Source organism: Drosophila biarmipes, unplaced genomic scaffold (assembly GCF_025231255.1).
Source record: "Drosophila biarmipes strain raj3 unplaced genomic scaffold, RU_DBia_V1.1 ptg000004l, whole genome shotgun sequence".
In the NCBI taxonomy this organism is placed as follows: Eukaryota; Metazoa; Arthropoda; class Insecta; order Diptera; family Drosophilidae; genus Drosophila; species Drosophila biarmipes.
The window spans coordinates 2,295,310-2,439,488 of record NW_026114526.1 but is presented as its reverse complement, the minus strand read 5'-3'; the positions used below and the strand labels follow the sequence as shown (position 1 = coordinate 2,439,488).

The 144,179-nt window shown below is 38.2% G+C and overlaps 1 protein-coding gene and 1 long non-coding RNA gene across 4 annotated transcripts; both read right to left on the bottom strand.

Moving 5' to 3' along the window:
• Positions 1-25,128: 25,128 nt before the first annotated feature.
• LOC108026904 (serine/threonine-protein kinase haspin homolog) lies at positions 25,129-91,145 on the bottom strand. Of its 3 annotated transcripts, XM_050889589.1 has the most exons (7): positions 91,008-91,145; positions 90,802-90,888; positions 89,885-90,749; positions 72,023-72,226; positions 71,669-71,964; positions 56,996-57,057; positions 25,720-25,868 (listed from the first exon to the last, which is right to left on the bottom strand). In XM_050889589.1, the coding sequence occupies exons 2-6, from the start codon at positions 90,864-90,866 to the stop codon at positions 57,009-57,011; spliced, it is 1,479 nt and encodes a 492-aa protein (XP_050745546.1). In that variant the 5' UTR covers positions 90,867-90,888; positions 91,008-91,145; the 3' UTR covers positions 25,720-25,868; positions 56,996-57,008. The 3 variants fall into 3 exon arrangements, with proteins under 3 accessions (XP_050745545.1, XP_050745546.1, XP_050745547.1); XM_050889588.1 differs by lacking the exon at positions 56,996-57,057 and having other exon boundaries at positions 25,129-25,868; XM_050889590.1 differs by lacking the exons at positions 56,996-57,057; positions 71,669-71,964; positions 72,023-72,226 and having other exon boundaries at positions 25,788-25,868.
• An 8,954-nt stretch (positions 91,146-100,099) lies between these two features.
• LOC127011654 (uncharacterized) lies at positions 100,100-108,172 on the bottom strand. Its single transcript, XR_007764843.1, has 3 exons — positions 107,534-108,172; positions 100,692-101,013; positions 100,100-100,631 (listed from the first exon to the last, which is right to left on the bottom strand). It is a non-coding gene; the product is annotated as an uncharacterized LOC127011654 (long non-coding RNA).
• Positions 108,173-144,179: the final 36,007 nt, after the last annotated feature.

Sequence of the window (144,179 nt, the reverse complement as noted above, 5' to 3'; positions counted from 1 at the left end):
TGGGCATCCTAGGAACTATCCTTGGACATTTTTCCTCGTATCCCTGAGCATCCTTGAAATTATCCTCGGGCTCTTTTCCTCGTATGCTTCTCCTCGTGTCCTTTAGGCATCCTTGGACCCTTTCTTCAGTGTCCCTTTTGAGCATCCTTGGAGTTCTCCTCGAATTATTTCCCGCCGTGTCCTTTGAAAATCCTTGAAGTTGTCCTCGGACTCCTTTCGTAGTTTCCTTTGAGACTCTTTCAAATTTTGCTGTGGCTTTTTGTCTAACGTATCTGCTTTTAGCTGCTCGCTTGTGTTCTGGGTTTGTTCTTGTTCCAGCTCTCTCACGTGAATGGTCATCTTTTTTTTCGTGTTCACGTGCAGTATTGTGCAGATTACTCCGTTCAGCCGCCGGAATACCTCTTTCAATTTTTCTCTGTGCTCGTCTAGCGTGCGTCCGATCGCTATAATATCGTCTTGGTACGCAAATGCGTGCGGCGACATCTCGGGACCAATCACACGGTCCAACACCCGCTGGATAGTCGCAGATGCCGAATGGAGTCCAAACGGCATTACTCTCCACTGGAATAAGCACTTTCCCGGCACTGTAAACTCAGTGTACTGCCTGTTGCTTTCTTTCAGCGGGATTTGCCAGTAACCGTCCTTTAGGTCCAAACTGCTTATGTACCGTGCCTCTCTCAGCTGGTCGAGGATATAATTTATTGGACGCATCGGGTAGACACCCTTTATCAATTTGGCGTTGATCTGCCTGACGTCGACGCACAGTCTCCACTTGCCCGTCTTCTTCCTAACCAACACGATGGGAGATCTGTATGGGCTGGTTGAGTGCTCTATGCATCCCAATCGGACTAGCTCGTCCACCTTCGCATTGATCTCCCCTTGAACTGTGGGATTCTTCGGGTAGTATCGCTGTTTTATTGGCTTGTCGTTCTTTATCGTTATTTGATGCTCTGCCATGTTCGACGTTCCAGTCATGGTTTTGAAACTGGATAGCCTCTCCTCGAGCCACCCATTGTGTCGATTCCTAGCCGGTATTATCACCTCGTGTCCAGCACACCTTATCTCAGTTACGACTTGAGTAAGAAAGTTACATCCTAACACCAATGAATCCACTACCCCTGGTAGTATCAGCAGGCTCATGGTCAGTCGACTGTTCCCGAATGCGATTTCTACCTCCAGCTGTTCATCGATCCCGCCGCACCTTCCGTCTGCCAACCTAACAGTGTCGATCGTGGCCTTGTATGTGCCTCCCCCAATCGTCACCGCTGCGGACAACTGCTGCTCCTCCTCGATTAGCTCGCCCGTTAGTTTGTAGAGGTAGCATCTTGCGACCACCACTCGCCTCTCTGCTGGCAGCGCTCGACGCTCCTGACCCCTACCCTCCCGCACACCCAGCAGAATAACAGGCGTTGGAGTCGACATCCCCGTGTCTCCTTGGCCTTCGAGAACTTGTTTTCTTGTGCGAACGCTTCCCGATTCTTTTCCAGTTCTTCGTACTCATCGGCTAGCATCGACGTGTCTAGGTCCGGCACTTTGTACGCCCTTAGGCAGATCCTTAAGCTTGGGGTGCAGTTTTCCTTAATGATCTTTAAAGTGTCTCTCGCAGAATAATTTAGTAGCCGTAGTGACATAGTCTGCATGTCGACCATGTAGTGTTTAAATGATTCACTAAAACCCTACTTTCGTTGCCTGACCTGAACCGACAGCCTTCTGAAGAAACCTCTTGGCAGAAAGTAAAGATGGAACCTCTCAATGACCTCTCCCAGGTTTTCCATTGCTTATTGTTGGCGATAAACCACTTCAACGCCCTTCCTTTAAGCAACTCCGGCATCGCTCGGGGGATCATGTCTAGGTCTAAAGCGTAAGTGTTGGCGGACCATTCTACTTGTTCCAGGAACTCGAACGGTTTCTCCGCCCCGTCGAACCTGAATGACACTCGCGGACTTGTATAGCGACTCTTGCATAATCCGACTGGCTGGGTCAAGAGATCAGCACTGTTGTCTTCGTGTCCTGGCTTGACTCTCTCCTGTGGGCCTCCCTTTGCAAGTTGTCGACGCTCAAGCTTGCTAGTAGGTTATCCCCTTCAGCGTTCGTTAGCGTGATGCCCGGACCGGCTCTGTCGTAAAACATAGCTTCCAACTCAGCCCAGATGTCGGCAATTTGTTTGTCGCTCTCTGTCTCCGAGTAATACGTCTACAATGTCTTCCTCATGTCCTCTAATCTGCCGTCCAGGGCGACATTAAGTCTTTGTGCGACCTGGGCGAAGTCCTCCTTCTTAAGGGGGTAGATCCATTTCTTTCCCATTCTGTTTATTTTGCTTTCACCGCTGGGACAATCACGTTTTGGGCGCTAGATGTAATGAAGCGAGCTTTCTGCTCGCTACGAGATTTGTGCGGCTAGCTCAGTAGATTGTGCGTGTTCGTCCCACCAAATTTATATAAACTTGACCACCCAGTAGTTCAGTGAGAAAGCACAGAGTTCACGGGTTCGTAGTGGGTTTATTGCGGGTATAAGTACAGTCGGCTTTATAATTGCTTTTCCCGCTGTCTCCGACGGTACGGGTTGTCTCGATGTTCGCTCGCCTCGTTGACACGGTGTTCCAGTTTTGTAGCTCCCTGAGAATCCTTGTCCGCTGCTTGTTCCTGGCGCGTTGGCTCGGTGACTGCTCGGCCACGATTCAGACTCGCTATGGGGTCAGCCGTGCGCTTACTGTCCGTGCCTTTCCTCTGGTCTCGATTCTCCTTGCGTGGCTGTTGCGGTGTGGTGTCCTGCTTATTGATGGCGGTGTCCCGCGAACTGCTCCTGACTGGGTGGCGGTACGTAGCGTGACCTCTGTGTTGGGTTCGTGGGCATACGCCGATCCCTTCTGGATCGTTACTCTCGGGGTTCTGTCGCTCCGCTCCGGGACTTCTCTCCCTTCTGGCTCGTTTCTCACGGGACTTCACAAGTCGAGACCGTAGGCTCTCCAAGAAAATTCCATTCGAGACCGAACCGGTCGACCGCTCTCCCTTCTGGCAGATCGCGCCAGGACCTGCCCAACTTCACTTGGCGCACGGGGCTCACGCCGGGAAACGCCAAAGAAGTGCTTGGGGCAGGTTTACCCCCGAGCTCACGATTTCTTGTCGCCGGCCTTCACTGCTCAAATTCTGGCAGACCCTCAAGGCGTAACGCCAGGACTTCATTGGCAGGAATTAACAGATCGCCTTGACTTAGCCGTGTGGTGCCCCTTAAGACCTCAGACACCTCTGTCTCAGTTCCGAGATTCCTTGTAATCCCAATCCCGAACGTCTCGACGTGACAATCTTGCTCCTTGTAGGCTCCCACGGCGCAGCTTTCGACGACAAGCCTTGTTGTGGCTCCCTCGTAGTTTGCTTGCTTGGTTTTCTGTTCACTTGGTATTTGATCGACTGCTTGTCTTAACTCTTCGACTCTTCTCCTCGTGATCGACTGATCGTGTTCGACTAACCGTAATCGACCGATTAGGGTCGTACCCTCTATCCTTTGGGATGCTTCGAGTTAACCTTGGGCTCTTTTCTCAGTATCTTTTGAGTTTTCTTGGAGTTCTCCTCGGGCTCTTTTCCTCGAATCCTTTGGGCATCCTAGGAGCTATCCTTGGGCCCTTTCCTCGGTGGCCTTTGAGACTCCTTGGAACTATCCTCGAGTTTCTTCCTTCGTATCCTCGAGCCTCCTTGGAGTTATCCTCAGGCTCTTTTCCTCGTATCCTTTGGGCATCCTAGGAACTATCCTTGGACATTTTTCCTCGTATCCCTGAGCATCCTTGAAATTATCCTCGGGCTCTTTTCCTCGTATGCTTCTCCTCGTGTCCTTTAGGCATCCTTGGACCCTTTCTTCAGTGTCCCTTTTGAGCATCCTTGGAGTTCTCCTCGAATTATTTCCCGCCGTGTCCTTTGAAAATCCTTGAAGTTGTCCTCGGACTCCTTTCGTAGTTTCCTTTGAGACTCTTTCAAATTTTGCTGTGGCTTTTTGTCTAACGTATCTGCTTTTAGCTGCTCGCTTGTGTTCTGGGTTTGTTCTTGTTCCAGCTCTCTCACGTGAATGGTCATCTTTTTTTTCGTGTTCACGTGCAGTATTGTGCAGATTACTCCGTTCAGCCGCCGGAATACCTCTTTCAATTTTTCTCTGTGCTCGTCTAGCGTGCGTCCGATCGCTATAATATCGTCTTGGTACGCAAATGCGTGCGGCGACATCTCGGGACCAATCACACGGTCCAACACCCGCTGGATAGTCGCAGATGCCGAATGGAGTCCAAACGGCATTACTCTCCACTGGAATAAGCACTTTCCCGGCACTGTAAACTCAGTGTACTGCCTGTTGCTTTCTTTCAGCGGGATTTGCCAGTAACCGTCCTTTAGGTCCAAACTGCTTATGTACCGTGCCTCTCTCAGCTGGTCGAGGATATAATTTATTGGACGCATCGGGTAGACACCCTTTATCAATTTGGCGTTGATCTGCCTGACGTCGACGCACAGTCTCCACTTGCCCGTCTTCTTCCTAACCAACACGATGGGAGATCTGTATGGGCTGGTTGAGTGCTCTATGCATCCCAATCGGACTAGCTCGTCCACCTTCGCATTGATCTCCCCTTGAACTGTGGGATTCTTCGGGTAGTATCGCTGTTTTATTGGCTTGTCGTTCTTTATCGTTATTTGATGCTCTGCCATGTTCGACGTTCCAGTCATGGTTTTGAAACTGGATAGCCTCTCCTCGAGCCACCCATTGTGTCGATTCCTAGCCGGTATTATCACCTCGTGTCCAGCACACCTTATCTCAGTTACGACTTGAGTAAGAAAGTTACATCCTAACACCAATGAATCCACTACCCCTGGTAGTATCAGCAGGCTCATGGTCAGTCGACTGTTCCCGAATGCGATTTCTACCTCCAGCTGTTCATCGATCCCGCCGCACCTTCCGTCTGCCAACCTAACAGTGTCGATCGTGGCCTTGTATGTGCCTCCCCCAATCGTCACCGCTGCGGACAACTGCTGCTCCTCCTCGATTAGCTCGCCCGTTAGTTTGTAGAGGTAGCATCTTGCGACCACCACTCGCCTCTCTGCTGGCAGCGCTCGACGCTCCTGACCCCTACCCTCCCGCACACCCAGCAGAATAACAGGCGTTGGAGTCGACATCCCCGTGTCTCCTTGGCCTTCGAGAACTTGTTTTCTTGTGCGAACGCTTCCCGATTCTTTTCCAGTTCTTCGTACTCATCGGCTAGCATCGACGTGTCTAGGTCCGGCACTTTGTACGCCCTTAGGCAGATCCTTAAGCTTGGGGTGCAGTTTTCCTTAATGATCTTTAAAGTGTCTCTCGCAGAATAATTTAGTAGCCGTAGTGACATAGTCTGCATGTCGACCATGTAGTGTTTAAATGATTCACTAAAACCCTACTTTCGTTGCCTGACCTGAACCGACAGCCTTCTGAAGAAACCTCTTGGCAGAAAGTAAAGATGGAACCTCTCAATGACCTCTCCCAGGTTTTCCATTGCTTATTGTTGGCGATAAACCACTTCAACGCCCTTCCTTTAAGCAACTCCGGCATCGCTCGGGGGATCATGTCTAGGTCTAAAGCGTAAGTGTTGGCGGACCATTCTACTTGTTCCAGGAACTCGAACGGTTTCTCCGCCCCGTCGAACCTGAATGACACTCGCGGACTTGTATAGCGACTCTTGCATAATCCGACTGGCTGGGTCAAGAGATCAGCACTGTTGTCTTCGTGTCCTGGCTTGACTCTCTCCTGTGGGCCTCCCTTTGCAAGTTGTCGACGCTCAAGCTTGCTAGTAGGTTATCCCCTTCAGCGTTCGTTAGCGTGATGCCCGGACCGGCTCTGTCGTAAAACATAGCTTCCAACTCAGCCCAGATGTCGGCAATTTGTTTGTCGCTCTCTGTCTCCGAGTAATACTTCTACAATGTCTTCCTCATATCCTCTAATCTGCCGTCCAGGGCGACATAAAGTCTTTGTGCGACCTGGGCGAAGTCCTCCTTCTTAAGGCGGTAGATCCATTTCTTTCCCATTCTGTTTATTTTGCTTTCACCGCTGGGACAATCACGTTTTGGGCGCCAGATGTAATGAAGCGAGCTTTCTGCTCGCTACGAGATTTGTGCGGCTAGCTCAGTAGATTGTGCGTGTTCGTCCCACCAAATTTATATAAACTTGACCACCCAGTAGTTCAGTGAGAAAGCACAGAGTTCACGGGTTCGTAGTGGGTTTATTGCGGGTATAAGTACAGTCGGCTTTATAATTTGCTTTTCCCGCTGTCTCCGACGGTACGGGTTGTCTCGATGTTCGCTCGCCTCGTTGACACGGTGTTCCAGTTTTGTAGCTCCCTGAGAATCCTTGTCCGCTGCTTGTTCCTGGCGCGTTGGCTCGGTGACTGCTCGGCCACGATTCAGACTCGCTATGGGGTCAGCCGTGCGCTTACTGTCCGTGCCTTTCCTCTGGTCTCGATTCTCCTTGCGTGGCTGTTGCGGTGTGGTGTCCTGCTTATTGATGGCGGTGTCCCGCGAACTGCTCCTGACTGGGTGGCGGTACGTAGCGTGACCTCTGTGTTGGGTTCGTGGGCATACGCCGATCCCTTCTGGATCGTTACTCTCGGGGTTCTGTCGCTCCGCTCCGGGACTTCTCTCCCTTCTGGCTCGTTTCTCACGGGACGTCACAAGTCGAGACCGTAGGCTCTCCTAGAAAATTCCATTCGAGACCGAACCGGTCGACCGCTCTCCCTTCTGGCTGATCGCGCCAGGACCTGCCCAACTTCACTTGGCGCACGGGGCTCACGCCGGGAAACGCCAAAGAAGTGCTTGGGGCAGGTTTACCCCCGAGCTCACGATTTCTTGTCGCCGGCCTTCACTGCTCAAATTCTGGCAGACCCTCAAGGCGTAACGCCAGGACTTCATTGGCAGGAATTAACAGATCGCCTTGACTTAGCCGTGTGGTGCCCCTTAAGACCTCAGACACCTCTGTCTCAGTTCCGAGATTCCTTGTAATCCCAATCCCGAACGTCTCGACGTGACAATCTTGCTCCTTGTAGGCTCCCACGGCGCAGCTTTCGACGACAAGCCTTGTTGTGGCTCCCTCGTAGTTTGCTTGCTTGGTTTTCTCTTCACTTGGTATTTGATCGACTGCTTGTCTTAACTCTTCGACTCTTCTCCTCGTGATCGACTGATCGTGTTCGACTAACCGTAATCGACCGATTAGGGTCGTACCCTCTATCCTTTGGGATGCTTCGAGTTAACCTTGGGCTCTTTTCTCAGTATCTTTTGAGTTTTCTTGGAGTTCTCCTCGGGCTCTTTTCCTCGAATCCTTTGGGCATCCTAGTAGCTATCCTTGGGCCCTTTCCTCGGTGGCCTTTGAGACTCCTTGGAACTATCCTCGAGTTTCTTCCTTCGTATCCTCGAGCCTCCTTGGAGTTATCCTCAGGCTCTTTTCCTCGTATCCTTTGGGCATCCTAGGAACTATCCTTGGACATTTTTCCTCGTATCCCTGAGCATCCTTGAAATTATCCTCGGGCTCTTTTCCTCGTATGCTTCTCCTCGTGTCCTTTAGGCATCCTTGGACCCTTTCTTCAGTGTCCCTTTTGAGCATCCTTGGAGTTCTCCTCGAATTATTTCCCGCCGTGTCCTTTGAAAATCCTTGAAGTTGTCCTCGGACTCCTTTCGTAGTTTCCTTTGAGACTCTTTCAAATTTTGCTGTGGCTTTTTGTCTAACGTATCTGCTTTTAGCTGCTCGCTTGTGTCCTGGGTTTGTTGTTGTTTCAGCTCGCTCACGTGAATGGTCCTCTCTTTTTTCGTGTTCCATGCAGTATTGTGCTGATTACTCCGTGACGTGGTAAGGTCCGTCGTATCTTGGGGCCAACTTTGCTGAGATCAGTCAGGTTCAAATCGCCGGTACCATGATGCTATGCCCAGGTACTGTCGGAGCTCTCTAACTGTTGACGGTGGTTCTAGTTCGGCGATGGCCGCTACCTTTTCTGGATCCGTGCCTATCCCGTCGCTAGTCACTCCATGACCCAGATATAGCAGCTCCTTCTTGAAAAACTGGCATTTTCCGGGTTCAACCTCAGATTAGCGTCTTTCAGACGCCGGAATACCTCTTTCAAGTTCTGCTTGTGCTCTTCTAGCGTGCGTCCGATCGCTTTAAAATCGTCTTGGTACGCAAATGCGTCCGGCGACATCTCGGGACCAATCACACGGTCCAACACCCGCTGGATAGTCGCAGATGCCGAATGGAGTCCAAACGGCATTACTCTCCACTGGAATAAGCCCTTTCCCGGCACTGTAAACTCCGTGTACTGCCTGTTGCTTTCTTTCAGCGGGATTTGCCAGTAACCGTCCTTTAGGTCCAAACTGCTTATGTACCGTGCCTCTCTCAGCTGGTCGAGGATATAATTTATTGGACGCATCGGGTAGACACCCTTTATCAATTTGGCGTTGATCTGCCTGACGTCGACGCACAGTCTCCACTTGCCCGTCTTCTTCCTAACCAACACGATGGGAGATCTGTATGGGCTGGTTGAGTGCTCTATGCATCCCAATCGGACTAGCTCGTCCACCTTCGCATTGATCTCCCCTTGAACTGTGGGATTCTTCGGGTAGTATCGCTGTTTTATTGGCTTGTCGTTCTTTATCGTTATTTGATGCTCTGCCATGTTCGACGTTCCAGTCATGGTTTTGAAACTGGATAGCCTCTCCTCGAGCCACCCATTGTGTCGATTCCTAGCCGGTATTATCACCTCGTGTCCAGCACACCTTATCTCAGTTACGACTTGAGTAAGAAAGTTACATCCTAACACCAATGAATCCACTACCCCTGGTAGTATCAGCAGGCTCATGGTCAGTCGACTGTTCCCGAATGCGATTTCTACCTCCAGCTGTTCATCGATCCCGCCGCACCTTCCGTCTGCCAACCTAACAGTGTCGATCGTGGCCTTGTATGTGCCTCCCCCAATCGTCACCGCTGCGGACAACTGCTGCTCCTCCTCGATTAGCTCGCCCGTTAGTTTGTAGAGGTAGCATCTTGCGACCACCACTCGCCTCTCTGCTGGCAGCGCTCGACGCTCCTGACCCCTACCCTCCCGCACACCCAGCAGAATAACAGGCGTTGGAGTCGACATCCCCGTGTCTCCTTGGCCTTCGAGAACTTGTTTTCTTGTGCGAACGCTTCCCGATTCTTTTCCAGTTCTTCGTACTCATCGGCTAGCATCGACGTGTCTAGGTCCGGCACTTTGTACGCCCTTAGGCAGATCCTTAAGCTTGGGGTGCAGTTTTCCTTAATGATCTTTAAAGTGTCTCTCGCAGAATAATTTAGTAGCCGTAGTGACATCGTCTGCATGTCGACCATGTAGTGTTTAAATTATTCACTAAAACCCTACTTTCGTTGCCTGACCTGAACCGACAGCCTTCTGAAGAAACCTCTTGGCAGAAAGTAAAGATGGAACCTTTCAATGACCTCTCCCAGGTTTTAAATTGCTTATTGTTGGCGATAAACCACTTCAACGCCCTTCCTTTAAGCAACTCCGACATCGCTCGGGGGATCATGTCTAGGTCTAAAGCGTAAGTGTTGGCGGACCATTCTACTTGTTCCAGGAACTCGAACGGTTTCTCCGCCCCGTCGAACCTGAATGACACTCGCGGACTTGTATAGCGACCCTTGCATAATCCGACTGGCTGGGTCAAGAGATCAGCACTGTTGTCTTCGTGTCCTGGCTTGACTCTCTCCTGTGGGCCTCCCTTTGCAAGTTGTCGACGCTCAAGCTTGCTAGTAGGTTATCCCCTTCAGCGTTCGTTAGAGTGATGCCCGGACCGGCTCTGTCGTAAAACATAGCTTCCAACTCAGCCCAGATGTCGGCAATTTGTTTGTCGCTCTCTGTCTCCGAGTAATACTTCTACAATGTCTTCCTCATGTCCTCTAATCTGCCGTCCAGGGCGACATAAAGTCTTTGTGCGACCTGGGCGAAGTCCTCCTTCTTAAGGCGGTAGATCCATTTCTTTCCCATTCTGTTTATTTTGCTTTCACCGCTGGGACAATCACGTTTTGGGCGCCAGATGTAATGAAGCGAGCTTTCTGCTCGCTACGAGATTTGTGCGGCTAGCTCAGTAGATTGTGCGTGTTCGTCCCACCAAATTTATATAAACTTGACCACCCAGTAGTTCAGTGAGAAAGCACAGAGTTCACGGGTTCGTAGTGGGTTTATTGCGGGTATAAGTACAGTCGGCTTTATAATTTGCTTTTCCCGCTGTCTCCGACGGTACGGGTTGTCTCGATGTTCGCTCGCCTCGTTGACACGGTGTTCCAGTTTTGTAGCTCCCTGAGAATCCTTGTCCGCTGCTTGTTCCTGGCGCGTTGGCTCGGTGACTGCTCGGCCACGATTCAGACTCGCTATGGGGTCAGCCGTGCGCTTACTGTCCGTGCCTTTCCTCTGGTCTCGATTCTCCTTGCGTGGCTGTTGCGGTGTGGTGTCCTGCTTGTTGATGGCGGTGTCCCGCGAACTGCTCCTGACTCGGTGGCGGTACATAGCGTGACCTCTGTGTTGGGTTCGTGGGCATACGCCGATCCCTTTTGGATCGTTACTCTCGGGGTTCTGTCGCGCCGCTCCGGGACTTCTCTCCCTTCTGGCTTGTTTCTCACGGGACTTCACAAGTCGAGACCGTAGGCTCTCCTAGAAAATTCCATTCGAGGCCGAACCGGTCCTTGTAGGCTCCCACGGCGCTGCTTTCGACGACTAGCCTTGTTGTGGCTCCCTCGTAGTTTGCTTGGTTGGTTTTCTGTAAGCTTGGTAGTTGATCGACTGCTTGTCTAAACTCTTCGACTCTTCTCCTCGTGATCGACTGATCGTGTTCGACTAACCGTAATCGACCGATTAAGGTCGTACCCTCTATCCTTCGGGATCCTTCGAGTTAACCTTGGGCTCTTTTCTCAGTATCTTTTGAGTTTCCTTGGAGTTCTCCTCGGGCTCTTTTCCTCGTATCCTTTGGGCATCCTAGGAGCTACCCTTGGGCCCTTTCCTCGGTGGCCTTTGAGACTCCTTGGAACTATCCTCGAGTTTCTTCCTTCGTATCCTCGAGCCTCCTTGGACATTTTTCCTCGTATCCCTCAGCATCCTTGGAATTATCCTCGGGCTCTTTTCCTCGGGCTCTTCTCCTCGTCCTTTGGGCATCCTTGGACCCTGTCTTCAGTGTCCCTTTTGAGCATCCTTGGAGTCCTCCTCGAATTATTTCCCGCCGTGTCCTTTGAAAATCCTTGAAGTTGTCCTCGGACTCCTTTCGTAGTATCCTTTGAGACTCTTTGAAATTTTACTGTTGCTTTTTGTCTAACGTATCTGCTTTTAGCTGCTCGCTTGTGTCCTGGGTTTGTTGTTGTTTCAGCTCGCTCACGTGAATGGTCCTCTCTTTTTTCGTGTTCCATGCAGTATTGTGCTGATTACTCCGTGACGTGGTAAGGTCCGTCGTATCTTGGGGCCAACTTTGCTGAGATCAGTCAGGTTCAAATCGCCGGTACCATGATGCTATGCCCAGGTACTGTCGGAGCTCTCTAACTGTTGACGGTGGTTCTAGTTCGGCGATGGCCGCTACCTTTTCTGGATCCGTGCCTATCCCGTCGCTAGTCACTCCATGACCCAGATATAGCAGCTCCTTCTTGAAAAACTGGCATTTTCCGGGTTCAACCTCAGATTAGCGTCTTTCAGACGCCGGAATACCTCTTTCAAGTTCTGCTTGTGCTCTTCTAGCGTGCGTCCGATCGCTTTAAAATCGTCTTGGTACGCAAATGCGTCCGGCGACATCTCGGGACCAATCACACGGTCCAACACCCGCTGGATAGTCGCAGATGCCGAATGGAGTCCAAACGGCATTACTCTCCACTGGAATAAGCCCTTTCCCGGCACTGTAAACTCCGTGTACTGCCTGTTGCTTTCTTTCAGCGGGCTTTGCCAGTAACCGTCCTTCAGGTCCAAACTGCTTATTTATCGTGTCTCTCTCAGCCGGTCGAGGATATAATTTATTGGAGGCATCGGGTAGGCACCCTTTATCAATTTGGCGTTGATCTGCCTGACGTCGACGCACAGTCTCCACTTGCCCGTCTTCTTCCTAACCATCACGATGGGAGAGCTGTATGGGCTGGTTGAGTGCTCTATGCATCCCATTTGGAGTAGCTCGTCCACCCTCGCATTGATCTCCCCTTAAACTTTCGGGTTCTTGGGGTAGTATCGCTGCTTTATTGGTTTGTCGTCCTTCATCATTATTTGATGCTCTGCCATGTTCGACGTTCCTGTCATGGTTTTAAAACTGGATAGCCTCTCCTCGAGCCACCCATTGTGTCGATTCCTGGCCGGTATTATCATCTTGTGTCCAGCACACCTTATCTCGGTTCCGACTTGAGTAAGAAAGTTACATCCTAACACCAATGAATCCACTACCCCTGGTAGTATCAGCAGGCTCATGGTCAGTCGACTGTTCCCGAACGCGATTTCCATCTCCAGCTGTTCATCGATCCCGCCGCACCTTCCGTCTGCCAACCTAACGGTGTCGATCGTGGCCTTGTATGTGCCTCCCCCAATCGTCACCGCTGCGGACAACTGCTGCTCCTCCTCAATTAGCTCGCCCGTTAGTTTGTAGAGGTAGCATCTTGCGACTCCCGCTCGCCTCTCTGCTGGCAGCACTCGACGCTCCTGACCCCTACCCTCCCGCACACCCAGCAGAATAACAGGCGTTGGAGTCGACATCCTCGTGCCCAGTGTCCGTAGCCGCCGCACCTTTAGCAAGCCTCATGGGGATCTGCAAAGTGTGTCGTTCCCCGCGGCCCCTTTGTTGTGCTTGGCGGTCTCCACACAGTGTTCGCTGGTTGCATATGTTGCTGCTTTGGTGGCTTCCATTGGCCTTCTCATGGCAGGAGCACCACGAGCCTGCTGTCGCGGGACTCGTTGTGGCGGTGAACATTGGTCATTTCTCCGTGTCTCCTGGTTATCTGTCTCCTGGCATCTTCTGCACGTGACCTGCGTTCGTGGTGACGACTTGGCCTTCGAGAACTTGTTTTCTTGTGCGAACGCTTCCCGATTCTTTTCCAGTTCTTCGTACTCATCGGCTAGCATCGACGTGTCTAGGTCCGGCACTTTGTACGCCCTTAGGCAGATCCTTAAGCTTGGGGTGCAGTTTTCCTTAATGATCTTTAAAGTGTCTCTCGCAGAATAATTTAGTAGCCGTAGTGACATCGTCTGCATGTCGACCATGTAGTGTTTAAATTATTCACTAAAACCCTACTTTCGTTGCCTGACCTGAACCGACAGCCTTCTGAAGAAACCTCTTGGCAGAAAGTAAAGATGGAACCTTTCAATGACCTCTCCCAGGTTTTAAATTGCTTATTGTTGGCGATAAACCACTTCAACGCCCTTCCTTTAAGCAACTCCGACATCGCTCGGGGGATCATGTCTAGGTCTAAAGCGTAAGTGTTGGCGGACCATTCTACTTGTTCCAGGAACTCGAACGGTTTCTCCGCCCCGTCGAACCTGAATGACACTCGCGGACTTGTATAGCGACCCTTGCATAATCCGACTGGCTGGGTCAAGAGATCAGCACTGTTGTCTTCGTGTCCTGGCTTGACTCTCTCCTGTGGGCCTCCCTTTGCAAGTTGTCGACGCTCAAGCTTGCTAGTAGGTTATCCCCTTCAGCGTTCGTTAGAGTGATGCCCGGACCGGCTCTGTCGTAAAACATAGCTTCCAACTCAGCCCAGATGTCGGCAATTTGTTTGTCGCTCTCTGTCTCCGAGTAATACTTCTACAATGTCTTCCTCATGTCCTCTAATCTGCCGTCCAGGGCGACATAAAGTCTTTGTGCGACCTGGGCGAAGTCCTCCTTCTTAAGGCGGTAGATCCATTTCTTTCCCATTCTGTTTATTTTGCTTTCACCGCTGGGACAATCACGTTTTGGGCGCCAGATGTAATGAAGCGAGCTTTCTGCTCGCTACGAGATTTGTGCGGCTAGCTCAGTAGATTGTGCGTGTTCGTCCCACCAAATTTATATAAACTTGACCACCCAGTAGTTCAGTGAGAAAGCACAGAGTTCACGGGTTCGTAGTGGGTTTATTGCGGGTATAAGTACAGTCGGCTTTATAATTTGCTTTTCCCGCTGTCTCCGACGGTACGGGTTGTCTCGATGTTCGCTCGCCTCGTTGACACGGTGTTCCAGTTTTGTAGCTCCCTGAGAATCCTTGTCCGCTGCTTGTTCCTGGCGCGTTGGCTCGGTGACTGCTCGGCCACGATTCAGACTCGCTATGGGGTCAGCCGTGCGCTTACTGTCCGTGCCTTTCCTCTGGTCTCGATTCTCCTTGCGTGGCTGTTGCGGTGTGGTGTCCTGCTTATTGATGGCGATGTCCCGCGAACTGCTCTCAGGAGCCAAAATTCACTTAGTTTAATTTAGTGTTCCTGTGAAATTGTATATAACGAAATATTTTCGACAGGTTTTCAATGCACTGTTCAAAATGGATATTTTTACGTTAAATAAATTTAAAAAAACTGCAATTATGTTAGAGGATTGGGACTTTTGAAAGTTATAATCCATTACGTCAAGATAGTCTCAGCAATAAAATCTGTTTTATCCCTTCTTTCTAACAGAGACCTTTTGATTGTTTTAGGTGACTTTAACCTACCTGATATTTCTTGGTCTCCTCCTACTTGTCGCTATGCCGTTATCCGCCCCTGATTTTTTGGATGGCCTTTTAGAATTATCGTTACAGCAAGTAAGCTTTATAAACAATTCCTTAAGAAGACAATTAGATTTTGTGTTCGTTTCAGACCCGTATGAAATCACAGTATGTAGAATTGACGCTCTTGTTGTACCTGAAGACCCATATCATCCTACTATGGAACTGACAATTTGCCTCCCCTGCTCTGATACCCTCTCTCCTTTAGTTTTTCCAACTAAAATGAGATATTTTCGTAAATGTAACTACAATAAACTTAACGATATGATTTCTCATTATAATTGGACAGACTTGTACAATTGTACAGATATTGAAAGTGGCACTGAACTATTCTATACAGTCTTATATACGTTTTTTTAATGAATGCGTACCTGATGGGTTTCTTTCAAACCTAAACAGACCTCCTTGGTTTACCAATGCGCTTCAAAGACTTAAAAACCTTAAATCTAACACTTATAAAAAGTATAAAAAAATCGGGTAGACCAGCAGATTTTTTGAAATATGTTGTGGCTCGAACAGATTTTAATGTTCTCAACAGTCATTGCTACTCTATGTATCTAAGTCGATGTAAATTTGAATTTTCAAACGATCCGAAACAGTTTTACAATTTTGTTAATGCCAAGCGTAAGGCATCGGCATTGCCTTCATCGGTACGTCTAAACTCAATGGAGGCATCGACGGATTCTGAAATTGCTGATTTATTTGCTGAGTTTTTCCAAACTACTTATAGTTCGACAGCTTGGTCAAATAGGGCAAATTGTATTTTCTCCCCTGTAATCACCGAAAGCTCTCTCGTAAGAGATTTAGCAACAACAACGCCAACATTTTCTCCCGGTCCAGATGGACTTCCTGGATGTGTGCTTAAGTTTTGTGCGTCAACCATTTGTAAACCGATTCTTAAACTTTTTAAATTGTCTATTTCATCATCAGTTTTTCCTTCTATCTGGAAGGACTCTTTTATTATTCCACTCCATAAAAAAGGTGCGAAGGCAGATGCCCAAAATTATAGAGGTATTTCCAAATTGTCGGCAATTCCTAAAGAATTTGAACGTATTATCACTTCTCATTTGCCACATTTATGTTCCTCGCTTATATCATATTGTCAGCATCGTTTTGTTAAGCGAAGATCGACCACCACCAACCTTCTTGAATTGGCATCTATTGTAATAAATGGGCTTAAGAAAAAAAATGCAGACTGACATTGTATATACCGATTTTAGTAAGGCCTTTGACTCCGTTAACCACTCACTTTTTTTATTTAAATTAGATCAGCTTGGGTTTCCTGGTAATCTATTTCATGTTACTTGAATGGTAGGACTCAGAGGGTTATATTCAAGAATGCTGTTTCAAAATTGATCTACGTGACATCTGGAGTGCCTCAGGGTAGTCATTTGGGCCCTTTGCTGTTAACTTTGTTTATTAAAGATCTTCCCTCAATCATAACACATTCTCGTGTACTAATGTATGCTGATGATGTTAAGCTTTGTTTATCATATAATGATATAGCGTCGGGATTTAACTTACAGTCGGATATTGATTGTTTTCATGGATGGTGTGAGTACAACCTTTTAAATTTGAACTGCCTAAAATGCAACGTTATGACTTTTTATGGGGGTACTCCTACGTTTATCAGTTACTTTCTTAAAAATACGCCACTTGACCTTATTTATTCAGATAACGATTTAGGTGTTCTTCTTGACCCTAAACTTAAATATGACTGCCACATTATGTCCACTGTTAACAAAGCCATGAGTGTCCTTGGGTTTATAAAGCGTTGGTCAAAAGAATTTGATGATCCTTATCCGACCAAATTATTATTTACCTCCCTTGTCCGTCCTATTTTGGAATATTGTTCTTCGGTTTGGAGTTTACAATATCAAGTGCACATCGACCGTATTGAGTCGGTACAAAAAAAATTTCTTTTATTTGCCCTGCGTAGTTTTAACTGGCTGTAAGGCTTTACAATTACAATTGCTTAATTTACCTACACTTGTAAATCGTAGAACAATGCTTGGTACTATTTTTATTCAAAATCTTATAAGAGGGGACATTGGTTCTGCAGAACTTTTAAACCGCCTAACATTCAACGTTCCCGTTAGACTAACACGGAATTATTATCCTCTAAACTTGCCACGATGTACATCAAATTTTTGTCTGCACAAGCCCTTTCGCGTTCTATGTAATAACTATAATAAACTTTATTATTTAATTTCAACATCTATCCTTACTAATATTTTACCTCATTTGCTTAATTCTTAGTTATGCTTTATATTTTTATTTATGTTCCGTCTCTATTTGTTTTATGTATGTATCTTCCTCGTGAACTCGCATTTTTTCCCAAATTGATAAAAGGGCCCCGCGCGTAACAAGCACGAGCTTGGTGTGGTTGGGCCACTTGTTTGTACTGTTCGAAGTGCATCAACGTCCATATATATATATATTTGTGTCTTTGTATGACCATACTAAGTGCAATTTATGAAATAAAGATTTTTAATCTATCCTTATGAACTGTTTGTTTCTTATTTTTATTATTTGTTATTACTATGTTATCTTTATCTCCTATTTCCGTTACTATATACGGACCTGTATATTTAGGATCTAATTTATGACCTGTCTCGTTTTTTAATAAAACATTGTCACCATCTGATATATCTATACCCCTTACTTTATGATCGTATAGTAGTTTATTTCTATTCTTATTTGCTTCTAACATAACTCTATCTCTTTTATAGGCTTCTTCTAATCTATACTTACTCTCCTTAGCATAGTCATTTATATTATATATTGCTTCTGCACTATGTATGCTACTAAAATGTTTTGGTAAATTACTTGTTTTACCGAATACTAGCTCATATGAACAATAAGTATGTGCCATAGAGGGGGTCGTGTTGAAACAGGAGACAAAATATTGAAGCCATACGTCCCAATCAGTTTTATCAACCGATATGTAAGATCGTATGTATTCATTGAAAGTTCTATGACTTCTTTCTATTGTTCCAACTGTCTGGTCGTGGTGTGCTGTGGATGTAATATTTGCAATATTTAAATATTTGCACAAATCGTCTATAATTGAATTCTTATATTCTGTTCCCATGTCCGTAATGAACGTCTTCATTAGACCGTACCTCAGGATAAAAGATTCAAATATTGCTTTAGCGACACTATTAGCATTTTTATTCGGAAGAGGTATGGCAACTAAATACTTAGTTAAATCACATATTAAAGTGACTGCATACTCATTGCCATTTTCTGATTTTGGCAGTGGACCAATAGGGTCTACTATCACTCTGTCGAAAGCACTTATTGGTGTCTCTGTAATTGTTAAAAGGGTCTTTGTGTGTATAGTTATTTTGGCTTTCTGACATTTTTGACATTTTCTTACGTACTCAGTTATATCTTTAGACATGCTGTGTGTTTTTTGTTTGTGTGTTTTTACTTTGGCCAAAGTTTTTGATATGCCAGAATGACCTCCTTGAATTGGATCATCATGAAAAGATATTTTCCCACGGTGCCACTTTGAGTTGGCTGATTTTATGTATACCGGCTTGCATTTCAAGCCTTTGGAAAAATTGATCTAAGTCAATAACTCCATTAGTGTATAAATCGCTAACATCATATCTTGCAGTAATTTTTCTGCCATGTTTAAATAAACATAACGTATCTTTTATCTTCAAGGTCACTACTTTACGTACTTCATCATGGTTTATGACGTCATATACGTTGGGCTTAGAAGCTTGCATTGGCAATTCTTGTTCTTGATTTTCCGCGCGGAATTTTTGTCTACCTTGATATCTAGTAATGACTTTTAATATATTTCTAGTTATACTTTGTAGATCTTTGATGGTTATCCTTGACAACGCATCAGCTACATGATTATCTTTTCCCTTTAAAGATTCGACTGTAAAGTCGTATTCTTCTAGTTTGAGCCTCATACGTGTCAGCTTAGAACTGGGATTGGTCATTGAGAAAAGGTATATTAAAGGCCTATGGTCTGTTCTTATAAAGAAATGTTTTCCATATACATATGGTCTGAAATGTAATATCGCCCAATGAATTGCGGCTAATTCCTGCTTAGTAGTACATTTGTTACTTTCACCTTTTGTAAATGCTCTTGATGCGTATGCAATGGGAAGTTGGGGAACATTATAGTTTTGAGTTAAAACCGCTCCACATGCTTGCTTACTTGCATCTGTTATTATACAGAATTCTTTAGTGAAATCTGGATATTGTAGCAAGGTAGGTTCCATAAGTTTTGTTTTTAAGTATTGAAATGCATTCTCACACTCATCCGTCCATTTAAAAGGAACATTCTTTTTACACAATCTTGTTATGTGCCGTGAATAGTCGGAGAAATTTTTTATAAAACGTCTATAATAGTTACAGAATACTACGAAACACTGCACTGTCCGCGTTGTGCGGAACTGCGTAGTTCATAATGACATCGTATTTCTTGTCATCTGGAAGTATTCCTTTATCAGTGCATTTATGACCTAGAAAAGTCTCTTCATGCATAAAAAATGAACATTTTTCTGGATGTAACTTTAGGTTGTATTTCCTGCATTTCTCAAAAACGTCTGTTAAGTTTTTAAGCATATGCTTTTCGGATCAACCGATTACTATTAAGCCATCCATAAAAAGAAATGCTTGAGAAAGTATTTTGCTCAACCTAGTTGATCTAAAATATCATTAATTCTAGGTAATGGGAATTTATCAGATAGTAATTTTTATTAATCTGGCGGTAGTCAATTACTAATCGCCATTTCTTTACATTTGACCCGGGGGATGATTTTTAGGAACAAGTAACAATGGGCTATTATATTCGGATACAGACAGTTCGACAATCCCGTCAGAGATTAATTTTTCTACTTGCTTTTGTATTTCGTTCACCTGACTATGTAGGCTTCCATAGTTCTTTATATAGACTGGCTCATCATCTTTTATTCTCAGTTTCTGTTTATAAAAATTATTTGTAGTTATTGTTTCGGTTTCCAACCCGAATATATCGCTATACTGGGTGCATAAGCTAGAAAGCTGTGACTTGAACTGTAGAGGGAAGTTTTTTAATAGTTGTGACAGTACGGACTTTTTTCTATTGTCTGAATTTGTGTTGACTATTGATTGATTGATTCATATGTTAGGTTATCTGTACTGACTACTTGGTCGGTATTTGTTGTGTTTAATAGTCTTATGAAGGCATTATTGGATGTTGCTATGGTGTTTGCCACGTAAATACCATGCTGAATATCCTGATTTGGAATTAATACACTGTCTTCTTTTGAATTAAGTTCAACTTTCCGAATAACTTGGGATCTTGCTGGCAGAAGTATTGAATTATTGCGAGAAATTTTAAATTATTGGCTCTAATTATAAGCCAATCTTCAGATGGCTTGAAGTCTAATTGACTGTTGTATTTTTTAATGAAGTCGATGCCTATTATTCCATCGCATGGAATTGGGAAATGTGAATTTAGGATATGAAAATCGTGAGGAATTATGTATTTAGTTGTCCGTATCTCTATAGAAACTATACCTTTGGATTTGATTATTTCTTGACTTATGCCTTTTATGTCTATGACGCAATCATCTTAGATGTTTTGGAAGTTATCCGAAGTTTCTTTTAAAACGGAAATGTCTGCACCCGTGTCTATTAAAAAGATAAGTTCTTTACCAGTATCTACATTGAAAACTGAGACGAATATATTTTGTCTGAGATTAATGGTGTGAACTCTGACTTCTTTTATTGTTGAGTACTTAAACGGCTTTGGGAGTTTTCCGTTGGGTTATTCTTACATTGCTTTGGTTATTGCCATTGTGGCCTCGGTTCGAGTTACCACCGCCTCCATAGTTTCCTCTATATTGGCCTCGTCCTCTATTGTTATTTTGGTAATTGTTGTTATAGTTATTGTGGTTGTAGTTATTGTGATTACCACGAAAATTACCTCTATAGTTTCCACGTCCGCGATTTGAGCCGCGCTGTGGATAATTCTTAACTATTGATAAATTTGGAAACGGCTTCGTTCATAGTACTAAATGTGCCAGCTTGCATGATAAGTTTTAGCTTATCGATTGTGCAATTTTTAGTCATTGCTTTGACTGCAAGCTGCGTGGAATAACTTCTGGCTAGCTCTAAAGGTAAACCATCTGTTATATATGGACCTTCTAAGGCTTTCGTCATCTGCTCAATTTCTTGTGTATATTGGTTAGCAGTTTTATTGCGCTGCTGTAGGTTCATCAGCTTCGCTGATAATACTTCTTCAGTTTCGCCTTTGACGTTGCCTCTTAGTCCGGAAATCACTTCAGTAATTGTTGTTTCATTACCGATTAGATTTCTGGCGACACCTTTTAGCTTTGTTTTAATTATGGAGACAGCTAATTCTTCCTGCTTGGCTTTTATTTATTCTATTATTTGTAAAGCATCAATAAAACTTGTTAAATTTTCAGCCTTACCGTCAAAAACTGGTATACGCTTGGATGCTGTATTAATAAAATCAATATTTGATTGTGCCATTGTGATAGAGTTACTTATTTTGTTTTCTATTACACTCGAAGTATCTGAATCTGTTGAATTGTCCAGATCAGTGTATACCGCCGGAATAGTAAGATTATTCTCCTGACTCCGATTCGTTCGTTTCTGTTGAATCGGTACAAGAAAATTTTTTTTTATTTGCGCTTCTTAGATAGAACCGGGATCAAAACGTAATTCTACCTTCCTATCAGAGTAGATTACAATTGCTTAATTTACCTACACTTATAAATCGTAGAACAATGCTTGGTACTATTTTTATACAAAATTTAATAAGAGGTGATATTGATTCTGCAGAATTTTTAAACCGCCTAACATTCAATGTTCCTGTTAGACTAACACGAAATTATTATCCTCTAAATTTGCCACGATGTACATCAAATTTTTGACTGCACTAGCCCTTTCGCGTTCTATGTAATAACTATAACAACCTTCATCATTTAATTTGCATTTCAACATCTATCCCGGTATTAAAAACTAATATTGTAACTCATTTGCTTAATTCTTAGTTATGCTTTATATTTTCATTTATGTTCCGTCTCAATTTGTTTTATGTATGTATCTAACTCGTGAACTCGCATTTTTTGCCCAAATTGATAATAGGGCCCCGCGCGTAACAAGCACGTGCTTGGTGACGTTGGGCCACTTGTTTGTACTGTTCGAAGTGCATTAACGTCCATATATATATAATTTGGGAAATACTCACCAAAATTGTGTGAGGAGTTGAATAAAAATCCCAGCAGCAATAACAGCAGGTGTCCGGCCGCGTAGTAAAGGCGCGGCGAAGAACGAATCGAGAAGAAGACACTTTGGAGACCAAGGATGGAGAAGGTGAGACTTTAAAGACCATTAATGGTGATCAAGAGAGTTTGGAGACCAATGTTGGAGAATGAGAGAGGTTGGAGACCAAGGATGAAGATAGAAAGAATGGAGACTTGGCGGACGGAGCAAATAGCGGGAATAGAGGGTATAACGGGACTCCAGACTTTAGAGTCAGCTGTGAACTTTGGACCAGGAGAGGAAGTGACAGCAGCATTAGGCAGGGCTTCGGATGGCAGCTGCGCATAAAGGACAAGGGGGCCACAGACGTTGGACCCGTAGTGGAGAGATTCAGCGGGACGCGCCCATTAGGTAAATAATGGTTCCCGGAGGCCTTACGATCAGTCGTACGAATAACAAGATTTTTGGAGACTTCTTAAAATTACACTTTTATTTTGTTTGTCAGTGTGTCCTTAAAGCTGGATGATCTCCGTATTCTGTGCAGCTGGATGAAGATGAGTATCCTATAAAGCTGAATGAAGCTGTGGACCCTGTCACGCCTTATTAAGTTTATTGTGCAGTCGAGCTTGATTAAGCTGCTCAACCTGTGACTCTAGATGAGCCATGGTTCGCTGGACGGGTGGATATAATGTACACTTAACGAAACTCGTTGCAGGAACCACGAAGCTTGATTACTGCTATGCCGATCGACAGACGATGCACTGAGGGTAAGCTAAGGAAGGTTCGCTGCTAGTTGACTTAGTTTATAAAGAGCCCTACTCTCAAAGGTATGAATGCCGTTTATAACTGATTTACATTTTTATTGATACATTCTTACATACTACTTGGAACACGGAATTATAGTGTAGTGAATAGTACAATGAGAATATCTTTCATCATCAGTTTTCGCCGGGATTTTGGGATGTGTTATACTGTACAGTAGTTGTAAATATTTGACCTTAGTCTAATGTTTCTCTACTTTGTTAAATTTTAAGTATTACACATATGTGCTTTTGCGTGGCTTTAAAGGGCTAAATTTTTGAATGGATTTGGGGATAGCACCATGTTGCTGCGTGGAATAACTTCTGGCTAGCTCTAAAGGTAAACCATCTGTTATATATGCACCTTCTAAGGCTTTCGTCATCTGCTCAATTTCTTGTGTATATTGGTAAGCAGTTTTATTGCGCTGCTGTAGGTTCATCAGCTTCGCTGATAATACTTCTTCAGTTTCGCCTTTGACGTTGCCTCTTAGTCCGGAAATCACTTCAGTAATTGTTGTTTCATTACCGATTAGATTTCTGGCGACACCTTTTAGCTTTGTTTTAATTATGGAGACAGCTAATTCTTCCTGCTTGGCTTTTATTTATTCTATTATTTGTAAAGCATCAATAAAACTTGTTAAATTTTCAGCCTTACCGTCAAAAACTGGTATACGCTTGGATGATGTATTAATAAAATCAATATTTGATTGTGCCATTGTGATAGAGTTACTTATTTTGTTTTCTATTACACTCGAAGTATCTGAATCTGTTGAATTGTCCAGATCAGTGTATACCGCCGGAATAGTAAGATTATTCAAATCTTCATATTCTATTTTGAGGTTTATTTTGGGAAGCTCTCCTGACTCCGATTCGTTCGTTTTTGTTGAATCGGTACAAGAAAATTTTTTTTTATTTGCGCTTCTTAGATAGAACCGGGATCAAAACGTAATTCTACCTTCCTATCAGAGTAGATTACAATTGCTTAATTTACCTACACTTATAAATCGTAGAACAATGCTTGGTACTATTTTTATACAAAATTTAATAAGAGGTGATATTGATTCTGCAGAACTTTTAAACCGCCTAACATTCAATGTTCCTGTTAGACTAACACGAAATTATTATCCTCTAAATTTGCCACGATGTACATCAAATTTTTGACTGCTCGAGCCCTTTCGCGTTCTATGTAATAACTATAACAACCTTCATCATTTAATTTGCATTTCAACTTCTACCCCGGGTTTAAAAACTAATATTTTAACTAATTTGCTTCATTCTTAGTTGTGCCTTTTATTTTTCATTTATGACCCGTCTCTATTTGTTTTATGTATCTTCCCCGCGAACTCGCATTATTTGACCACATTGATAATAGGGCCCCGCGCGTAACAAGCACGTGCTTGGTGACGTTGGGCCACTTGTTTGTACTGTTCGAAGTGCATTAACGTCCATATATATATAATTTGGGAAATACTCACCAAAATTGTGTGAGGAGTTGAATAAAAATCCCAGCAGCAATAACAGCAGGTGTCCGGCCGCGTAGTAAAGGCGCGGCGAAGAACGAATCGAGAAGAAGACACTTTGGAGACCAAGGATGGAGAAGGTGAGACTTTAAAGACCATTAATGGTGATCAAGAGAGTTTGGAGACCAATGTTGGAGAATGAGAGAGGTTGGAGACCAAGGATGAAGATAGAAAGAATGGAGACTTGGCGGACGGAGCAAATAGCGGGAATAGAGGGTATAACGGGACTCCAGACTTTAGAGTCAGCTGTGAACTTTGGACCAGGAGAGGAAGTGCCACATATCAGCATCGAAGCGGCACACACGCGTGCCACATGCATCACGGAGACCATCGGGACAGCAGCATTAGGCAGGGCTTCGGATGGCAGCTGCGCATAAAGGACAAGGGGGCCACAGACGTTGGACCCGTAGTGGAGAGATTCAGCGGGCCGCGCCCATTAGGTAAATAATGGTTCCCGGAGGCCTTACGATCAGTCGTACGAATAACAAGATTTTTGGAGACTTCTTAAAATTACACTTTTATTTTGTTTGTCAGTGTGTCCTTAAAGCTGGATGATCTCCGTATTCTGTGCAGCTGGATGAAGATGAGTATCCTATAAAGCTGAATGAAGCTATGGACCCTGTCACGCCTTATTAAGTTTATTGTGCAGTCGAGCTTGATTAAGCTGCTCAACCTGTGACTCTAGATGAGCCATGGTTCGCTGGACGGGTGGATATAATGTACACTTAACGAAACTCGTTGCAGGAACCACGAAGCTTGATTACTGCTATGCCGATCGACAGACGATGCACTGAGGGTAAGCTAAGGAAGGTTCGCTGCTAGTTGACTTAGTTTATAAAGAGCCCTACTCTCAAAGGTATGAATGCCGTTTATAACTGATTTACATTTTTATTGATACATTCTTACATACTACTTGGAACACGGAATTATAGTGTAGTGAATAGTACAATGAGAATATCTTTATTACGGCATCAGTTTTCGCCGGGATTTTGGGATGTGTTATACTGTACAGTAGTTGTTCGAAATATTTGACCTTAGTCTAATGTTTCTCTACTTTGTTAAATTTTAAGTATTACACATAAGTGCTTTTGCGTGGCTTTAAAGGGCTAAATTTTTGAATGGATTTGGGGATAGCACCATGGATGCAGATACATGAGAACTTTGATAGGTTATGCTTCCAAGCCAAGTTTAAATATTACACCGTGTGTTTTTTGTTCGCCCCTCTAATTAGTACTGCTTAATGACATTGTAAGTACAGCTGAGTTAACGTAATAGATTTAATATAAGTGACTTAACTGTATAGTTTTTAAACAAATTTCAAATAAACTTAAGAAAGCGTAGTTTGACCGATCATATTGCTTATTCATTATAAATTGAATTTCCAATTAGAAAATTCAATTAAATTAAATTAAACATATGTCTCGCGAAATGAGCGGCACTTTCAAATTTCATTATAATGCTTTGCAGTTCCTTCAACTTAATTATGTGCGCTCTGTGAACCTTTGAATTAATATTTTTATACTTAACACTATCCAGTAGTTTGGCAATTATATAGGACAACCAAAGTATATTTGTTTTCGGGGAATAAAGTGACCAGTTATTTCTATAAAAGAAAAAAATAATTGTAATTATTATAACAAGAAAGAATATTAACTTTGGCAAGCCAAAGTTGGTTTACCCTTGCATCTTAAACTCCATCATGAAAGTAAAATAAAAAGTATATTACCGGTAGTTCCTGTTACAGCTATTTGATAAAGTGATCAGATTTATAGATACAAACCATCTGAAACCATAAAAAATAATATTGTACCCCACAGTAATATATAATATTTTTTTTTTCTGCTTGGCGTCCCTGTGTAGTAGAACGCTCGACAACTTCTCTTTATTTGGAAAGATAAATATCTGTGACTCTTACCGTTTATCTTAAATCTTAAATCTGGGTATTGTAACAGGGTTAGTTGATTTAATGCATTTTTAAGGTATTCTAAAGCTTTTTTTAAATCTTAAATTTTTCTTGCAAAGGAAATTTGTTATAAAACGTATGTAATAATTGCAGAAAGCGACAAATCTTGATTCATCTGCATTAGAAGAAACAGGGTCTTTAGTTATTGCATCATATCTTTTATCATTAGGTAAAATTCCTTTTTGGAATTTTTGTATTTGTCTGATCAATACCTATCGGCTCACCAAAAAAAAAGGTGGTACGTCCACGCTAACGCCCACAAACGGATATAACGCTTAAATCGATCTGCCGTCCACATAACCTACTGAAAAAGCCGGTAGGTGGCGCCCTAAAATATCGCTTTTCTGCTGATTGTGTTTTTTAAATATGTTAAATACGTTAGTTAAGTTTTTTCTAAAGAAATTTTGTGAAAACCAGACATTAAATCCAAATAGGAAAAGAAAATCCAAATAGGAAAAGAGAATGCTTCTAGGAAGTTCGTTCCTACTATACCATCACAAGGTATCGGAAAGTTATCATATTCTATTTGAAAATTAAAAGGGATTAAAAATTTTCCTGTTTGTATTTCTATAAATGACTAGTGTCCTTTTGATTTAAGAGTACATTCTCCAATTCCAGTCATTGTTATAATTTTTTACGTGTCTATGTTATCATAGTTATCAGAACAAATTTTTAAAAGACTTTAATTAGCGCCTGTATCAAGGGAGTTAAAAAAGTTTTTGTTTGATAATTTTTTTTTTATAGGGGTTTTGTGTGGTTTTTTCTTTATAAGGAATTTCTTAGGGTTCCTGTTCAGTTTCAATAGCTCTGAATTGAGCATTCGGGTTGGAGTTATTTTGGGATGTGCCCTTTTGACCATATCTGTCATAACTTGTATTTGGGTTTCTGTTATAATTTTGGTTTTGGCCTTGGCCATAATTTCCTCAATAATTATTATGTTGGTTATATTGGTCTCTGCCGCGATAATTTTCCTGTAATTGCCTCTATAACTATTTCAGTTATTTGTATACATTACAAGTGGTTAATTGTTTCTTAATTACTGAAATGTATGTATTTTGTTATAGCGTCATTTATATTATTAAATGAACTAGCTTCCAAAATTGTTTAAGTTTTTCCGCTTTTGCAAGTCTGTATCAAAGTGGGTATAGCGACTTTTGTGCTGAATTTGTCAGCATGTTCAGCATTTCGACCTTCGTCGACATATGAAGCTTCTGGCAATTTACGCATGTTGTCAAGTTTGTTTGTGAACTGAGTTGCGGTTTTATTTTCTGGTAAATATTTGGAATGTACGCCATTTGGGTGGCTTTATCGTCTGACATTGTTTTGTCTTTTGTGTCTAGTACACTTGTATCTAAATCAAATTGTTCTTCTCTTAGTTCCGGTAATACCGCAGAAATTGTTAGATCGTGAAGATCTCTTTATTTTATATTAAATCCTCTACTTGATTTGGAATCTTCGTCTTCCGTTTAATATATTATTACCTGTTCTGTTAACTTTTAATCCCTACTAGCATCTATTTTCAAAGGAGTATTTAAGATTGTCGGTATCGGTATATCTAATTTATTTAAATGTAACTTAATCAACAATTTTGATTTTTTGACCAGTTTTTTTTATTTATTATGTCCCTATTTTCATGCACTAATATTCTTGTTTCATTAAAAGAGTCGACAAGAATTTTCGCAAGTTTGTTAATTGTTTCTTTCTGTATAACCCTATTCAGACTCATATATTTGTAAAACTTTTTGAAAGTTTCTTTAATTTCTCGGATATGAAGAGTTAGTTGCTTCCATTCCATACTAAATATTTTTTGTTATTATTATTATTTTTTCTTTTATTTCTTTTCTTTTATTTTATTTCTTTGAAATAGATAATACAATTATTTGTTCTAACATTGGTTATATATTTCCGAAAATATTTTGGAATTTATCCCAGTAGACAGTACTACTGCCTTCTAAGTGATATTGCAATGGATAAGGGGGAAAAAGTTGTACTATCCATATAATCAAATTCGATTTCAAAAATTGAAATAGGCTTTTCTTTATTTCTGGCTATCGAAATACCCTATTCTCAATCCACTGTTTTAGTATCGATCAACCCCATAATTGTTCTACCATGTACATCAAAATCTTAAGATTTGCTTAAACTATTATATTTTATTCGTGTATCTTTTTTTTTTGTTTCTTTTTAGAATTTGGCGTTACATTTTTTTTTTGACATCATCCTACTTATTTGTCATACAGCTTTACGGGCTATACTGCTATCGGGCAGAAAAGGCTTCCGCTCAATTTAACAATTTTTGTCTTATATATAAAAAAAGGTTTTTTTAAATATAGTATTCGGGATATTTCCGTCCTTGGCTGCGTCATCTGGTCGTCGCCGGTTGGCTCGCTGATGCTCCTTCTCATACGGGGCGGCCTGCCACTCACACTTGTTGTCTAAGCTGCAGATGTCCTGGGCCTATGGGCTCAGGCAGTACCGGTGCCAGTCATCGCACAGGTTTTTAACACCCTGATCTAAAATGGGGGCTCTCCAGTGGTCCAGGGCAATCCTTGGCACACGCCTTGATTGTTTTTGGTAACTGTTTTTGAAGAGAAGAAGCTGGAGTTATCTGCTTTATTTTAAAAAGACTTGAATTGAGAAAATCAAGTTCTTCTTGTAATTTTTGGGCTGTTGCCCAGGCGGTTGATTTTTAAATAATAGCCACTTTATGTGAGCTCCTTTGTTATTTTTATTTTATACGCCCACTCGTTTCCCAATGCTCCATCTCTACACACTCAGATTAATATTTTTCAGCTTCCAATAGCAGTTTTTTGGTTGCCAATGCTTCAGCCTCTCCTGCTCCAATTGTAGTCTTGAGTCCTTGTGACACCATGTCACGGTCGCCATGTAATAATTCCCAGCTCGGTCACTCCATGTAATAACTCCTTGAATTGTCATTCAATGAAATAATTCTTTTTTTTGCCACTCGTTTTGTTTATGTAGACCAACAGGTCTTTCTTTATTCAGTTGCTAATTCAGAATGTCTTGCTTAAGCTAATGTCTGGTTGATGGGCATTCCGCAGCAGCGGGAAAAAATGCAACCAGTTAAATCAAAGCACAGCCCCATAATAAGTCGGCTGTGTTGAAAGGGCACGTAAGATGCCAATATTCTTAAATACTATTTCTTGCCCATTAGTTTTAAGCAAATCTATTAATATTCCCTATTTAAGCAAAAAGGGGTATGCAATGCGCACGACATTTAAAGCGTATTCAAGTAGGTCGGCCTGTGAGGTAAACATGCCAACACAGCGACAATTGTCTGGTGGGTTATCATATTACCAATGCACGTAAAAATATGACGGCCGTTGAACTCTTATATATTTATAATTTAATGTTATAAATGTACAGCGTGTAACGGATTTGTGCGCTTACTACACATACAAGTAAAATGTAAAGTATATAACCGGTAGTTCCTGTTATTTTGGTAAAGTAAATATCTCTGCCAAGACTCTTACTGCTTAGAAAAAAAAGCAGTCGCAAACACGTCCAAAAGCTTCCCCGTCCAAGCGGACAAGAGGCAGTATGGTAATTCCACGATTGTTACTTACCTCCGCCTATATGTTGTAAGGTCCAAAAAGAGGAGTATCTTAACATTTTTATGCCTTCTGCTTGCGTGCCCGTATTTTAAAAAACCATTTGTCCTGCAAACGGACGGGAGTGATTACGGTATCGTGGCAATTTTGACCCAGGAAACTGAACGTGTCGAAAAGGTGATTTCTTACTCAAGCCGAACCCTCAACGGTGCCGAAAAAAACTACTCCACGACCGAGAAGTAGTGCTTGGCAATCGTCTGGACGATCCGGAAACATAAGCCAAATCTGGTAGGGTACTACTACTGGCGAGGAATGCATAGACACGCTCGAGCCCATGTGAGCAGATTCGAGACATTCATGAGAGACAATCCAAATCAGATGGAGGCGGCTGGCAAAATGCTGACGCAGGTGCGGCCGAAATGGGAACCAAGAGAGAGCAATTAAAACTGAAAAGACAATGATAGCCCAGTTCGCAGGGTAAGATCAATGATACTGGGACGAAAAATGGCCTGAGATCATGCTGGCAGTAAATACGAACGTTTCGGAATCCACAAGTTACACACCGTCGTTCATTACCCAAGGCAGAGAACCAAGATTACCATCCTCCATATACGACAGAGAAACCTTAGTGACCGGACGACCACCTAATGAAAGAGCCAACAATGTCAAGGAAATCTTCAAGATTGTAAGGCGGAGTTTGGAGAAAACCTCCCAGGATCAGGCTAGACATTACAACGTGAGTTGTATTACGACAATCAAACACAAAGAAAGAGAGAACTATCTACGTAAGTTAGCTAAAACAGCAACAAACACAAATCACAACTTTAAAAACATCAAAGAATCTCAAAAGATACGGCGGTAAGAATACAAGGATAATTCCTGGGATTCTCGAGGGATTCTACGAAAAGAATTCACGGATAGCTCCAAGGATGCTCAAAGGGTACTGAGGAAAGAACACAAGGTTAACTCCAAGGATGCTCAAAGGATACTGAGAAAAGAACACAAGGATAACTCCAAGGATGCTCAAAGGATACTGAGGAAAGAGTCCAAGGATAACTACAATGATACTCAAAAAATACTGAGGAAAGAGCCCAAGGATAACTCCAAGGATGCTCAAAGTATGCTCAGCATAAAGGATACTGAGGATAATTCCAAGTATTCTAAAGGAGTACCACGGAAAGAGTCCAAGGATGACTACAAGGAATCGCACAGGGTACTGGACGATAGTGCGATCGATAGGCGCAAGTAAATGGAAATATCTATTATGGTGAATATCTCACACATATCACAATTTGTTACAAGAAGGACGACTAGCGCTGTAGAAACTCATTGAAGTTAAAAGCAAGGAGGAAACGTCGAGGGAGCAACAAGGGAGGGCCGAGAGAATCAGAAGGCTATGCAAGATAATGCCGGACAGTAGGGAGTAAGAATGTAAGAAGTTTAGAAACTCCCCACAAATCGCAACAGTAATAACAGCAGATGGCCGGCCGCTTACAAGGCACGCGGCGAATTCGCGTAGTACCGGCGCGGCGGAGAGCGGTTTGAGAGGAAGGGAGTTTGGTGATCAAGTTGGAGAGGAAAAAAGAGAGTTTGGAGTCCAAGAAAGCTGCGCATGAAAGACGAGTGGGTCAAACAGGAGCCATGGATTTTGTAACCGGGGTAGAGAGATTCAGCGCGCCGTGAAAATAACGCAGAAAGAAAATAACGGTTCCCGAAGGCAGGAGTCAAGCAATCAAGATCAGATATCAAAGTAAACAGTCAAACAACCAAGTTATCTACAAGGGAGCTTCCGAGTCGTCGAAAGCATCGCCGTGGGAGCCAACAAGGAGCAAGATTGCTACGTCGAGACGTTCGGGATTGGGATACTAGGAATCTCCGTATTTAGAAACAGGTAGCTGAGGTCCAGAGGTCACGGATAGGTCAAGGCGATCTGTTTATTCCTGTCAACGAAATCCTGGCATTATGCCTGGAAAGTCTGTCAGAGTCTGAGCAGTGAAGGCCGGCGAAAAGAAATCGTGAGCTCGGGGATAAGCCTGTCTAAGCCTAGTGCACCTCCCTGCAGCACTACTTTGGCATGTCCCGGCGTAAGCCCAGTACGATAGGTGGAAAGGGAGCAGGTTCCGGCGCGATCAGCCAAAAGGCAGCGCCGTCGATCAGTACAGTCTCGAGTTGAGTTTTCCAGACTCGTGAATTCCCGGAGCGGCGTTTCTCAACCCCGAGTACAAAAAAGGCAGAAGGGGGAACGGTGTTTTCTGAAGTTTTCTAGGAGAGCCAACGGTTCCGACTCGTGAAGACCCGGATCAGCGTATGCACGAGATCCCGAGTTCCAGAAGCCACACTACGTCCAGCCACGCAGCTGGGAGCACATCTGAGCAGAAACCCCAGTGCGACCACCTGGGACAGAGCAAGGGACAGGCGGTCGTGTGTCAAAAGGAGTAATCCTGGAGAGCCCGGCATCCTGTTGACCCTAGTCTGAGAACGGTGACGCTTCCCTAAGACCGCACGGCTGACCATCACGAGTCTGAGTCGTTGTCAAGCTGTCGCTGAGGTAACACGTTGAGGACAAGCAGCGAGCAAAGATCTTCAGGGAGTTACATGACTCGAACACCAGGTCAACGAGGCGAGAGGAAATCGAGGCAACCAGAACCGTCAGAGACACCAAGGGCCACAAGTGACGTTACCACTTGTAATAAAAAACCTCGCAATAAACCCACCACGAACCCGTGAATTCTCACCGAGTTACTGGGCGGTCACGTTTATATAAATTTGGTGGGACGAACACACACAATCTACTAAGCTAGCTGCACGAATCTCGCAGAGAATAATAGAAGGACGGAGAATAAAAGAATTTGGAGATCAAGGTTTGGTGAGCAAAAGAGTGGAGATTTTGCGGGCAGAGCGAGAGTGGCCTGTGCAAAAGGGAATAACAGAACTCCACCGAACTTTGGACTCTCTCGAAAACTTTTAACCGGGACAGGAAGTGCCACATCTCCGCAGCGGAATAGCACACAGGCGTGCCACATGTATCACGAAAACAAGCGGAACGGCAGCAATGGGCAGGATGTCAGTTCAAAGCTGTTCGTAAAGGACAAACGGGTCAAGTAGGAGACATGGACTTTAGAGACAGAGTAGGGAGATTAAAATTAAAAACAATATTCGACGTAGTTACATTCAGAAACCTTATAAGTAAGAGATAATTTTTTTGTATTTTAATTTCTGATGATCCAGCAACGAGTTATGCTGCAAATTGCAAAACCTTTTTTATGGAGGCGCCTACGGAGCATGGCTGCCAACTGCTCATTTATCTTTAATGTTAATTCTAATAAATGTATTGTGTAAAAAATTTCTTTAAAAGAGGCCTTTTTTGATCGAATTAACCATAGTTCTCCGATCCGGCTGGTTTCAAATTATAAACTTAGTGGAAAAGAAACAAGAGTATTGGGAACGTTTCAGCCTGTTACCTTTAAAACTAAGAGACTAGTTTGGGAAGAAACGGACGGACAAACGGGCATTGCTAGATCGACTCGTCTAGTGATGCTGATCAAGAATGTATGTGTCCTTTTCCAACCTTTTCTCTTCAACAGGATGTTTAGCGTTGGTTGAAAATTTTAAAGTTATATTTGGTAGAGACTTGGATGCCCATTCGAATAACTCCCAGGGCGTTTTTTTTGTATTAGTTACTCCCTGCAGACTATCTCTGGGAGCTAACCTGTTTACTGTGTGTTTTTTTTTTTTTTTTGTGTGTTTTTTCTCTTTTTTCTGCCCTATACCAAAAACCCAAAAATGAGCTTTAGCCAAGCACTATTCATTACAAGAAAAATCGAATTGTGTTAAAATAATTTGTTACGTACGCCCTCCATATAGAAAGATTCAACGACGAATCTTAAGTCGGAGGGAGGGGTGCATTTGAGTATCCACACTTAGGCTAATAAGTCCAAAAGAAAATTGCAATTCGGCAAATTACTGGTGTCGCGTGGCCAGAACAACGGCCACGATCGACCTACTGGTAACCATACCCCGGTAACTGGCAAAGTGCGACAGCCAGCTGTTGACTCCAAAAATATTGGATACCGAGATATAGTATTCCTAGGTGGGAACACCTAGTTTATCCGCTTTAAACTGGCAGCTAATTAAAAGCTCTACTAGGGTATAAAAGACCTTAGACAATTACAAAGCGTTTTGCTGATGTGCGCACCTTACGGGTGGTAAACTCGATACTCTCCGCTAATTAAAATAATTGTCAAGTAGAGTTATTTCTTATGCATTAGCCAACTTTATATTGTTTATCCACGGCATATGCCGACATTCATATATTAACCAATAAACTTATAATGTGAAAACGAATTCGAAACCATGGTGAACTAGAATTTTAACATGGGGGATATGCTGATGTAAGAAGTGGAGTAGGTCAAGAACAATGACATAACTTTCGACGGACAACCTTGACAATAGGGGATACATTGGCACACGAATGTGTGAAGGGGGGGGAATATGGCCAAAACACAACCCGATCGTATTGCGATCAAGCGACGGCTAAGCTTGTGGGGGCAGTGTGGACTGACGACTGACGAACTTTACGCTCTAATATTATTTTTCCAGGCACTTTAAATATTTATTTTTGTTATGTTGGAGAGGACAGAGGCTTACCAAGATCACACGACCCGAACACGACGTAGCTTATGCCGGCAAAAATGGTGCCTGAACATCGGACGCCTCTCCCTCGGCCCAAGTCCTTTACAGGACTTAGGCACTAATATGCCCACGTAACAAATTGCATAATTAATATAGTAAATATATTAAGAAAAAACTAAATAGGCAAAAAAAATTAAAAACTTATTATTCCTAAAACAGATACTCTTTGGATCTTAATTAAATATATTTCCTTTTTTTATTAAGAAATTATAAACAGATTGTTGAGTAACTCAGAAATAAAAACGCCTTAAGGTTCTAATGAGAACGAGCGATAAGGCTGCTGAAAATATCAGAGAGCTTATTATCATGAAAACTAAAAATGTCTCGAACCTATACAAAAAACCGATTGAAAGTGATGATTGGCGGCATATTTTAAATATATATAAGTTAACACGCGGAAAAAGAATTTGGAAAAAATTGCCAAATTGCAGACCGGATCCAACGGTCAGCACGCGCAAGGTCGAAACTGCTGATCGCGCATTCCCGGGGCAGTTGCCCGAGGCTCGGTCCCAACATGCCTACAGCGAGTGATCGTCGCTAGCAGGGAGCTGTAGGGAAACCCCTCGCCCCCCTCCTCGGGAAAAATTGAGCAAAAGGGAGCTGTAGGGAAACCCCTCGCCCCATCCGTGGGATCTACAGCAACAGCAGCAGAATCCAGCAACAATTATAAGAATATAACGTTTTTAATGATATTTGATATTATTTCTCCCCGCTAATTTAATAAATAATATAAAAAAACAACTCTTGATCAATTTTTATGATGACCATATATTTTTACCAATATTAACAAATGTCCGATTCGGACGAGGAGATTTTAGAAGAGTATAGGAAGCTTTCAGAAACCAAAATAAAAAAGCATACAACGAGAGAAAATCAGGACGAAGAGGGTAGTCACACGTCGACCAGTGGGAACACAGGCAAGGTACTTATCCGGAAGAGTGCCTTCGATACAGAAAATCTAGAAACTAGTAGACAGCACAGACGAGCAGAAATGCAGCCAGAACAATTAGCAAATATGGCACTTCAAAGACAGCAGACGCAATTTGACGAAAAATTAGCCACAATTATGGGGGAGCTAAATTTACTAAGAAAAACTCCGAAAATTCAAACATTCCAAGAGATTCAAATAGAACCTGAAAAGCAATGTAATGAGCCCCTGGACATTATCAAGTCCGTCCCAGAATTCGACGGGAAACAAGAAAATTATGTTTCCTGGAGACAGCTGCTACCGCAGCCTACAGGGTATTTGAGCCCTATGAAGCGGTCGCAATCCTCAGAAATAATGTAAGGGAACCGGCAGCTGCCTTATTAGCTTCATTTAATACGGTGCTAAATTTTCATGCCATATTGGCACGTTTAGACATTACGTATGCCGACAAAATACCGACACACGTAATACAACAGGAATTAAGCCTGTCCAGACAGGGCGACCTGCCCTTACTCAAATATTATGACGAAGTAGAACGGAAGCTAACGCTTCTGACAAACAAAACAATAATGACGCACGACGCCGCCGCGGCGTCTGTTTTAAACACACAATTTAGGAGCGACGCTTTACACGCGTTTATATCAGGTTTAAAAAAATCATTAAAGGTAGCTGTTTTTCCAGCACAACCACCTGATTTACCGTCGGCATTAGCATTAGCTCAAGAAGCCGAATCGAGTAACGAAAGGAGTATTTTCGCGGCCACTTTCGCTCGACATAACGACGAAAAGACTTATAGGCAAACTAACCAAAACAACCAGCGACAGGCTGGTTGGAAAAATTCACAATACCAAGAGCAAAATCAAAATTCGGGGGCGATAAAAAAAAACCCTCATTTCATAAGACCTTAAAGAGGAGGCAATAATCAAACTGGTTCGTCCCGGCAAAAAACATACACTAATGGGAGAAATAAACAGGGACAAACTAGAACAGAACCGATGGAGGTGGACGCCACCTCAACTCGATTCAGGCAACCCACGACATGGCAAAAGGGACAGTCAGCACGAACACAACAAAAAATCAACTTCATGCCAGAAGAAGAATCTGGTGGAAAAGATTATGAGTCCGTTGCTCAGGCGTCCGCCACGGAAATACAGGATGATCTAGACACAGATGAGTCTTGTAATTTTTTAGGGTAAAGCCCCTGCTTTCATACGTCACACGTAGGCTAGCAGGAAGAGAAATAAAATTGTTAATTGACACGGGCACCTCGAAGAATTTCATCTCTCCACTCCGCTCAAAGGCATCGTGGCAGTGGATACCCCATTCGACGTAAAATCAATCCATGGCATTACTAAAATAAATGAAAAATGCCTGATTTCGGTATTCAAGGCTAAAACTCCTTTTTTATCCTTTGCGCTCTTAAAGACTTTGACGGTATTATCGGGCTGGATTTACTTAAACAAGTAAATGTGAAACTCGATTTTACTGGAAATGTTCTACACACCAATAACGAAACTGAGAAAATTCAGTTTACAAGAGTTGAGAATGTAAATTTCATTAAAATCAATGATGGTGACGTGCCCCCCGCAGTAAAAACTGCTTTTGATAAAATAATAATAAAAAACCGTAAAGCCTTCGCCGATCCAGACGAGGCGCTACCTTTCAACATTAACACGGTAGCTACGATAAAAACGGATGGCGAGCCGGTATATTCCAGGTCATACCCGCACCCCGAGTTCGTCAACGCAGAGGTTAAACAACTTTTAGCGGACGGCGTAATAAGGCCATCCAAATCTCCTTATAACAACCCAACCTGGGTTGTAGATAAAAAAAGGAATTGACCAAAACGGGTTAAAAAAAAGCGATTGGTTATCGACTTTAGAACCAAAAAACAGTGGACGATAGATACCCTATCCCTATGATTTCGACAATACTGTCAAATATGGGAGAGTCCAAATTTTTTACCACTCTTGACCTCAAGTCAGGTTTCCACCAGATAGAGCTGGCAGAGAAAGACCGAAAAAAACGGCTTTTTCGATAAATAACGGCAAATACGAATTCTGTAGACTGCCTTGGGCTCAAGAATGCTCCAAGTATTTTCCAGTACTTTCCTGAGAAGGAATATCTAAGATATGCTACGTTTATGTCGATGATGTTATAATATTCTCCAAAACCAAAGAAGACCATATTAACGATATCAATTGGGTATTATAAAAACTTCTTGAGGCCGGCATGATAATATCCCAAGAAAAGTCAAAGTTCTTTAAAAAGAGCGTTGAATATCTCGGATTCATAGAGTCACAAGGGGGCTGCGGACATCACCCGAAAAAGTGAAGGCTATCAAAGAGTTCCCCCCGCCAAAAACTTTGTTCGAACTTAGATCCTTTCTAGGACTAGCAAGTTACTACAGGTGCTTTATTAAAAACTTCGCGGCAATCGCCATGCCCCTAACAAGTATCCTTAGAGGCGAAAACGGAAAGACGAGCAAATATCAGTCAAGAAAAATTGATATGAGTCAAAGTGAAACATTCCACAGACTAAAAGAAATCCTAGCATCAGAAGATGTTTTACTTTCCTATCCAGACTTTAAGAGACCGTTCGATTTAGGCTTTGGTCTAGGGGCGGTACTATCGCAAGATGGACGCCCGATAACAATGATATCACGAACACTACGTGATAACGAAAAAAATTTTGCCATCAACGAGCGAGAACTCCTCGCCATAGTTTGGGCACTTAAAAATCTTCGTAATTAGCTGTACGGAGTAAAAGACTTACGGATCTTTACCAACCACCAGCCTCTAACTTTTGCTGTCTCAGACAAAAACCCTAACGCGAAATTAAAACGATGGAAAGGGATTATTGATGAACACGGGGCAAAGCTGATTTATAAACCGGGGAAAGAAAATTTCGTAGCAGACGCACTATCTCGTCAAAATATAAATGCATTAGAAGATACAGTAGAATCTGACGCGGCTACCATGCACAGCGAACAATCCCTGACCTACACTATAGAAACAACGGACAAACCGGCAAACTGTTTTAGGAACCAAATGATAATTGAAGAGGGGAGCAGTAAGCACACTCATTTTGTTTAAAACCAAGGTGAGACATATAGTAAACATTTCGGACCATGACAATTTGCTAAATGTGTTACAGGATGCAGTTAATGCCAATGCAGCGAACGCAATACATTGCTCGCTCCCAATCCTGGCAAAAATCCAGCACCGACTAGTAGAATTGTTCCCAGGAACCGTACTTAGACACACGAAATATTTCGTTCAAGACATAACGGACAAAAGCGAGCAGAAGGAAATTATATTAACAGAACACAATAGAGCCCATCGAGCGGCTCAAGAAAATGTAAAACAAATTTTAAGGGACTACTTTTTCCCCAAAATGCTTAATTTAGCCACAGAAATAACCTTAAATTGCAAGACCTGTTCTATGGCAAAATACAAACGCCATCCATCCAAACAGTCTATAGCACAAACTCCAATACCAGGTTATGTAGGGGAAATTCTCCATATCGATATCTTTTCCACAGACGGTGTCGATAAATTTTCTAAATTCGCCACGGTGCAGGCCATCGCATCAAGGGCTATTGTCGACATTAAGGCCCCTATATTACACATAGTACATTTTTTTCCAAATATAAAAACAATTTATTGCGACAACGAAAGGTCATTAAATTCCGAAACAATAAAATCAATGTTATTATTACTATTTCGAACGCACCACGAACGAAAAAGTTTTTTTGAAAGCAAATAAACGATTAGGAAACAAGCTTTCGCCGCTATGCTCAGAGGGAATCATTGAGGCAGACCTGGGGACCACGGTTCTCATTAAGGGGAGGGTGGTCCACAAGGACAATCTTCGATAACGATCCTTACTACGCTTTTAGTTATTCTATTCTTTTCATATTATTTCTAGGTTAAGACAATATCTTTTTATCTTGGCACTAGTGGCTGTTAGGACAGACGCGACGGTGAAACTCAACGACTACACGAACGCAGACTATATCCCGATAGAAGACAACGACATCGTAATCTGGGAGACTTACGGATACTTACAACACGCAACGAACCTAACAACTTATGATGACTACGTGGACCAGACAGAAGCAATGACGAAAACGTTCACTGACGATCATAGGACACCAGTAATATTAACGGACCTCCGACACATTCGCAAGTTGGTAGCTACCTTAAAAAATCCACAATAGAGCAGCTAGAAGTATTAACGTAATTGGAACAGCCCTCAAAGTTATTGCAGGTACGCCTGACTTTAGCGACTGGGAGCAGATAAAAATCAATCAAGAGATTTTAATGAGAACAAACGAGGGACAAACAGATTTAAATATCAAATTTCAAGAACGCTTAAATGAACTCACGAACGCGATGAATAAAATTATTTTGGCAAAAAATAGAATCGTTATCATAGATTTAGAAAACATTCCTATGAGCTTAACCCTGGCAAAAATAAACATTGTTATTTCGGCTATCCTGGATAGCTCTGACATTGCCGAATTTAAGGACAAACAGCCTATTAATATTAGTCTTGTAGAAATATTAGAAGTATCTAGCATAAGTGTCTTCCAAAATTCAGAAATTCTTCACTTCCTAATTAAATTTCCAACTCCTAAGTTCGTATGTAAGAAGGTAACGGTCTACCCGGTCCAGCACAACAACAAGATCCTAGACTTTGAGAATGGGAACTTAGTCGCCGAATGCCCAACGCAAAACCTTAACATCGGCTACTGTAAAGCGACTGTAGGCGCCACCTTCTGCAGGGAACTGCAAAACAACACTTGCGCAAAGCAAATCGTTTCCGGAACCACTTCGCACTGTCTCACCCTCCCGGGTCACCTAGAACCGGTTACAATAGTGGATCATGGTACCCTCATCATCAACGACGTTAACGCAACCATTACCGATGATCAGGGCCGAGACCAGGGAATATCGGGAACTTACCTGGTGACGTACTCCGACAAGGTAGCCGTCAATGGAACCTGGTTCATAAACAAACTGGGAAGCTCGAAGAAGAAACCTGCAGTATCAGCTATGACCGTAGTAAACATCACCATAACCGGCTGAGTCTTCCATTTCTTCTTGAGCTTAGCCTCCACCACATTGGAACCCTTAATGAGCGGTACTCGATGAGATCCTTCCTCAACAATTCTCTCATCATACTAGTCGCCATTATCTGGCTCGGCAAACATTATCTGAAGAACAAACGTCTTGCCAGATCAAGGGCTGCCGATGACATAGAACAGACGGGTCACCGGGACGGCGACCAGGAAGGAGAAGTTAACACGCGCAAAAAGAATTTTGAAAAAAATTGCCAAATTGCAGACCGGATCCGACGGTCATAGCACTTAGGCGGTTGCGCGGCAGCGCAATTAAGGGCTTCATGGTGCGACTGGGACAGACCTTAAGTTTAGTTTAAAACTGAACTCCGCAGCTATATCTGGCGATCAATATTATAATTAACAATCCATTGTATGAATTAAAATATCTTTGGCTTGAAAAGGCTTAAGTGAAATAAAGAAATACCTTGGTATCTAAATAAAGAAACTCAATTAAATAACTTATATATTTATTTAAAAAAAAATTAAAAATGTTGTGAATTAAAAAAAAATGTATTCAAAATGTAGAGGTTTCACAGGATTTTATGAAAAATACATGAAATTAACTGGACAACTATTGGGGATATAGACTTGCAAGCAGAGGTTTCTTATTAAAAAACTATTTTTATCAATCCTTTAAAAATTAGAACTAAAAAAATACTTTTTTCCGGCCTGATAATCCTGATAAACGTGTTTACTTATTTACCAAATAGTATCCGATACCCGTTACTCAGCTTAAGGGAGCAAAAGGGAAATGGAGACTTATAAGCAGCAAAGCGATATTTTATGGGCTGAAACAAGCTTACTACCTGCTATTTTAGTATATGATATATGGGCGGCAGACAGATTTAACCGTTAAAACTGTTTGTGGGCTTTAGAGCGGGCGTGGCGCATTTTAGGTCAGTCGATGGTCATTGCTGAGACAACATTTCATTTAAAATTACATTTAATTGCGCTACAATTTTCACGGATTGTGGGCGTTAGAGTGGGCCTAGCCCTCCGCTGAAACAAGCTTGCGCAGCGCAGGAAGCTCAGTAATCTGCATGCCAAGTCAGACTGTTTTAGCTCTTAAAGTTCTCAACATCTTAGCGATCATACGGACAGACAGACAGACGGACATGACTAGTCAGACTCGGCTAGTGATCCTGATCAAGAATATATATACTTTATGGGGTCGGAAACTCTTACCTTCTAACCTTTACTTTCCGACGAATCTAGTATACCCTTTTACTGTAAAATTAACGGGTATAAAAAAGTGTTCGGTTTGTAAAAGAACGGCCCATATAAAATTCAAACCAGTCACAAGTCTTTATTCCATTCAACCAAATAAATTGATTCTCTTAAATATCTAAACATCTTTTCCTGGAGCTCTCTCTAAGAAGAGAGGACGAACCTGAGACGGTGGAAGATTGAGGAGGAGTTTGAGGATGACAAGGATATGCAGCATATCATTATTATGTTAGCGTGAGTAGAGTGAAGTGAGTACAATGAAGTTAAAAAATAAATAAAAAAAACAAAGAAAATAATAAATACAAAATAAAGTGCAAAGCAGCAAATAACTGAATTAATCAATAAAAAAAATAATCAAAATATATAATCAGTTAGAATAAAAGTAGTAGTCGGCCAGGCATTCGTTGGCAACGGAGAAAGGGTGTTACAGATCATGATCAGGGACAGCCGGGAGCTTGCAGACAGCTCGAATAGAGTTGGCAACGTTTGTCGACAAGTTCAAGCCAATACAGAAGGGGAGCGAGTGGTTCAAGGGAATAGAAGTTGGAAGGCAAAACTTATATTTCAAGCGGGACACCGTATTGTACAGGGCGGCCGTTTAGCATGAGAATGGGGCAAGTAGCATGAATAATGAGTTAATAATAATTAGTATCGGTTAGACTTTCATTTGTATTAGGCGGCGAACTGTGGAGCACAGGACATCCGCTTAGCAAAGGGAGGTACTAATCCGATAGAAATATTAAAAGATTAAAGTGATATATACCCATTAAAATGTATTGGGCGGCGCACTGTAATGCACAGGCGGCCTTTTATCATGGAGATGGGAGGAAGTATATATTAATAAATAAATGTATGAAGAAATATTAAATTAAATAACAGACGTGATACGCGACTATTCACATGTACGAGGTGTGTTTAATAAGTAAGGTGATATTGTATTTTCAAGAAAAACTATTAATTTATTTATCAATATTAATGTTTTCCCTTCAAAGTAATCCCTCTCAGATACAATACACTTATGCCAAAGGTTTTTCCAATCCTCAAAGCACTTCCCATAAGCACTTTTCGGTATAGCCTTGAGCTCTTCCAGCGATGCAGTCTTTATCTCTTCAATCGTTGCAAATGTCCGTCCTTTCATATGTCTCTTTAGTTTTGGGAACAAGAAAAAGTCACGTGGGGCCAAATACAATGAATATGGTGGCTTTATTGTGGTGTTGTTTTTGGCCAAAAAATCTCTCACAAGCAAAGATGAGTGAGCAGGGGCATTATCGTGATGCAAAAGCCATGAATTGTTTTTCCACAATTCTGGACGTTTCTTTCGTATTGCTTCTCGCAAACGGCGCATAACTTCCAGATAATACTGTTTATTGACCGTACGACCATATGGTAAGAACTCCTGATGCACCACGCCATGGTAATCGAAGAATACAGTGATCAAAACTTTGACATTTGATCGAACTTGGCGTGCTTTTTTCGGTCTTGGCTCACCTGGGCTCTTCCATTGTGACGGTTGGGCTTTGGTTTCGATATCATAACCATATACCCATGATTCGTCACCAGTTATGACCCTTTTGAGTAAATCTGGCCCGTCGTTGACGTCATCCAACAGCTCTTGAGCGATGCTCATGCGACGGTTCTTTTCGTCAAAATTCATGCCCAAAACGTTTGAAAAAATTTCTTGGCACGAGCCAAGCGATATACCGACATCTTCAGCAACTTCTCTGATAGTGATTCGACGATTTTCCAAAACAATTTTCTAAACTGCTTGAACGTTTCATCAGTTGATGACGTGCTTGGGCGTCCAGAGCGAGGCTCGTCATTGGCATCTTCCCGGCCATCTTGGAAGAGTTTGTACCACTTGTAAACATTTTTTTTACTCAGAACAGTTTCTGAGCACTTAATTTTATTTTTTTTGAAATGAAATTCTTGCTTCTTATCGCTCTAAGTGCGACTCCTATGTTCGATCTCTCTTCTTGATTAGGCTTAGCACCTGCTCCACCGCTCCTATAAACCCATTTAATTTACCAGAGTCTCCTTATAGTTCTGAATTTCATTTCAAAATAAGCACTTTTCTCTCAAACTGATTTAAAAATATCAGCAATGAGTTAAGTTATTTTTCAAAATTGTTATTATTATTTCCTATTAATATTTTTTCCTACTCCTACTAAGATTTTTAATAATCTAATTATTTATTTATTATTTTCCTCTAGCCATTCTAGTTCTTGTTATCCGGCATGCTGAAGTTAGCTGATCAGCTGTGCGATACAGCATCACAAGAAAACGCGGGCAGTTATTGCCATTAGGGTATTCGTTTCTTTGCTTTTATTTTGCCTGGTTCTGAACAATTCCGTACTAAACGTCTACCCTGTTCGTTACAGTGTATTGCTTAATACGAGGTGTGTTCAAAAAGTAAGGTGACTTTTCGAATTTCGCGGGCAAAATATTTTCGATTATCGATTTTTTTGTTTATATGTTGGTACACTCTTCCCTAACATCTGTACCAAGCTTCAATTGAATCCCCTTTTTTGTTTAGTTGCGAGAGGCGTAAAGGTAACAAGTTGTTTTGCTCAGCGATTTTTTGCTATCGAAAAATATAGATCAAAGGATTTGCATCAAATTTTGTGTAAAAAATAAAATTAAGTGCTCAGAAACTGTTCTGAGTAAAAAAAATATTTACAAGTGGTACAAACTCTTCCAAGATGGCCGGGAAGATGCCAATGACGAGCCTCGCTCTGGATGCCCAAGCACGTCATCAACTGATGAAACGTTCAAGCAGTTTAGAAAATTGTTTTGGAAAATCGTCGAATCACTATCAGAGAAGTTGCTGAAGATGTCGGTATATCGCTTGGCTCGTGCCAAGAAATTTTTTCAAACGTTTTGGGCATGAATTTTGACCAAAAGAACCGGCATGAGCATCGCTCAAGAGCTGTTGGATGACGTCAACGACGACCCAGATTTACTCAAAAGGGTCATAACTGGTGACGAATCATGGATATATGGTTATGATATCGAAACCAAAGCCCAATCTTCACAATGGAAGAGCCCAGGTGAGCCAAGACCGAAAAAAGCACGCCAAGTTCGATCAAATGTCAAAGTTTTGATCACTGTATTCTTCGATTACCATGGCGTGGTGCATCAGGAGTTCTTACCATATGGTCGTACGGTCAATAAACAGTATTATCTGGAAGTTATGCGCCGTTTGCGAGAAGCAATACGAAAGAAACGTCCAGAATTGTGGAAAAACAATTCATGGCTTTTGCATCACGATAATGCCCCTGCTCACTCATCTTTGCTTGTGAGAGATTTTTTGGCCAAAAACAACACCACAATAATGCCTCAGCCACCATACTCACCGGATTTGGCCCCAAGTGACTTTTTCTTGTTCCCAAAACTAAAGAGACCTATGAAAGGACGGACATTTGCAACGATTGAAGAGATAAAGACTGCATCGCTGGAAGAGCTCAAGGCTATACCGAAAAGTGCTTATTAATAGTTTTTCTTGAAAATACAAAGTTACCTTACTTTTTGAACACACCTCGTATGTTGAAATCCACTTAATCAACATGATCGTGAATCCTATTAGATTAATTTTTTTCAATAATAACTAATGGTTTACGGAATCGAAACATTATGAAGTCTGTAAAAATACATTAGTTTGATATTTATTTTTCTGATTATAAAAGTAAATTCTAGAAGCTTTCGTTTCATAAAGTCATGCTGTAGCTGAGGGGTAATTCGCTGTCCAAAAAACTTGGGAATAGCACTTAGATTTGCAGTAACAAACCCTTTACTCGCAGAGTAAAAGATCGTCACAATGTGTGTAACAATTAAATTCTTGATCATGATCACTAGCCGAGTTGATCTAACCATTTCCGTCTGTCCGTCCGTCCGTATGAACGCTGAGATCTCGGAAACTATAAAAGCTAGAATATTCAGACATGGCATGCAGATTCCTGGGCTTCGTACGCAGCACAAGTTTGTTCTAACGCCCCCAAACGGCTAAAACGCTTAAAACTGTATGCCGCCCACTAACATATACCGAAATAGCCGGTATGTGGCGCTTTACAAAGATTCTTTTGCTGCTTATATATCTCCATTTTCATTTTGCAGCTTATATATCTCTATTTTCATTTTGCTCCCTCAAGCTGAGTAACGGGTATCTGATAGTCGAGGCACTCGACTATAGCGTTCTTCTTGTTTTTAATATCCGATTTACTCTCTTTTTAATGAAATGTAATGATAAAAGATTCCTTCCAAACATTAGGGAAATAAGAGTCTAGAAGGGATATCTGAAAAAGTTTAGGTAAGAGTTTGCACAAAGCATCCTTATTAATAAGTGGAGTAAGGGAGAGGGTATGGGTAGGATGATATACTTTCGGTAATAGAAACTAATACATGAGGACTGAAATTTGGGAAATAAGTTAGCAATATCGCAATCACAAGACAGATGATGTGTCAAAGTGGAAACAAGATGGAAGCTGTTATGATTTCATACCCTTTTTAATTAACAAACGCATAAAACTCTTTGGGGTTATCTCGGAATTTGGTTCTACAAAGTATTAGGTAACTATTGAAAAGAATGCTGGTTCGGTTTCGTTAGTACTCGGATTCAAGAGAGGACTAGTTCGAGTAACATATGCATTTGCGAACTCTGAGGAAAATATAAGGACTAAAACTTTAGCAGAGCAGTTCAAAACTGAGTTCAGTTTTCCTAAAGAGAGATCAATAAGACCGTAAACAAACTAATGTGCTTCTGTGGCAACGAGAACATTAGTTGAAGGCATTGAAATGGCAGGAAGGTTAAAACCCCCCAAATCGTTATTGCCAACGGTTGAATGAATATTCTGTATTTGAGCCAAATGCTAAAGATAGAGACTAGTATCAGATCGATAGGGAATATAACATAATCATCGTGAACCGGAGTAAAGGAATCTGAAACCCGTGAACCCTTATTAACTTACCCGTAAGCTGTCATTGCTTACTGTTAATGTTCAGGCCATATGCCTCTATAAAAGCCTTATCAAGATGTACCTCAGGAAGTCCAATTTTAAACAAGGATATTTCACGTCTTTGCTTAAACTTAAACTTCAGGACGGTTAGTTCTGTTCCAGAAGCAGTGCAGCAGCAGGTGGTTTTTGACATCGTCGTATTCAAAGTCACAAGGATTAAGGCGGGAGACGAAAATAACCTGTTTCTATGCAATGCCCTTTTAGGGTCCCCCTTAAGCAACTCCAGATAAGGTTGACAGCGATGGTCCCGTGATGGCGTTGGAAGGCGACAAATAAGTGCCGGAGCCTTTTGCAACACCACGCGACGTAGATGCCTGCTCATTGTTGACGGATTGCAGATCAGGTGGTAATACGGGATGAGGTGGTCCAGAACACGTAGCGACAGGTGAAGATCTGGATTAAAGGACTGTACTGCGGGCGTCTGCTTCAATCAAAGAATGCTAACTGGTATCATAACCGGAGTCAAGAGCAGGAGATCACGACTTTCATTTGGCAGCAACAGGAAGTGGTTCCAATGTAGCGTCAGCACTGAGGTAGTCTGATACCTTTCCCACCAGAATTCTACCTTTAAAATTTGATTCAGATCAGATAGATCCCTAAATACGGCCGATAATGACTGGTATTCCAGAAGGGTCCAATGCAAGTCCATATTTGATTTGGTACGCTCTGCAATGAGGCCAGTGCTGTTCCCAAGGTCGTCACATTTATAGTAAGCAAGGTTGTCTCATATGCAGCAACAAATTTTGGTTTAATCCAGCAGACAGACATAGTACATTTTTTATAAGCGTCTAATATATATACGCGTATATGAACAAAGTAGATATAACAATAACGACAAACCGAAAACACTATCACATTTGCTGGGAATATTGCAATTATGTTAATTACGTAAAAAGTCAGAGTCTTTAATTATTTAACTGTTCGTTATATTAAAATCACCAAAAACTCGTTTAGAGTCGTTTTGTTTTATTTTGATAGACTGATTTCAACAATAGCGGAAACATTTCCGGCAGCGATTAAAAGACACAATAAGTTAGAGTTAGATTCAGGCCCAACAGACAGATTAATTTATAGAAGCTCTTTAAACAATTAGAGATTGTGTCAAGAGAAAACTTCCAAAAAATAAGCAACAAGGAAGAGCGCTCGACCCGTTACTCGGCTTGAGGAAGCAAAATGAAAATATATATATATATATACCGGCTATTTCGGTAAATGTTTTAACGTTTAAGCCGGCGTTAGAGTGGGCTTGGCCAACATTTTTTTAGGTCAATCGAAAAAGGTTAATAAGACAAATACATTTTAGCGAAAAAAATTCTGGCATGACAACCACAGTTTTGGGCGGCTTGTGAGCGTTAGAGTGGGCGTGGCAATTTTTTTTTGGGTCAATCGATAGGTATAGATTTGACAAATACGTTTAAGCAAAAAAAATTTTTAGCATGACAATTGTGTTTTCGGCGGACATGGCTAGATCGATTCGGCTAGTAATTCTGAACAAGAATAATATAGTTTATGGGTTCGGAAACGCTTCCTTCTATCTGTTACATACTTTCCGATGAATTCAGTATACCCTTTTACTCTACGAGTAACGAGTATAAAAATTAATTTTAACTAGACGCCACTATAGTCGAAGGAATTCAGAAAATACACAAAAAAAATCGTAATCAAAGTTACAACAACAATAAAAAATATTATTAACAATAACATTACAAAAATAATAATAATTCAACATATAGCCAAACTCATCTAAATAGAAACCGAATTCCCCTCACAGCCAGGGAAATTATCATGAGTATAAGAAAGATTTAAAATAAGGTAGGGCCCAACACCCTTTAAATTTCCAAGCATCCAAGAGTGGCACTTTGGATGGACGTTGATACACTTCGAACAGTACAAACAAGTGGTCCAACGACACCAAGCACGTGCTTGTTACGCGCGGGGCCCTATTATCAATGTGGTCAAATAATGCGAGTTCGCGGGGAAGATAGATGAAAAATAAAAGGCACAACTAAGAATGAAGCAAATTAGTTAAAATATTAGTTTTTAATACCGGGGTAGAAGTTGAAATGCAAATTATAATTATTACTAAGAATGAAGCAAATTAGTTAAAATATTAGTTTTTAATACCGGGGTAGAAGTTGAAATGCAAATTAAATGATGAAGGCTGTTATAGTTATTACATAGAACGCGAAAGGGCTCGAGCTGTCAAAAATTTGATGTACATCGTGGCAAATTTAGAGGATAATAATTTCGTGTTAGTCTAACAGGAACATTGAATGTTAGGCGGTTTAAAAGTTCTGCAGAATCAATATCACCTCTTATTAAATTTTGTATAAAAATAGTACCAAGCATTGTTCTACGATTTATAAGTGTAGGTAAATTAAGCAATTGTAATCTACTCTGATAGGAAGGTAGAATTACGTTTTGATCCCGGTTCTATCTAAGAAGCGCAAATAAAAAAAAAATTTCTTGTACCGATTCAACGATGTGCACTTAATATTATGGAAAATAGGACGGACAAGGGAGGGAAATAATAATTTGGTCGTATAAGGGTCAACAAATTCTTTTGACCAACGCTTTATACTTGGGTTTATAAAGCGTTAGCTTTGTTAACAGTGGACATTTCATCCATGAAAACAATCAATATCTTACTGTAATTTAAATTCCGACGCTATATCATTATATGATAAACAAAGCTTAACATCATCACTATACATTAGTACACGAGAATGTGTTATGATAGGAAGATCGTTAATAAACAAAGTAAACAGCAAAGGGCCCGAATGACTACCTTGAGGCACTCCAGATGTCACGTAAATAAACTTTGAAACAGCATTTTTGAATATAGCCCTCTGAGTACTACCATTCAAGTAACGTGAAATCCAAGTCAATAGATTACCAGGAAACTCAAGCTGATCTAATTCAAATAAAAGAAGAGAGTGGTTAACGGAGTCAAAGGCCTTACTAAAAGCTGTGTATATAACATAAGTCTACAATTTTTTTTAATCCATGTATTACAACAGATATCAATTCAAGAAGGTTGGTAATGGTCGATCTTCGCTTAACAAAACCATGCTGACAATATGATATAAGCGAGAAACATAAATGTTGCAAATGAGAAGTGATAAAACGTTTAATTGACGTTTAATTAACGTTTAACACCTCTATAATTCTAGACATTCGCCTTGCTTCCTTTTTATGAAGTGGAATAATAGAAGAGTCCTACCAGATAGTATGAAAAACTGATGATGAAATAGACAAATTAAAAAGTTTAAGAATCGGTTTACAAAAGGAAGTCCATCTGGACTGGGAAAATAAGTTGGCGTTGTTGTTGCTAAATCTCTTAAGAGAGAACTTTTGGTGATTACAAGGGAAAAAATACAATTTGCACTATTTAAGGGATTAGCTGTCAGACCATAAGTAGTGAACGGTGAATTATAGATCGTTTACTATAATTACAACTCATTTAAATCCGAGTATGGGGGTGCAGGAAATTTTAAGTATAAACTGATTGAACGACCGAAAATTCAAGACCGAGACGACTTTTCTCTTTCAAAGATGATATTCTACTGCTTTTATTACCGAACGCTCGCTAAGCCGAGCAGATCGGAGAGTTATAAGAGGGCTTACAGCTGTACACGTGTAGACATTTATACAGTATTCTATTCAGAATCTGATCCAACATCCCGGCCCCGTTGAAAGGGTCCACTTTCAAGATATAGGAAGTACAGCGAGCTTGTGAACAGGGCGGGTACAGGTTCCTTGGCGGTGCGCAGCTGAACGACTCGGACATTGTTGTCGCCCCCATGTACTAGGGATTCGCTCCTTCCCATTCTCCATTGCTGGGGGGGCACATTATCTTTATGAATAAGCACCATGGTACCGACAGAGACGTTTGGCGATGGGGAGGTCCATTTCGTTCTTGATAGAAGTGCGTTGAAATAGTCTGTAGACCAGCGATGCCAAAAGGACTGCTTTAATGCCGTGACTGCTTCAAATCGTTGCAATGTGGTGGCCTTGGAGTCGTTGACAATACGTTCTGGCATGGAACGCAGTGAGCTTCCCATCAAAAAGTGATTTGCTGTCAGGGCTGAAAGATCGTTCGGATCTTTTGACATTGGCGTTAGTGGGCGTGAGTTGAGGATGGCTTCTATGTCAACCACGACTGTTGAGAGCTCTTCGTACGTAAACTTGGTGTTTACAAAGGATCTGTTGAGTAGTCTCTTTGCGCTCTTCACTGCCGCTTCCCAGAGCCCACCAAAATGCGGAGCCCTGGGTGGGATAAAATGAAAGCTGATTAAGTCAGCGGCGCAAAATTGTTAAATTGCGGTTTTAGTCTTCTCATTGAATATGAACTTTTTTAGGTCGTGCAGCTGATTGGAGGTGCCAACGAAATTGGTCGCCTTGTCACAGTAAATATCTGTGGGGAAACTGCGACGTCCAGAGAATCTTTTCAGAGCCGCCAAAAATTCTTCTGTGCTCAAATCTGTGCCCACCTCAATATGCTTGGCCTTGACGACGAGAAATATGAACACGGCGAGATAGCTCTTTGATGAAGACTTTCCGCGTATTCGAAGATATGTGTGTATAGGTCCGCAGAAATCGACACCGCATTTGCTGAAGTGCTTACTGATGGCCAATCTTGCCTTGGGTAATTGACCCATTACTTGCTGCAGTGGTACGGGTCGATATCGAACGCAGTGGGTACAGGCTCGAACAATACGGCGCGCTAAATTCCTTGCATTGATGATCCAGAAATTCAGACGAAGTAGCGCCACCAGCGCCTTTGGTCCGGCATGGAAGTTTCTAATGTGAAGGTGGCAGACATATTTAACTAGCATTGATGAGTTGCTGGGAAGTAGTAGTGGGTACATCTCACTCTCAGGCAGATCGGAATAGTCGAGTCGTTCTCCGACCTTTATGAGTTCAAATCCAGTAGAGGCGTCTACAAAAGGAGTAAGAAAGTTTAGAGGACTTTTAAGTACTTGACTTTTCCTGAGGAAAGGGAGTTCTGAAAACGAATGGGTCTGAAGATTCCAAGTTATACAGTTTGCTGCGTGTTCTAGTTCTTCCGGACTGAAGGTTTGACCCTTGAACTTCGATGATTTCCAAACGACGTGTATGAATCGAAACATCCATGCGACAATGCGTAGACAAACTGTGATTGAGCTGTGCCTTTCGAGTGACGCCAGCAGATAGTTGTTTGTTATTGTAGTTGAAAATATGTGTTTCCGTTTCTCGCAGTTAACGATGTCCAAACCGATGGCAGCATTTTTTGCACATGCCACTTTGAAATGCATTCATACAAAAACGGAGGAACGGTGATCCATATTGATGCGTCCAGTTCGGTGACAGTGCAACCACGAGAGACAATATCGGCTGGGTTGCTTTGGGTGGGCACGAATCTCCATTTGGCGGCAGATGTTAGACTCTGGATTTCTGACACGCGATTTCCTACAAGGTTTAGAGTGTAATTGAGTGCTGCTGGAGCCAATGAAGTAAGATTTGTGAGTCTGACCAGAGGTAAGACGGTATAAGTCTTTTTCCGAACAATCGTTTGTCCTTGTTGAATAGTTGAGCGAGTAAGTGTGCGGCGCAGAGTTCCAGTTTCGGAAGCGATTGTTCCTTGGCAGGAGATACTCTTGACTTTGATGTCCACAACCGAACGGTGGTGTTATTTGGTCTTTCACTTCGTACGTACACACAACATCCGTACGCCCTGATGGACGCATCGCAAAATCCATGTAGTTGAATGTTGTTGGCACTTTGCAGGCAACACCGCGGTACTTGGAGAGTTGGCAACATTTTCAAGGAATTTAAGTAGTCGGTGCATCACTTAGAGATTGTGGAACCGCCTCGTCCCAATTAAGATTGAGTATCCACAGTTCCTGAAGAAGAATTTTCGCCACGATGATGATTGGTGACAAAAGGCCAAGGGGGTCAAAGAGTGACGATGCAATGGATAAGATCTCTTACCTGGCGTTTTGGAGCAACGGTGAACAGAAACGCATCATCGAGTTGATTCGTCACATATATTGAGTCTCTTTGTGGGCTTGCTATCAGTGAGCTCAGGGTGGTTTGAATGCCACTTGGACAACGGAAAGTTCCCCTTTTGAAGAACTTCGATGACTTCTTGTTTGATGAGTTGCAATGTGTGTATGTCGTCTGGTCCGCAAAGCAGATCGTCCACGTAAAATGACGATTTGATAACCGATGCGCCGGTCGGGAATTCCTCCTTGTACTTGTCAGCCAAGTAGTGTAATCTGCGTAAGAGGACTTCAGCGCCTAATAGAAGATCGATGCGACGAGATTCATGGAATCTTTCATCTGCCAAAGGTGAGTTGATGGGCAGATTCCAAGACGAGATGTCAATCTCAGAATCTGGCTGATACGAGATGTGGCCGATGCCACAGAATTCAAGTGAGAAGTGATAAAGCACGTGTGGCCACGTGCTTTATATTAGTTAACGATCCTCCAACGCTGCGGATTCCCATGTTGTATTTTTCATGCCGAAGCCGAAGTTTTTTGGCGAATTACTCGTTGATGAGATTAACCTGAGAACATGCATCAAGCAATGCTCTGCCAGGCCTGTATGTTCCTGATGCGTCTTTAACCAGAACCACGGCCGTGTCTAGGATAACTTGTCCCGGTTGAGTGTGCAGATGAGAGAATTTTATCAGACCACTTGGCTGGACTGGACAGTTTGTGCGGCTCTCAGGACGTGCTCCTATGACCGGAATGTCCTTGTCATGATGCAACATTGTGTGATGAGCTTGATTGCAGCTGCGGCAACGACTCCTTGATGAGCATTGAGCGATTCGAAGACCACTGCCGAAACAATTGAGGCACAAATTAAGTTTTTTGACTGTTTAAAACCGATCAAGTGTTGTCATCAATTTAAATGTTAAGCATCCAAACAGTTTGTGGCCAGCTGACGAGCTCAGCACACATGCAGATTGAGTGATTGCGAACGATGATTAATGCCCATACGACTGATTTCGAGATAACTTGCTTAGATGGACTGATCATTTATTGCGGGTGTGCTGATCGCATTTGACAATTACGATGTAGATCAACATGGCCTGTAAATTATTTTATCCGGTACCAAGGGATTCCAGTGCTCCATACATAGCAGACGCCTTTTCCACCAATCCTTGTATCTGTGCTGTGTTTGATTTCTCGACTGGTTGAAGCTTAAACAATGCAGCTATGGTTTCTAGAAAGATAAGTGTTGGATTATCAAATCTCTCATTAAGCCGCTGCAAAGCCTTGAGATAGTTTTAGTTGGTTATTGAAAACGCCTTGATTGCCTCTAATGCTGGTCCCTTTATGCTATGTAGCAAATGGTTTAACTTTTCTAGATTAGACATGGTTTCCTCAAGAGCGATAATTTGGGTGAACGAGTTGATGAAATTTTTGTATTCTGCAAATTTTCCGTCGAACGATGGCAAGGTAAGACGGGGAAGCTTCGACAACGACAGAGCAATCGAACTGGATTGGGCCAGCGAAAGCGGTGAATGTGGTGGTCTGGTGTTGTTGAGTTCCTCACCTAGATGATCCTCGATGGCGACTTTGGTCTCGACATATCTGTCCTCCAGTTCTCCACGACCGCTGTCGTTGGGATCCAATGTCTCAATCTCAGAGTGGACTGCCATTGCTTGCGTGAAGTAAGACTCCAGAATTCCTAGCCGGCATCGCAGTTCGGCGCTGGAAAGTCCGGTGTCTTCGCCAGCGCTTGTTGTTATGAGGGTTTTAATGCGAGTTATATTCCTTTTAATGTTAGTCCGTTGGCGTATGCACTGCTCAATAGTTGACATCGTAGAGATTAAGTAACGGAATGCTAAACGGCAATAAAATTGCCAAGTGCAATGAGCAGCTATCCTGGTGCGAAATGAGTGCGAATGCGACGAATGTAGAAGCCAACTGAAGTTTCAGTAGCTACAAGAGCGAGAGCGAGCTGAAGTCTGGCAACAGCGGCGAAACTGAAGTTTGGGCAGCGATAAGAGGGACGTGAAGATAGGCAACAGCGGCGACGAAAGGCGAGCAAAAAAACTGAAGTTTACTCAGCGACGAGAGCGATATGAAGTTTGGCAACAGAGGCGCCGAACCGTAAAGGAACGGCAACTGCGAAAGCGACAAATTGTAAGGCCTAACTGTAAACCAGTAGGATCAATGGAATAAAATAAAAGAATAAAATTAGATCCTTGAAAATCTGCCTAGTTAAACAAATATTTGATTTACATAACTTTTTTGCAAATTATGATTTTCTTATAGTAAGAGATTATTTAAAGAAGGTAAAGAAAAAATAAATTACGAAGAAGAAACAGTGATATTAAAACAAGACCGCAGTAAAATGCCTTAGTCCACCATCATTTCAAAAAATGATTGAAGGCTGTAAGATAAGATAAAGATTCAGGAAACCATACAAACACCCTCCAATTTTTATGAAGAAGTCAACAAAAAACTAAATGAAATGATTACATGGAATTATTCGTAGATCAAAATCTCCCTTTTGATTACTAATTTGGATAGTTCCAAAAAAGAGCGATCCATAAGGCAAGACGAAATTTTGATTCGTAGTAAATTACAGATATTTACTCGATATCCGTGTCAATAATAAATTTCGGGTAACCAGAATGGATGAAAAAGTAAACAAATAGGGAAGGTCACATTTTACTAATATTGATGTAGCTAAAGGATTCCACCAAATTCAAAAGGAAGCAGAGTTTATAACTAAATGGGATTCTCAACAAAACACGGAGATTACGAATATACAAGAATGCCATTTGGCCTTATAAATGCCCCTGCTATTTTTTACAAATGTTTGAACAATTTATTAGAAGATTTAATCTATAAAGATTTTTAGGTTTATCTAGACGATATTACACTTTTTTCCAGTTCATTGGAGGAACACATTCTATTATTAAAAAAGTTTTTAAAAATTTAAACAATAAGCATACAAAAATTTGAATTGACTGAATCAAGCACTGCCAGCGGACCGAGATCAAATGGATTGGACTGAAGCGATTTATCTCGTCGTGTGGGATCTCATTGTTTTCTGTTATAATCATCCCCGATTATCAAACGAATGCTCTCTATTATTTGTCATCAATTTCCAAAGAAAATTCAGCCGAATTCAAGCATATTTTAAATGTTGTCAACGTTTGCATCAAACAATTGCGATCATTAGATTGTGCATTATCTTACCACTAAGCTGCCATTGCAAAACACGCAAGCCTGTGAACACAGCCATTGAAGAACAAAGGAAATCTTAACCTTTTCCACGTTGGAATCTTTTCTCAAAACCCGACTTTTCAACGTCCATATAATTGAAGGTTCATTAGTCACCACAGCAAACACAAGGATTCAACGGCTTCCAACAAAACCTTGTCAAACATTCAGGCAACCCACACAACTGCATCATTACCTGCCGTATTTCAGAGACTACTACGAACGCTATTCACATTTACGTCGTTGGCCTGACATTTTAACAAAGGACTCCTGCTCTCGCAAACATGTCTCATTTTCCTCAGCCCCACCCATACTCTTTTAAAATGTAACAGCAGCTAATACTTTTTACAATGTGGACAACGCCATCGTAATCTATTACATTACCCGACTCAGCTAGAGGTTAGTGGTGTCTAGCATGACTTGTCTCAATTCACAAAGTCAGACAGAATCTAGCAACACCACACAAGTCATCAGCGCGTCAGCCTCACATTCAACACACAACCACGAACTCCAAAGGTTCGTCTTCAATATAGTGCTACAGGTCAGTCAGAAGGCACCCTTGTTACAGAAAATGTAGTCCAAGCAGTAGTCACCTATGCCCAGATTCAGCAGAAAAATCAGGGGTAGAAAGGAAAACTACCGACAGGTGCAAATAGCGCAAAGAATTCACTTTAGCTCAACTACTAATTCGTTTACATTTGCATAGATGTGCTCCTCAGCGTCGTCACCATTCCACCGTTTATAATGAGTGGAATCAGGAGAGAGTCTTCTGATCAATTAATTGCACAATGCACGAAACTTGGTTGAACACTCTAATTAAAAAATTTTTCGAATTGAAAGCAGTAAGTACAAGGCTTTTCTACACTGCAGAAGAAAATTGGTGCGAAAAACATTTAAAACGCATTCGTTCATGCCAACCATAAGGAAAGTATATGGTTTGCCTACCATTGCCTACTAACCTGAACTCTATGAACAATACTCACAGGAGGAATACTTCTAGCTGCGCCAAATAACTGAAGCCATTACCTCAGGAAAACAGCATCGCCTGGAAGACAATAGAGACTCAATCAGTTATACTGCATGTACATTACTACATCATGCATTTCTGAAGAAAGACAGCAGCACCACAGAACTTGCTCAACGACATTCTCCATATTGGCCCAGCCTTACAAAAAGATCTAGGTTGGGCCATTCTTTACTGGAGATTTTTTTAACACATATTTGCGGCCGACATTCAGAAAATGTATCTCTGCTTAAGGGATAAATACTTTTTGGCAAAGGGAAAAGCAATACAATAAGGGATTATTGTTTAACAACTGTGACGTTTGGACAGCATCAGACCCGAACACAGTCATTCGTATCATGCATCAGATCGCTCAGGATGAATAAGATCAATTACCATCAGCAGAACATGTTCTACGAAAAGAAATCTTTGTGAATTACAAAGTGGACGTAAGACAACTAAAGGAGATGTTCAATTTCGATGTCCTCAGTGCACTTCAATCAGCTGGTATGGATCTTCGGAAATGGGCAGCAAATCATCGCAGTCTTTTGAAATCTATTTCTCCTGGAAACATGTCAAATTCCACAATTTTGGAAATCGAAAGCCAAGTGCTCATTAAAACTTTAGGGCTATATTGGCACCCCAAGAAAGACTTTAATGGTTTTAAAATAAAATTTAAATTGAAAAAATTTTAACATGTTCGAGGACTTTTTAGTAAACTCTCGACGATTTATGTTGTCGTGTTTATTGAGACCTGACTTAACCCGATTTTTGTTAATCAGAAGGATCGTAAGACCCGTCGAGGGGGAGGCGATCTAATTTAACTTCTGATATTTCCGTATTATCATGGATTGAATTTATTTCCATAAAATTATCTTTCCCAAAAAGTAACATTATTCTAATACCTATTGCACCTGTCCGCGATACATTCTGTCTCCATGTTGCATGCTGAAACTAATTTAATCTTCGCAATATTTCTTGGTTGGAGAGTAAGGACTCATTGGCAATTGCAACACGATTTTATTGATGGTTTTTTTGAATTATCTTTACAGAACATTAATCATTTTCCCTATCATATTGGTCGTCTTCTTGACTTAATATTGGTTTTTGATAGTAGCAATGCCGAAATTAGTCGTATTTCTCCACTATCTTTACATGAAGATTGTTATCCTACCCTTAGAAGACTTATTAAGCTAAACTTTTGGTATCTTTATCGATAGGAAGATGGTCCTATTAAGTTGATCTTCCTGTTGATGATGCAGTTGGGAACTTTTATGAGGTCCTTTACTATCTATTTGATGAACATGTTCCTCATTCTTTTTTGAAGAAGCTGGTTCCTAAACAATAAAAAAAAAAAACAATAAAATATCCGACTTGCAGACAGACTTCACCAAATATAGTTTAGCAAAGGAGGAATTTGTCCAGTAAAATTCTGACTATGATTAAAATTACCTGTCTTGTTGTAAGCGTGATTTTAAAAATAAGCCTACACTTTCTTTTCTTTTGTCAATTTTAAACGAAAATTTAACTGCTTTCCTCCTTCTCTTTTTCTCAATAAGAATGTAATATCTGATGATAATGCCATTTCCTGCTTATTCGCAGATTTTTTTTAATCGACATATACGAAATGGAATAGTGTTATTATTCTATTTTCAAACCAGTAATAAATGTATCTGATGTTCTTTAGATTCTTGAAACTCTCAAGCTCTTATTTTCAGCGGGTTCTGATAGAACACTATGTTGTATACTCAGGAATCGTTCATCCTATATGCTCTTGATATTTAAACTGTCCCTAAGTCAAAGAATACCGATATCTGTAATTATTGTGGTTTTGCTAAACTCAGTACAATTCCTAAACTTTTCGAAAAAATTATTACCTGTCAGTTGTTCCATCATTGCCGGTCTATTATATTAACTTGTCAACATGGCTTCACTATTTAAATTTACGTCATCAATTACTAAAGGTTTTCTAACACATTATTAAACTTATGTGATTTATACCGTTTTCTATAACACTTTTGACCAAGTGAACAATAGGCGTCTTATTAATAAATTCTCCTTCTTAAGATTTTCTGCCAACCTCCTAAAGTGGATATTTTCCTACTAATGTATGCAGATGAAGTAAAGCTATGTGTGCCTATGCGTTTACCTCATTCATGTAATTACATTCAATTAGATCTTGATTGCGCCGTACATAATTACCATGTTAAATTTGAACTATTCTAAATGAATCTTTATGACCTTTTATCGTTGTAACCCATTTTTGTATTCTTATTCTATCAGAAATATCGCGCTTGAAGGTATTTTTTCCGTTCAGGATTCTGGCGTTTTGTTTGATTATAAACTTAGTCTTAAAATCCAAACAAATCCAAAAGGCTCATCGCGTTTGTGAAGCGTTGATAAAGGGAGTTTGATGATTTTATTTGTTTCTCTTGTTCGTCCGCCTATGGAATATTGCACATATGGTCACCTCAAATTGGCTGTTACCTAAATATGCGCGTCCGCTCAAAAACAATTTATTTTTATTTAATTTCTAAATTTCTAAAAGATACCCTTCCCGCAGGTCGATATTGCGACATCCAACAGATCCAGCTGACTAACGCCAATTACCAGGTGGTATGGTTGACGCTCATTAAGCGGTATAAAAACCCACGCATCGTATTTGCACAGCACATGAATGCATTGTATAAGGAGAAGGTGGAAGATCTACGATCTCTGCTGAGTACCGTAAACGTCAGCGCTTCAGCGCATCAGTGGAATGGACAATGAACCCACTCATTGGCTCGCTCACTGTGTGTCTACAGCATTGCCCAAGGAGACGCATGCGGCTTGGGAAAATTATCTCAGCAGGACCATAGAGGTGGCATCATTCCTTAAACTGGAAAGTTTCTAAATGACCGCCTTGTCACGATCGATGCTATTGAAAACCGAAACGCCTCGCTTGCTCAACAGGCTCGTCTGTCCACGGACTCCACCAGACGTATCCAATGTCACAATGCGCAAGCGCGGGTTCCCAGCAACCTTCGCTGGGTCCATTGCTGGTCCAGCCACATCCTCCGGAGGTGCCCCGCATCTGCTATGGACTCTTATCAGCAAAAGGAGTTAGCAATCGAGTTCAACTGTGTCTTAACTGTTTGGGAACCTCACCCACGCACTCACGGCGCACAAGTACTCAAAACTGTCAACAATGCCATACGCTCTTGCACCACCCACAGCGTCCGACAAGCACACAAGCAACTCGAAGGAAAGTTGTGAAGGCAGAGATAGCGGTCGCGTTCTTAAATCGCTCCGTCTATTTTCCAAAGTTTGCAGCGAAAACCCGTAGGTACAGCCGGCTATCCGGCCTGGAGCATCTGGACACGTACCTGGACGTCAGCTGGTGGCCAGGAGGCCGTGGACGACACCTAGGAACAACCCGGGAATTTATCCCCAACAGCTTTGGCGGCCAGGCAGGGGCCGCTCGTAGGCGAGGAAGGGGAGGCATCTTTTTGCTCTTTCTAGTTTCCACTCGTTTGTTTAGTTCTGCCAAATTTTCCACTGGCGCTTTTTGTTTCGTAAACACTAAATCAGTGGTAAAAGCGCTGGCGCAAGCCTAGGAGTTGGGCTTGTGGTGGCCGGTGGTACGCTGGCAAGCAACGGCCTGGTGGCGCCGGAAAGCGCTCCATCACAAACCCTATGCGGGACATAGTCGATGAAATTGACTATCTCCAGAGAAGTGCTCGCTTGTGAAGGCAGAGATAGCGGTCGCGTTCTTAAATCGCTCCGTCTATTTTCCAAAGTTTGCAGCGAAAACCCGTAGGTACAGCCGGCTATCCGGCCTGGAGCATCTGGACACGTACCTGGACGTCAGCTGGTGGCCAGGAGGCCGTGGACGACACCTAGGAACAACCCGGGAATTTATCCCCAACAGCTTTGGCGGCCAGGCAGGGGCCGGTCGTAGGCGAGGAAGGGGAGGCATCTTTTTGCTCTTTCTAATTTCCACTCGTTTGTTTAGTTCTGCCAAATTTTCCACTGGCGCTTTTTGTTTCGTAAACACTAAATCAGTGGTAAAAGCGCTGGCGCAAGCCTAGGAGTTGGGCTTGTGGTGGCCGGTGGTACGCTGGCAAGCAACGGCCTGGTGGCGCCGGAAAGCGCTCCATCACAAACCCTATGCGGGACATAGTCGATGAAATTGACTATCTCCAGAGAAGTGCTCGCGAGCGGCAATAGCAAGCGACCCAGGGGACATGAAACTGGGAAAACGCTAGCAATGCCAGCAAAAAAGACGATGCATAAGGCGCCGGCAAGCGAAGCTAGCCAAGGGGGAGATAGGGGCAAACATGCCCCAAAAACCTTCACAGGAGTGGAAAAAAGTGGAACAGAAGGCAAAGTGCGTCCGCCACGCAATGACGCGATAGTTATCGCAACGTCCACTGGAGGGTCCTACGCGGATATCCCGAAAAGAGTAAAGACAGATTCGCAGCTGGAGGTCCTAGGTCAGACCGTCAGGCGAACAGCTAAGAGGGAACTGCTAGTCCTCCTAAATAAGGTATCCGACCCAAAAACAGCAGAGCTTCAGAGCAAAATGAAAGCGGTCCAACGGATGTCATATGTGTGGTTAAGTCACAGTTTAATGTGGAACTGCCAGAATCTGCGGTGGTGGGACTTAGGGCGGCGTACGGGGGCAACCAAACCGCCACATTAAAAGTTATGCCCGACATAGGGAGGCCTCTCATGGAGAAGGGAAGACTTATGTTGGGATGGACCTGGTGCAGAATCCGGTCAAAGATAACACCCAAAAGGTTATTTAAGTGTATGGAGTTCAACCATATAGTATGGAACTGCAGATCCCAGGAGGACTGCTCTAAATATTGCTACAACTGCGGCGAGAAACAGCACCAAGCCAGAGGCTGCAAAAAAAAAAAAGAAAGACTGGGACCACCCAACAATGAGTGGAAAATGTCCGTACTTCAAGAGGGCTATGCAAGGGCTTAGGGGTTAATAAAGATACTTTAGATATACCTAAACCACTGCGAGGTTGCTCAATCGTTGCTGGAGCAAAATGTCATCGAGCAAAACGTTGCCATGGCACTCATAAGAGCGCATACCAACGCTCAAGAGGAAGACTCGAATTCAAGGCACTCCAGCACTATTCTGAAGACAATAAAGGACGACAAGGCACTGGGACCTGATCGAATCCTGAAAAAAGTAGTAAAAATAGCCATAAAAGCAAACACAAAAGAGTATGTTGACATGTATGTATGACTAACAGAAGGTGTATTCCCTAGTCGCTGCAAAACGCAGCGGTTGGTACTCATACCAAAGGGGGACAAGCCAGCGGAGGAGCCGCTAAGCCACTTTGCATGCTGGATACGGTGGGTAAAAATCTTGAAAGAATAATCTACTCCCGGCTATAAGGTGGCCTTGTCAGAACCAACCTCTCTGAGATTCAGTAGGGAAAATGGTGGTTGTACGGCACTAAGCAGTATTGCACAGTGGCAACATTGGATGTTAAAAACACATTCAACTCCGCTAGCTGGCACCACACACTAAATGCATTGAGCAAACTTAATGTCCCAGTGTACATACAGCGACTAATAGAGAGCTTCTTCGAAGGCCGCCTGCTCCTGTACAAAACTGAATCCGGGCAATCGACTCACAGGGTCACCGGGAGAGTCCCCCAAGGATCAGTCCTAGGCCCTTTGTTGTGGAATGTCATGTACGACGAGATCCTTAGGATCACGATGCCCGAAGGGGCACGACTCATTGGTTTCGCGGATGACGTAGCCATAGTAGTTACGGCCAAAAAACCCCCAAACGCGGAAAGAATCTGCAATCAAGCTAGGAAACGAGCAAGCGCATGGCTCGATTCTAAGGGTCTCGCCTTGGCAGCTCATTAGACCGAAGCAGTCCTGATAAGTAGCAGGCAGAAAGTGGATCAGAGAGGTGTGTCGTAAAAATGGAAAGTAAAAGGAGGGAGGCTGGAAGAAATAGCGGGACCGAGCAAAGAGGAAGGCTTAGAACCGAGGTGTCGAGGAAGGAACGTCCGGCGGCAGACGGTCATTTAGCGAGAACACCACCATGAGCACCAGAGTGACAAGGAGCGATGCACGGAAAGCGATGGCTGCCAGCCATCCGGGCAAGAGGTCTTGCCCGGGGCAAGGATGGTCAACCACACGGCCTACCCGAACCTCGCGGCAGTTTTCGAGGCGAGGTGAACCCGATCCGGTGATCAGCTCCGACAGCGACGTGAAGCTGAACGAAGATCCGCGGCTGGAGCAGAGGAGGTGGCGGCTTCGGAAGGCCACCAGCGGCACAGACGGCCGCATCCTACCGACACAACCAAGGTCACAGCCAGGAGAAGCAGGTAGCAGCAGCTACGCTGGAGTTCCGGCTGAACCTGGAGGCGCGGAGGAGTACAGAGAAAACGCGGCTGCGAGAGATGGAGGAGGACCCTAATTGGCAGGCCCGTTTGCGACGAGCCGTGGAGGAGCAGCAGCAGCTGTAGGAGGAGCCGGCATGCCCACCCACCTCGCCGAACCGCGGAGCGGAGGCAAAGACAAAACTCCAGCTTACTTACCCCCCTCCTCTCCACTCCCGCTTTCGAAGGGGTCCGCGTGGAGCCGGGTCAGCCAGCTGAGGGCGAATGAAGGATGAAAGTGAAGGAAAGTCGTAGAGAGGATGAGAGCGAAAGTGGGAAAGGGAAATTGAAACTCACCTGGAGAAGTCGCAAATTTTGCAGAATCACCAATAACAGGGAAGGGGGCGCCTCGATAGGCGGTTAATTGGCACTGGACGATAGTGCGATGGGCACAAGCAATATGGAAATATCGGTGATGATGAACATCGCGGCGAGCAAGTGGCAACGCCGCACCTGCGATATCGATATCGTGAACAGGCCCTCTGGGTGGAAGCGCTGACATTTCTTAAATCTTTCCCGAAGTAAGGGGGAAATGTGAGGAGTTGAATAACTCCATACGAATTCGCGTAGTGGCGGCGCGGCGAAGAGCGCAAGGACGGAGAACGTGAGAGTTGGAGAACGTGAGAGTTTGGAGAAAGTGAGAGTTTGGAGACCAAGAGAGTTTCGAGACCAAGAATGGAGAAAGAGAGAGCGGAGACTTGGCGGGCATTTGAACGAATACCAACCAAGCAAACTACGAACAAGCCGCGCCGTGGGAGCCTACAAGGAGCAAGATTGTCACGTCGAGACGTTCGGGATTGGGAATTACAAGGAATCTCCGAACTGAGACCACAGCCGAACTGGCTGAGGTCTAAGGAGGCACCACACGGCTAAGTCAAGGCGGTCTGTTCATTCCTGCCAACGAAGTCCTGGCGTTACGCCTGGAGGGTTTACCAGACTTAGAGCAGTGAAAGCTGGTGACTTGAAATCGTGAGCTCGGGGGTAAGCCTGTCGAGCCCCAGTGCACCTCGCCCCAAGCACTACTTTGGCGTATCCCGGCGTGAGCTCAGTGCGCCAAGTGGAGATGAGCAGGTCCTGGCGCGCTCACCCAGAAGGGAGAGAAGTCCCGGAGCGGCGCGACCGACCCCCGAGAGTAGCGAGCCAGAAGGGAGAGAAGTCCCGGATCGGCGTATGCCCACGAACCCAGCACAGAATTCTCGCGACGTACAGCTACCCTGTCAGGAGCAGTTCACAGGACGCCGCCACCAGAGAGCAGGACACCATACCGCAACAGCCCGCAGGAACGACACGGACAGTACGCGAAAGGGTGAGGCTAGGGTGGAACGTTCGTTTACAGCTTTCTGGCGTTCCGCCTTGACTGTCCGCGCGATCTGAGCGGAAGCCCCAGTGGGATCATCTGGGACAGAACAAGGGACAGGCGGTCGTGTGTCAAGAGGAGTTATACTAGAGAGCACGTCAGTCTGTTCACCCTAGTCTGAGAACGGTGACGATTTCCTAAACCCGAGTCAACGCGTCAGGGACAAGCAGAAAACAAGGATCTTCAGGGAGCTACAACTGGAACACCGCGCCAACGAGGCGAGAAGACATCGAGACAACCAGAACCGTCGGAGACACCAAGTACAAGCGCATTACCAAGCCGTCTGTAGTTGTACACGTAATAAACCGATAACAAACCTATGAATTCTGTGCTTTCTCACTGAACTACTGGGCGGTCACGTTTATATAAATTTGGTGGGATGAACACACACAATCTACTGAGCTAGCCGCACGAATATCGTTGCGAGCAAAACGTAAACAAATCAATTCGTAACAATATTAATATTCGCTATTTAAGCTTGCGCGACATTTAAATCGTTTTCAAGTAGGTAAGCCTGTGTGTGAAACATGCCAACACAGCGACAGTTGACTGCTATTACCAATGCTTTTGAAAATGTGTTGGAAGTTAGACTTTTATATATTTATAATTTAATGTTATTTATGTACCTTGTGTACCCTTTATGTGCGCATACTACATCTCCTCTTTTTGAAAAATAGCGTATATAGTGGATTTATTTTCTAGAGACTACACATATAAAAGATTCTTTACAAGGCCATTTATTATTATAATTTTTTTTATTGCTTATCTCAGCTCTACAAGCATGTAGCATACTTATAAATTAAGGCGCTAGTCACAATTGTAAAATTTGATTTGAACTTATATGCAAATAATTACCAATCTTAGCAAATACAATTTGAATACATAAGCAGTTTCGTTATTATTATTATTATTTTAAAATTTTTTATTTTTTTTGTATTTAATTTTATTTATTCGTATTTTTATTTTTAATTTGCTAATTTAAGCTTTAAAATTTTAATTTTGAATTTCCATTTTTATTAGTTTTCACTTTCTCTCTAAATTTAAATTCCAAAAATCTAAATTGTGTAGTTTAATAGTCAGGTTGTACCCTTAAATAGTCTTGCAGTGCCTTTTTAAATTGAGTTTCGTTACTGATTGCCCTTATAGTGAGTGGCAGTTGATTCCAAAACTCATTTAACTTCGCTAGCTGGCACCACATACTAAATGCATTGAGCAAACTTAATGTCCCAGTGTACATATAGCGAGTAATAGCGAGCTACTTTAAAGGCCGCCTGCTCCTGTACGAAACTGAATCCGGGCAATCGACTCACAGGGTCACAGGGGGAGTCCCCCAAGGATCAGTCCTAGGCCCTTTGTTGTGGAATGTCATGAACGACCAGGTCCTTACGATCACGATGCCCGAAGGGGCACGACTCATTGGTTTCGCGGATGACGTAGCCATAGTAGTTACGGCCAAGAAACTCCCAGACCCGGAAAGAATCTGCAATGAAGCTGGAAACGAGCAATCGCATGGCTTGGTTCTAAGGGTCTCGGCTTGGCAGCGCATAAGATCGAAGCAGTCCTGATAAGTAACAGGCAGAAAGTGGAGACGGCCACTATCAAAATAGGAGAAGTAGCAAGACAGGCAGAACCGCGGCCGCAATTTCGCGAATTATGGCGAACACTCGGGGACCGAGGCAACCAGGACGTAAATTAGTGGTCAGCGTTATCACATCGGCGCTTATGTACGCTGCTCCCCTATGGGCCCGAGCCACAAAGAGTTGGCTGGGACAGAAGCATGGACATGTGGACTTTTACTTAACGCAACTGCTGACAGGACATGGATGCTTTAAATACTATCTGATTAGGTTTAAGCATTAACGTTATCCGCACTGCCCACTCTGCGAGTCGGATAATGAAGACGCAGAGCACTTATTTTTTATCTGTCCGAGATTTGAAAATGAACGTCGAGATCTAAGCATAAGGGTTAGGGTTTGTAACTTGGTGGAAATTATGCGTGTATCAGAGGAAAATTGGTCCGCTGTATGTAACATGGCCACAATAGCTCTACAAAAAACTGCTTAAAAACTGCGAAATTCCAATAGGATAAAAATTTCTAGAGAGCCCTAAGGGCGTAACGGCTGTACAGCCGGGGAAGCGGGGAGGGGGTGGAGTTTTTACTGGGTTAGAGTTCCAAACATCAGCAAGCTAGCACAGCTCCGAGTTGGCTTTCTTTGCTTTAAACCACCACTAACAAAAAAAAACACACAAGCAACTCAGACTACACCTGTTACAAACGCCTCCGGCATCCAGCACAAACTCCACAGTTCAGCAACTTCAGCCTGAACTGTCTTACTGCAGTTACTTTTAACGCACCAATACGGAGCACTTTACTACCGACCGCCCGAGCGCATATCCAAAACCGGACAAGAAGCCACGATCAACGCCCTACTGGATCATGGATCCGAAGCAACTCTAATCTCGCAACACACAGTCCACAACAACACAACTGGCCTTGTGCTATAAGACCCGTAATTCTACCGCTCTAAACGAATCGACCTAATAATCGGAAAATATTTGTTGTCTCAAATATTTCTGCCATGCCTGCGAACCAGGTCAGCAGCCGAGCCCATGGGCACAAAACACAATCTTCGATGGGTCCTGTCCGGACTACCAGGATCTGCCGCGCACAACCAGCAACTGCATTGTCATCACACCGCAATATATACAGTACATCTAGTAAAACAGTTTCGCAAAATAGAAGCGGATCCTAAACGCCATCCTCTGTCCACTGAAGAGTCTTGGTGCGAAGAATTCTTTAAAGCAGACATCCAAAAGTTGTATTGATGCATAAACGTAAATCACGACGACCACCAGTACGAACGGACCCTTTGGAGGGCAGCCGACGGCGAAATCAACGAATATTGTCTCACAACGGTAACTTTCGGCACAGCAACCGCTCCGTTTACATCGATTCGAGTGCTACATCAAATTGGGAACGACGAAATTAGCAGATATCCGAGGGCGAAACATGTCCTGAAGCACGAGATGCTTACCGGGGACTACACAGTTGAGGCAGCAAAGGCCAAATGGAGCAAGTATCTGGTGCACTTTAAAATTCATGCATGGAGTCAAGAAAGTGAACGAACAACAGTGCATCATGGTTTGCAAAGATGCAGTAGCACTCTGCTACAATGGGACAATGAGAACCAGGTCAAGACATAGGAAATGTACTGGATACGAAATTTAAATAGAAAATCCTTCATCAACCTTCGATCATCAATACGAAAAGACTAGTTCTATATAATATCTCACGATTATTCGAAACGCTCGGATTGATTACCCCGATCATCATTTCGGCTAAAATTATATTAAAAGAAATAATGTTGTCAACGATCACCCAGTGCGTTAGAACCATCACTGATTTACAATGGGATGACTTTAGATGACATCAACACCATCACTATATCAAGCTGGACCGGACTTTCCTCCGACTCTGGCGAGCGCTATCAAATCTACGTTTTTTTCGACTTAATGGTCATTTAAAATTAAGAGAACTCAATGACTATGCACAGTTGGGGCATAGTTCGATTGGTTCAAGCTGAATCGTTTACAGCGGACCTAAAGGTAATACAATCTTCAAAACCACTTCCAAAGCTAAGCAAACTGCGAAATCTAAACCCATTTATCGAAGATAAAGTTCTTCACGTCCGTGGCCGCTTAAGTCGCGCGCATTTATCGTGGATAATGGATATCCGATAATCTGACCAGCACAACACTGACTCACAGATCTTGTCATTAAGGATGCATATCATGCCACGCTTCATGGAGAAGTTCTGCTGACATTAGCGCAGACACGTCTACGAATTTGGATTGTAAACGGACGTGTAGCTACCAGCTTCTTCGCGGAGTGAGCTTTGTAGGATTTGCAGGTGCTGGCTGGCTGAGTACGGTATGTTATGCACTAATGCCACAACTAAAACAACTAATCGGAGCGTCGTTTTTTTCTTGCTGTTTTTAAATATTTACTAATATTTCTTTAATAGCTGATTTAATGCTGTCAGTCTTGAGGCATACTGATCTCCAGTGGGTAATGCCACTTGCTGGACTTTTTTATCTAGGTCATGCTGCTCATTTTGGTTGTCTAGTAGTCGATTGTGTAAATCGACTCTTGTGTGACTTGTTTTCTCTATGAATAAAGTTAACATAGTGCTTGATTGGGAACTGAAAAGTCCTGTGAAGTCGAACTGTGAATCCTGCAAAGTTGGACGATACTCGGTATTCTATGAAGCTGGAAGAAGCTACATATCCTATGAAGCTGGATTAAGCTGAGTTACCTGTGAAGCTGAATAAAGCTGCGTATCCTGTGAAGCTGGATTACGCTGAGTAATTTTTGAAGATGGAGTAAGCTACGTAACCTGTTCTTCTAAGGGCTTGAAATGCAAGACGGAAAACACAGTGGAAAAATTCCCTTGAAAATGTTTTAATTGATGGTTTTAAAAGTATGGCCAAAACAAATTTTGAAATCTTAAAAGTAGCGCAGCTTACCGAACTTTAATAAACAGTGACCTTAATTAAAAACAAGAAAGGAAGTTAACTTCGGCAAGCAGAAGTTGGTATACCCTTTCTAACTTTAGTAACACCATGTTAAATTTTTAAGGATTGTTGCTGACTTCAGTGATATTAAAAAAAATAATTTCATTGTTTTTAAGACCACTTTTTTTAAATCTATATGTTAGAGTAGTCCGATTTCTATTAAATTAAATTCGAAATTCTTAAAAATGTAAACAATTATATTCCCAATATTAATTAGCCTCAAAGCTAAAATTTGTTTCATATTATTTTTGCCACCAATTTTCTTGTCGTTCCTATAGCAACTATATGATATAGTCGTCCGATTTTGAAAAAATTTAATTCGAAATTCAAAACCAATTAAAAATGTTATTTCCAAGCGTAGCAGGTTATATGTTAAAAAAACACCGAAGACATAATTTTTTAAAAAAAATTTCCCTGATAGTTCCTATTGGAGCTATAGTATATAATTCTCCGATCTATCTGCTTCCGACTTATATACTACCTGCAATAGAAGGACGACTTTTGGGAAAGTTTAAGCCCGAAAGCTTTAAAACTGAGGGACTAGTTTACGTAGAAACGGACGGACAGACCGACAGACGCCCAGACAGACGGACATGGCTAGATTGACTTGTCTAGTGACGCGAATCAAGAATATATATCTTTTATGGGGTCGTAAACGTCTCCTTCACAGAAGCTATTCTGTCTTCATTTCCAGATGAACCAGTACAAGGAGTACACAAATGCATTTAAAAAAAAGACACAAGACAGAACTAGACAGACTATTACCAAATCTTCACTTCAGTAAATAGTAGATCCATTTGGGCCTGAACCTAAATTAGATATGGAAAATTAATATGCAGTCATATCAATATGACACCCAGCTTATTAGCATCGCTACAATATACAATAAGGTAAACAAATAAATATAAAACAAACCAATACCAAAATCAGTATAAACAAGGTAAAAAGCTACAGTCGAGTGCCTCGACTATCAGATACCCGTTACTCAGCTTAAGGAAACAAAAGGATAATAAAGATATGTAAGCAGAAAAGCTGTGGCGGTCCAGGCTAAGAAGCGACACAGCGGATAAAAATGTTCTAAGACCAAAAATCCTAAATTGAACAAGCTTGACTGGTCTCACTCTCTCTGTTGCCGTCAGGCTTCGAGAAAACAACGTGTAATTGTGAAACTCTGTAAAACTATAATAAAACTAATAAAATCTATAAATCAAATAGTGGTATCCAACCCGTGTTACCATAATGCGATATCTTAGGGCGCCACCTATCGGCTTTTTCAGTAGATGTTATGTGGGCGGCAGACAGATTTAAGCGTTTTGGCATTTGTGGGCGTTAGAGTGGGCGTGGCACCTTTTTTGTGAGTCAATAAGTCAAATACATTTCAGTTAAAAGTTTGTTTCTATCATAAAAACTTTAAGCACTACAGATGTGGAATGTGGGCGTTAGAGTGGGGGTGGCACACCGCTGAAGCAAGCTTGCGCTGCGTAGGAAGCTCAGGAATCTGCCAAGTGTGAATATTCTAGCTTTTATAGCTTCCGAGATCCAGCGCTCATACAGACGGACGGACAGACGCACATGGCTAGATCGACTCGGCTAGTGATCGTGATCAAGAAACCGGAACCGCTTCCATCTACCTTTTGCATTCATTCCGTTGAATCAGGAAAAGGGTACGAGTAACGGGTATAAAAATCAATGAAACGCGAACCCACTAACAAACTGCCTAGTCATAAGTGATCACACACCGCCTGATCACACTTATTCGCCAATCCATAATCCTATTTAAAGCATGCCAACCCATGGGACAGCTGAACACACCAAATAATTCGTTATCTACCCTGGGATCCCGATAACAATTTATCAATTTGGAACGGGTATGATAACCTGACGGTTTACTACGAGTTGAGAAGGAAATTTACTTGCCTTATAAATACCTATCGATTTACTTAAAGAAAATGTGTTCAGCCCGCTCTAACGTCCACAAACAGCACAAAACTTTGGTGTCTACAGTTTTCATGCTAGAAAATATTTTTTTGCTGAAATGTATTTGTCTCATTAATAGCTATCAATTGCGCTAAAAAATGTTGGCATATATATATATATGCTCCCAGATTATCATCTACAATCTGTTTTTATACAAATTCTTGTAGCAGCAAATAGTGCTTTTCATTAATTAAATGCTAGCTTTTGTTGAGAAAAACAAAACGTGTTCCACAGCGTACAGCCAGGACGCCAAAAAGAATTTGAAAGTTGTAATATTTATGCTTTACATTATTATTATTAGCAAATTCTAAGAAAAGTTTGAGCGCATTTGCGGGAATACTTACTTCAATTCATTACGCATCATTCGGTAAATATCATATTGATAATCTCCTGAGGCCAGAAAAAGTTCATCATCATTTGAGAGGTCATTAAAATAGCAGCAGTCATCAATGGTTATTCTTGAAAGAGTATAGTCAATAATAGTTGTATTCACTCCTTTCGAAAGCACCATCAAGTCCATATTATTAAATTTAAAAGAAACGTGTTTTTTAGTGGTGGTTTTAATCAATAAATTTCCCAAATGGAGATCCCTATGCTCAAATTGATAATCTTCTTCACCAACAGCCAAACTAATAATAATCTAGAAGTAAGACAATTTTGAACGAACACTTTTAATTATAAAAACAAATAAGAGTTACCTGTTGCAATGCGTAATATGACTGTTCCGCATTTAAAAATGTAAACTTCGACATGTCACACCCTGCAAAATGTAATTCTAAGACTATAAAAAGTTGATTTTCTCTAAACAGTCCAGGATGGTCATTCTCTGATCCTTTTTTATCGTCATAACGTTCCCAAAGCTTTAAAAAATGTTGAGGATATTTTCCTTTAACTGCTAATACCTATAAAGATAGAAATCGGAATTAAAATTTTACTTGTTTCTTGAGAACCTTATATTTTGGTGTTAAAAATCACAGCAGACTGCTAAACAAAAGTCTAATGTTGTCCTGTTATTTTTTTTTTCTTTTTATAAGAGGGTTTTGATTTCAGTCATAAAGTATTTATATTTTTGATCAGCATCATTAGAGGAGTCGTTTTAGCCATATCCGTCTGTCAGTCTTACCGTCTGTCTATCTGTCCGTTTCTACGCTCATATACGACCATATAGCTGCCTTACAAACTATCAAAAATCTGGTGAGAAAATAATATGAAAATGATATCTTTGGTGTTTTTTTAATATATATCCTCCAACTTTGTAATAAGATTTTTTAATTATTTAGAAATTTCTAACTTAATTTTATCAAAATCGGACGACTATATCATATAGCTGTCATAGGATTATCGAAAAAATGGTGGGAAAATAATTTGAAACTAATTAAAGCTTCGGTGTTTTTTTGAAATATGTTATAATATTGGGAATATTATTTATGATATTTCTAAGAGTTTTGAATTAAATATAAGTAAAATAGACAGAAGACTCTAACATAAAGCTGTCAAAGAAATAAATAAATATTTATTTTTTCACTGAAGCTAGCAACAATTCCTAAAAATTTAACAAATTAGACCGTTAGACTTCCGAAGCGTCGCCGAAGTGGCACATTTATTCCCGAGGGGAGTGACTTCCGCGATCCGAATGCGATATCGCCGAAGTGACTTCTGAAAGTTACTTAGAAGTGACATATTGTTCATATGAGAAATTTATTAATAACCATTTCTAAAATAAACAGAAGCAAAATTTTTTTATATTTAAAATACAAATAAATTTGGAGGAATTACTTTTTATAATTAGGTGGAGAATATTTGAATGGTTATTTCATTACAATCGACCCAGGTAATGTGAAAATCCTGAAGTAATCGTACAGCTGTACGTAAATTCGCACTCTTCGTTGAGTTGGATATTTTAACGTGTTATACAATTTAAAAAATGCAAAGCAACACAAAAACTTTATACAAAACTGGACTGATAACAAGCAAATTGCGAAATAAACTGACGCTCGGTCGAAAAACAAAAGCATAGGTAAAAAGGGAAAGAAATTTTCAAAATAAAAAGGGTAACGGCAATTATCGTGTCCTCCTTTTTCCCAGTAACTTGGTTTTTGTATCAACTATCTATATCGCCCTTTTGCTTGCAGAATTAGCGCATGGAACAGGTTTGAGAACTGTACCTCTACGCACATCGCTGTGTTTATCCCTATCGCCAGATAGGGAAGATAGCGGAAGATATGACAACACAACAAGTTAAGCAAGTTTTGGCTTTGGCCTTGGCTGCAGAGCGTAATTTCTTTGCATTAAAACTATGGAATAATTTGTCCAAAATTTAAAAACTTATCAATTCTAAAAAACGAAAAAAAAATGTATTATTTATGCCAACTTTCCAGCTTTTATAGTTTCCTAGATATTAGTGTTCATACGAACTATTTTCTTAAATTTGTGGGCACTTTTATGGAGGTAAAAGTTTAGCATCCCAGTTGATAAATAAAGTACTTCGTCATGAAAAGCAACTTCGATTGCTAAGGCGCTTTTTTTCAGCTATAGCTGCCCTTAATATTGAGGATAGTTTCGCATACTAGTCCGACAATGTCAACTGCCAATAATTTTAGAGTTATATAATCCCTTTGCATTGAAGTTTGGCACCGTGCTACAGTTCCACGTGTCCAGCTTAAACAGAGCCCGCTATTAATGGCTTGAGATCATGAGAGGCAGTTTATTATGTAAGCAAGTGTCGATTTAGCCTTAACTACATAGTTAAGGAGCGAATGATTCGCTAACTGACAAACTGGAAGCTAATTTAAAAACTCTTTACGGTTTGTCTAAGAGTTTAAACTCAAAATGTGAAAAAACATTTCTCAATCGTCAATCTTAGACTTTGCTAACTTAAACCTGCCGATGTAATGGTAGCTGCTCAATCAATAACAGCGGTTTGGTGGCAGTTCTCCAGAGCAACTTCTTTTGAGACAATAATCGCCTTCCATTAGAGTTTCGATCAGTTCGCGCTGAAATTCAAGGCTATCTCCAGGAAGCTGCATATCGGTTCACTTTGCTTAACGCCTAGTACAGATGAACGTTCCACCCTAGCCTTACCCTATCTTGTCGTTCGTGACGTTCGTGACGTTCGTGACGTTCGTGACGTTCTTGCGCTTCTCAATGAGTTCTCCGCATTAGTAGTGACGTGGCTGCCGATGATGCTTACTGATTTCGCTGCCGATGACTCTGCTCTGCTTCATATCGTGCTTGCTGCGAGGCTAGATGCTCAATCAGACAGGGAACACTGTGTTTAGAGCACACGGTTTCCCGTCGCCGAACTCTATTGCTTAACTCTGACGATGTGCCAGGTTCTGATACAGATTATTTAAGGCTTCAACCTGGAGTTCAATTTTTTGGCGCTGACCCTCCCTTCTTGTATCTAAACCCAACTAGACCCCTAAGTATAATTCCCGTTGCAATTTCTTGGTAGTTTTTCAAGTCCTCAAGCTCTTCACTATTTTTCACCAACTTTTACATTAAAAAAAATTCACCCAAATCGGAAAAAAAATTGTGTTTCTAAACTTTTTGTACAAAGTATCTATCATAAAGTTAGGCCCGTAACTTTAATATTTCATTTGGTGTTGATAGATTACTTAAATGTAGTGATTGAACAAACACATGATAAAATCCTAAATGAAAACCTCAAGAAAGGTATCTAATCAATTTATTAGAGTGCGATTATAATTTAATTTAAATTTTTTTTATTTCCCTTTTGACCTAAATGTACTTACTATAACATCAAAATATTTTAACTGTCTAATTTTATGTATGACCGGTTACGGCTTCAATTCGAAAAAGACTGACTTCTTAATTGAAAAATCTTAGTCAACGAGCCCCTATGAATTTATACATATAATATATATTATATATATATACATATTTTTACATGTCAGACGTCAAAAAGCTTTTTTGGTTTCCTTTGGGGGCTAAAACTCTGTGCCGCTGTCGACATAAGCAGATAAGTCGGTACAGCGAAGAAGAGAATCTTTGACTTCGAAAAAGAAAGCTGGCATGTCACTCCGTATTCACAAGGTAATTTACAAGTGAAACTTTTTTTCGGAGCTAAAGGAATAAGCTTCGAGAGTTGAACGGAAGCTTGTGTTTATTTTACGTTTAGTTTATTTATCTTAGCATGAAAATTGGGCGCGTCTTTCATAATTATTGGCAAAGGAAAAGTCAGAATGTTGAACAAAGGCAAAGGCAATGTTCCCAAGGGCAAAGGCAATATCGCTGACATTAAATAATGACACAAGCGAATAAAGGGCAACAGCAATACGTTTATCAAGTGAAATGTTCCTGCTTCTTGTTCGCCTAACCAAAACTCACTTTAATAATGTTTAAAATTATTAAGACGATTATCAATTCTTTAATTTAGAATTACCTAATACATTATTGTAAACATTCAATGGCTGATAAGCATTTTAATCTAATTTTGATTTAATTTGAAGTTATTAATATTGATTACAATTTATTGTATTATTTCAACATTTATACAAAACAAAAACAAATATTAATCTACGTACCCTACCTACGTGGGATTGAATTTGTACAAAAAAAACATTTTAGTAAAAATGATGTACCTAATTAGGCTAACAAATCTGGAGGAATTGGAGGTTGGTTCGGTTGTTTAAATAAATAAATACATTTTATCAAAATATTAATTTTTATATGAAAAATATACGTCAAGTTAGCAAAACAACTTTTGATATACAAACTTATTTCCTATTGAGAATTTGCCGTTATTTAATTTATTTTTCCTCAAATTTTAACGTGTTTTGCTTAGTTTATATCAACACTTACGGTGTTTTGCCGTTATCTATGAATTAAACTTAAAGGTTTTGTAAGTGTTTTTAACTGGTATTTTGCCGTTATCTATCCATAAAATATTTGTGCAAGAAATAATTTGTCGCTCCATTTTTATTCCCGTTACTCGTAGAGTAAGTGCCAACATTTTTAATGCCGCTCTGCTTATGTATCTATTTGCTTATGTATGTAATTCCCTTTTGCTCCTTTAAGCTGAGTAACGGGTATCTGATAGTCGAGGCAATCGGCTGAAGCGCTCTTCCTTGTTAAAATGTATGTTTTAATTCCGGTCGTCACTATATTTTTACCTCGTTAAGACCTGTTTTTGTTTGATTATATAAGAACACCAAAAAAGTCACTAAATAATTGAATTGCCATTCCTAACTAAGTACAACGCTGATGTTAGCAGAGCTCTGGTTTCGTCGACGTCAGACTTGCAAAATTCCTGAGAAACAGGATGGATAACATTAAACAGAGCTGATTTTGAAAATGTGGACCAATTTTAAGTGAGAGTAGGGAAAAACTGAACTCCTCTCTTGAAATCATCGGTAGTTCCCGAAAACTGAACTGCTACTCTTTGTCGCTGCAAATAAACTTCTTCGTTTTTGGCAAAGTGTGCGATGACCCTGCTCTGCTTCATATCGTGCTTGCTGCGAGGCTAGATGCTCAATCAGACAGGGAACACTGTGTTTAGAGCACACGGTTTCCCGTCGCCGAACTCTATTGCTTAACTCTGACGATGTGCCAGGTTCTGATACAGATTATTTAAGGCTTCAACCTGGAGTTCAATTTTTGGCGCTGACCCTCCCTTCTTGTATCTAAACCCAACTAGACCCCTAAGTATAATTCCCGTTGCAATTTCTTGGTAGTTTTTCAAGTCCTCAAGCTCTTCACTATTTTTCACCAACTTTTACATTTAAAAAAATTCACCCAAATCGGAAAAAAAATTGTGTTTCTAAACTTTCTATCATAAAGTTAGGCCCGTAACTTTAATATTTCATTTGGTGTTGATAGATTACTTAAATGTAGTGATTGAACAAACACATGATAAAATCCTAAATGAAAACCTCAAGAAAGGTATCTAATCAATTTATTAGAGTGCGATTATAATTTAATTTAAATTTTTTTTATTTCCCTTTTGACCTAAATGTACTTACTATAACATCAAAATATTTTAACTTTCTAATTTTATGTATGACCGGTTACGGCTTCAATTCGAAAAAGACTGACTTCTTAATTGAAAAATCTTATTCAACGAGCCCCTATGAATTTATACATATAATATATATTATATATATATACATATTTTTACATGTCAGACGTCAAAAAGCTTTTTTGGTTTCCTTTGGGGGCTAAAACTCTGTGCCGCTGTCGACATAAGCAGATAAGTCGGTACAGCGAAGAAGAGAATCTTTGACTTCGAAAAAGAAAGCTGGCATGTCACTCCGTATTCACAAGGTAATTTACAAGTGAAACTTTTTTTCGGAGCTAAAGGAATAAGCTTCGAGAGTTGAACGGAAGCTTGTGTTTATTTTACGTTTAGTTTATTTATCTTAGCATGAAAATTGGGCGCGTCTTTCATAATTATTGGCAAAGGAAAAGTCAGAATGTTGAACAAAGGCAAAGGCAATGTTCCCAAGGGCAAAGGCAATATCGCTGACATTAAATAATGACACAAGCGAATAAAGGGCAACAGCAATACGTTTATCAAGTGAAATGTTCCTGCTTCTTGTTCGCCTAACCAAAACTCACTTTAATAATGTTTAAAATTATTAAGACGATTATCAATTCTTTAATTTAGAATTACCTAATACATTATTTTAAACATTCAATGGCTGATAAGCATTTTAATCTAATTTTGATTTAATTTGAAGTTATTAATATTGATTACAATTTATTGTATTATTTCAACATTTATACAAAACAAAAACAAATATTAATCTACGTACCCTACCTACGTGGGATTGAATTTGTACAAAAAAAACATTTTAGTAAAAATGATGTACCTAATTAGGCTAACAAATCTGGAGGAATTGGAGGTTGGTTCGGTTGTTTAAATAAATAAATACATTTTATCAAAATATTAATTTTTATATGAAAAATATACGTCAAGTTAGCAAAACAACTTTTGATATACAAACTTATTTCCTATTGAGAATTTGCCGTTATTTAATTTATTTTTCCTCAAATTTTAACGTGTTTTGCTTAGTTTATATCAACACTTACGGTGTTTTGCCGTTATCTATGAATTAAACTTAAAGGTTTTGTAAGTGTTTTTAACTGGTATTTTGCCGTTATCTATCCATAAAATATTTGTGCAAGAAATAATTTGTCGCTCCATTTTTATTCCCGTTACTCGTAGAGTAAGTGCCAACATTTTTAATGCCGCTCTGCTTATGTATCTATTTGCTTATGTATGTAATTCCCTTTTGCTCCTTTAAGCTGAGTAACGGGTATCTGATAGTCGAGGCAATCGGCTGAAGCGCTCTTCCTTGTTAAAATGTGTGTTTTAATTCCGGTCGTCACTATATTTTTACCTCGTTAAGACCTGTTTTTGTTTGATTATATAAGAACACCAAAAAAGTCACTAAATAATTGAATTGCCATTCCTAACTAAGTACAACGCTGATGTTAGCAGAGCTCTGGTTTCGTCGACGTCAGACTTGCAAAATTCCTGAGAAACAGGATGGATAACATTAAACAGAGCTGATTTTGAAAATGTGGACCAATTTTAAGTGAGAGTAGGGAAAAACTGAACTCCTCTCTTGAAATCATCGGTAGTTCCCGAAAACTGAACTGCTACTCTTTGTCGCTGCAAATAAACTTCTTCGTTTTTGGCAAAGTGTGCGATGACCCTGCTCTGCTTCATATCGTGCTTGCTGCGAGGCTAGATGCTCAATCAGACAGGGAACACTGTGTTTAGAGCACACGGTTTCCCGTCGCCGAACTCTATTGCTTAACTCTGACGATGTGCCAGGTTCTGATACAGATTATTTAAGGCTTCAACCTGGAGTTCAATTTTTGGCGCTGACCCTCCCTTCTTGTATCTAAACCCAACTAGACCCCTAAGTATAATTCCCGTTGCAATTTCTTGGTAGTTTTTCAAGTCCTCAAGCTCTTCACTATTTTTCACCAACTTTTACATTTAAAAAAATTCACCCAAATCGGAAAAAAAATTGTGTTTCTAAACTTTTTGTACAAAGTATCTATCATAAAGTTAGGCCCGTAACTTTAATATTTCATTTGGTGTTGATAGATTACTTAAATGTAGTGATTGAACAAACACATGATAAAATCCTAAATGAAAACCTCAAGAAAGGTATCTAATCAATTTATTAGAGTGCGATTATAATTTAATTTAAATTTTTTTTATTTCCCTTTTGACCTAAATGTACTTACTATAACATCAAAATATTTTAACTTTCTAATTTTATGTATGACCGGTTACGGCTTCAATTCGAAAAAGACTGACTTCTTAATTGAAAAATCTTATTCAACGAGCCCCTATGAATTTATACATATAATATATATTATATATATATACATATTTTTACATGTCAGACGTCAAAAAGCTTTTTTGGTTTCCTTTGGGGGCTAAAACTCTGTGCCGCTGTCGACATAAGCAGATAAGTCGGTACAGCGAAGAAGAGAATCTTTGACTTCGAAAAAGAAAGCTGGCATGTCACTCCGTATTCACAAGGTAATTTACAAGTGAAACTTTTTTTCGGAGCTAAAGGAATAAGCTTCGAGAGTTGAACGGAAGCTTGTGTTTATTTTACGTTTAGTTTATTTATCTTAGCATGAAAATTGGGCGCGTCTTTCATAATTATTGGCAAAGGAAAAGTCAGAATGTTGAACAAAGGCAAAGGCAATGTTCCCAAGGGCAAAGGCAATATCGCTGACATTAAATAATGACACAAGCGAATAAAGGGCAACAGCAATACGTTTATCAAGTGAAATGTTCCTGCTTCTTGTTCGCCTAACCAAAACTCACTTTAATAATGTTTAAAATTATTAAGACGATTATCAATTCTTTAATTTAGAATTACCTAATACATTATTTTAAACATTCAATGGCTGATAAGCATTTTAATCTAATTTTGATTTAATTTGAAGTTATTAATATTGATTACAATTTATTGTATTATTTCAACATTTATACAAAACAAAAACAAATATTAATCTACGTACCCTACCTACGTGGGATTGAATTTGTACAAAAAAAACATTTTAGTAAAAATGATGTACCTAATTAGGCTAACAAATCTGGAGGAATTGGAGGTTGGTTCGGTTGTTTAAATAAATAAATACATTTTATCAAAATATTAATTTTTATATGAAAAATATACGTCAAGTTAGCAAAACAACTTTTGATATACAAACTTATTTCCTATTGAGAATTTGCCGTTATTTAATTTATTTTTCCTCAAATTTTAACGTGTTTTGCTTAGTTTATATCAACACTTACGGTGTTTTGCCGTTATCTATGAATTAAACTTAAAGGTTTTGTAAGTGTTTTTAACTGGTATTTTGCCGTTATCTATCCATAAAATATTTGTGCAAGAAATAATTTGTCGCTCCATTTTTATTCCCGTTACTCGTAGAGTAAGTGCCAACATTTTTAATGCCGCTCTGCTTATGTATCTATTTGCTTATGTATGTAATTCCCTTTTGCTCCTTTAAGCTGAGTAACGGGTATCTGATAGTCGAGGCAATCGGCTGAAGCGCTCTTCCTTGTTAAAATGTATGTTTTAATTCCGGTCGTCACTATATTTTTACCTCGTTAAGACCTGTTTTTGTTTGATTATATAAGAACACCAAAAAAGTCACTAAATAATTGAATTGCCATTCCTAACTAAGTACAACGCTGATGTTAGCAGAGCTCTGGTTTCGTCGACGTCAGACTTGCAAAATTCCTGAGAAACAGGATGGATAACATTAAACAGAGCTGATTTTGAAAATGTGGACCAATTTTAAGTGAGAGTAGGGAAAAACTGAACTCCTCTCTTGAAATCATCGGTAGTTCCCGAAAACTGAACTGCTACTCTTTGTCGCTGCAAATAAACTTCTTCGTTTTTGGCAAAGTGTGCGATGACCCTGCTCTGCTTCATATCGTGCTTGCTGCGAGGCTAGATGCTCAATCAGACAGGGAACACTGTGTTTAGAGCACACGGTTTCCCGTCGCCGAACTCTATTGCTTAACTCTGACGATGTGCCAGGTTCTGATACAGATTATTTAAGGCTTCAACCTGGAGTTCAATTTTTGGCGCTGACCCTCCCTTCTTGTATCTAAACCCAACTAGACCCCTAAGTATAATTCCCGTTGCAATTTCTTGGTAGTTTTTCAAGTCCTCAAGCTCTTCACTATTTTTCACCAACTTTTACATTTAAAAAAATTCACCCAAATCGGAAAAAAAATTGTGTTTCTAAACTTTTTGTACAAAGTATCTATCATAAAGTTAGGCCCGTAACTTTAATATTTCATTTGGTGTTGATAGATTACTTAAATGTAGTGATTGAACAAACACATGATAAAATCCTAAATGAAAACCTCAAGAAAGGTATCTAATCAATTTATTAGAGTGCGATTATAATTTAATTTAAATTTTTTTTATTTCCCTTTTGACCTAAATGTACTTACTATAACATCAAAATATTTTAACTTTCTAATTTTATGTATGACCGGTTACGGCTTCAATTCGAAAAAGACTGACTTCTTAATTGAAAAATCTTATTCAACGAGCCCCTATGAATTTATACATATAATATATATTATATATATATACATATTTTTACATGTCAGACGTCAAAAAGCTTTTTTGGTTTCCTTTGGGGGCTAAAACTCTGTGCCGCTGTCGACATAAGCAGATAAGTCGGTACAGCGAAGAAGAGAATCTTTGACTTCGAAAAAGAAAGCTGGCATGTCACTCCGTATTCACAAGGTAATTTACAAGTGAAACTTTTTTTCGGAGCTAAAGGAATAAGCTTCGAGAGTTGAACGGAAGCTTGTGTTTATTTTACGTTTAGTTTATTTATCTTAGCATGAAAATTGGGCGCGTCTTTCATAATTATTGGCAAAGGAAAAGTCAGAATGTTGAACAAAGGCAAAGGCAATGTTCCCAAGGGCAAAGGCAATATCGCTGACATTAAATAATGACACAAGCGAATAAAGGGCAACAGCAATACGTTTATCAAGTGAAATGTTCCTGCTTCTTGTTCGCCTAACCAAAACTCACTTTAATAATGTTTAAAATTATTAAGACGATTATCAATTCTTTAATTTAGAATTACCTAATACATTATTGTAAACATTCAATGGCTGATAAGCATTTTAATCTAATTTTGATTTAATTTGAAGTTATTAATATTGATTACAATTTATTGTATTATTTCAACATTTATACAAAACAAAAACAAATATTAATCTACGTACCCTACCTACGTGGGATTGAATTTGTACAAAAAAAACATTTTAGTAAAAATGATGTACCTAATTAGGCTAACAAATCTGGAGGAATTGGAGGTTGGTTCGGTTGTTTAAATAAATAAATACATTTTATCAAAATATTAATTTTTATATGAAAAATATACGTCAAGTTAGCAAAACAACTTTTGATATACAAACTTATTTCCTATTGAGAATTTGCCGTTATTTAATTTATTTTTCCTCAAATTTTAACGTGTTTTGCTTAGTTTATATCAACACTTACGGTGTTTTGCCGTTATCTATGAATTAAACTTAAAGGTTTTGTAAGTGTTTTTAACTGGTATTTTGCCGTTATCTATCCATAAAATATTTGTGCAAGAAATAATTTGTCGCTCCATTTTTATTCCCGTTACTCGTAGAGTAAGTGCCAACATTTTTAATGCCGCTCTGCTTATGTATCTATTTGCTTATGTATGTAATTCCCTTTTGCTCCTTTAAGCTGAGTAACGGGTATCTGATAGTCGAGGCAATCGGCTGAAGCGCTCTTCCTTGTTAAAATGTATGTTTTAATTCCGGTCGTCACTATATTTTTACCTCGTTAAGACCTGTTTTTGTTTGATTATATAAGAACACCAAAAAAGTCACTAAATAATTGAATTGCCATTCCTAACTAAGTACAACGCTGATGTTAGCAGAGCTCTGGTTTCGTCGACGTCAGACTTGCAAAATTCCTGAGAAACAGGATGGATAACATTAAACAGAGCTGATTTTGAAAATGTGGACCAATTTTAAGTGAGAGTAGGGAAAAACTGAACTCCTCTCTTGAAATCATCGGTAGTTCCCGAAAACTGAACTGCTACTCTTTGTCGCTGCAAATAAACTTCTTCGTTTTTGGCAAAGTGTGCGATGACCCTGCTCTGCTTCATATCGTGCTTGCTGCGAGGCTAGATGCTCAATCAGACAGGGAACACTGTGTTTAGAGCACACGGTTTCCCGTCGCCGAACTCTATTGCTTAACTCTGACGATGTGCCAGGTTCTGATACAGATTATTTAAGGCTTCAACCTGGAGTTCAATTTTTGGCGCTGACCCTCCCTTCTTGTATCTAAACCCAACTAGACCCCTAAGTATAATTCCCGTTGCAATTTCTTGGTAGTTTTTCAAGTCCTCAAGCTCTTCACTATTTTTCACCAACTTTTACATTTAAAAAAATTCACCCAAATCGGAAAAAAAAATTGTGTTTCTAAACTTTTTGTACAAAGTATCTATCATAAAGTTAGGCCCGTAACTTTAATATTTCATTTGGTGTTGATAGATTACTTAAATGTAGTGATTGAACAAACACATGATAAAATCCTAAATGAAAACCTCAAGAAAGGTATCTAATCAATTTATTAGAGTGCGATTATAATTTAATTTAAATTTTTTTTATTTCCCTTTTGACCTAAATGTACTTACTATAACATCAAAATATTTTAACTTTCTAATTTTATGTATGACCGGTTACGGCTTCAATTCGAAAAAGACTGACTTCTTAATTGAAAAATCTTATTCAACGAGCCCCTATGAATTTATACATATAATATATATTATATATATATACATATTTTTACATGTCAGACGTCAAAAAGCTTTTTTGGTTTCCTTTGGGGGCTAAAACTCTGTGCCGCTGTCGACATAAGCAGATAAGTCGGTACAGCGAAGAAGAGAATCTTTGACTTCGAAAAAGAAAGCTGGCATGTCACTCCGTATTCACAAGGTAATTTACAAGTGAAACTTTTTTTCGGAGCTAAAGGAATAAGCTTCGAGAGTTGAACGGAAGCTTGTGTTTATTTTACGTTTAGTTTATTTATCTTAGCATGAAAATTGGGCGCGTCTTTCATAATTATTGGCAAAGGAAAAGTCAGAATGTTGAACAAAGGCAAAGGCAATGTTCCCAAGGGCAAAGGCAATATCGCTGACATTAAATAATGACACAAGCGAATAAAGGGCAACAGCAATACGTTTATCAAGTGAAATGTTCCTGCTTCTTGTTCGCCTAACCAAAACTCACTTTAATAATGTTTAAAATTATTAAGACGATTATCAATTCTTTAATTTAGAATTACCTAATACATTATTTTAAACATTCAATGGCTGATAAGCATTTTAATCTAATTTTGATTTAATTTGAAGTTATTAATATTGATTACAATTTATTGTATTATTTCAACATTTATACAAAACAAAAACAAATATTAATCTACGTACCCTACCTACGTGGGATTGAATTTGTACAAAAAAAACATTTTAGTAAAAATGATGTACCTAATTAGGCTAACAAATCTGGAGGAATTGGAGGTTGGTTCGGTTGTTTAAATAAATAAATACATTTTATCAAAATATTAATTTTTATATGAAAAATATACGTCAAGTTAGCAAAACAACTTTTGATATACAAACTTATTTCCTATTGAGAATTTGCCGTTATTTAATTTATTTTTCCTCAAATTTTAACGTGTTTTGCTTAGTTTATATCAACACTTACGGTGTTTTGCCGTTATCTATGAATTAAACTTAAAGGTTTTGTAAGTGTTTTTAACTGGTATTTTGCCGTTATCTATCCATAAAATATTTGTGCAAGAAATAATTTGTCGCTCCATTTTTATTCCCGTTACTCGTAGAGTAAGTGCCAACATTTTTAATGCCGCTCTGCTTATGTATCTATTTGCTTATGTATGTAATTCCCTTTTGCTCCTTTAAGCTGAGTAACGGGTATCTGATAGTCGAGGCAATCGGCTGAAGCGCTCTTCCTTGTTAAAATGTATGTTTTAATTCCGGTCGTCACTATATTTTTACCTCGTTAAGACCTGTTTTTGTTTGATTATATAAGAACACCAAAAAAGTCACTAAATAATTGAATTGCCATTCCTAACTAAGTACAACGCTGATGTTAGCAGAGCTCTGGTTTCGTCGACGTCAGACTTGCAAAATTCCTGAGAAACAGGATGGATAACATTAAACAGAGCTGATTTTGAAAATGTGGACCAATTTTAAGTGAGAGTAGGGAAAAACTGAACTCCTCTCTTGAAATCATCGGTAGTTCCCGAAAACTGAACTGCTACTCTTTGTCGCTGCAAATAAACTTCTTCGTTTTTGGCAAAGTGTGCGATGACCCTGCTCTGCTTCATATCGTGCTTGCTGCGAGGCTAGATGCTCAATCAGACAGGGAACACTGTGTTTAGAGCACACGGTTTCCCGTCGCCGAACTCTATTGCTTAACTCTGACGATGTGCCAGGTTCTGATACAGATTATTTAAGGCTTCAACCTGGAGTTCAATTTTTGGCGCTGACCCTCCCTTCTTGTATCTAAACCCAACTAGACCCCTAAGTATAATTCCCGTTGCAATTTCTTGGTAGTTTTTCAAGTCCTCAAGCTCTTCACTATTTTTCACCAACTTTTACATTTAAAAAAATTCACCCAAATCGGAAAAAAAATTGTGTTTCTAAACTTTTTGTACAAAGTATCTATCATAAAGTTAGGCCCGTAACTTTAATATTTCATTTGGTGTTGATAGATTACTTAAATGTAGTGATTGAACAAACACATGATAAAATCCTAAATGAAAACCTCAAGAAAGGTATCTAATCAATTTATTAGAGTGCGATTATAATTTAATTTAAATTTTTTTTATTTCCCTTTTGACCTAAATGTACTTACTATAACATCAAAATATTTTAACTTTCTAATTTTATGTATGACCGGTTACGGCTTCAATTCGAAAAAGACTGACTTCTTAATTGAAAAATCTTATTCAACGAGCCCCTATGAAGTTATACATATAATATATATTATATATATATACATATTTTTACATGTCAGACGTCAAAAATCTTTTTTGGTTTCCTTTGGGGGCTAAAACTCTGTGCCGCTGTCGACATAAGCAGATAAGTCGGTACAGCGAAGAAGAGAATCTTTGACTTCGAAAAAGAAAGCTGGCATGTCACTCCGTATTCACAAGGTAATTTACAAGTGAAACTTTTTTTCGGAGCTAAAGGAATAAGCTTCGAGAGTTGAACGGAAGCTTGTGTTTATTTTACGTTTAGTTTATTTATCTTAGCATGAAAATTGGGCGCGTCTTTCATAATTATTGGCAAAGGAAAAGTCAGAATGTTGAACAAAGGCAAAGGCAATGTTCCCAAGGGCAAAGGCAATATCGCTGACATTAAATAATGACACAAGCGAATAAAGGGCAACAGCAATACGTTTATCAAGTGGAATGTTCCTGCTTCTTGTTCGCCTAACCAAAACTCACTTTAATAATGTTTAAAATTATTAAGACGATTATCAATTCTTTAATTTAGAATTACCTAATACATTATTTTAAACATTCAATGGCTGATAAGCATTTTAATCTAATTTTGATTTAATTTGAAGTTATTAATATTGATTACAATTTATTGTATTATTTCAACATTTATACAAAACAAAAACAAATATTAATCTACGTACCCTACCTACGTGGGATTGAATTTGTACAAAAAAAACATTTTAGTAAAAATGATGTACCTAATTAGGCTAACAAATCTGGAGGAATTGGAGGTTGGTTCGGTTGTTTAAATAAATAAATACATTTTATCAAAATATTAATTTTTATATGAAAAATATACGTCAAGTTAGCAAAACAACTTTTGATATACAAACTTATTTCCTATTGAGAATTTGCCGTTATTTAATTTATTTTTCCTCAAATTTTAACGTGTTTTGCTTAGTTTATATCAACACTTACGGTGTTTTGCCGTTATCTATGAATTAAACTTAAAGGTTTTGTAAGTGTTTTTAACTGGTATTTTGCCGTTATCTATCCATAAAATATTTGTGCAAGAAATAATTTGTCGCTCCATTTTTATTCCCGTTACTCGTAGAGTAAGTGCCAACATTTTTAATGCCGCTCTGCTTATGTATCTATTTGCTTATGTATGTAATTCCCTTTTGCTCCTTTAAGCTGAGTAACGGGTATCTGATAGTCGAGGCAATCGGCTGAAGCGCTCTTCCTTGTTAAAATGTATGTTTTAATTCCGGTCGTCACTATATTTTTACCTCGTTAAGACCTGTTTTTGTTTGATTATATAAGAACACCAAAAAAGTCACTAAATAATTGAATTGCCATTCCTAACTAAGTACAACGCTGATGTTAGCAGAGCTCTGGTTTCGTCGACGTCAGACTTGCAAAATTCCTGAGAAACAGGATGGATAACATTAAACAGAGCTGATTTTGAAAATGTGGACAAATTTTAAGTGAGAGTAGGGAAAAACTGAACTCCTCTCTTGAAATCATCGGTAGTTCCCGAAAACTGAACTGCTACTCTTTGTCGCTGCAAATAAACTTCTTCGTTTTTGGCAAAGTGTGCTGATGAGTGAAACAGAAAGAAACAAAAAAATTTACAAAAGGCACCCACAATGATACATAACTACAAATGTACCCTGCAGCAAGAGGACAAACATTTAAATATCTCCTTTAGTCCAGAATACACTTCTGGAACTCAATAAAAAACTAGAAAGGAAATTAACTTCGACAAGCTGAAGTTTGTATACCCTTGCAGTTATAAGAAATAATCAACATTATTAACACCATGTTCAATTTTTAAGGATTGTTGCTAGCTACAGTAAAATTAAAAAAAAAACTATTTCATTATTTCTCTGACCGTTTTTTGACAGCTATATGTTAGAGTCGTCCAATTCTTATTAAATTTTATTCAAAATTCTTAGAAATATAAAAAAATATATAAAAATAACAATATGTCAAAAACACCGAAGCTATAATTTGATTCATATTATTTTATCACCCATTTTCCGATATTTCCTATGACAGCTATATGATATAGTCATCCAATTTTGAAAAAATTTAATTCAAAATTTAGATCTAATAAGAAAATGCTATTTCCAAGCGTAGGAGGATATATGTTAAAAAACACAAAAGATTTAATCTTTTCATATAATTTTTCTATTAATTTTCCGATCGTTCCTATGGCAGCTATATCATACAGTCGTCAGATTTTGTTAAAATTATATTCGAAATCCAGAACTAATTAAAAAATGTTATTTCCAGGCTTAGGAGGTATATATATATTAAAAAACGATAAAGATATAATTTTCTTTAAATTTTTTTCTGCAATCTCAATTAACTTAGCAGAAAATTGATCATATTTGGCTATAACTTTTTAGTAAATCGTCCGTTTGAAATTATTTTTGGTTTTAATAATAATAAGAATATATTCGCATTTAAAGTTTTTTTGCTGAAGCAAACTGCTGAGAAGGAGATCTCAGCGTTAATACGGACAGACGAAAATGGCTAGATGGACTCGTGTGGGGATCCTGATCAAGAATATATAAACTTCCATCTATCTGCTTCCTACTATTCACTTTCCGAAGAATCTAACATTTTAATCTACAAGTAACGGGTTTATAAATATATTTATCACGTATATGTCACTTCAGCACAGTAGAAAGCAGGTACAAAATACGATAAAACATTTTAACAAAAACAAAATTATTGTCTTCTATCTTGGAAAGGAGAAAGAAAAAAAACAAGAGAAAACGCTATTGGCTATACCATCGTCCATCAAATACCCGCTACTCGGCTTATAATGCGATGGAGAAAAGCCACCCAGTTAAGTTTTTTATTTCTTTGTAACTTTTTAATAAATGTTCTGATTTCAAAAATTTTGATTGATAATCAAAATAAAATTGCATTTCGATTTTCTCAAAATCTTCAAAATTGTGGGCTCTAGACAAGTTTTCGATTGGGCATTTCCCACATGTCTGGGACCATGTCTACAAACATACAAAACCATTATAAGAAAAATTAATACAAAATATTTTAAAATTTTGTACGCTTGATTTTGCAATTCTACAAGCATTTGTAAATTCACTTCTGAGTGACTTCCAGATGTGACTTTGGTGGTATCGCATTCGGATCGCGGGAGTGACTCGAGAAGTTTCGCCGAAGTGCTACCGCGATCCGAATGGGAAATTGCGGATGACCGTTTTCTTCTTTTAGAAGTCACTAAGCAGTTCCCTCCGCGATGTAATATGCTTGTAGGGTATAAAATAACACTTAGTGTAGCTTATTTTAAGCACAATACAAAAAAAATATACGTGTTTAATATTATTTATAATAATATATTGTTTTACGTGCCGGAGTTTCTTAAGAGATCCCGTAGGCTATTCTGCCCAGTGGGCTTATTTAAATTTAAATGCCTTTATCACTTGTAACGGTGGGTACTCAATGCTATAAATTGTAATATTAATACCCAAAAAAAATTACCTTTTTCATGTTTGCGAATCCTTGAATGCTGCTCATTTTGTTAGTTATAATTATTTCTGGCCAAATTTGACTAAATGTTTTTTGTTTTTCTCCATTTACTTCAATAGAACCATCGATGGGTATTATTTTCAAAACTATATCATTTTTATGTTTGCTGCATTCCTTAAGATTTGCATTGTAGCGAAAGACTTCTCCGTAAGCCCCTTCGCCTATTTTGTGGGTATTTAACATTTTATATTGTGAATATGCATCATTAAATTTAAAGGGCTTGTCTTGATTGCAATATTTAAATAAGTCTTGTTGACAAATGATATTTCCTTTTTTCAAGTCTTTTAAATATGTAGTCTTCCGATTCTGGCATACTGAGCTCGTGTTTTCAGATTTTTCGCTTACATTTATGACATTTAATTGAGTTCGTCGAAAAATGTTTAGTGACTTACGCCACTTTCCTGGTTTTAGTAAAACACCAACCGTTTTATTTGATTGGTTACTAACACCAACAATTGTATTTGATTGATTACTTAATCGTTTTGAACCATAAGAAGCCCATTTACTACATCTTTCAATTTTGTTTTCTAATGGTACTACTAAGCCGTCTCTTTTTATTGTGATCAACTCATCATCCTTATCGGAATAGCATTTATCAGTGCTGCCTCGAAAACCATCAAGTTGTATGCAGTTGATCGGTGACAAAGTGCAATTAAACAAATCTTTGTCTAAACCTTTATAATTCGGTGTTGATATAGATCCACATCGATTGGAACTTTTTGGTGTACAACCTTTTATACTGTAGGTGCTGTTTTCTACACTTGTGTCGATATTAAATGATACTCTTACACTCTTTAAGTTAGGATTACACATTTGCCTAAAAGCAATATTATGTTTAATTGTAAACATTTCAATGAATAATTTCTTACGATCTTGGTTCCAATAGTTTATCAAACGAATCCTTCCATCTTTCATCTCCTGATGATTTGTCCATGTTGTTTATGTATTTTTAATAGCTGATAAATAAATAATTGATATTTTATAATTTATTTATTTTTTTGTGGATTTAATGATAGACTTGTTGGTCGCGAGATCACTGCCGCATAGATCACGTATTGTTTTATAATTTACTGACCATTTAAAGCGCATTTCAATGCTATGATTGTTTACATCCTCAAGCACTAGAGCTGGAAGAAATTCGATGCCAACATCGATTACATCGTTTTTTTTTGCCGATGCATCGTTTCGGTTTTGAAAAAATCGATATATCGAATCCATTATAAAATTATTATTTAGCTCATTTTTTCCAAAAACCAGTGGACAGCCAAAATTTAAATATTTTTAGGTTATAGTTTATAGAAATGTGGTTCTTTAACAAAAAATAAAAAATATAGATGTTAAAAAATTTAAAAATAAAATTAATTTGTTCAATTTAATAGATTTTTTTTCGAAAAGATCACTGAGAATCGAGTTTTTCCAGCTCTACCAATCAATGCCACTTGAAACTGTTTGTGTAGCGTTCACACAGAGAAACATTGACGGAAACATTTGCAATCAATGTTTTTGTGTCATTGGTGCGGAGATTTAGCGATGATTAAGATATTTTTAAATATTCCACTGCCGGTGTAAGAGAAAAGCGGCGGTGGATTTTAACAATGGATTGACCGTTAGGATTTATAAAACTAATTCAAACATATGAATATTTTCTGACCACTAATTTTGTTTGCTTATTCCAGGAACCCCTATGCAAAACTTTGTCTCCGCCTTGATAGAGGAAGTGCGGAAGTTCCAATGTGTGGAACCAATTCACGAAAACGTAAGTTTTTGTACGTAGTATTTAATTTTTATTTATAAGATTTATTTGTTAGGTTTCGGGACTTTTTTCAGAACAAAATCCAGTACAACTGCAATAGCGCCGTTTTAATTAAATGTTGTTGGTGCAGGCCCAAGGCGCCTCCCAACGGCTGGGAGCCCAGCAATTGATCCCATTTTGAAAATAAGTATTGCTCCATTTTGAAGGAAATATATCCTTCATGGCAGGACAAGAAAAAGCCATTCTAAGGCGCACCCACCTCCGAATTTGTTGATTAGAATGGATATAGTAAAATAACCGTATACTTAAATGGGTCTAAACGGGTTTAACTTGTTTAACTAAACTGCCTAAAATAGCCTCTATTGAATTTTCACTACGCTTGCCTAGATGGAAAACTCATCAAAGATTAAATTGCTAGTACTAATCATTTAGCGCTAAAAATATTCCACATGCTAGCGTTCAATTTCAATTCCAATTAGATTTGAGTTGTTTTGCATTTTTTTCGGAGCAACTGAATTTAGGATACAGTTTGTATAGTTTGTATATGCCGATCAGCTGTTTGCTTCAAGCGAGCCTCTATATAAAAAAGAATTGCTGTTGCAATTTCAGGTAGTTGTGTGAAAATTATCCAACCAGTGAAACCAGGCCGCTTATGGCTTTTATAAGCAATAATTTCAATCTCTGTATTCGCCTTTGTCTTTGCCTTTGGCTTTGAGGTTCGAGCCCGATCTTGGTTCGCCAGCTAAATTAAACAAATCAAAATTAAAGTGGTTATTTAACCCGTGAAGCCAGGCCGCTTATGGCTTTTATAAACAATAATTTCAATCTCTCCATTCGCCTTTGTCTTAGATTTTGGCTTTGAGGTCCGAGATCGGATATTGGTTCCCCAGCTAAGTTAAACAAATCAAAATTAAAGTAAACATTAGCTTCCGTTTGAAGACCAATCAACCTTTTGCGTTCCAAGCGTCCGCCAAATTGCATCGGTCAGCATAATTGAATTTAACAATGAGAATTTAACAATGAGTTTCATCTTAAGCTTTTAATCTGAACATACCCTTCAGTTCCAAAATAAAAGTTTCCCGGAGAAAACTTCCGGAATTCCGGACATGTCCTGGCGCACGGGACGCCCCATAGGAAAATTGCATGGGATGTCCGCATTTTCCTAGGGGAAAATGTACAGGGAATTTTTCGAAGTCCCCCAAGATTTTCCCTGTTCCTTATACTCATTTTTCAAGGGACTTCCCCGTGCAAGGTAAACGTCCCAGGGAAACCCCATCGGAAATTCGTGATTTTCCGGGGACTTTACCGTTCAAGGGAAACGTCCCAGGGAAATCCCATCAGAAATTCGCGATTTTTCCAAGCAATTTCCCGTGCAAGGGACACCTCCCAAGGAAATGCCATCGGAAATTCGCCATTTTTCCTGTTGAGTTTAAAATACATAAGTTAATATTAATTTACTTTTAACTATTTTTTATTTAAATTGTTCAATTTACATTTTGTGTAGAATTACAATTACTATTTGCAAGTTTTTATTTTTTTTTTTTAATAATTTGTATTTAATATTTAACATCGTTTTTCTGTCCGGGTCCTCGAAACCCTTGTCCAACTTTACTTGTATACTTGTTTAATTAACTTTTCAAAATGTATAAAACCCTTTGAGGGATTTCATCACGCCACTTTCGGGTAACGGAACCAGAATTTTTTGGGATATGTTATAAAACCTATAAATAATCTCAAAAAGGGACGTTCTTTAAACGTGGATCAACACACAACATCTTCAACTTAAGGAAGCACTTACCTGACTTAATTTTTTGGAATAAATTCAAATGCGTCGCAGCGCACAATTTAAACAGCCGTTGCTTCTTTTTTTAAACCGCAAACAGAATGCACCAGGTCTTCTTCTTCTTTTGGTTTCTTTCTAAACATAACGGAGAGACGCTAAAATGAGCAACGGCCGAAGGTTGCCCTCTGAGAGCCGAGGGCAGCCAGATTATAAGACACATATATAGAGGGTAATATCCGAAGACCTGCCTGTCTTTTTTGCCGAAATGCTTTCGTCGGAAGTCTTCTACGCTGCTCCAAATTCTCTGCTGACGTCGACAGCAGCATATAGTTTTAGGCAGAAAATAAAACAGAACAGCTTTTTGCACTCGAAAATGTCCCGGCGACGGGACTGCAGAAATGAAGGGACCTATGTTGTAGCTACTCCCGTTACTCGTAGAGTACAAGGGTATACTAAATTCGTAGAAAAGTATGTAACAGCTGGAAGGGAGCGTTTCCGACCCCATAAAGTTGGACAGGGATTGCGAGGACCCGGACCGAAGAGCGATGTTAAATATTAAAAAGAAATTATTAAAAAACAAGAAAGGAAGTTAACTTCGGCAAACCGAAGTTTGTATACCATTGCTGTTATAAGAAATAATCAACTTTAGTAACACCATATGAAATGTTTAAGGATTGTTGCTGGCTTCAGTGATATTAAAAAAAAAACATTTATTTATTTTTTTCGATTTTTATTAAATTGAATTCAAAATTCTTAAAAATATAAAAAATTATATAAATTTTGGGAAAGTTTCAGCCCGATAGCTTTAACACTGAGAGAGTTATTTGCGTAGAAACGGACGGACAGACGGACATGGCTCGATCGACTCGTCTAGTGACGCTGATCAAGAATATATATACTTCTGACTGAAATCATTATACCCTCTGCAAGGGTATAAAAAACACAGACTTGCAAATAATAATTGTAATTCTACAGAACATTTAAATTATACAATTTAAATAAAATATAGTTAAAAGTAAATTAGTATATATATATTTAAAATTCAATATTTGGAAAGGTGAAACTCCATGGAAAAATTGCGAATTTCCGATCGGATTTCCCTGGACCGTTTCCCTTGCACGGGAAAGTCCCTGGTAAAATCGCGAATTTCTCTGGGACGTGAGCCTTGCACGGGAAAGTTCATGGAAAAATGAGTATAAGGAACAGGGGAAATCCTAGGGGACTTCAAAAAAATTTGCTGTATATTTTACCCTCGGAAAAACGGACATCCCATAAAATGTTCCTATAGGGCGTCAAGGGGTATTCCCTGTGTACCAGGAAATGTCCCCTTGGAATACCGGGAGGATTCTCCTGGGAAACTTTTTTTGGAATAAAAGGGGTATTTTGCCTTTGGTTTTATAGCACTATCAGGCAATTCATGCCTTCTGTCGGTTTCTCCGCAGTGCACGTTAATCATCGGGTATCTATTCCAGATTTCTGTAAAAAAAACAACTGCCAACTCGCTTACCTAAAAACATCCTTGCACACCAAGATAGGATTTCAAATAGATTTTTATCTGTTGTCGCAATAGATTTGTATCTATTGCTGAAAGAGAGAAAGTGAAGGTAATGTAAGAGATATTAATTTCTAATAGGCTAATATATTTCAGTTAAAATTTTGTCCTTCAAATTACTATTTACGTCTTTCAAACGTTGTCAAAACGTTTTTATATTACGATTTCTAAGCACTTTTTCTGGTTGCTCTAAAACGGATCTAAAGATTTCAAATTCAATTTTAAGCTTTTGATAACGCTAATATAGTTCAGGTACCGATGAGGCCACTACATATCAGTTGAAGTATTGTTTGTAGTCTAAAAGATGCAGGTGCTATAGTCTTTCGGGAATTGTGGTCGTTCGAGTAGGCGTGACGCCCTGCCATGTGGTGCGCAGAAGGTCCAGGAATCTTCATGCCAAGTCTGTCTCTTCTAGCTTTATAGTTTCCGAGATCTCAGCGTACATACGGACATGTCTAGGTCGACTCGGTTAATGATCCTGATGAAGAATATATATACTTTATGGGGTGGGAAACGCTCCCTTCTAGCTGTTACATACTTTCCGACGAATTTAGTATACCCTTGTACTCTACTAGTAACGGGAGTAGCTACAACGTACAACGTCGATGTCAGCAGAGAATTCGGAGCAGCGTAGAAGACTTCCGACGAAAGCATTTCGGCAAAAAAGAGAGGCAGGTCTTCGGATATTACCCACTCTTTCTGTGTCTTATTATCTGGCTGCCCTCGGCTCTCAGAGAGCAACCTTCGGTCGGTGCTCTTTCTTACATCTGTCTGTTGTGTTTAGAAAGAAACCAAAAGAAGAAGAATACCTGGTGCATTTTGGTTGAGTTATAAAAAGTAAAGCAACGGCTGTTTAAATTGTGCGCTGCGACACATTTGAATTTATTAATAAAAGTGATATTTTTTGAAAAAAATCAAGTCAGGTAAGTGCTTCTTTAAGTGGAAGATGTTGTGTGTTGATCCACGTTTAAAAAACGTCCATTTTTGAGTTTTATTATAGGTTTTGTAACATAACCCCAAAAATTCTGGTTCCTATACCCGAAAGTGGCGTGATGAAATCCCTCAAAGGCTTTAAACAGTTTGAAAAGGTAAATATACAAGAATACAAGTAAAACACATTTTTTTAAGCACATGCCCTTATTTTTTTCAGAAGCGTTGGACAGAATTTCAAGGACCCGGACCGAGAAGCGATGTTAAATATTAAAAACAAATTATTAAAAAACAAGAAAGGAAGTTAACTTCGGCAAACCGAAGTTTGTATACCATTGCTGTTATAAGAAATAATCAACTTTAGTAACACCATATGAAATTTTTAAGGATTGTGGCTGGCTTCAGTGATATTAAAAAAAAACATTTAATTATTTTTTAGACCATTTTTTTTTTGACATTTATATGTTATAGTAATCGAATTCAAAATTCTTAAAAATATAAAAAATTATATTCCCAATATTATGAGATAATATGTCAAAGAGCCCCAAAGCTATAATTTTTTTATATTATTTTACCTCTAATTTTCCGATCGTTCCTATGGCAGCTATATGATATAGTCATCCGATTTTGAAAAAATTGAATTCGAAATTCAGAACTAATGTTATTTCCAAGTTTATAATGTTTTATATTAAAAAATACCGAAGATATAATTTTTTAAAAAATATTTTCCCCGATAATTCCTATGGGAGCTATAAGGTATAGTTGTCCGATCCGTCTGGTTCTACCTGCAGTAGAAAGAAGACTTTTGGAAAAGTTTCAGCCCGATAGCTTTAACACTGAGAGACTTATTCGTGTAGAAACGGACGGACAGACGGACATGGCTCGATCGAATCGTCTGACGCTGATCAAGAATATATATACTTCTGACTGAAATCATTATACCCTCTGCAAGGGTATAAAAAACACAGACTTGCAAATAATAATTGTAATTCTACAGAACATTTAAATTATACAATTTAAATAAAAAATATAGTTAAAAGTAAATTAATATATATATATTTAAAATTGAATATTTGGAAAGGATAAACTACATGGAAAAATCGCGAATTTCCCATGGGATTTCCCTGGGACTTTCCCTTGCACGGGAAAGCCCCTGAAAAAATCGCGAATTTCCGTTGGGATTTCCCTGGGCCGTGTGCCTTGCACGGGAAAGTTCATGAAAAAATGAGTATAACGTACAGGGAATATCCTAGGGGACTTCAAAAAAATTTCCTGTATATTTTACCCTCGGAAAGAACGGACATCCCATAAAATGTTCCTATAGGGCGTCCAGGGTTATTCCCCGTGTACCAGGAAATGTCCCCTTGGAATACCGGGAGGATTCCCCTGGGAAACTTTTTTTGGAATAAAAGGGGTATTTTGCCTTTGGTTTTATAGCACTATCAGGCAATTCATGCCTTCTGTCGGTTTCTCCGCAGTGCACGTTAATCATCGGGTATCTCTTCCAGATTTCTGTAAAAAAAAACAACTGCCAACTCGCTTACCTAAAAACATCCTTGCACACCAAGATAGGATTTCAAATAGATTTTTATCTGTTGTCGCAATAGATTTGTATCTATTGCTGAAAGAGAGAAAGTGAAGGTAATGTAAGAGATATTAATTTCTAATAGGCTAATATATTTCAGTTAAAATTTTGTCCTTCAAATTACTATTTACGTCTTTCAAACGTTGTCAAAACGTTTTTATATTACGATTTTTAAGCACTTTTTCTGGTTGCTCTAAAAACGGATCTAAAGATTTTAAATTCAATTTTAAGCTATTGATAAGGCTAATATAGTTCAAGTACCGATAAGACCACTACATATCAGTTGAAATATTGTTTGTAGTCTAAAAGATGCAGGCGCTATAGTCTTTGGGGAATTGTGGGCGTTTGCGTAGGCGTGGCGCCCTGGTGAAACAAACTTGTGGTGCGCAGAAGGTCCAGGAATCTTCATGCCAAGTCTGTCTCTTCTAGCTTTATAGTTTCCGAGATCTCAGAGTACATACGGACATGGCTAGGTCGACTCGGTTAATGATCCTGATGAAGAATATATATACTTTATGGGGTGGGAAACGCTCCCTTCTAGCTGTTACATACTTTCCGACGAATTTAGTATACCCTTGTACTCTACTAGTAACGGGAGTAGCTACAACGTAGGTCCCTTCATTTCTGCAGTCCCGTCGCCGGGACATGCTCGAGCGCAAAAAGCTGTTCTGTTTTTTTTTTTCTGCCAAAAACTGTATGCTGCAGTCGACGTCAGCAGAGAATTCGGAGCAGCGTAGAAGACTTCCGACGAAAGCATTTCCGCAAAAAAGAGAGGCAGGTCTTCGGATATTACCCTTTCTTTCTGTGTCTTATAATCTGGCTGCCCTCGGCTCTCAGAGAGCAACCTTCGGTCGGTGCTCTTTCTTACATCTCTCTGTTGTGTTTAGAAAGAAACCAAAAGAAGAAGAATACCTGGTGCATTTTGGTTGAGTTATGAAAAGTAAAGCAACGGCTGTTTAAATTGTTCGCTGCGACACATTTGAATTTATTAATAAAAGTGATATTTTAAAAAAAAAAACAAGTCAGGTAAGTGCTTCTTTAAGTGGAAGATGTTGTGTGTTGATCCACGTTTAAAAAACGTCCATTTTTGAGTTTTATTATAGGTTTTGTAACATAACCCCAAAAATTCTGGTTCCTATACCCGAAAGTGGCGTGATGAAATCCCTCAAAGGCTTTAAACAGTTTGAAAAGGTAAATATACAAGAATACAAGTAAAACACATTTTTTTAAGCACATGCCCTTATTTTTTTCAAAAGCGTTGGACAGAATTTCAAGGACCCGGACCGAGAAGCGATGTTAAATATTAAAAACAAATTATTAAAAAACAAGAAAGGAAGTTAACTTCGGCAAACCGAAGTTTGTATACCATTGCTGTTATAAGAAATAATCAACTTTAGTAACACCATATGAAATTTTTAAGGATTGTGGCTGGCTTCAGTGATATTAAAAAAAAACATTTAATTATTTTTTAGACCATTTTTTTTTGACATTTATATGTTATAGTAATCGAATTCAAAATTCTTAAAAATATAAAAAATTATATTCCCAATATTATGAGATAATATGTCAAAGAGCCCCAAAGCTATAATTTTTTTATATTATTTTACCTCTAATTTTCCGATCGTTCCTATGGCAGCTATATGATATAGTCATCCGATTTTGAAAAAATTGAATTCGAAATTCAGAACTAATGTTATTTCCAAGTTTATAATGTTTTATATTAAAAAATACCGAAGATATAATTTTTTAAAAAATATTTTCCCCGATAATTCCTATGGGAGCTATAAGGTATAGTTGTCCGATCCGTCTGGTTCTACCTGCAGTAGAAAGAAGACTTTTGGGAAAGTTTCAGCCCGATAGCTTTAACACTGAGAGACTTATTTGCGTAGAAACGGACGGACAGACGGACATGGCTCGATCGAATCGTCTGACGCTGATCAAGAATATATATACTTCTGACTGAAATCATTATACCCTCTGCAAGGGTATAAAAAACACGGACTTGCAAATAATAATTGTAATTCTACAGAACATTTAAATTATACAATTTAAATAAAATATAGTTAAAAGTAAATTAATATATATATATTTAAAATTGAATATTTGGAAAGGATAAACTACATGGAAAAATCGCGAATTTCCCATGGGATTTCCCTGGGACTTTCCCTTGCACGGGAAAGCCCCTGAAAAAATCGCGAATTTCCGTTGGGATTTCCCTGGGCCGTGTGCCTTGCACGGGAAAGTTCATGAAAAAATGAGTATAACGTACAGGGAATATCCTAGGGGACTTCAAAAAAATTTCCTGTATATTTTACCCTCGGAAAGAACGGACATCCCATAAAATGTTCCTATAGGGCGTCCAGGGTTATTCCCCGTGTACCAGGAAATGTCCCCTTGGAATACCGGGAGGATTCTCCTGGGAAACTTTTTTTGGAATAAAAGGGGTATTTTGCCTTTGGTTTTATAGCACTATCAGGCAATTCATGCCTTCTGTCGGTTTCTCCGCAGTGCACGTTAATCATCGGGTATCTATTCCAGATTTCTGTAAAAAAAACAACTGCCAACTCGCTTACCTAAAAACATCCTTGCACACCAAGATAGGATTTCAAATAGATTTTTATCTGTTGTCGCAATAGATTTGTATCTATTGCTGAAAGAGAGAAAGTGAAGGTAATGTAAGAGATATTAATTTCTAATAGGCTAATATATTTCAGTTAAAATTTTGTCCTTCAAATTACTATTTACGTCTTTCAAACGTTGTCAAAACGTTTTTATATTACGATTTTTAAGCACTTTTTCTGGTTGCTCTAAAACGGATCTAAAGATTTCAAATTCAATTTTAAGCTTTTGATAACGCTAATATAGTTCAGGTACCGATGAGACCACTACATATCAGTTGAAGTATTGTTTGTAGTCTGAAAGATGCAGGTGCTATAGTCTTTCGGGAATTGTGGGCGTTCGAGTAGGCGTGACGCCCTGCCATGTGGTGCGCAGAAGGTCCAGGAATCTTCATGCCAAGTCTGTCTCTTCTAGCTTTATAGTTTCCGAGATCTCAGCGTACATACGGACATGGCTAGGTCGACTCGGTTAATGATCCTGATGAAGAATATATATACTTTATGGGGTCGGAAACGCTCCCTTCTAGCTGTTACATACTTTCCGACGAATTTACTATACCCTTGTACTCTACGAGTAACGGGAGTAGCTACAGCATAGGTCCCTTCATTTCTGCAATCCCGTCGCCGGGACATGCTGGAGCGCAAAAAGCTGTTCTGTTTTTTTTTTTCTGCCAAAAACTGTATGCTGCAGTCGACGTCAGCAGAGAATTCGGAGCAGCGTAGAAGACTTCCGACGAAAGCATTTCCGCAAAAAAGAGAGGCAGGTCTTCGGATATTACCCTCTCTTTCTGTGTCTTGTAATCTGGCTGCCCTCGGCTCTCAGGGGGCAACCTTCGGTCGGTGCTCTTTCTTACGTCTCTCTGTTATGTTTAGAAAGAAACCAAAGAAAGAAGAAGACCTGGTGCATTTTGGTTGAGTTATGAAAAGTAAAGCAACGGCTGTTTAAATTGTGGGCTGCGACTCATTTGAATTTATTAATAAAAGTGGAAGATGTTGTGTGTTGATCCAAGTTTAAAAAACACCATTTTTGAGATTTTTTATAGGTTTTGTAACATAACCCCAAAAATTCTGTTTCCTATACCCGAAAGTGGCGTGATGAAATCCCTCAAAGGCTTTAAACAGTTTGAAAAGGTAAATATACAAGTATACAAGTAAAACACATTTTTTTAAGCACATGCCCTTATTTTTTTCAGAAGCGTTGGACAGGAATTTCGTGGACCCGGACCGAAATGCGATGTTAAATATTAAAAACAAATTATTAAAAAACAAGAAAGGAAGTTAACTTCGGCAAGCCGAAGTTTGTATATCATTGCTGTTATAAGAAATAATCAACTTTAGTAACACCATATGAAATGTTTAAGGATTGTTGCTGGCTTCAGTGATATTAAAAATAAAAACATTAAATTATTTTTTAGACCATTTTTTTGACATTAATGTTTTAAAGTAATCGAATTCGAAATTCTTTAAAATATAAAAAATTATATTCCCAATATTATGAGATAATATGTCAAAGAGCCCCAAAGCTATAATTTTTTTATATTATTTTACCTCTAATTTTCCGATCGTTCCTATGGCAGCTATATGATAATTCAAAATTCTTAAAAATATAAAAAATTATATTCCCAATATTATGAGAAAGCTATTATGACAAAGCTATAATTTTTTTATATTATTTTACCTCTAATTTTCCGATCGTTCCTATGGCAGCTATATGATATAGTCATCCGATTTTGAAAAAATTGAATTCGAAATTCAGAACTAATGTTATTTCCAAGTTTATAATGTTTTATATTAAAAAATACCGAAGATATAATTTTTTAAAAAATATTTTCCCCGATAATTCCTATGGGAGCTATAAGGTATAGTTGTCCGATCCGTCTGGTTCTACCTGCAGTAGAAAGAAGACTTTTGGAAAAGTTTCAGCCCGATAGCTTTAACACTGAGAGACTTATTTGTGTAGAAACGGACGGACAGACGGACATGGCTCGATCGAATCGTCTGACGCTGATCAAGAATATATATACTTCTGACTGAAATCATTATACCCTCTGCAAGGGTATAAAAAACACAGACTTGCAAATAATAATTGTAATTCTACAGAACATTTAAATTATACAATTTAAATAAAATATAGTTAAAAGTAAATTAATATATATATATTTTAAATTCAATACTTGGAAACTCCATGGAAAAACCGCGAATTTCCTATGGGATTTCCCAGGGACGTTTCCCTTGCACGGGAAAGTTCCTGGTAAAATGGCGAATTTCCGATTGAATTTTCCAGGGACGTGTGCCTTGCACGGGAAAGTCCATGGAAAAATGAGTATAAGGAACAGGGGAAAGCCAAGGGGACTTCAAAAAAATTTCCTGTATATTTTACCCTCGGAAAGAACGGACATCCCATAAAATGTTCCTATAGGGCGTCCAGGGTTATTCCCCGTGTACCAGGAAATGTCCCCTTGGAATACCGGGAGGATTCCCCTGGGAAACTTTTTTTGGAATAAAAGGGGTATTTTGCCTTTGGTTTTATAGCACTATCAGGCAATTCATGCCTTCTGTCGGTTTCTCCGCAGTGCACGTTAATCATCGGGTATCTCTTCCAGATTTCTGTAAAAAAAACAACTGCCAACTCGCTTACCTAAAAACATCCTTGCACACCAAGATAGGATTTCAAATAGATTTTTATCTGTTGTCGCAATAGATTTGTATCTATTGCTGAAAGAGAGAAAGTGAAGGTAATGTAAGAGATATTAATTTCTAATAGGCTAATATATTTCAGTTAAAATTTTTTCCTTCAAATTACTATTTACGTCTTTCAAACGTTGTCAAAACGTTTTTATATTACGATTTTTAAGCACCTTTTCTGGTTGCTCTAAAACGGATCTAAAGATTTCAAATTCAATTTTAAGCTTTTGATAACGCTAATATAGTTCAGGTACCGATGAGACCACTACATATCAGTTGAAGTATTGTTTGTAGTCTGAAAGATGCAGGTGCTATAGTCTTTCGGGAATTGTGGGCGTTCGAGTAGGCGTGACGCCCTGCCATGTGGTGCGCAGAAGGTCCAGGAATCTTCATGCCAAGTCTGTCTCTTCTAGCTTTATAGTTTCCGAGATCTCAGCGTACATACGGACATGGCTAGGTCGACTCGGTTAATGATCCTGATGAAGAATATATATACTTTATGGGGTGGGAAACGCTCCCTTCTAGCTGTTACATACTTTCCGACGAATTTAGTATACCCTTGTACTCTACTAGTAACGGGAGTAGCTACAACGTAGGTCCCTTCATTTCTGCAGTCCCGTCGCCGGGACATGCTCGAGCGCAAAAAGCTGTTCTGTTTTTTTTTTCTGCCAAAAACTGTATGCTGCTGTCGACGTCAGCAGAGAATTCGGAGCAGCGTAGAAGACTTCCGACGAAAGCATTTCCGCAAAAAAGAGAGGGAGGTCTTCGGATATTACCCTCTATATATGAGCCTTATAATCTGGCTGCCCTCGGCTCTCAGAGGGCAACCTTCGGCCGGTGCTCTTTCTTGCGTCTCTATGTTATGTTTAGAAAGAAACCAACAGAAGAAGAATACCTGGTGCATTCTGGTTGAGTTATGAAAAGTAAAGCAACGGCTGTTTAAATTGTGCGCTGCGACACATTTGAATTTATTAATAAAAGTGATATTTTTTGAAACAAAATCAAGTCAGGTAAGTGCTTCTTTAAGTGGAAGATGTTGTGTGTTGATCCACGTTTAAAAAACGTCCATTTTTGAGATTTTTTATAGGTTTTGTAACATAACATTAAAAATTCTGGTTCCTGTACCCGAAAGTGGTGTGATGAAATCCCTCAAAGGGCTTAAACAGTTTCAAAAGGTATATATATACAAGTATACAAGTAAAACAAATTTTTGTAAGCACATGCCCTTATTTTTTCAGAAGCGTTGGACAGGAATTTCGTGGACCCTTACTGAAATGCGATGTTAAATATTAAAAACAAATTATTAAAAAACAAGAAAAGAAGTTAACTTCGGCAAGCCGAAGTTTGTATACCCTTGCTGTTATAAGAAATAATCAACTTTAGTAACACCATGTAAAATTTTTAAGGATTGTTGCTGGCTTCAGTGATATTGAAAAAAAACATTTGTTTATTTTTTTAGACAATTTTTTCGACATTTATATGTTATAGTAATCCGATTTTTATTATATTGAATTCAAAATTCTTAATCCCCAAAGCTATAATTTTTTTATATCATTGTACCTCTAATTTTCCGATCGTTCCTATGGCAGCTATATGATATAGTCATCCGATTTTGAAAAAATTGAATTTGAAATTCAGAACTAATGTTATTTCCAAGTTTATAATAATAATAAATAATAATATTAATTGTTTTTTAAATTTTTTCCCCCATAATTCCTATGGGAGCTATAAGATATAGTTGTCCGATCCGTCTGGTTCTACCTGCAGTAGAAATAAAACTTTTGGGAAAGTTTCAGCCCGATAGCTTTAACACTGAGAGAGTTATTTGCGTAGAAGCGGACGGACAGACGGACATGGCTCGATCGACTCGTCTAGTGACGCTGATCAAGAATATATATACTTCTGACTGAAATCATTATACCCTCTGCAAGGGTATAAAAAACACAGACTTGCAAATAATAATTGTAATTCTACAGAACATTTAAATTATACAATTTAAATAAAATATAGTTAAAAGTAAATTAATATATATATATTTTAAATTCAATATTTGAAAAGGTGAAACTCCATGGAAAAATTGCGAGTTTCCAATCGGATTTCCCTGGACCGTTTCCCTTGCACGGGAAAGTCCCTGGTAAAATCGCGAATTTCCGATGGGATTTCCCTGGGACGTGTGCCTTGCACGGGAAAGTTCATGGAAAAATGAGTATAAGGTACAGGGGAAATCCTAGGGGACTTCAAAAAAATTTCCTGTATATTTTACCCTTGGAAAGAACGGACATCCCATAAAATGTTCCTATAGGGCGTCCAGGGTTATTCCCCGTGTACCAGGAAATGTCCCCTTGGAATACCGGGAGGATTCCCCTGGGAAACTTTTTTTTGGAATAAAAGGGGTATTTTGCCTTTGGTTTTATAGCACTATCAGGCAATTCATGCCTTCTGTCGGTTTCTCCGCAGTGCACGTTAATCATCGGGTATCTATTCCAGATATCCAAGTCTGACTTTTCTAGCTTTATGGTTTCCGAGATCTCAGCGTACATACGGACATGGCTAGATCGATTCGGAGATCATTTCGGCAAAAAAGAGAGGCAGGTCTTCGGATATTACGCTCTCTTTCTGTGTCTTATAATCCGGCTGCCCTCGGCTCTCAGAGAGCAACCTTCGGCCGGTGCTCTTTCTTGCGTCTCTCTGTTATGTTTAGAAAGAAACCAAAAGAAGAAGAATACCTGGTGCATTTTGGTTGAGTTATAAAAGTAAAGCAACGGCTGTTTAAATTGTGCGCTGCGACACATTTGAATTTATTAATAAAAGTGATATTAAAAAAAAAAAAAAATTAAGTCAGGTAAGTGCTTCTATAAGTGGAAGATGTGTGTTGATCCACGTTTAAAAAACGTCCATTTTTGAGATTTTTTATAGGTTTTGTAACATAACCCCAAAAATTCTGGTTCCTATACCCGAAAGTGGCGTGATGAAATCCCTCAAAGGGTTTAAACAGTTTGAAAAGGTAAATATACAAGAATACAAGTAAAACACATTTTTGTTAAGCACATGCCCTTTTTTTCAGAAGCGTTGGACAGGGATTTCGAGGACCCATACAGAAAAGCGATGTTAAATATTAAAAACAAATTATTAAAAAACAAGAAAGGATGTTAACTTCTGCAAACCGAATTTTTATACCATTGCTGTTATAAGAAATAATCAACTTTAGTAACACCATGTGAAATTTTTAAGGATTGTTGCTGGCTTCAGTGATATTAAAAAAAAACATTTGTTTATTTTTTTAGACAATTTTTTCGACATTTATATGTTATAGTAATCCGATTTTTATTATATTGAATTCAAAATTCTTAAAAATATAAAAAATTAAGTTCCCAATATTATGAGATAATATGTCAAAGAGCCCCAAAGCTATAATTTTTTTATATTATTTTACCTCTAATTTTCCAATCGTTCCTATGGCAGCTATATGATATAGTCATCCGATTTTGAAAAAATTTTATTCGAAATTCAGAACTAATGTTATTTCCAAGTTTATAATGTTTTATATTAAAAAACACCGAAAATATAATTTTTTTTTAAATTTTCCCCGATAATTCCTATGGGAGCTATAGGATATAGTTGTCCGATCCGTCTGGTTCTACCTGCAGTAGAAAGAAGACTTTTGGGAAAGTTTCAGCTCGATAGCTTTAACACTGAGGGACTTATTTACGTAGAAACGGACGGAAAGACGGACATGGCTCGATCGACTCGTCTAGTGACGCTGATCAAGAATATATATACTTCTGACTGAAATCATTATACCCTCTGCAAGGGTATAAAAAACACAGACTTTCAAAAAATAATTGTAATTCTACAGAACATTTAAATTATACAATTTAAATAAAATATAGTTAAAAGTAAATTAATATATATATATTTTAAATTCAATATTTGAAAAGGTTAAACTCCATGGATAAATCGCGAATTTCCGATGGGATTTCCTTGGGACGTTTCCCTTGCACCCGAAAGGCCCTGGTAAAATCGCGAATTTCCAACGGGATTTCCCTGGGACGTTTCCCTTGCACGGGAAAGTCCCTGATAAAATCGCGAATTTTTGATGGGATTTCCCTGGGACGTGTGCCTTGCACGGGAAAGTCCATGGAAAAATGAGTATAAGGAACAGGGAAATCCTAGGGGACTTCGAAAAAATTTCAGAGAGCAAACTAATTCTACAGAAAATTTAAATTATACAATTTAAATAAAATATAGTTAAAAGCAAATTAATATATATATATATTTTAAATTCAATACTTGGAAAGGTGAAACTCCATGGAAAAACCGCGAATTTCCTATGGGATTTCCCAGGGACGTTTCCCTTGCACGGGATAGTTCCTGGTAAAATGGCGAATTTCCGATTTGATTTCCCAGGGACGTGTGCCGTGCACGGGAAAGTCCATGGAAAAATGAGTATAAAGAACAGGGGAAATCCAAGGGGGACTTCAAAAAAATTTCCTGTTTATTTTACCCTCGGAAAAAGCGGGCATCCCATAAAATGTTCCTATAGGGCGTCACGGGGTATTCCCCGTGTAACACGAAATGTCCCCTCGGAATACCGGGGGGATTCCCCTGGGTCCCCAGGTTTCTCCGCAGTGCACGTTAATCATCAGGTATCTATTCCAGATTTCTGTAAAAAAAATCATGTGCCAACTCGCTTACCTAAAAGCATCCTTGCACACGCACTTCCGGTGCGCAGAAGGTCCAGGAATCTTCATGCCAAGAATGTCTCTTCTAGCTTTATAGTTTCCGAGATCTCAGCGTACATACGGACATGGCTAGGTCGACTCGGTTAATGATCCTGATGAAGAATATATATACTTTATGGGGTCGGAAACGCTCCCTTCTAGCTGTTACATACTTTCCGACGAATTTAGTATACCCTTGTACTCTACGAGTAACGGGAGTAGCTACAGCATAGGTCCCTTCATTTCTGCAATCCCGTCGCCGGGACATGCTGGAGCGCAAAAAGCTGTTCTCTTTTTTTTTTCTGCCAAAAACTGTATGCTGCTGTCGATGTCAGCAGAGAATTCGGAGCAGCGTAGAAGACTTCCGACGAAAGCATTTCGGCAAAAAAGAGAGGCAGGTCTTCGGATATTACCCTTACCTCTGTGTCTTATAATCTGGCTGCCCTCGGCTCTCAGAGAGCAACCTTCGGTCGGTGCTCTTTCTTACATCTCTCTGTTGTGTTTAGAAAGAAACCAAAAGAAGAAGAATACCTGGTGCATTTTTGTTGAGTTATGAAAAGTAAAGCAACGGCTGTTTAAATTGTGCGCTGCGACACATTTGAATTTATTAATAAAAGTGATATTTTTAAAAAAAAAACATGTCAGGTAAGTGCTTCTTTAAGTGGAAGATGTTGTGTGTTGATCCACGTTTAAAAAACGTCCATTTTTGAGTTTTATTATAGGTTTTGTAACATAACCCCAAAAATTCTGGTTCCTATACCCGAAAGTGGCGTGATGAAATCCCTCAAAAGCTTTAAACAGTTTGAAAAGGTAAATATACAAGAATACAAGTAAAACACATTTTTTTAAGCACATGCCCTTATTTTTTTCAGAAGCGTTGGACAGGGATTTCGAGGACCCGGACCGAGAAGCGATGTTAAATATTAAAAACAAATTATTTAAAAACAAAAAAGGAAGTTAACTTCTCCAAACCGAAGTTTGTATACCATTGCTGTTATAAGAAATAATCAACTTTAGTAAAACCATGTGAAATTTTTAAGGATTGTTGCTGGCTTCAGTGATATTGAAAAAAAACATTTATTTATTTTTTTAGACCATTTTTTTGACATTTATATGTTATAGTAAACCGATTTTTATTAAATTGAATTCAAAATTCTTAAAAATATAAAAAATTATATTCCCAATATTATGAGATAATATGTCAAAGAGCCCCAAAGCTATAATTTTTTTATATCATTTTACCTCTAATTTTCCGGTCGTCCCTATGGCAGCTATATTATATAGTCATCCGATTTTGAAAAAATTGAATTCGAAATTCAGAACTAATGTTATTTCCAAGTTTATAATAATAATAAATAATAATATTAATTGTTTTTTAAATTTTTTCCCCCATAATTCCTATGGGAGCGATAAGATATAGTTGTCCGATCCGTCTGGTTCTACATGCAGTAGAAATAAAACTTTTGGGAAAGTTTCAGCCCGATAGCTTTAACACTGAGAGAGTTATTTGCGTAGAAACGGACGGACAGACGGACATGGCTCGATCGACTCGTCTAGTGACGCTGATCAAGAATATATATACTTCTGACTGAAATCATTATACCCTCTGCAAGGGTATAAAAAACACAGACTTGCAAATAATAATTGTAATTCTACAGAACATTTAAATTATACAATTTAAATAAAATATAGTTAAAAGTAAATTAATATATATATATTTAAAATTGAATATTTGGAAAGGATAAACTCCATGGAAAAATTGCGAATTTCCGATCGGATTTCCCTGGACCGTTTACCTTGCACGTGAAAGTCCCTGGTAAAATCGCGAATTTCCGATGGGATTTCCCTGGGACGTGTGCCTTGCACGGGAAAGTTCGTGGAAAAATGAGTATAAGGAACAGGGGAAATCCTAGGGGACTTCAAAAAAATTTTCTGTATATTTTACCCTCGGAAAAACGGACGTCCCATAAAATGTTCCTATAGGGCGTCCCAGGATATTCCCCGTGTACCAGGAAATATACCCTCGGAATATCGGGAGGATTACCTGGGAAACTTTTTTGGAAATTAAAGGGGTATTTTGCCTTTGGTTTTATAGCACTATCAGGCAATTCATGCCTTCTGTGGGTTTCTCCGCAGTACACGTTAATCATCGGGTATCTATTCCAGATTTCTGTAAAAAAAAACATGTGCCAACTCGCTTACCTAGAAACATCCTTGCACACCAAGATAGGATTTCAAATAGATTTTTATCTGTTGTCGCAATAGATTTGTATCTATTGCTGAAAGAGAGAAAGTGAAGGTAATGTAAGAGATATTAATTTCTAATAGGCTAATATATTTCAGTTAAAATTTTTTCCTTCAAATTACTATTTACGTCTTTCAAACGTTGTCAAAACGTTTTTATATTACGATTTTTAAGCACTTTTTCTGGTTGCTCTAAAACGGATCTAAAGATTTTAAATTCAATTTTAAGCTATTGATAAGGCTAATATAGTTCAGGTACCGATAAGACCACTACATATCAGTTGAAATATTGTTTGTAGTCTAAAAGATGCAGGCGCTATAGTCTTTGGGGAATTGTGGGCGTTTGCGTAGGCGTGGCGCCCTGGTGAAACAAACTTGTGGTGCGCAGAAGGTCCAGGAATCTTCATGCCAAGAATGTCTCTTCTAGCTTTATAGTTTCCGAGATCTCAGCGTACATACGGACATGGCTAGGTCGACTCGGTTAATGATCCTGATGAAGAATATATATACTTTATGGGGTCGGAAACGCTCCCTTCTAGCTGTTACATACTTTTCGACGAATTTACTATACCCTTGTACTCTACGAGTAACGGGAGTAGCTACAACATAGGTCCCTTCATTTCTGCAATCTGCCAAAAACTGTATGCTGCTGTCGATGTCAGCAGAGAATTCGGAGCAGCGTAGAAGACTTCCGACGAAAGCATTTCGGCAAAAAAGAGAGGCAGGTCTTCGGATATTACCCTTTCTTTCTGTGTCTTATAATCTGGCTGCCCTCGGCTCTCAGAGAGCAACCTTCGGTCGGTGCTCTTTCTTACATCTCTCTGTTGTGTTTAGAAAGAAACCAAAAGAAGAAGAATACCTGGTGCATTTTGGTTGAGTTATGAAAAGTAAAGCAACGGCTGTTTAAATTGTTCGCTGCGACACATTTGAATTTATTAATAAAAGTGATATTTTTAAAAAAAAAACAAGTCAGGTAAGTGCTTCTTTAAGTGGAAGATGTTGTGTGTTGATCCACGTTTAAAAAACGTCCATTTTTGAGTTTTATTATAGGTTTTGTAACATAACCCCAAAAATTCTGGTTCCTATACCCGAAAGTGGCGTGATGAAATCCCTCAAAGGCTTTAAACAGTTTGAAAAGGTAAATATACAAGAATACAAGTAAAACACATTTTTTTAAGCACATGCCCTTATTTTTTTCAAAAGCGTTGGACAGAATTTCAAGGACCCGGACCGAGAAGCGATGTTAAATATTAAAAACAAATTATTAAAAAACAAGAAAGGAAGTTAACTTCGGCAAACCGAAGTTTGTATACCATTGCTGTTATAAGAAATAATCAACTTTAGTAACACCATATGAAATTTTTAAGGATTGTGGCTGGCTTCAGTGATATTAAAAAAAAACATTTAATTATTTTTTAGACCATTTTTTTTTGACATTTATATGTTATAGTAATCGAATTCAAAATTCTTAAAAATATAAAAAATTATATTCCCAATATTATGAGATAATATGTCAAAGAGCCCCAAAGCTATAATTTTTTTATATTATTTTACCTCTAATTTTCCGATCGTTCCTATGGCAGCTATATGATATAGTCATCCGATTTTGAAAAAATTTATATAAAAGTTTATAATGTTTTATATTAAAAAATACCGAAGATATAATTTTTTAAAAAATATTTTCCCCGATAATTCCTATGGGAGCTATAAGGTATAGTTGTCCGATCAGTCTGGTTCTACCTGCAGTAGAAAGAAGACTTTTGGAAAAGTTTCAGCCCGATAGCTTTAACACTGAGAGACTTATTTGTGTAGAAACGGACGGACAGACGGACATGGCTCGATCGAATCGTCTGACGCTGATCAAGAATATATATACTTCTGACTGAAATCATTATACCCTCTGCAAGGGTATAAAAAACACAGACTTGCAAATAATAATTGTAATTCTACAGAACATTTAAATTATACAATTTAAATAAAATATAGTTAAAAGTAAATTAATATATATATATTTTAAATTCAATATTTGGAAAGGATAAACTACATGGAAAAATCGCGAATTTCCCATGGGATTTCCCAGGGACGTTTCCCTTGCACGGGAAAGCCCCTGAAAAAATCGCGAATTTCCGTTGAGATTTCCCTGGGACGTGTGCCTTGCACGGAAAAGTTCATGGAAAAATGAGTATAAGGTACAGGGAATATCCTAGGGGACTTCAAAAAAATTTCCTGTATATTTTACCCTCGGAAAGAACGGACATCCCATAAAATGTTCCTATAGGGCGTCCAGGGTTATTCCCCGTGTACCAGGAAATGTCCCCTTGGAATACCGGGAGGATTCCCCTGGGAAACTTTTTTTGGAATAAAAGGGGTATTTTGCCTTTGGTTTTATAGCACTATCAGGCAATTCATGCCTTCTGTCGGTTTCTCCGCAGTGCACGTTAATCATCGGGTATCTCTTCCAGATTTCTGTAAAAAAAACAACTGCCAACTCGCTTACCTAAAAACATCCTTGCACACCAAGATAGGATTTCAAATAGATTTTTATCTGTTGTCGCAATAGATTTGTATCTATTGCTGAAAGAGAGAAAGTGAAGGTAATGTAAGAGATATTAATTTCTAATAGGCTAATATATTTCAGTTAAAATTTTGTCTTTCAAATTACTATTTACGTCTTTCAAACGTTGTCAAAACGTTTTTATATTACGATTTCTAAGCACTTTTTCTGGTTGCTCTAAAACGGATCTAAAGATTTCAAATTCAATTTTAAGCTTTTGATAACGCTAATATAGTTCAGGTACCGATGAGACCACTACATATCAGTTGAAGTATTGTTTGTAGTCTAAAAGATGCAGGTGCTATAGTCTTTCGGGAATTGTGGGCGTTCGAGTAGGCGTGACGCCCTGCCATGTGGTGCGCAGAAGGTCCAGGAATCTTCATGCCAAGTCTGTCTCTTCTAGCTTTATAGTTTCCGAGATCTCAGCGTACATACGGACATGTCTAGGTCGACTCGGTTAATGATCCTGATGAAGAATATATATACTTTATGGGGTGGGAAACGCTCCCTTCTAGCTGTTACATACTTTCCGACGAATTTAGTATACCCTTGTACTCTACTAGTAACGGGAGTAGCTACAACGTACAACGTCGATGTCAGCAGAGAATTCGGAGCAGCGTAGAAGACTTCCGACGAAAGCATTTCGGCAAAAAAGAGAGGCAGGTCTTCGGATATTACCCACTCTTTCTGTGTCTTATTATCTGGCTGCCCTCGGCTCTCAGAGAGCAACCTTCGGTCGGGTCTCTTTCTTACATCTGTCTGTTGTGTTTAGAAAGAAACCAAAAGAAGAAGAATACCTGGTGCATTTTGGTTGAGTTATAAAAAGTAAAGCAACGGCTGTTTAAATTGTGCGCTGCGACACATTTGAATTTATTAATAAAAGTGATATTTTTTGAAAAAAATCAAGTCAGGTAAGTGCTTCTTTAAGTGGAAGATGTTGTGTGTTGATCCACGTTTAAAAAACGTCCATTTTTGAGTTTTGTTATAGGTTTTGTAACATAACCCCAAAAATTCTGGTTCCTATACCCGAAAGTGGAGTGATGAAATCCCTCAAAGGCTTTAAACAGTTTGAAAGCGTAAATATACAAGAATACAAGTAAAACACATTTTTTTAAGCACATGCCCTTATTTTTTTCAGAAGCGTTGGACAGGGATTTCAAGGACCCGGACCGAGAAGCGATGTTAAATATTAAAAACAAATTATTTAAAAACAAGAAAGGAAGTTAACTTCGGCAAACCGAAGTTTGTATACTATTGCTGTTATAAGAAATAATCAACTTTAGTAACACCATATGAAAGTTTTAAGGATTGTGGCTGGCTTCAGTGATATTAAAAAAAAAACATTTAATTATTTTTTAGACCATTTTTTTTTGACATTTATATGTTATAGTAATCGAATTCAAAATTCTTAAAAATATAAAAAATTATATTCCCAATATTATGAGATAATATGTCAAAGAGCCCCAAAGCTATAATTTTTTTATATTATTTTACCTCTAATTTTCCGATCGTTCCTATGGCAGCTATATGATATAGTCATCCGATTTTGAAAAAATTGAATTCGAAATTCAGAACTAATGTTATTTCCAAGTTTATAATGTTTTATATTAAAAAATACCGAAGATATAATTTTTTAAAAAATATTTTCCCCGATAATTCCTATGGGAGCTATAAGGTATAGTTGTCCGATCCGTCTGGTTCTACCTGCAGTAGAAAGAAGACTTTTGGAAAAGTTTCAGCCCGATAGCTTTAACACTGAGAGACTTATTTGTGTAGAAACGGACGGACAGACGGACATGGCTCGATCGAATCGTCTGACGCTGATCAAGAATATATATACTTCTGACTGAAATCATTATACCCTCTGCAAGGGTATAAAAAACACAGACTTGCAAATAATAATTGTAATTCTACAGAACATTTAAATTATACAATTTAAATAAAATATAGTTAAAAGTAAATTAATATATATATATTTTAAATTCAATATTTGGAAAGGATAAACTCCATGGATAAATCGCGAATTTCCGATGGGATTTCCTTGGGACGTTTCCCTTGCACCCGAAAGGCCCTGGTAAAATCGCGAATTTCCAACGGGATTTCCCTGGGACATTTCCCTTGCACGGGAAAGTCCCTGATAAAATCGCGAATTTTTGATGGGATTTCCCTGGGACGTGTGCCTTGCACGGGAAAGTCCATGGAAAAATGAGTATAAGGTACAGGGAATATCCTAGGGGACTTCAAAAAAATTTCCTGTATATTTTACCCTCGGAAAGAACGGACATCCCATAAAATGTTCCTATAGGGCGTCCAGGGTTATTCCCCGTGTACCAGGAAATGTCCCCTTGGAATACCGGGAGGATTCCCCTGGGAAACTTTTTTTGGAATAAAAGGGGTATTTTGCCTTTGGTTTTATAGCACTATCAGGCAATTCATGCCTTCTGTCGGTTTCTCCGCAGTGCACGTTAATCATCGGGTATCTCTTCCAGATTTCTGTAAAAAAAACAACTGCCAACTCGCTTACCTAAAAACATCCTTGCACACCAAGATAGGATTTCAAATAGATTTTTATCTGTTGTCGCAATAGATTTGTATCTATTGCTGAAAGAGAGAAAGTGAAGGTAATGTAAGAGATATTAATTTCTAATAGGCTAATATATTTCAGTTAAAATTTTGTCCTTCAAATTACTATTTACGTCTTTCAAACGTTGTCAAAACGTTTTTATATTACGATTTCTAAGCACTTTTTCTGGTTGCTCTAAAACGGATCTAAAGATTTCAAATTCAATTTTAAGCTTTTGATAACGCTAATATAGTTCAGGTACCGATGAGACCACTACATATCAGTTGAAGTATTGTTTGTAGTCTGAAAGATGCAGGTGCTATAGTCTTTCGGGAATTGTGGGCGTTCGAGTAGGCGTGACGCCCTGCCATGTGGTGCGCAGAAGGTCCAGGAATCTTCATGCCAAGTCTGTCTCTTCTAGCTTTATAGTTTCCGAGATCTCAGCGTACATACGGACATGGCTAGGTCGACTCGGTTAATGATCCTGATGAAGAATATATATACTTTATGGGGTCGGAAACGCTCCCTTCTAGCTGTTACATACTTTCCGACGAATTTACTATACCCTTGTACTCTACGAGTAACGGGAGTAGCTACAGCATAGGTCCCTTCATTTCTGCAATCCCGTCGCCGGGACATGCTGGAGCGCAAAAAGCTGTTCTGTTTTTTTTTTTCTGCCAAAAACTGTATGCTGCAGTCGACGTCAGCAGAGAATTCGGAGCAGCGTAGAAGACTTCCGACGAAAGCATTTCCGCAAAAAAGAGAGGCAGGTCTTCGGATATTACCCTCTCTTTCTGTGTCTTGTAATCTGGCTGCCCTCGGCTCTCAGGGGGCAACCTTCGGTCGGTGCTATTTCTTACGTCTCTCTGTTATGTTTAGAAAGAAACCAAAGAAAGAAGAAGACCTGGTGCATTTTGGTTGAGTTATGAAAAGTAAAGCAACGGCTGTTTAAATTGTGGGCTGCGACTCATTTGAATTTATTAATAAAAGTGGAAGATGTTGTGTGTTGATCCAAGTTTAAAAAACACCATTTTTGAGATTTTTTATAGGTTTTGTAACATAACCCCAAAAATTCTGTTTCCTATACCCGAAAGTGGCGTGATGAAATCCCTCAAAGGCTTTAAACAGTTTGAAAAGGTAAATATACAAGTATACAAGTAAAACACATTTTTTTAAGCGCATGCCCTTATTTTTTTCAGAAGCGTTGGACAGGAATTTCGTGGACCCGGACCGAAATGCGATGTTAAATATTAAAAACAAATTATTAAAAAACAAGAAAGGAAGTTAACTTCGGCAAGCCGAAGTTTGTATATCATTGCTGTTATAAGAAATAATCAACTTTAGTAACACCATATGAAATGTTTAAGGATTGTTGCTGGCTTCAGTGATATTAAAAAAAAAAACATTAAATTATTTTTTAGACCATTTTTTTGACATTAATGTTTTAAAGTAATCGAATTCGAAATTCTTTAAAATATAAAAAATTATATTCCCAATATTATGAGATAATATGTCAAAGAGCCCCAAAGCTATAATTTTTTTATATTATTTTACCTCTAATTTTCCGATCGTTCCTATGGCAGCTATATGATATAGTCATCCGATTTTGAAAAAATTGAATTCGAAATTCAGAACTAATGTTATTTCCAAGTTTATAATGTTTTATATTAAAAAATACCGAAGATATAATTTTTTAAAAAATATTTTCCCCGATAATTCCTATGGGAGCTATAAGGTATAGTTGTCCGATCCGTCTGGTTCTACCTGCAGTAGAAAGAAGACTTTTGGAAAAGTTTCAGCCCGATAGCTTTAACACTGAGAGACTTATTTGTGTAGAAACGGACGGACAGACGGACATGGCTCGATCGAATCGTCTGACGCTGATCAAGAATATATATACTTCTGACTGAAATCATTATACCCTCTGCAAGGGTATAAAAAACACAGACTTGCAAATAATAATTGTAATTCTACAGAACATTTAAATTATACAATTTAAATAAAATATAGTTAAAAGTAAATTAATATATATATATTTTAAATTCAATACTTGGAAACTCCATGGAAAAACCGCGAATTTCCTATGGGATTTCCCAGGGACGTTTCCCTTGCACGGGAAAGTTCCTGATAAAATGGCGAATTTCCGATTGAATTTTCCAGGGACGTGTGCCTTGCACGGGAAAGTCCATGGAAAAATGAGTATAAGGAACAGGGGAAAGCCAAGAGGACTTCAAAAAAATTTCCTGTATATTTTACCCTCGGAAAAAGCGGACATCCCATAAAATGTTCCTATAGGGCGTCCCGGGGTATTCCCCGTGTAACACGAAATGTCCCCTCGGAATACCGGGGGGATACCCCTGGGTCCCCAGGTTTCTCCGCAGTGCACGTTAATCATCAGGTATCTATTCCAGATTTCTGTAAAAAAAATCATGTGCCAACTCGCTTACCAAAAGCATCCTTGCACACGCACTTCCGGTGCGCAGAAGATCCAGGAATCTTCATGCCAAGAATGTCTCTTCTAGCTTTATAGTTTCCGAGATCTCAGCGTACATACGGACATGGCTAGGTCGACTCGGTTAATGATCCTGATGAAGAATATATATACTTTATGGGGTCGGAAACGCTCCCTTCTAGCTGTTACATACTTTCCGACGAATTTAGTATACCCTTGTACTCTACGAGTAACGGGAGTAGCTACAGCATTGGTCCCTTCATTTCTGCAATCCCGTCGCCGGGACATGCTCGAGCGCAAAAAGCTGTTCTGTTTTTTTTTTCTGCCAAAAACTGTATGCTGCTGTCGATGTCAGCAGAGAATTCGGAGCAGCGTAGAAGACTTCCGACGAAAGCATTTCGGCAAAAAAGAGAGGCAGGTCTTCGGATATTACCCTCTCCTTCTGTGTCTTATAATCTGGCTGCCCTCGGCTCTCAGAGGGCAACCTTCGGTCGGTGCTCTTTCTTACGTCACTCTGTTATGTTTAGAAAGAAACCAAAGAAAGAAGAAGACCTGGTGCATTTTGGTTGAGTTATGAAAAGTAAAGCAACGGCTGTTTAAATAGTGGGCTGCGACTCATTTGAATTTATTAATAAAAGTGGAAGATGTTGTGTGTTGATCCAAGTTTAAAAAACGTCCATTTTTGAGATTTTTTATAGGTTTTGTAACATAACCCCAAAAATTCTGGTTCCTATACCCGAAAGTGGCGTGATGAAATCCCTCAAAGGCTTTAAACAGTTTGAAAAGGTAAATATACAAGTATACAAGTAAAACACATTTTTTTAAGCACATGCCCATATTTTTTTCAGAAGCGTTGGACAGGAATTTCGTGGACCCGGACCGAAATGCGATGTTAAATATTAAAAACAAATTATTAAAAAACAAGAAAGGAAGTTAACTTCGGCAAGCCGAAGTTTGTATATCATTGCTGTTATAAGAAATAATCAACTTTAGTAACACCATATGAAATGTTTAAGGATTGTTGCTGGCTTCAGTGATATTAAAAAAAAAAACATTAAATTATTTTTTAGACCATTTTTTTGACATTAATGTTTTAAAGTAATCGAATTCGAAATTCTTTAAAATATAAAAAATTATTTTCCCAATATTATGAGATAATATGTCAAAGAGCCCCAAAGCTATAATTTTTTTATATTATTTTACCTCTAATTTTCCGATCGTTCCTATGGCAGCTATATGATATAGTCATCCGATTTTGAAAAAATTGAATTCGAAATTCAGAACTAATGTTATTTCCAAGTTTATAATGTTTTATATTAAAAAATACCGAAGATATAATTTTTTAAAAAATATTTTCCCCGATAATTCCTATGGGAGCTATAAGGTATAGTTGTCCGATCCGTCTGGTTCTACCTGCAGTAGAAAGAAGACTTTTGGAAAAGTTTCAGCCCGATAGCTTTAACACTGAGAGACTTATTTGTGTAGAAACGGACGGACAGACGGACATGGCTCGATCGAATCGTCTGACGCTGATCAAGAATATATATACTTCTGACTGAAATCATTATACCCTCTGCAAGGGTATAAAAAACACAGACTTGCAAATAATAATTGTAATTCTACAGAACATTTAAATTATACAATTTAAATAAAAAATATAGTTAAAAGTAAATTAATATATATATATATTTTAAATTCAATATTTGGAAAGGTGAAACTCCATGGAAAAATCGCGAATTTCCGATCGGATTTCCCTGGGACGTTTCCCTTACACGGGAAAGTCCCTGGTAAAATCGCGAATTTCCGATGGGATTACCCTGGGGGTGTTCCTGGCACGGCAAAGTTCATGGAAAAATGAGTATAAGGAACAGGGGAAATCCTAGGGGACTTCAAAAAAATTTCCTGTATATTTTACCCTCGGAACGAACGGACATCCCATAAAATGTTCCTATAGGGCGTCACGGGGTATTCCCCGTGTACCAGAAATGTCCCCTTGGAATACCGGGAGGATTCCCCTAGAAGACTTTTTTTGGAATTAAAGGGGTATTTTGCCTTTGGTTTTATAGCACTATCAGGCAATTCATGCCTTCTGTGGGTTTCTCCGCAGTACACGTTAATCATCGGGTATCTATTCCAGATTTCTGTAAAAAAAAACATGTGCCAACTCGCTTACCTAAAAACATCCTTGCACACCAAGATAGGATTTCAAATAGATTTTTATCTGTTGTCGCAATAGATTTGTATCTATTGCTGAAAGAGAGAAAGTGAAGGTAATGTATTAATTTCTAATAGGCTAATATATTTCAGTTAAAATTTTTTCCTTCAAATTACCATTTACGTCTTTCAAACGTTGTCTAAGTACCAGCGTTTCAAAATTATGGTAAAACGTTTTTATATTAAGATTTTTAAGCACTTTTTCTGGTTGCTGTAAAACGGATCTAAAGATTTTAAATTCAATTTTAAGCTATTGATAAGGCTAATATAGTTCAGGTACCGATAAGACCACTACATATCAGTTGAAATGTTGTTTGTAGTCTAAAAGATGCAGGCGCTTTAGTCTTTGGGGAATTGTGGGCGTTTGCGTAGGCGTGGCGCCCTGGTGAAACAAACTTGTGGTGCGCAGAAGGTCCAGGAATCTTCATGCCAAGTCTGTCTCTTCTAGCTTTATAGTTTCCGAGATCTCAGCGTACAAACGGACATGGCTAGATCGACTCGGAAATCATTTCGGCAAAAAAGAGAGGCAGGTCTTCGGATATTACCCACTCTTTCTGTGTCTTTTAATCTGGCTGCCCTCGACTCTCAGAGAGCAACCTTCGGCCAGTGCTCTTATTTGAAGAAGAATACCTGGTGCATTCTGGTCGAGTTGTGAAAAGTAAAGCAGCGGTGATATTTAAAATAAAAAAAAAATTAGTCAGGTAAGTGCTTCTTTAAGTGGAAGATGTGTGTTGATCCACGTTTAAAAAACGCCCATTTTTGACCGAATTTTTATACCATTGCTGTTATAAGAAATAATCAACTTTAGTAAAACCATGTCAAATTTTTAAGGATTGTGGCTGGCTTCAGTGATATTGAAAAAAAAACATTTATTTATTTTTTTAGACCATTTTTTTGACATTTATATGTTATAGTAAACCGATTTTTATTAAATTGAATTCAAAATTCTTAAAAATATAAAAAATTATATTCCCAATATTATGAGATAATATGTCAAAGAGCCCCAAAGCTATAATTTTTTTATATCATTTTACCTCTAATTTTCCGATCGTCCCTATGGCAGCTATATGATATAGTCATCCGATTTTGAAAAAAATGAATTCGAAATTCAGAACTAATGTTATTTCCAAGTTTATAATAATAATAAATAATAATATTAATTGTTTTTTAAATTTTTTCCCCGATAATTCCTATGGGAGTTATAAGATATAGTTGTCCGATCCGTCTGGTTCTACCTGCAGTAGAAAGAAAACTTTTGGGAAAGTTTCAGCCCGATAGCTTTAACACTGAGAGAGTTATTTGCGTAGAAACGGACGGACAGACGGACATGGCTCGATCGACTCGTCTAGTGACGCTGATCAAGAATATATATACTTCTGACTGAAATCATTATACCCTCTGCAAGGGTATAAAAAACACAGACTTGCAAATAATAATTGTAATTCTACAGAACATTTAAATTATACAATTTAAATAAAATATAGTTAAAAGTAAATTAATATATATATTTTAAATTCAATATTTGGAAAGGTGAAACTACATGGAAAAATCGCGAATTTCCTTTGGGATTTCCCAGGGACGTTTCCCTTGCACGGGATAGTTCCTGGTAAAATGGCGAATTTCCGATTGGATTTCCCAGGGACGTGTGCCGTGCACGGGAAAGTCCATGGAACAGGGGAAAGCCAAGGGGACTTCAAAAAAATTTCCTGTATATTTTACCCTCGGAAAAAGCGGACATCCCATAAAATGTTCCTACAGGGCGTCCCGGGGTATTCCCCGTGTAACACGAAATGTCCCCTCGGAATACCGGGGGGATACCCCTGGGTCCCCAGGTTTCTCCGCAGTGCACGTTAATTATCAGGTATCTATTCCAGATTTCTGTAAAAAAAATCATGTGCCAACTCGCTTACCTAGAAACATCCTTGCACACCAAGATAGGATTTCAAATAGATTTTTATCTGTTGTCGCAATAGATTTGTATCTATTGCTGAAAGAGAGAAAGTGAAGGTAATGTAAGAGATATTCATTTCTAATAGGCTAATATATTTCAGTTAAAATTTTTTCCTTCAAATTACTATTTACGTCTTTCAAACGTTGTCTAAATACCAGCGTTTCAAAATTATGGTAAAACGTTTTTTATTACGATTTTTAAGCACTTTTTCTGGTTGCTCTAAAACGGATCTAAAGATTTCAAATTCAATTTTAAGCTTTTGATAACGCTAATATAGTTCAGGTACCGATGAGACCACTACATATCAGTTGAAATATTGTTTGTAGTCTAAAAGTCGACGAAAGCATTTCCGCAAAAAAGAGAGGCAGGTCTATCGGATATTACCCTCTCTTTCTGTGTCTTATAATCTGGCTACCCTCGGCTCTCAGAGGGCAACCTTCGGTCGGTGCTCTTTCTTACGTCTCTCTGTTATGTTTAGAAAGAAACCAAAGAAAGAAGAAGACCTGGTGCATTTTGGTTGTGTTATGAAAAGTAAAGCAACGGCTGTTTAAATTGTGCGCTGCAACACATTTAGATTTATTAATAAAAGTGGAAGATGTTGTGTGTTGATCCACGTTTAAAAAACGTCCATTTTTGAGATTTTTTATAGGTTTTCTAACAAACCCCAAAAATTCTGGTTCCTATACCCGAAAGTGGAGTGATGAAATCCCTCAAAGGCTTTAAACAGTTTGAAAAGGTAAATATACAAGTATACAAGTAAAACACATTTTTTTAAGCACATGCCCTTATTTTTTTCAGAAGCGTTGGACAGGGATTTTGAGGACCCGGACAAATTATAAAAAAACAAGAAAGGAAGTTAACTTCGGCAAGCCGAAGTTTGTATATCATTGCTGTTATAAGAAATAATCAACTTTAGTAACACCATGTGAAATTTTTAAGGATAGTTGCTGGCTTCAGTGATATTAAAAAAAAAACATTTAATAATTTTTTAGACCATTTTTTTGACATTTATATTTTATAGTAATCGAATTCAAAATTCTTAAAAATATAAAAAATTATATTCCCAATATTATGAGATAATATGTCAAAGAGCCCCAAAGCTATAATTTTTTTATATTATTTTACCTCTAATTTTCCGATCGTTCCTATGGCAGCTATATGATATAGTCATCCGATTTTGAAAAAATTTTATTCGAAATTCAGAACTAATGTTATTTCCAAGTTTATAATGTTATATGTTAAAAAACACCGAAGATATAACTTTTTTAAAATTTTTTTCACGATAATACCTATGAAAGCTTTAAAATATAGTTGTCCGATCCGTCCGCCTCCGACTTATATACTACCTGCAGTAGAAAGAAGACTTCTGGGAAAGTTTCAGCCCGATAGCTTTAAAACCGAGAGACTAGTTTGCGTAGAAACGGACGGACAGACGGACATGGTTTGATAGACTCGTCTAGTGACGCTGATCAAGAACATATATGCTTCTGACTGAAATCATTATACCCTCTGCAAGGCTATAAGAAACACAGACTTGCAAATAATAATTGTAATTCTAGAGAAAATTTAAATTATACAATTTTAATAAAATATAGTTAAAAGTAAATTAATATATATATGTTTTTATTTCAAAATTTGGAAAGGTGAAACTCCATGGAAAAATCGCGAATTTCCGATGGGATTTCCCTGGGACGTTTCCCTTGCACGGGAAAGTCCCTGGTACAATCGCGAATTTTTGATGGGATTTCCCTGGGACGTGTGCCTTCCACGGTAAAGTCCATTGAAAAATGAGTATAAGGAACAGGGAAATCCTAGGGGACTTCGAAAAAATTTCAGAGAGCAACCTAATTCTACAGAAAATTTAAATTATAAAATTTAAATAAAATATAGTTAAAAGTAAATTAATATATATGTATTTTAAATTCAATATTTGGAAAGGCGAAACTCCATGGAAAAATGGCGAATTTCCGATGGGATTTCCCTGGGACGTGTGCCTTCCACGGTAAAGTCCATGGAAAAATGAGTATAAGGAACAGGGAAATCCTAGGGGACTTCGAAAAAATTTCAGAGAGCAACCTAATTCTACAGAAAATTTAAATTATAAAATTTAAATAAAATATAGTTAAAAGTAAATTAATATATATGTATTTTAAATTCAATATTTGGAAAGGCGAAACTCCATGGAAAAATCGCGAATTTCCGATGGGATTTCCCTGGGACGTGTGCCTTCCACGGTAAAGTCCATGGAAAAATGAGTATAAGGAACAGGGAAATCCTAGGGGACTTCGAAAAAATTTCAGAGAGCAACCTAATTCTACAGAAAATTTAAATTATAAAATTTAAATAAAATATAGTTAAAAGTAAATTAATATATATGTATTTTAAATTCAATATTTGGAAAGGCGAAACTCCATGGAAAAATGGCGAATTTCCGATGGGATTTCCCTGGGACGTTTCCCTTGCACGGGAAAGTCCCTGGTAAAATGGCGAATTTTTGATGGGATTTCCCTGGGACGTGTGCCTTGCACGGGAAAGTCCATGGAAAAATGAATATAAGGAACAGGGGAAATCCTAGGGGACTTCGACTTTCTGTGTACATCCCATAAACATGTATTCATCCCCTATTTTCAGTGACTCAATAAAAGTCAACCAATCGAACTATAGTAATTTATCTAAATGTACACATACACATAAACACGTTTTGGGTTCAATATCCCTACAAACATTTTTTACTTCTAGACTTCTAGAAGATGAAAATTATCGTCCGCGATATCGAATTCGGATCGCAGAAGTGACTCCCGTTGGAAAGAAATGTGCCTCTTCGGCGACACTTCCAGAAGTGACTTCGGCGATACTTCTGAAAGCGTGGCACATAAATAAACAGAAACTAAATTTTGTTTATACCTAACATAAAAATAAATTTGAAGGAATTATCTTCTATAATTAGGTGAAGAATCTTTGAATGCTTATTTCACTACAATCGAGCCAGGTAATGTGAAAATATCTAAATATACAGCTTCACGTAAATTCGCACTCTTTGTTGAGTTGGACATTTTAAAGTGTTATACAATTGAAAAAATTCCGAAAAACAAAGCAACACATAAATTTTATACAAAACTGGACTGACCACAAGTGAATTGCGAAATAAACTAACGCTCGGACGAAAAACAATAGCTTAGGTAAAAAATTACAGAAATTTTGTTTTTGTATCATCTATATATCTATCGTCCAGAAGTGTCTCAGAAGTTACTTCTTCGCGATCGCGACCCTTTTTGCTTTTGTGTGCTATCGTCTATCTATCGTCCAGAAGTGTCTCAGAAGTTACTTCTTTGCGATTGAAATGTGTGCTATCGCCTTTCTATCACTCAGAAGTGACTTAAAAGTTACTTCTACACGATATGTGTATATTTTGTGTTTGTAAAATGTGTACTATTGTCTTCCTATCTTCCGGAAGTGACTTCTGGACGATAGGCGATGGAAATATCGCCCTTTTGCTTGCAGGCTAAGTGGATGTGCTCTTTCCTATAAAACTAAGCTCTGAAAGGATTTGTTGAGTCAGTAGTATTTCAAAATTACCATGGACGATTATGTGATTATTGTGGAGTTTGTTGATGAGCCAGAGGTCATTGACGATGATGCTGAGCTACGGCGTATTTTCTGGCCCGAGGTCAGGGATGATGATGATGATGTATTGTCGCCATTAATAATATAATTTTACCCCAAGACGACGCTGATGATTCTGTTGAATGGTCGGATAACATGTGCGGAAAACACTTCGACGTGGACATGCTTTTTCAACCATCCCAGGAACCGAATGAGGGATTTCCCGACGACGATTATATATTTGATGAGCTCATAGCCAATGAGAATCCATTGTTTGAACGTTTAGACGATAGTTGGGATAGTGAGGAGAAACTTAATTGATGATTAAAAATTAAAAAAAGGAAATTCTGAATACTAAAATATTATTATTATTTATTTATTTGGGTTTTTTGTGTAACATTCGGGGATATGTCCAAATGTCTGGATGAAGGTGGAATTTCAGGGTGAAGGTGTGTATCAACAAGATATGCATATACTCATACTAGTACATTTCGTTGCACAGTCAAAACTTTTTTATTTCATAAATGAAGTTATGTATTTATTTATAAGTGTGTACTCTTAATCCGTTGCTGTTGGTAAGGGATTTGGTTTAAGGACATAACTCACAAGTAAATGTTTTTATTCTGAATCTAGAATGTAAACTAATGGGTTTTAAAATAAAATTGGTTTATAAACGTTCTGGAAACCTCGTTTGTATATATATAAATTACATGTATATGAATATATATATTTAAATATATATATATATATATGAAATCATGTAATAAATAAAGGATCCCAGAGTATAAAAGGCTATGTGGTTTTCGATATATAAATTAGTATACATCTGTAATTTCACTGAATATAACCAATCTATACTAGTACCGAAAATATTATGTATAATTGTGAGTATATATGTAATACTGTAAAGTAAATTTCTTATGTATCTTAGGACTTTATAGAATGAGACGAAACCTGTGATTGGATACACTAAAGTTGAAAATCTATGTATTGATTTTGAATATAAGATATTGGCTGCAAACTGAAGAAAACATCTTACGGGAACAAAATAGTTAGACTGGGACAACGAGCAAAAATAAATAAGTTTGCTACAAAAACACTTTTTAGGAAAGTGAGTGAAAATGGAATTTCTCATATTGTATATAGAGGAAAAGATATGAACAGATTTAACCCCGCCTTGATTGATTGGAATTGGAACAGTTTTTCAATAGAAACCATTGAGTTTCTTTATTTTACATATGTCTTTTTAAGAGTACCTAAGAGTGAAAGTCAACAAAAAAATATTCTAGTTAAGCCAATTCAACTTTTCCGGATACAATTCGAAGACATGGTTTTCGAGGAACACATCAGAAGGTTGGATACTTTGGAGGACTTCGAGGAAAAATACATAGCTAATTTACTTAAAGTATGGATTTCAATACAAACTTTGTCTTTGGAGTGACGACGATGCAACGGTTAGACCAGACACATGCCAGTGCTATAGTTTACCGAGTTTAAAAGACGAAGCTCTTAATATTATGCTGAAATATTATAAGTTAAAGCAACGATTGTATAAGTCCCCAACAATAAATAATCTTAATTGATACTGAAATTTAATTTAGATTGACTTTATTTTGAAATATTTTTTCAACATTTTTAAAATTAGTTTATCATTATAGTTAAAATCATTGCGCTTAAAATGTTTTAGGAAGCAATTTAAAAATTTCTTTTTACTTTTAAAGAGCCCATAGAGAATGCAAAAATGCTCAAAAGTGTTTGAAAAATAACCTTGTAGTTGCTGTTTGTTAAAAAAATATTTGATTGTGTTCTTCTTTAAAAATGCTATAAATTCCTTAGGTTGGGGATATTGTCCATATAAATCAAAATATTCCGCTGTTTTTTTTGTTTTCGAAATAGAATGCGCTTCAATGAGTACCGGGTTGGGTTGAAGAATCAGTGTTGGCAATAATTAGTGCTGGATAATTTTTTATGATTTTTTGTAGTTGATCTGATGGGAAGACTCCTTTAAAAATATTATTTGTATATACATTCCTTGAAAGTAAATTATCAATTTGTAATATATTCATTTTAAAGAATTACTCGAATATTTATATTATTATCAATATCAAACATAGAGTCGTATTCACAATAAACCAAATTCGTTACTGCTTCAGTAAGTGGTTATGAAAATCTTCCTTCAATTCGGATGGTTCCTTAAGTAATTAAATTTGAGCAAACCCTTGTGATTGAATAATCTGCAGTTAGATCGAACGCTAATATGAAGCTATTTGTATGAAACATTTCCCTTGAAATTTGAAAGCCTCGATTGAAATGTTTAATCCCAAAAACTTGACTTGAATAAAATATTATATCCTCTGGAGCTTTTCACATTTTCGACGTTTGAGTAATCCAACACAAGAGCTCCTTTAACTGTTCGAAATTAAAAGGATCTAATCCACGATTATCAGAGTAGGCTCGATTTCTTATCATGCGGAATGCTAGAAAGTTTGGTATCTGTCTAATAATTGCGTTATCTATCGATAATGTATTACTACCAGGATAAATGGTAAAAGATTTCACTTCTACTTTGTTAAACGGATAAAAATTATTTTTTGTTTGTAAAACATGATAATGAGCCAGCAAAATGCTTGGGTTAACTGTTATAAGATTCATAAAGATTTGCGCTTCTAGTATCTTTAAATTTGATTTAGTGCCAGTTTCCATTAAATAAAATGCTGTTTTTCAATATTGAAATTAATTCTTACATCAACGGTATTTACAAGAAATTTCGGTTTATTAAATATGTCTCCATGTACTTTTCCGTATAATTGTTACTAATTTGAAATATATGTTTAAGGGTTGCATTGGTGGTAAGGTAAAAATATTTGCCTGCAGTTATCCGTCCCAAATTTGGGAAATAACCTTCAAATGCTAAGTGACTTTTAGAGGCGTCTCTCCTATAGTTTAAAACTGTTTGCAAATACGGTCTATAATGATACTTGTATGTTATGCTCAATATGTTATTTAGATAAACTGAAGAACTTCTAAGCAAAGAATGTCAAATATGGCTATCAATTGCTTTATTTGACAGATTTCAGTTTTATTTATATATTTGATCTTCTTCTAATGTGAAGAGTGACAAAAATCGGAACAGATGGGATCTTGCGACCATTTGAATCTGTAATTAGAATTGAGATTTCATTTGGTGACCATATATCCAAATGATAATATTCAACATTTTTAAATTTAATATTTTGTTCCTTTCCCTTATAATGCAGCACACGAAGACATCGAGGTCTTTTACAACCTACTGACCTTGGTTTTATAATCTTTCACGTCCTGATACATAGTTAAGATCTTGATATGGTGATGTTTCCCTTTTTAATTTTTCTAGTTTTGCTTTTTAAATACGTTGTCGTTGATTAGGCTTCACTTTTAAGATTGGTTTTTCCAATCCTTTTTTTACCTCTGTTTTACTATTTAAAAAATATGTTTTTATTACCTTTCGTTTTCCTGGTTTTACATTCGTTTTTTTCATTTAAAATAATATTTTCGTCTTCACTTTCACGGGGTAAATCGGGGAACTCCAATTTTTCTGAATGTTAATGATCATACTTTAATTTAATTTTGATGTGCTAGCTTTTATATCATTCGAATATGTTGTTTGAGAATCATTTGTTGTACTAAGAGGTGGTTCTGATTTTGATGTGCTGGTTTTTATATCATTCCACTCTTTAGTTTGATGTTCGTTTGTTTTAGGGTAAAACTTTATATTTATTAATTCATTTCCGTTATCATTGTTTTTTTATTTAAGTGGTAGGGTTTATTAAAATAACTTTGATTAGATTGTGTTTAGTTTTAGTCGTTTTTATTTAAAGGTTTTCAAATATACCAGAAAGCAAGGAACTTATCAGAATAGGTAAAAACCCTCCTTTTTTCTTAGAGCTTAATGTACGTTTTGGACTTGAATGGTATCGCATTATACTTTATTAATGAATTTAGTTGTGTTTTAGTAACTTTATGGTTACCTTGTAATGTGTTTAATACAATCTCTATTAGTGTTTTTAATAGCTTATTATCACTATTACTTATAATAGCTTTATTTAGCCTATTGTCAGCCTTTTTGAGTACAAACAATAAATGTTTGTTCGCTTTCAAGCGATTTAGACTCTTTTTGCAAACCATTTTTGTCTGAATAGCAAACTGTGTATTCCGAATTTATAATGTATGATCTAAACCGTGTGGTTGCTCCAGTACTTCTTTATATATTCTAAATAACTCTGTTGTGTCACGTGGATTTTTAAAAGCGACAATATATTTGGTACTTAGTAAAATATCTCAGGTGTGCGAAGATCTATGATATATATTTTAAGTTACAACTATTACTGATAAGTTTCTTTGGTGTGATCCTTTAGTAAAAAGTTCACAAACATTCTTGTTAAAAGCTCCCATCATCAAGTCATCCAATATTAGGAGAATACATATGTTCATTTGTTTCATTTTCAATTGTTTCAGAAACACCTTTAAGGTATTCAACCTTCTTAAAATTGGGTTTGGCACTCTCCTTTCCATAACACCAAATAATCCGCTTTAAATAGTAAAAAGTTCACTCTGAGAAGGTTGTTTTTTCCTATCCTGATGGACTACAAATCGGCATCATGAAAGGGTTATAATTTGTGTAAACATTTTTATATATTATTTAAAAATTGTATTTTATACAGGTAAACTTAAAAATATTTTGGTTTTACAATTTTCTTATATTATAGTTTAAATTACACTACTTTTTCTTATTATTATCCTGGTAGCGTTTCTTAGCGCAGTTCTTTTCGAAATATGTATCAGATCCGCAATAATTACAATAAATAAGTTGAGAGTATTTCTTTTTGCAGGGGTCATCCCCAAACAAACCCTTTATGGAATCCATTGAGTAAAGAATTCTTTTAGTTCAACTATTTTTTATTGACTAAACTTTAAACATATGTGTCAGCGTTACAATACACCGCAAGTACAAATAGTTTAAACAAATCGTTTATTGCACATCCAAGTGGAAGCTTTTTTCTATGTATTCTACAATTCGTGAAAACGTTTGGGAGTTGGGTTAAACTTTTTCCAATATCTACATCAACAATGGTTGCCGATAAATATTTTTCCAAACATTTTTTTTATCACCGCGTACAATAATTGTACTTTATTTATTTAGGGGTGTAAGTATTTCATCTAGTGCTATATATGGTATATCATCCGCTGACCAATCCAATCCGTTTATATTTTGTCTGTTTAGGTTTCTTGTCTTATCCAATTCCTTTATGCTAAATGGAGGCAGCGGAGGAGGGAGCTGTTTAATAAAAAATTGTTTATTGTTTTCAAGTAAGTATTGAAAATCAACTATAACACTTAAGTTTCGATCTACAGTGCTCACTTTTTTATAACTGAATGCTCGATTTCATATCGTTCTCCTTTATATAGAGGTCCGATAGATTAAAACAAGCAATTTAAAAAAGGTGTTGAAGCATAATGGACACGCTTCAAGACAATGGAAATTAAAATTCCCGAAACACCAGGATCATGAAGTTATTTTTGGATTCGATTATTATGTAGTACATAATTAAAAATTGAAATGTGGTCTGTCAACGTCCAGGAAATTCTTACCTATGGTTTGGATGCAGCAAAACAAAAAAAATTTGGGGGATTTGATGTAGATCAATAGATGCAACTCCTAACTTACAAGGATCACTACGACTTGTAAATGCCGTATACAATTATTGATCATCCAACTATGACTAATAAAATTTAATTTTAGGTTTCGAAAATCAGATAAACAGTACGTGATGGAAACAAAATAGAGTTTAATAGTGAGTCGTGGCGAACCTTTATAAGATTAGAAATCTATTTTACAACATTTTTATGTTGAAACTCCATATTTATAGACAACAGTTATGTACCTTAATTCCTATGTGCGTAGCATTACAAAAATATGATATTCAACTATCTGATTTAGGTGGGTCTTGCGATAAAAATGTACAAATAGATTTAACACGATTGTGTTTTGAAATATCTGAAATGATGCGTAAAGAAATAAAAAGCGATGTACTTCAATATAAGCGATCACTTATGTCAAAGCATTCATCATCATCAAATAAAAAATAATCAAATGTGCAAACATGAAGTTATTAATAAAAATCAAAAGCAGGTTCGAAAGAACTTTATTCGCCGTAAATTTGTTCAAAAAGGGATTAACGATAAATGGCAAATTGATTTAGTTCAAATGATTCCTTTTAGTAATAAAAATAGTGTATATACTCTCGCAGAGGGTGTAATAAAATCATACGTTTCCGACCCTATAAAGTATATATATTCTTGATAAGCGTCACTAGACGAGTCGATCTAGCCATGTCCGTCCGCCTGTCCGTCCGTCTGTCCGTCCGGCTGCCCATCCGTCTGTCCGTCCGTTTCTACGCAAACTAGTCTCTTACTTTTAAAGCTTTCGGGCTGAAACTTTCCCAAAAGTCTTCTTTCTACTGCAGGTAGTATATAAGTCGGAACGAGACTGATCGGACAACTATATCTTATAGCTCCCATAGGAATTATCCGGGCAAAATTAAAAAAAAATTATATCTTCGGTGTTTTTTTTAATATTACATTATAAACTTGAAAATAACATAAGTTCTGAATTTCGAATTAAATTTTTTTAAAATCGAATGACTATATCATATAGCTGTCATAAGAACGATCGGAAAACTGGTAGGAACATAATATGAAACAAATTTTTGGTTTGGTAATTTTTTAAATATAACCTTCTTAACTTGGAAACAACATTTTTTAATTAGTTCTAACATTCGAATTAAATAAAATCGGACGAATATATCATATAGCTTTCATAGGAACGATCAAAAGTCAGTAAAATTCCTTAAAAATTTCACATGGTGTTACTAAAGTTGATTTTTTTTTTATAACTGCAGGGGCGTACAAACATCGGCTGGCTGAACCTAACTTTCTTTCTTGTTTAATTCTACATTTGGAGAATTAATGAAAAATGTACATATTTATCATTATCATACCTATTCAAACTTGAAAGCATCTACCTCAGGGAAGGAAGTATATGTGCATTGAAATTATTTAAAAAAAAATATATAAAATAATTATATTAGGTTTTTGATTAAATTTATTTTATATTGCAGTAGGTCCGGTCTGATGGCTGGCAATTGCCATAGCGGTATTTTTTTTAGCTGCAAGAAAGTCTTTAGTTTTACGAGCTGTGTGGATTCGCGCGTTGACTTACAGGAATATCCACTCATCCCCAAAAGGTCTCCAGCAAATTCGATGAGCACAGTTTCCAGTAACTCTATATATATTTCTGCATGTGTTCTAGTCGGTATAAAACAAAGTGGAGACTTCCCAGCATACCCAAATCCGGCCCAAACCATTAATGATCCTCCACCGTGATTTCGTTTATGGCAGATCTTTCGTGGTTGCCTTTTGTCGCGCCAATACTTTTGATAGGAGTCAGGACCGTCTAAATTAAATTTTTTTTCGTCCGTAAATATAACTTTTTTAAACTCCACCGACCAAAATTTGTATTGCTCAGCAAATTGTAGACGAGCGGTTATGTGACGCATTTATAGCCTTGGTACAGCATCGCGTAAACCATATGTAACCATTTTGTTCTGGTTCAAAATTTGGTTTATACGTCTCTTGGATACGTCAAGATTCAATTGACCTTTTATCTCCATGCAAGACTTGTTGTCATGAACAGCTAGACGCCGAATTTTTCTCTTGCACCGCTCGTCGATTTCAGTGGGCCCGCCGCTTTGCTTTATTTTTCCATAATTTCCCGTATTTTTAAGGAAGTTTCTTATTGTATTCCTGTGCCTATTTAATTTGGCAGCAATATAAGAAATGGTCTGGCCAGATTCAGCCAGTCGACTGGCTGCAGTCCTTTGATCATGCCGCGATCTTCCTCTGACAAATGTAAACCAATTGGCAATCTACCGTAAAATCAAACTTAATATTAATTATTTTATTCTACCAGGATAAACAATCTATTTTACTTACGTTCCGTTGATTAAAAAATATTTTTAGAACGCACCTTTTAGCTTACTCGCTATCAATAACACCATAATCTCAATTTGCACATATACTTATTTCCTATTAAAAACACAAGTTTCAGCACATGTTATTAAAAACGGTACAACGATTGATGCCCAAAGAGGACCATTGAATTAGGAGATGTTTATAAAAGATAAGAATACAAAACTGCTTACTTACAAAAACTGTACCGTTAAATAAAAGAAAATTAAAAAGTGCACATATACTTATTTCCCTGAGGTATATGCGAACGCTTTAATCGAAGATAAAAAAATCGTATGTGGAAAATGTTTAGTCTGATAGGTAAATATAGATGGGTTCATTAAATTAAAGACATTCTATACGAATATAATATTTCATATCACCGAACCATTAAAATGAAACCGGTTGATGTATGCATTCAAAATGAGGAATTTATTTTAAAATCAGTATACTCGTATAATATTTCAAAGGTATTTCCAAAACATAAATTTTCAGTAGGAGACTTAGTAAGAATAAGTAAATATAAAGGAGCATTTATAAAAGGTTCTGAACCAAATTGGACAACGGAAATTTTTGAACTAACAAAAGATAAGTTAGGCTACCCTGTAACATATGAGTTGCGAGATTATGAACAAGAACTTTAACGAGTTAATGATCCCAATGCATGCAGGTAGAAAAATAAAATAGTAATAATAAAAAAATAATAAAAAGATGACAGAATAAAATTAAGGTGAAATGGCTTGGACTTGATAAAACTCATTCCTGGTGGATAGATGAGAAAAATTTGCTGAAATAAAATATTGGAATAACACAAAACACATATATAATTCATTAAATTATTTTATTATTATTATTTTTTTTTTCATGTTAATATTAATTTTTTTGTTGTATTAAAATATATATATTTTACAATTTTTATGTTAAATTATCATTATCTACAAAGTTTCTTAACTCATTATGACCATAAGCTAAGATGTTAAAGATATTAGGTAGTACAAATCTTTTATCATCCTTATAATTAAGACTAATTTTATTTACAATTTCAGCTGTTATTTTTTTTATTTATACATTTTATATAATCAGAATGCGATAATTTATTACAGATTTACAGACTTTTGAACACTCTTTATCTTTCATACCCTCTTTCACGACTAAAATTGAATACGCCTTGGCTTTTAAGGATTTCATAATTTGACCCGCGTCCTTCATTAAAACTAATTCTTTATTATTAGCAGGAATATTATTATATTGAATATTTTGTTTCAAATTCGACGTATCAAAGGGGTTGGCGGTCATGTATATGGGTCATATATATGGGTTTTTATATATGGGTTTGTCAAGAACTATTCTAGTTTGTGTAGATTCCATTGCTGCTAAATCGGGGCCAAAACTTTCTACGCTGTGAAAATTATGTTTACCTATTAGTTGTATTCCATTGTATTTCCGTAAAAAGCCTTATTCATAAGTTTAAAAAAGTTTTTTTCAAATTCATTTTTAGCCAATTTTCTATGATTTGTATTTAAATCAATACTGCTTCAACCAACATGGCTGTTTAAAAGAAAGTACCCTATCATTTTTTTCAATTTAACCCCATGTTGGATACACAGCTGTAAATTTTTTAAATTAAATTATGTAATTTAATTTGTTTGTTAGATCAGCAATTAATTTTTGTGTTTTCGATCCTGGTGGTAATTTATTTTCAGGACAAAAGGGCAGGGAATTATGTGCTGTGTGAAGCTCATCCGGATATTCTAGGTCTACTTCGAGCATAAACCCTATATCTCCACTCGTTGATGTATTTAATGTTAGGTCATTTATTTCCTGTTCGTATGATAAGAAACTGCTATTTACTGCTATCAAAATCATTTAAATATTTATTGTTTGCAACTGAAATTCTCTAAGTACACTGAGTCAACCTCTGCTGTTACATAATTTACAGGACCAAATACGTATTTGTTTAAACATATTTTCCTTAAAATTTTCGAAGACGTCTGCTAGAATCATTACGTCTGATTCTAAATATATAATTAAATAATCTCTTAAATTCCTACAATTAAAGGTAGACGAAACCTTTTGTGGATATGCATAATCCGTTTAAGAACATTTTTGATCTGTCAGCGAATTATAAAAATATTCAATGGCTGCAAGTTTTGGTTCATTAAGTTTTTCTAAACTATCTAAAAAGGAGTAGGGAAATACTCTAGAATTGTATTTTACATTGGTTAGTTGCATTAAGTCTAATAGTTTGTAATAGTGCAATATATATTTCCTTATTACAAGGAATTGGTTTTAAATTTTCCCCAAGTTGTCTTATAAATAAATGTAATAAATGTACCTCGACAGATTATGAAATACAACAGGGAAAAAGGCTTCTTTAAGTCTGTACTCATTCGTGCAATCTTTATGTATAGGACCTATAAAACTACCTGAAAATTAGTTAAATATTTATCCCCTACTCCTCGGATGGGAAGTTTGCAGGCGCAGCAATTGTCGTTCTCGTGGCAGTACTTCTCACAAGGGTCCAATTCTCTGGTTGGTTCCTTAATGGATTGGTCCCCTTTAGAAAAGTAAACAATAATATATTATACAATCTGCATCTGTTTGGAGGTTGTATTAGGTTTTGGGTATTCAGCCGATACTTTCCCACACTCTTTTGTATCATGAGTGGTATTTGTGGTCGTTATAAATTTGAATTTGAATGCTGCGAGTAACATATCTTTTTCATAGAAGTTATGTATGCATAATGCATTGATTTTTGTATTCAATATTCAGCAAATTTATATGAGTTGGTCTTTCTGAATAATCAGTTCTTACTACAGGTCTCAAAATTTCGATTTAGCGTCGCTTGTGAACAGCTGTCTTTACGTTTGTGCTCCGAGTTTTTGTCTTTTTCCGTGATTTTGTGCGAGTGTTCTATGTGTATAATGCTTAGCCTAAAAATTGCGTTAGAAATTTTAAATAGATTTCCCAGTAAACGGGTACGTGCTTATAGTTATTTTAACATTTTTATTAGATTTTTTAATCTCTTAGCTTTGTTTGTGTAACTTACACTCTCTAAACTTGCTAAAACTCTTTTACTCCCTCTCAATCTCCCTCGCTCTATTTTATTACTGTAATTTACCCTCTCCTTTTTTGGTTCTATTTCTGTAACTCTCTCTCTTTTTTCTCTCTCTCTTGCTTGATTTACATTGTCCTTGTTCGTGCTTAAAGTTGTTAGTGTCGCACAGGTCACGCTCAGTCGAAAGAATATTTTTTCTTTCGTACTCTCTTACGCTTGATAAATTATCGCAATCTCGCGCTCTTATCTTTTTTTGTGTTTTGTGCCTTTGTGATTTTTGAATTTGATCCTATTGCCAAATTTACTTTGAGGTATTTTTGATATTTTATTTCTTTTTGTTTTCTTATAATGGCTCTTGTCTGTTCTAAGAAAAATTGTACACTTGCGTCTTTAACTAAAGACCCCTTAATTTTTTGCTGGCTCTGCGATTCGATGACGTACGTCCAATGTGCAGGATTCACCGGCAGAGTAAAAGATTTTATTGATTTTACTCTGGTGGTTATGTGGTTATGTGGGTCCTGCAAGGAAATGGTGGTTGAGATGAGCGGCTTTATGAAGCAGACTCTAGACAGCCTAATGAATATCTCAGGTGCTTTTAGGCAACTCAATGAAGGGTTCAATACCGTCTGTGCCCAGTTTAATAATAAAAAATTATTAACCGAGTTGGTAGCAGCAGTTCCTGTTCACAATGGGGTAAACGAACCAACTGTGCGTATGGATACAGCTAGCTCGAGTGAAGTCCATGTTTCCCATCCGAATATATTTTATTTTCATACGCTCGTAGGATATCGTCTTTTAAAATATTTGCTCCGTCTGATGTTTATAATGTTTTACTTACTGAAAGCGTTTGACTTAATGATAATTTGGTAATTGAAGAATTTTTTCCAAATAAACCGAGAACAAATAACAGGCCCTCTACTGTGCCAAAAAACTAAAAAGTTTAATTTTGGCGAATCAAAATGTTAGAGGACTAAATATGAAGCTACCCAAGCTTTATGCTGACTCCTCTGCATTTACTGAAGATATTTTAGCTTTTACGGAAACTTGGCTGAAACCAGAGATATCCGACTCTCAAGTTCTGTCTAATAACTTTAATACTTATACGATCAATCGCCACTCACATAGGGGGGCGGTGTGCTGATTGCTGTTACCTTTAGCCTAACATCTGAAAGAATTCTCATTCATATCCCGAATGAAATTGAATTTCTAAGTGTGAAAGTTTCCTTGCAATCTTTATCTGTTTTTGTTACATGTTCTTATATTCCACCTGGCTCTGACCTAGTAATTTATGAGCAGCATCTGTCTGCAATAAAATCTGTTTTGTCCCTTCTTTCTAACAGAGACCTTTTGATTGTTTTCCTACTGACTCATTTGTCGCTATGCCTTTATCCGCTCATGATTTTGTGGATGACCTTTTAGAATTATCGTTACAGCAAGTAAGCTTTATAAAAATTTTTTTAAGTGGAAAATTAGATCTTGTGCTTGTTTCAGACCCGTCTAAAATCACAGTATATAGAATTGACGATCTTGTTGTACCTGAAGACTGATATCATACAACTATGGAACAGACAATTTGTCTCCCCTGCTGTGATACCCTCTCACCTTTAGTGTCTCCAACTTAAATGAGATGTTTTCGTAAATGTGACTATAATAAAGGTGACTATATGATTTCTCATTATAATTTGAAAGACTTGTACAGTTATACAGGCATTGATAGTGCCACTAAACTATTGTATACAGTGTATAATAATTCCTAAACAGGCCTGCTTGGTTTACCAATGCACTTCAAAGACTTAAAAACCTTAAGTCAAACACTTATAAAATATAAAAAAAAATCGTGAAAGCCAGCAGACTTTTTGATGTATGTGGTGACTTGTTCGGATTTAAGTGTTCTAAACAGTCATTGTTATTCTATGTATCTAAGTCGATGTAAATTTGTTTTTAGTTAATTTCAAGCGTAATTCATGGGCATCACCGTTATCGGTACGTCTTAACTCAGTGGAGCCACGGCCGCATTCTGCAATTGCTGATTTATTTGCAGGGTTTTTCCAAACTAACTACCCTAATTCCTTAAATAGGGCAAGTTGTATTTTTTCCCCTGTAAATACCGAAAGCTCTTTCTTAAGAGATTTAGCAATAACAACGCCAACTTGTTCTCCCGGTCCAGATGGACTTCCTGGATGTGTGCTTAAGTTTTGTGCGTCAACCATTTGTAAACCGATTCTTCAACTTTTCAATTTGTCTATTTCATCATCAGTTTTTCCTTTTATCTGGAAGGACTCTTTTATTATTCCACGCCATAAAAAGGGTGTGAAGGCGGATGCCCAAAATTATAGAGGTATTTCTAAACTGTCGGCAATTCCTAAAACATTTAAATGTATAATCACTTCTCATTTTCAACACTTATGTTCCTCGCTCATATCAATGTGACAGCATGGTTTTGTTAAGCGAAGATCGAGCACCGCCAACCTTCTTGAATCGAAATCTTTTATAATATATGGATTTAAGAAAAAAATGCAGACTGACATTGTATATACAGATTATAGATAGTAAGACCCTTGACTCCTTTAACCACTCTCTTTCTTTATTAAAATTAGATCAGCTTGGGTTTGCTGGTAATATATTATCTTGAATTGTTACTTGAATGGCAGGACTCATCTGGAGTGCCCCAGGGTTGTCAATTGGTCCCATTGCTGTTTACTTTGTTTATTAATGATCTTCCCTTAATCATAACACATTCTCTTTTGTTTATCGCATAATGATATAGCGTCGGGACTTAACTTACAGTCAGATATTGATTGTTTTTATGGATGGTGTGAGTCCAACGTTTTAAATTTGAACTGCCTTAAATGCAATGTTATGACTTTTTTTGGGGTACTTCTACGTTTATCAGTTATTTTCTTAAAAATACATAATACTACCACATTATGTCCACTGTTAACAAAACCATGAGTGTTCTTGGGTTTATAAAGCGTTGGTCAAAAGAATTTGATGACCCATATACGACCAAATTATTATTTACCACCCTTGTCCGTCCTTTTTTGGAATATTGTTCGTCGGTTTGGAGTCCACAATATCAAGTGCACAACGACCTTATTGAGTCGGAACAAAAAAATGTCTCCTATTTTCCCTGCGTAGTTTGAAATGGGATCAAAACGTAAGGCTACCTTCCTACCAGAGTAGATTACAATTGCTTAATTTTCCTACACTTCTAAAACGTAGAACAATGCTTGTTACTATTTTTATACTAAATCTTATAAGAGGTGACATTGCTTCTTCAGATCTTTTAAACCGCCTAACATTCAATGTTCCTGTTGGACCAACACGAAACTGTTATCCTCTAAATTTGCCACGAAGCACATAAAATTTTTGTCTGCACCGGCCCTTTCGCGTTCTATGTAATAACTATAACAACCTTTATCATTTAATTTGCATTTCAACTTCTATCCCGGTATTAAATACTAATATTTTAACTCATTTGCTTCATTCTTACTTCTGCCTTTTATTTTCATGTATGTTTCGTCTCTATTTGTTTTATGTATCTTCCTCGCGAACTCGCATTTTTTTGCCAAAATTGATAAAAGGGCCCCGCGCGTAAGAAGCACTTGCTGGTTGTCGTTGGGCCACTTGTTTGTACTGTTCGAAGTGCATCAACGTCCATATATAAACATTTATACTATAATGTTTTTTTTCTCGAACTGTTTTATTACAGAAAAATCAATTTCAACACAGCTGTATCTAATGATATCTTGCTGACATTCGTCTAAACATGTATATGATTTCGTATATTGCAATCTTTCTCTTGCAGCACTCTGTTGTCTCATGTTTGCGAATTGTTTTCTAAGATGATTTTTATATTCAATGGATTCAATCAAGCACCATTTAAAATAATAATTATAATTGTTTTGCACATTGATGAAAGCATTTCCTGCCTTTATACGTCGCGGTGCAGTAATATATGTATCCCTTGACGGGAATGTAATTTTATAATTAATAGTTCAAAATATTTAAAGGATTTCATAGACTTGCTTGCGTTTGATAAATAATCAAGGGTTTTATTTATTTATTTATTTATTTTTTTCATCAGTAAATTTTTTATAAAATATATATATATATTGCTACTAAAATGTTTCATTGTTTTAATACAATTTTCTTCATCAGTAAATTTTATATGTAATCCAAAAACTTTGATGCTAAATTTTATTGAAATATAATTCTTACAATAAAAATGTTCCGAATTTTTAAAATATTAGCTTGACATTTACTTTTATCTCAATCAAGTCAATACCAGGTGTAAATTCTTCAGCAAGCCACAGCAGTACCGCAAATAAATCCCTCGACGGAACCTACGTCGAACTTAAAAATTTTATACGTTTGTTTAACAGCTTAGTTCCCGAAGTCGAATCCGATATCCTTTTAAGAAAAGGAAGCATTAGGAACAGTAAAGGCTTACCAGATCACATAAGTAAATTACGCATGTTTTTAAATTACGCCTAAAATACTTTAAATTTATCATTCGCTTGCAGAAATCTCAATAAAATCTGTTTTGTCCCTTCTTTCTAACAGAGACCTTTTGATTGTTTTAGGTGACTTTAATGTACCTGATATTGGTCTTGGTCTCCTCCTACTGACTCATTTGTCGCTATGCCTTTATCCGCCCATGATTTTGTGGATGACCTTTTAGAATTATCGTTACAGCAAGTAAGCTTTTAAAAAATTTTTTAAGTGGAAAATTAGATGTTGTGCTTGTTTCAGACCCGTCTAAAATCACAGTATATAGAATTGACGATCTTGTTGTACCTGAAGACTGATATCATACAACTATGGAACAGACAATTTGTCTCCCCTGCTGTGATACCCTCTCACCTTTAGTGTCTCCAACTTAAATGAGATGTTTTCGTAAATGTGACTATAATAAAGGTGACTATATGATTTCTCATTATAATTTGAAAGACTTGTACAGTTATACAGGCATTGATAGTGCCACTAAACTATTGTATACAGTGTATAATAAATCCTAAACAGGCCTGCTTGGTTTACCAATGCACTTCAAAGACTTAAAAACCTTAAGTCAAACACTTATAAAATATAAAAAAAAAATCGTGAAAGCCAGCAGACTTTGGTGACTTGTTCGGATTTAAGTGTTCTAAACAGTCATTGTTATTCTATGTATCTAAGTCGATGTAAATTTGTTTTTAGTTAATTTCAAGCGTAATTCCTGGGCATCACCGTTATCGGTACGTCTTAACTCAGTGGAGCCACGGCCGCATTCTGCAATTGCTGATTTGTTTGCAGGGTTTTTCCAAACTAACTACCCTAATTCCTTAAATAGGGCAAGTTGTATTTTTTCCCCTGTAAATACCGAAAGCTCTCTCTTAAGAGATTTAGCAATAACAACGCCAACTTGTTCTCCCGGTCCAGATGGACTTCCTGGATGTGTGCTTAAGTTTTGTGCGTCAACCATTTGTAAACCGATTCTTCAACTTTTCAATTTGTCTATTTCATCATCAGTTTTTCCTTTTATCTGGAAGGACTCTTTTATTATTCATAAAAAGGGTGTGAAGGCGGATGCCCAAAATTATAGAGGTATTTCTAAACTTTCAATTCCTAAAACATTTAAATGTATAATCACTTCTCATTTTCAACACTTATGTTCCTCGCTCATATCAATGTGACAGCATGGTTTTGTTAAGCGAAGATCGAGCACCGCCAACCTTCTTGAATCGAAATCTTTTATAATATATGGATTTAAGAAAAAAATGCAGACTGACATTGTATATACAGATTATAGATAGTAAGACCCTTGACTCCTTTAACCACTCTCTTTCTTTATTAAAATTAGATCAGCTTGGGTTTGCTGGTAATATATTATCTTGAATTGTTACTTGAATGGCAGGACTCATCTGGAGTGCCCTAGGGTTGTCAATTGGTCCCATTGCTGTTTACTTTGTTTATTAATGATCTTCCCTTAATCATAACACATTCTCTTTTGTTTATCGCATAATGATATAGCGTCGGGACTTAACTTACAGTCAGATATTGATTGTTTTTATGGATGGTGTGAGTACAACGTTTTAAATTTGAACTGCCTTAAATGCAATGTTATGACTTTTTTTGGGGTACTTCTACGTTTATCAGTTATTTTCTTAAAAATACATAATACTACCACATTATGTCCACTGTTAACAAAACCATGAGTGTTCTTGGGTTTATAAAGCGTTGGTCAAAAGAATTTGATGACCCATATACGACCAAATTATTATTTACCACCCTTGTCCGTCCTTTTTTGGAATATTGTTCGTCGGTTTGGAGTCCACAATATCAAGTGCACAACGACCTTATTGAGTCGGAACAAAAAAATGTCTCCTATTTTCCCTGCGTAGTTTGAAATGGGATCAAAACGTAAGGCTACCTTCCTACCAGAGTAGATTACAATTGCTTAATTTTCCTACACTTCTAAAACGTAGAACAATGCTTGTTACTATTTTTATACTAAATCTTATAAGAGGTGACATTGCTTCTTCAGATCTTTTAAACCGCCTAACATTCAATGTTCCTGTTAGACCAACACGAAACTGTTATCCTCTAAATTTGCCACGAAGCACATAAAATTTTTGTCTGCACCGGCCCTTTCGCGTTCTATGTAATAACTATAACAACCTTTATCATTTAATTTGCATTTCAACTTCTATCCCGGTATTAAATACTAATATTTTAACTCATTTGCTTCATTCTTACTTCTGCCTTTTATTTTCATGTATGTTTCGTCTCTATTTGTTTTATGTATCTTCCTCGCGAACTCGCATTTTTTTGCCAAAATTGATAAAAGGGCCCCGCGCGTAAGAAGCACTTGCTGGTTGTCGTTGGGCCACTTGTTTGTACTGTTCGAAGTGCATCAACGTCCATATATAAACATTTATACTATAATGTTTTTTTTCTCGAACTGTTTTATTACAGAAAAATCAATTTCAACACAGCTGTATCTAATGATATCTTGCTGACATTCGTCTAAACATGTATATGATTTCGTATATTGCAATCTTTCTCTTGCAGCACTCTGTTGTCTCATGTTTGCGAATTGTTTTCTAAGATTCATTCAATGGATTCAATCAAGCACCATTTAAAATAATAATTATCATTGTTTTGCACATTGATCAAAGCATTTCCTGCCTTTATACGTCGCGGTGCAGTAATATATGTATCCCTTGACGGGAATGTAATTTTATAATTAATAGTTCAAAATATTTAAAGGATTTCATAGACTTGCTTGCGTTTGATAAATAATCAAGGGTTTTATTTATTTATTTTTTTCATCAGTAAATTTTTTATAAAATATATATATATATTGCTACTAAAATGTTTCATTGTTTTAATACAATTTTCTTCATTAGTAAATTTTATATGTAATCCAAAAACTTTGATGCTAAATTTTATTGAAATATAATTCTTACAATAAAAATGTTCCGAATTTTTAAAATATTAGCTTGACATTTACTTTTATCTCAATCAAGTCAATACCAGGTGTAAATTCTTCAGCAAGCCACAGCAGTACCGCAAATAAATCCCTCGAAATTCGACGGAACCTACGTCGAACTTAAAAATTTTATACGTTTGTTTAACAGCTTAGTTCCCGAAGTCGAATCCGATATCCTTTTAAGAAAAGGAAGCATTAGGAACAGTAAAGGCTTACCAGATCACATAAGTAAATTACGCATGTTTTTAAATTACGCCTAAAATACTTTAAATTTATCATTCGCTTGCAGAAATCTCAATAAAATCTGTTTTGTCCCTTCTTTCTAACAGAGACCTTTTGATTGTTTTAGGTGACTTTAATGTACCTGATATTGGTCTTGGTCTCCTCCTACTGACTCATTTGTCGCTATGCCTTTATCCGCCCATGATTTTGTGGATGACCTTTTAGAATTATCGTTACAG

What these genes read in the sequence shown, in the direction of transcription:
- LOC108026904 (XM_050889588.1), bottom strand. Translation starts at nt 90,866, where the DNA reads ATGGACAAATCATCAGGAGATGAAAGATGGAAGGATTCGTTTGATAAA. An exon ending in AAACTATTGGAACCAAGATC is followed by an intron (nt 90,750 to 90,801) that starts GTAAGAAATTAT and finishes TATTGCTTTTAG; the next exon opens with GCAAATGTGTAATCCTAACT. An exon ending in GATTCGCAAACATGAAAAAG is followed by an intron (nt 72,227 to 89,884) that starts GTAATTTTTTTT and finishes CTATCTTTATAG; the next exon opens with GTATTAGCAGTTAAAGGAAA.